The sequence below is a fragment of the Sylvia atricapilla genome, chromosome 7 (genome assembly GCF_009819655.1).
Source record: "Sylvia atricapilla isolate bSylAtr1 chromosome 7, bSylAtr1.pri, whole genome shotgun sequence".
Lineage (NCBI taxonomy): Eukaryota > Metazoa > Chordata > Aves > Passeriformes > Sylviidae > Sylvia > Sylvia atricapilla.
The window spans coordinates 1,795,583-1,937,934 of NC_089146.1; the positions used below are offsets into that span (position 1 = coordinate 1,795,583).

General features: G+C 46.0%; 1 protein-coding gene and 1 long non-coding RNA gene across 3 annotated transcripts; one reads left to right on the forward strand and one right to left on the reverse strand.

The window, feature by feature from the left end:
* Nucleotides 1–3,269: 3,269 nt before the first annotated feature.
* On the reverse strand, nucleotides 3,270–92,174 carry IQCA1 (IQ motif containing with AAA domain 1). The gene is made up of 19 exons (XM_066323274.1): nucleotides 92,104–92,174; nucleotides 90,705–91,029; nucleotides 87,669–87,782; nucleotides 85,639–85,824; nucleotides 84,853–84,924; nucleotides 72,898–73,070; nucleotides 51,040–51,124; nucleotides 45,570–45,680; nucleotides 41,848–41,923; nucleotides 36,374–36,480; nucleotides 36,067–36,159; nucleotides 29,693–29,754; nucleotides 27,001–27,083; nucleotides 24,532–24,639; nucleotides 21,902–22,101; nucleotides 13,818–13,904; nucleotides 11,333–11,510; nucleotides 8,420–8,658; nucleotides 3,270–3,832 (listed from the first exon to the last, which is right to left on the reverse strand). Exons 1-19 carry the CDS (start codon nucleotides 92,172–92,174, stop codon nucleotides 3,704–3,706), a joined length of 2,499 nt encoding a protein of 832 aa, XP_066179371.1. The 3' UTR covers nucleotides 3,270–3,703.
* Nucleotides 92,175–92,519: 345 nt separating this feature from the next.
* LOC136363296 (uncharacterized) lies at nucleotides 92,520–107,549 on the forward strand. 2 transcript variants are annotated; one of them, XR_010743966.1, is made up of 4 exons: nucleotides 92,520–92,920; nucleotides 103,755–103,799; nucleotides 105,037–105,166; nucleotides 107,228–107,549. It is a non-coding gene; the product is annotated as an uncharacterized lncRNA (long non-coding RNA). The 2 variants fall into 2 exon arrangements; XR_010743965.1 differs by lacking the exons at nucleotides 105,037–105,166; nucleotides 107,228–107,549 and adding an exon at nucleotides 103,934–104,156 and having other exon boundaries at nucleotides 92,538–92,920.
* Nucleotides 107,550–142,352: the final 34,803 nt, after the last annotated feature.

Sequence of the window (142,352 nt, forward strand, 5' to 3'; positions counted from 1 at the left end):
GTGCTCTCAATGGAGTCTTCCCCCCCCATCTGCTGGAGGGGAAAACAGCAGAAAACTTTTTGGAAGCTCCTGGGGAAAAGAGGGTGGGAACTCTGGGAGACTCCTCGTGGTTTCCAGAGAGTTTTAGTGCTGCTGGTAAAAACCCCAGTGCTGGAGCAGTCGGCTTTCAGGCGGGCAGAGGCAATCCCAGTAATCCCATCTCTGGACTGGTGCAGGTGAGGAGGCAGAACAGCTCATGCTCATCTATTTCCAGTTCATCACCCTCCACTATCCCAGGCTGCCCCAAGCCCCATCCAACCTGGCCCGGGACACTTCCAGGGATCACAAGGGGCAGCCACAGCTTCTTTGGGAATTCCAATTGCAGGGCCTCCCCACCCTCACAGGAAACAGTTCTTTCCCGATATCCCACCTAACCCTGCCCCCTGGCAGTGGGAAGCCATTCCCTGTGTCCTGCCCTACTCCAGGTGTGGCCTTGGGGGCTCTATTTAAAGCACGTTCAAATCCACAGGGCAGGGAAATGCCAAGACTTGATTTCTTCTGCTCCCCCTCCCAGGTGTTCCAAAGAGGGGTTCCTGCTTGGCGTGGTTAAAATTGGAGGATGGAGGAGTGAGCATGAAGATTTTTATAAAAAAGTCGTGTCATATGTAGTTCTCCTGGGCTTGCAGGAAGCAATTAAGCCAATTAATTTATTGGTAAATTATCTGATGATGAAGTACAAAATAACTGCAATGAAATGCTGACATTCACATTAATACCAAATTAGTTACTGTATTATGACTGTTCTTACAATGAATGCCCAGTAATTTAATAGTAATGAGACATTTAAATAATTTAGCTGATAATTCTCTAGATCACTTACATATATAAATGAGCATGACAGCTTCTCCTCTCAACTTTGCTGCTGCTGGATTGCCTGCCACCTCCACACCAGGAGGCAGAGCAGCCTGGCCGCCCTCTTTGCTGTCCCTCAAAGCTCACCCGTGGCTGGGTGGAGGAGGCAGGATTTTCCTCCTCCATCTGATTTGTGGCTGGAAGGCAGAGTGCCATAATGCTGGGCTTAGCAAAGCCACAACCTCCTTACCCCTTCCCAGGAAAGATCTCGGGGTGGAGATGTTGAAGGAGCATTTCTTGAGGTGTTCATGCCAGTGCCTCCCAGTGGGAAGGAGGCTGGAGATCCAGCCGGGGCCACTTCACTGAATAATACTGACACTGAAATGACTTTGTGCGTTGGCTCTGCTTGATGCAGCTGCTTCATTCATTTTTCAAACAGCTGCACTCTCTGTAATGATAATTATAAACAGCATCAAAATTGCTCCTGGTTCTTCCCTCCCTGTCCCCACAAGAAGCCTCCTCTGAGGAGAGCGAGGGCTTGGCAGCCTCACAGGGCAGAGCTTTTCTGCCTTATGGGATGGTTTGGGTTGAAGGGACCCTAAATCTCATCCAGTTCTACCCTGTGCCATGGGCAGGGACACCTTCCAATACCCCGCATTGCTCCCAGCCCTGTCCAGCCTAGCCTGGGACACTTCGCTTTGTCACCTCCTGCACTCTGAGCCGTTCGTAGTTAAACCAGTTGTGGCTTCTAGAGCCTCACAAGAAGAAATAAATGCAAGCAGCCACCAGGGCAAGCTACACTAAAAGATTAGTTCTCTTGTATTTTTCTCCCATGAACTGGTGAATATTGGGGAAAACCTGCAGGTCTGTGGGAGTTCAGCACCCTCCCTGCACAGGGTCGGCATTTTGCCTGGAGATGGATGTTGCCAGTCAGCTGCTTTTACTTTGCTATTGAGATTGCAGTGAAGCTGCTGAAATATGAGTTAATGGGCTTGCTTACATCCTCCTGAAATGTGGTCCTTTCATCACATCACGCCGGGCTGTCAAACCTGGCGTGGAGAGGAGGGTTCTGCTGTCGGCAAGATTGAGGGTGGAATTATCCAAATTAGTTTCCTTGAGGATGAGAGTGGAGATGAGGGGTTTTCAAACAGGAACCCTGGCACCTCTGTGGAGGGCCTGGCTTTTCTCCTCAAGGATGAAATTAAAAGCACCTTATTTGATAAAACTAGGGGGGGTGCTGCTGCATTTGGGGAGCTCCAAAGAATAAGGGACGGAAAGCTAACATTTGTAGCTGCACTGTTGCAGCGGATTGAACCCCGGGCTGGCAGCTTACGGGGTCTCTCGTGTGAGTCACGTGGAGATTCCAGCAGCTGGATTACTCCTGGAAGAGCTGCTGTGCATCAGGAACGTCCTGAAGGGTTGCACTGGGGAGTTACAGAAAGATTTTCCTCTCTTACTGCTTGGATTTCCTTGGCAGGGCAGGAGATGCAGCCGTGAGGCTGGAAGGGTAAGCCTTATACCAGACACTGAAATAGAGCTAGAAAGGACCACAACAGTCTCATGCTGGGGTTGCCCTATCCTGTGTGCTGGGATAGCCTACAGGGAGAAAATTTCCCTTTATTAACCAGACCCATCCAGTTCTCTCCACTGTGCACAGCGATACAACTGCTCCAATAATTTTCTGTGCAGTTAGGTACACCCAGGAGTCCTCCCAGGCCTTTTTTCTCAGGCATTCCTGTTCCCAGGTGTGCCTTTTCCCGTTTGGTTTCCTCTTAGGAGCAGGAGGGGCTCAAAAGCATCCCCTTCCCAGCAGCAGGTTCCAGCAGTGCTGCCCAGTGTGCGCCTCCCAGGCTGTTGATGCCGGCACACAGAGGTTCCTCAGCTCCCTGGGGATGGTGGGCTGTGTATTTCCAGTCACCCCTTGTCAAGTCCACACAGGAATTCTGTGACCACGGGGAAAACCTGGTGTTTGTGGCTCTTGCTTATGGAAGACCTCGGGGAATGTGATCCTGACATGGAGGTGCTGACCCCAGCACTGTCCTGGTAGGATGTCCCAAAGCTTTAGAGTGCTCTAAGCACTCCTTATAAATCCTTTGCACTCAAAATCGCTGATTCATAAGTAAACAAGGTGTATTAAGCAACAAACACATCGCTGCTTGTGCAATCAAGCTAATCAGGCATTATTTTCTACAACAAAATAGATTAAAACCAGATTTTTGGGTGGACATACACCCGAATTACCGCCTGGCTGCTTGACTTTTTTTTCTGCTGGCACCCACATGTGTGAATTTGTCCATGCTAAGGCCTCAAAAGGTGTAAATGCTGTGTTCAAGTGTGTGCAAGTTCCTCCCGCAGCTGCGTAAATACTCGGCTTGTGGTGGATTGCACGAAGTGCCTCCTAATCCATACCAATTAAAAAAGCAGTCTTTATAGCTGTAATAGTTTTATTGAGGACTGTAAGGCTTTAGACCCACAGATATATAAAGCAGTTAGTTTTATAAAGCATATAGGATATTAAAGTAATGAAAGACATTAAGGTGACATCAATTTTTAAGGAGAGTTACTTGCTGAAATAAATGAGGGTGGCCTAAAAGTTGATGGCATGTTACAGGCCTGAGTAATGAACCCTTCTGCCCCCTAAAATCCCTTAGAATAAATAATGCTTGAGCAAGTCAGTGGCCATTAACTTTTTATCCTCTGAGAGCTACATGTTACATCTCATCTGATTTTTATTTTTAACTTTGAAAAATTCATTTGGAGGGGATTTCCCTTCCCTGGAATACCTATAACTTGAGGAGCATTAACCTGCCATTCCTTCCCAGTGAAGTGAAGTTGTGACTGGGCAGGGCCAGGTGAAAAATCCTTGAGGAAGTTACTTTTTCCCTTTTCCTTTCTTTCCTTTTCCCTTTCCTTTTCCTTTGTCTTTCTTTCCTTTTCCTTCTTCCTTTGCTGCCTGTGCTGCGCTCCACGCTTTCCCCATCGGGGTCTTGGCATACCAGGCCTGGAGAATCAAAAAGCATTTGTATGTTTTAATAAAATTTAAAAGAAATAAAAAAACCAGGGCAAGACAGACCACTTAAACATTTTACTACTATAATGGAGCATTCTTTGAAAAAACCCCAAACCTCTTAAAAATCCAGGCTGGCTGATGGAGAAGCCAAAATGAAACCCTCAGATCTCTTGAGAACATTATTATTACCAAGAAGTGCAGCAATTGATCGAGCTGAGTCTCATTAACAGCAATACTTAGCCGGGCCATTTGTGTTGCTATAGTTATGGAAATGTTAAATTCCATGATCAACCCTATTTCCAGAGAATATAGCTCTTGTCAGAGCTCCCTCTGCTCCAGGCTTGGCAACAGACAAATCATCCCCTTCTCGTGCCTCCACAAATCGATCCAGACAGCTTTGATTTCAATGAGGGAGCTTAGGAAGCAAAACAAACCCCGAACATTAAGAACCTGTTTATTACTTTCAGATGCCTGTTCACAGGCCTGTGACTTGTAAACGATTCTGGTGGAGCTGCTCTGCAGACTTGCCCAGCTCCTGGGCTGTGGTGTCAGGGAGGCAGCTCTGGGCTGTGTGAGAATAATGTGAAGTGAAGGGGAGGCTCTAAAGTCAGCACTGGGTAGGAATTACTCCTTCCCTGTACATACAAGGACCTTTCTCGACAAAGCCCTGCCTAACCAGAGATTCAGATCCTGCCAGGCATTGACCACGATTGATAAAATGCCTTCCTTCTTGACCACAGGCTGCTATTCAATGCCACACCTCTGCCTCCTTTGCCCATGTCATTTCCAGCCTCCCTCTCAACATGGCACCCTGCAAAGCCTGCATTTTCCATCTGATCCATCCCAAATCCTGCTTCTAGCTGAGCCTGTTAAGGCATCCCTGGAGAATTTGCCTTGTCCAGTTGCCTAGTGTGTGTTACAGGAAGAGAAGCTGGGAGAAGAGGTATTGGAAGGTTATAGGGAAGGAAAACTCCACATGGTCCTCTCCTGACCCCAGATGGTCCTTCTCGGTGTCATCTTTTCAAGAACTACTTCTGGGCCTCAGGAAGGGCTGATGATGACAGGCACCCTGCAGATAAACACTGTCAGCAGGTGGCTGATAAACATCCAGCTGGCTGCTGGACACTTCAATTCTGCTTGCATTACTGAATTAGCTGAGCACCTCTCCTCCAAAAACCCTGTCCCCATTGATAAAAACGTCCTCCAGCCTCCTGTGTGCCCACACCCAGGCAGGCCGTGGATGGTGGTGGGCAGGAACCCCACAGCTAATTTTGCTGCCTTAGTCCCGGGCCAAACTATTCCTGTTTTTGGGAGAACAACTGAAGAGCTGGGATGTGTTGCTGTTTCTGGCCCTTCCCATGAGAGGCATGAGGTGGTGACTGTGAGTTTGGGCTCTGGCAGGAATTGCCTTTCCCTGGCAGTAGCTGAGGGGAACCAGGAGAACCCAATGATGTCTCTGGCCCTGCGTGAGGCTCCAGCAGGCCACAGAGATTCTATTTCCCCCCCCCCCCCAGTTTTGTGTCCTGGGTGTAACACCCAACAGACCTCAAGTGGGAGGTGGAGAGAGTAGGAAAACTTTGCCAAGAGCTTTCTGGGAGCTTAGTGGGGTGGAAAGAGCTGTTTGTGGGGTGATCATCCCCCTGCCAGCTCTGGGTCACTGGTGAAGGACTCAGAGGTATTTGGCAGGAGAAGCCAAGAGACCTGGGGTGTCTCTGTTCTCTTCTCAATTCTTTGTGCAAATATTTCAGTGCACAGCAGTAACTTTTTGCCTCTAACTGGTCTAACTGTTCCGTGAGATGAATGAACTCAGCTCCTCAGACACAGCTAAAATGAAAGTCCATTTATCACCAGCACCCGAGCTGGGGATGGAAGTTACTGGCAGCAGTGACTGATCAGAGTAAAAACATTTGGGTCTTGGAGGAATGATGTCCACAGGCTTTGGAATGGGGTTTCTTAGGTACTTCTGTGGCTGTCACATCCCTGGAAGTGCTCAAGGCCAGGCTGGATGGGGTTTGGAGCAACCTGGTGTATTGCAAGGTGTCCCTGCCCACTGCAGGGGGTGGAACAAGGAGAGATTTACGGTCCCTTCCAACCCAAACCATTCCACGAGTTTGGTCTAATCACAACCAGGCAGAACTGGTGTGGTTAGCTGGCTTTGCCTCTCCACAAATCCTTTCTGTGTATGGATCTCTATCAACCACCCTGGTGCACTAATGTGTAATTCAGAAAACGTGGATGTGTAATTGGGGCAGAAATTTGAGTAAATGGAAGGGAGAAATCACACTGTCACAAACTTTGCATTATTTATATTCATTTTGGAACACTGGCAGAATATAAATGTCAGACTGGGAGATTCATGCTTTCAGGGAAGGAAAACCAAAGATTCATCACAAGGCTAATCTACACTTTGAACACTGTGTTTTAGCTGCCCCACTTCCACAAGGGACAAAGCAAAGCAAGAGGAAAGGTCCAGAAATGGCAGTGATTGGAAGCTGGGGAAGAGGAGCTTCTGTGTGAGGAGAGATGGGGATTACTGGAGTTAATTAATGCACAAGGCTATCTTGACAATCCTCTTCCCCTGTGCCATATCACAGGTGCTGCAGCAAGGCTGCATGACATTTAAGGGAACCAAAATTCCAACAGATAAAAGGAAATACTTTCTTAAGGGCTGTAATTAATGCAAGGAGATGATTGCCATGGGATGCTGAGGACAGGATCATTTGAGCTGTGCTCCAAATGAAGCGCTGCCTGGGCACTTTGTGCTGTACAAAACAGGCACATTTTATGGTGACTGGGATAATATTTTCAAGTTAAATTCGCACTAAATACTTTCTATCATGTTTCAGGGTACAAATGGATTACTACTTGGAGCTGGGAATGATGGAGTATTTTTTTTTCCCTCTGCTAACTGAACCATTAGCCTTTCCCTGAGGAGAGATATTGGTTTAGTGAGGAAGCATGAGGAAAAAAAGAAGAGTTATTTGCCAAATATCAGAAATGCTGCCTGTGTTGAGTGAGCCAAATGGCTCTAAATGGAAATTGGGAAGTACTCAGCAGGGCTGGGAGAAATATGCACTATCATTAGGTCAGCAGGGGAAGAAGCCTTTGAGAAAGTTGTGAGAATCAGCCTCCTGTTTGTGGTGGGAGGTGATTCAAGGAGTGGGACAACAAGGGAACCTTGCAGCCAGGAAAAGTTAGGGGTTTAAAAGCACTAGAAATCATCGGGGGTATGGGATGGAGAAAGCATTTCTGGGGTCTTCTGGAGCAGTACAGAGGTCTTTGTTCTTGGGGAATCTGATGCCTTAAGTTTGAGCTTCCATGTTTTTCAGATTCTCTGTTGCCCAGGGGGGCAGTTCTGAGCCTCATATTAAGTGTCAGTCAGCTCTTCTCAGAGCAGGGAGACAAAACAAATCCTTTTCCTGCTGGAGACCAAGGACAACGAGTACAACTTTCAGGCCCAAAAGCACAAACAACAGTGGGCTGAAGGGAGAAACAAAAAGAATGAGACCTCACAACCTGAAGCTGTAATTGGACAATTAAACCCCAATATGCAAATGAACCAAAACTTATAAATGTGTGAGACCTCACGACCAATTGTTCATTTTGCGGCCATTCTAAGTCCACCTTGGGTGTGGCCCTGCTCAGGCTCTTGTCCTGCCCAAGGTGTACCCTTAAAGGCCTTTCAATAAATATCTGCTTTATTTCCTAGCTCTGCTCAGTCTCTGTTTCAGGCCAGCCTTCCTAAAGCATCAAGCCCCTGGTGTGGGCTGCCTGCAGCTCCCTGGGGCACAGCAGGGCTCTTGCCCCGTGCCCAAGGGTTTTGTAGCATTTATCAGGCTGGAAGTTGATCTGTGGATATTTGAGGCACGTGGAGAATCACAGAACCACTGACTGGTTTGGGTTGGAAGGGTTAAAACCTATCCCACCCCCTGCCATGGGCAGGGACACCTTCCACTATCCCAGGGTGCTCCAAGCCCCATCCAACCTGGCTTTGGACACTTTCAGGGAGAAGCAACAGCTTTTTTGGGCGTCCTGTGCCTGTGAATAAAATACATTTCAAGTGCTCTCGGTTTTGTCCTCAGGATTTCACAGACCTGAGAGCAGGAAGAGAAGAGGGGCAGATCTTAAGGCTGTAACTCATTTATTTTAAAGCCTGAAATGGAGACTTTAAAATAAATTCTTGTTTGAAATTATTTAAGAGAAGGGCTTAGATCTGATCCCTGTGTGGACACTGAATGGCCAGGTGTTTTGTCTTCTCAAGGTGATTTATTCAGGCTTGCTGAACACTTCAGCTCTGGAAGGAAAATGACAAATGCATGGAATTCATGGCCTCTGTGTGCTTTTTCCATGCACACGGAGGCCACTCTGCTCAACATGAGCTGCGGCAGGTTCACCAAAGCACTCTGCCAGCTGTGCTGCCAAAATAAGGATTGGTTTGGCACATCCCCAGCTTGGGAGAGATGGGTTTTGGTGCCGTTGAGCCCTAACTCATCATTCCAATAGTGAGGTCCCTACATCAAGCGTGGCTGGACATGGCAGGGAATGATCAAAGACAGGCAACAGAGCTCTGGGAGTCACCTGAAACGTTTCTTCCTCCTCTTTGTACACGGGGTTGTGTCTGGCCAGAGAGGTGACAAACTCAGCAGTCCTCAGTGGCTTCCTGTCCATCTGCAGCAGCCTCAGCTCAGTCAGCACGGTGTGTACCACGTCCACAACGTGTGCCTGGGTGAAGCCATCCGACACCTGGGCCAGGCAGTTCAGGTTCACCAGCTTGGTGAGGGCCCCACCGCCCTGCAGGATGTAGTGCTTCCACAGTGCTGAGCATCAGGGCATGGAAAAAGAGACAGTGTAAAGACAGGAATTCAAGGAAAGCTAGTTTATTATTATTTATTTTGAAACTGAAGCAAGAAAATAAGGACTATGGATCAGGAAAGCCAAGATTCAATTGTTTTTTTTGTGTGTCGGTCAAATGTGTGCTTTCCTTCATCTTCAGATTTGGAGCACAGAGCCCTTTTGGCACATCTTACTGATAATTTTTGGCCACCACTCAGTACTTTTCAGCAAGTCACTAAGGGCACATAAAGTGGGGTGGGTAAGTATGTTAGAATGGAAGGAACTACTCATGTGTGCACACAGAACCTGTCCAGTGCCTCCATTTGGATGTGCAAAGTGAAGGACCTTTACCAACAGCCTGGTTTTATTTCTCTATTTTTTATTTTCTTTAGCCCTCATCACAGTTTATTCCTGCTGAACTGAGGGCTGCTGGGGAGACTCCATGTCCCAAAGGCTTCCAGTTGTGCAGGCACGTGTTGCAAAGTGCAACTTTTCTGTGATTGGGGTTTTGCTTGTTACTTGAAAGGTGAATCTGGTTGTATCTTTCAGATGTGAACCTCTGAGACATGACTGGTTTCTTTGGGGTTGGGAAGTGGCTGAGATTTTGCTTCCAAAAAGTAGGAATAATACCAATCTTTTTGTTTGTTTTATGTTAAGTAAGGATCTGTTTCCGGGAAATTTAGGAGAACTTTGATGTTGTCTCCTCAGGCTTTGCTTTAAAGCATTACACAGAAATATTTGGAAAAGATTTGGAGGGTTACGGATAAGAGGTTAAAAAGTTTCTTGAACGAGACATTTTGAGTCTGGTGCAGGTTTAGCATGAAGATGTTGGGTGGAGGTTGATGCTGCTGGAAAAGCTGCCCTGTTCTTCATTGGATTGCCACATCGATAGCGCGGACTGGAGCCCATAACTATTGACAGCTCCGCACCGCATTTTTCACTCCAGCAAATTGTGGTCTCCCACTTGAGCTCGATAAATATTGGCTGAATCACTAATTCATAAAAGAGGAATTGATGCACACAAGAGCAGGCACGATCATACATTGTGTGCTGCAGCTCCTGGTGCAGGTGTGTAACACAAGGCACTGCCTTGCTGGGTGATTAATGGCAAGAAATCAGTATGGGATTGTGAATCTTCCAGTTTAATGATTTCCATTGTATATTTACTGTTCCCACCGAGCACGGATTGGAATACTCTGGTCTGTATCCAGGGGGAGGGCTGCAGCAGACAGGTAGCTATGCACTGTGGCTTGCAAGTATTTGTTATGTCATTATTTTTCTGTCAAAACAAGTTTCTTTCCTCAAATGGGGTGTTAGGCACTGAAAGCTGACAGGTTTGGGAGGTGAAGATCCTATTTCCATAGAACTATAGGGAAGGTTGGAGCTGAAGAACAAGCCAGGCACTGTCTGAAATGGGGCAAGGCCAGAGAATTAAAGCTACAGGTTTATCATGCCTAAAATGCCACGAGTTAACATTTTGCGCCTTCTTAAGTGTGCAGTTGAAATTCCTCGAGCTGGCCATTCTTTTTGGACTCCAGCTCTGTGGTGAGAGTCCCAGAATGTGACAGTTCAACCCCCAGAAGCGAGCACAGCTAAATTCAGCTGCTGTCACCTCCTTTCTCTGGGTTTTGCTCATGTCCCCTTATCTCTCAGAGATAAATTTCTCAGAGCTGTAACCTAACACGAAACACATGTTCCCTTGCTTGGTGACCATTTCCCAATCCACACCAGGGAAATGATGGAACACGGGAGAGATTTACAATGTACTAGGCTGCCCAACTCTGTCTTGGGCTTGCCCAAATGTGCATCACTTGGCTGCCTCTGAGGGATGCAGGATGAAACTGGACTGCACAATGTGTTTGCGAGAGTTTTGTGACAAGGTGACGCTGTGGACAGAGCACGGAGTACCTGTGTGGCGAGGTCCCTGAGTCAAATGTGTTTTCTTTCGTTGCTGTTTATTGCAGACTTCAGGGTGCTTAAAATCTCAAAACAGTGGAAGTTTTTTTCCAGCCGTGTAAATTTGTCCAATAAAACAAACCCCTGTTTTTCTTACAAGCTTTGAGTCTCAGTACATGGAGTATTCAATGAATTTGTCAGAATTTGGGAGGTCTATCATTTGATAGACCAGACATGCAAAACCATGGATGCCTGTACAATTTCTCTCATGACCTATAAGCACAAAAAGTGGAATTTGTGAGAGGGGAAAATTTAGTCCTCCAGACATGGCTTGGTTCTGGAGAGGCTGGGAAGTTGCGTTGTTTAGAGTAGGGAGACTGGAAATTCAGACCTGCAAACTGGAAGCAGAAATTCAGAATTCCTGTGTTAAAAAACCTCATTAATAGCTTAAAATAGAAAATATGTGCTGAAATAAGATCTTGTGCTTCTTACAGGGGGGAAACCAGCTCAGGCTGAGCTTTTGCACACTAAACTCATGGAAAAATGTGAAAAGCTGGTAAAGAGTACTTTAAACTCTTCTCCCAAGTTCCACTTTTAGTTTTTGGCCACTGGAGTAGCCCTTATTGATTTAACCTAAATTTTCAGGACTTGAGATACACCAGAGGCATGGCTTGAGCTGAAGGACAGTTCTGAGGATAACCAGACAATAAGCAGGGATTTTAAACAGTGGGATTACCAACGAGGATGAGTTGAAATACTTGCCAAATCTCGTGAGGTAGTCAGGCTTGGGAATGAGAATGATTTTCTGGTAAGCTTTGCAGAAAGGTCCCATATTGGCATCAAAGGGCCTGCTGGTGGTCCCCACAAGCAGCACCCTGTCCTTGGGCTTCAGAGCCTTCAGGAACTGGGGCAGGAGCTTGGCCAGGCGTTTGAAGTTCATCTGCAGCATGTGGAAATACGAAAAGGAAAGAGTTGTTAACGATGCTGACAGCTCAGAGTTAATGAGCTGGAGCTGTACCTGCTGCAACAGGATTTTGGGTGTTTTTTTAGTGGTCTGGTTGTGTTTGGTATGAGCAGATGAGATATCAACACAAGTTTAACTTCTCAACACAAGTAGGAAGATTCTGCCTCCTCACATTCAGGTGAACACTTGATTCTGCTTCTGGTTTTGTGGGTTTGTGCCAGTGCCTTTCACTAGTGAATTTACTGGTCTACTTATTCAAAGGCAGGAAGGAAACACCTAAACTAAAGAAGGAAATCCTTATTTCCAGCTCAAGAAGAAATATTGCAGGGACCTGCACACCTGATGCACCTCGGCAGGTAGAAAATTGTAACCTAGTTTGGAATCCTCCTAGCTCCTGGAGGTTATGATTTTCTGAGTGTGAAAAATACACTCCCTATTTTTTATTGTGTTTTTTTTTAACTTGCCGAGGCTCTGAGAACAAAGCTTCTGGGAGCTCCGGGTTCATTTCTTTGCAATAATTTACTACTTGACTTTGTAACACGTATTTAACCGCTACTTACAGAACAGATGAATATTGAGCAAAAGCTTTTCTTGGAGGGTTATATTTGATGATGTTCAAGTGAATATTGCCTGAAGAAGCCTAATCAGATTGTTGTGTGTGTCATTACTGTTAATCAATAAACTTTCCCACATGTTTTGGGGCAGAGCAGCACTTTTTTTTCACCCTAAATAAGCCAGTCAACACAATACATCTGGTGGATCATTTCTTTTCTTCTCATAGTCATGCAATGCATTTTTTCCAAGTGTGCCAATTGCTTAATCAAGACAGTGAGCTGAGCATGGCTCAGTCCTAGGGCTGAGGGCCCCCTTTGGGGCACGGGGCTGGCCAGGGTGACACAAGCCAGCTCATAGTTTTGCTCCTGGATGAACTGTCCCTCAGCCCTGGTGGCAGAAATGCCACCCTGGGATGAGCACACTGACTGATCCTTGCTTTGGCTTCCAAAGGCTGATCTTAGCTTATCTTTTAGGATGGGGCTTAGTAGAAGAAGTCCCTGCCCATGGCAGGAGGTAGAACAAGAGGACCTTTAAGTCCCCTTTCAAACCATTCCACGATTCTCCAAAATTCCAGCACTCTTAAGGGAGTTCCCCAGAGTGGCCCTGACCTCTGCCTGTCCCCTCCTCTCTTCTAAATGTTGGATATGCAGTGAACTATTTGGGATGTGTGGAATTCCAAGACTGGAGCCAAGAGACTCCCACAAGGGAAGGTCTTGGGATGGGCAGAAGGGCCAGCGGTGATACCCTTGACTCAGAAGTGGGCAGGACAAGAACTTTTTCCACACCAATGGCTAAGCAAGCAAGGACCATGAGTAATCCAGGCCATTTTTGGCCCCTAATCTTAATTTTAATCCCCATCTGCATTTTCTGTCAGGGTTTGAACCCAAGAGAAAGGTTCCTTCTCGCTGTGGGGACCACGGAGGGCATCGATCACTGCACGCCCATCACCTCACCCAGCCCTGGCAGAGGGAACAGCCCCAACCAAGGTTGGGTTGCCTTGTGTTGCCTTTCCAAAATACAGACTTGTGACCACCCCACAGACACTCTAAGGAAAAAAGCTTCATTTTTTCATATAAAGCTCTAAAAGCAAAATATTTTGCAGGCAACAGGAACTGGGGCGAATTGCTCCCTGCTGTGGTGTTGTTGCTGTGATTATGAGCAGTGTTTTAATTTTCTTTCCAATGGGAAGCCACACAGGAGAGGAAGGAATGGAAGCAGTGGCATTAGAACTCCTGGGAGCCCAAAGAAAATAATCTGTAATTGTAACTATTTAACACAGGCTCTTTGTTTTTGCAGTGGAAATTTATCCTTGTTACTTTATTGTTCACTTTGGCTCCATCCAATTTCCCAAATTAATAGAGCTGAACAATTTAAGCTCATCTCAACTTTTAGCTTCTTGCCTTGTATTTTAAAATTCTCCATTATTCCCTTTTACTTTCCAGTGCACTGATGAGCAGTGACTGGACTATTTTTAAATAAAGCAAGGATAGGTGGAAGAGAGAAATGTGACCTCTGGGGAGCTCTTAAGAAGTCACAAGACTCTCTTAAAAGCTAAAAAAAAAAAAAAAAAAAAAAAAAAAAAAAGTTAGTGAGACAAGCTATTATCAAGCAAGCTTTGGCAGGTCTGGTCATAGTGGTATGTGCTAAGCTAAGAAATACACTTGTTCCTTTGTGTGGGATGTAGTGCAACAGGAGAAATTATCTGCACAGAAATAAAGAAGAATTCACCTCTTCTTCTCCCTTCGATGGCCCTTTGGAATACATTTTTTCTGTGTCTCGAATCCACACCACTGAAGGCTGAAATTCCCTGCCCACCTAGGAGAAAATGGGGGAGAAAAGGCAAGGACTTGATGAAAACGGCTGTGATTTCATACCTGGGAGCCTGTCACTGTGCTTTTGAATCCAGATTTCAGCAGCTCAATTAGCCTAGCTTATTTTTCATCCCCAGGAATGTGCAGCAATCATGGATAGCCCTGCTCAGCAGCCTTGGCAAATCCAACTCTTTCTAGTTAGGAACTGAGCATTAAGAGTGCACCCCAAACTGGATCATTTTGTCTGCTATGCTTTATCTTTTATTTCTCAGCGCAAATTCAGTCGGGTTCCTGCAAAAGGAAGCCTGGATTTGGTGCTCAATGGAAAATCATGGTCCAAGAGCAGCTTTAGGCTGAGGCTGGGATCCTACCGTGGTCTTCTGGATGGGGAGACAGGCAAGGCATGGCTGCTGCATGAGAGGGAGGGCACTAACCACGAAGCAAAACAGTTTGTCAATCTTCTGGTTGAAACTCCAGCATTTAATTTGCAGTGAGCCCAAGAATTAAATTGGAAGGGGAGGGGGGGCATTGTCCAAAAATGGGTTTTCCTGCTCCAAAGTCAGAGGCACGATACCTCTGGTTCACAGCAGGATGGCAGCAATGCTACAGGCTTTTCCCACATCCTGCACTCTTCCCCATTGCTATAGAAACGCCAGAGGTTGAGCCATTCCAGAGGTTTAGACGTTCTGCTGCCAAATTTTAATCACTTTCCAGTGGCTCTCAGAGTTTGCTCGGCAACAAAAGTGATGGCTCGAGGAGTCAGCGGTAACGAGGAGAGAGGCACAGCATCCTTCTATCCTGCCTTTTCCTTTTTTTTTTTTTTTTTTTTTCTTTAATTCTCCCTAGTTGAAACTGCTGCTTCCAGGAAGGCAGCTTACAAAATCCACGGGCTGTGTACATCATAAGCTCCCGTCTGACTGACAGCAAGGCGGGAGGAATTAAGCTGTGAGCGCCGTTGCTCGCAGCACTGCAGTTGATTTTTGTGGCTGTGTTTCAAAGAGGGAGAGTGCCTGTGCAGGGGATGGGACATGAGGGCTGTTCACTTTGTTTGCCCCGCTGCTGATGGGGTGAAGTGGAAGCAATGCCATCTTCAGCATGTGACACTTTTATGGATGGCAACTGGGCAGTCCTGGGATATGTCAAGTGATGAGACCAAGTCCAGAATAGTTGGATTGTAGAATCCTGCAATGGTTTGGGCTGGAAGGGATCCTAAAGCTCACCCCATTCCAACCCCTGCCATGGACAGGGACATTTTCCACTATCCCAGGCTACTCCAAGTCCTATCCAACCTGGCCTTGGACACTCCCAGAGATCCAGGGGCAGCCACAGATGCTCTGGGCACCCTGTGCCAGGGCCTGCCCACCCTCACAGGAACAGTTTCTTCCCAATATCCCATCCAAAGCTACTCTCTGTCAGTTTAAACCCATTTCCCCTTTGTTGTGTCCCTGCAGGCCCTTGTAAATAGCCTCTTCTCCATCTTTCTTGCAGCCCTTTCAGGCACTGGGAGGGGCTCTACAGTGACCCCAAAGCCTTCTCTTTTCTAGGCTGAACAATCCCAATTGTCTCAGCCTTTCCTTGTAGGAGAGGTGCTCCATCCCTCTAATCAGATTGGTGGCCTCCTCTGGACTCAGTCCAACAGATCAACGTCCTTTCTGAGATTTTTCCTTTGTTGGATGGCAGGAACTCAAATATTTAGTGTTAATAGTGAAGACCAAAAAAATTAAAAACAACATATCAGAAAAGGGATCAGGCCCTGGGGAGCCTGTTCAGTGCCTGATGCTGCAGTGGGATGTGACAGGGAAATAGGGGTGAGAGGATGGATACAGAGGCTAAAAAAGCTGTTTGCAACGGTTGGACTCTGCTGGTGTCTTTGTTGTCCTTGTGGTGGGGTCACCACAGGCTGGGAGGTGTGGATATTCCTTGTTTGGCTTGGAGATGGTTTCTGTGGTGAGCAGCCCCCCTCAAATGCAGCCTGGAGTCTGAAATCAGATTATGCCTTCATTTTAACTCTTACAGGAGAACGCTCACTGGTGTCACACCTTTCATCTTATTTGCCCCCTTTATTTCCCTGCTAAATGGAAATATAACGAATAACCTCAGCTTTGGCTCTCAAAGAGAGAATTCCCTGTGTTTTCTGTTTTGAGGCAAAGAGCTGAAGGTAGAAAATGGCCTGCATGTATTTGTTGCTCAGAAAAGCTATAGATGTTCCATCCCTGAAAGTGTCCAAGGCCAGGTTGGACACTGGGGCTCGGAGCAACCTGGGATAGTGGAAGGTGTGGCAGGGGGTGAAATTGGATGAGCTTCTAGGTCCCTTCCAAGCAAACCATTCCATGGTTTTTCGGGTGTTGACAGACATTAATATAACCCAATTCAACACAATGTGTCTGGACCTGGCTGTTTCTTCTTGTAAATCCAGACCAGACACCCAGAATCCATTGGCATCTAATTTAAATTGCTGGCAGATCCGTAGCTGCCTGTATATCCCCCCGTGAAAAGTGCTCCATTTGAATTATCCATGGACAGTTTGAATCCATGGATAATTAAATGCACTGTACATAATTAATTTGTAATTGAAATTTTATTAGCTTTGCTGCAATTCCACAATTTGTTAGAGCTGCCAGCAGATGGCCCCTTAACCCTTCTAATACCACACTGAGATTTGCGCTTCAGGAAAATCATTATGGAAAAGAAAAAAAACAATCCCTCTCATCCTGCTGTCAACAGTCATCAAAGATCAAACAGCACTTCTGAGAGTCTTGGGATCAACTTTTCAAACCTTAGAGCCAGAGTTTAACAGTTAAATTGTTAAAATTGCTTGAAAATGCAGAAATTTGGTTCTTGCCCAGCACATGTTGCTCAAGGCTCCTCCAAGCTTGAAGGATTTGATGGAATTTATTTTTAAAGACCCGAGTTTTTTGGAAGCTCAAGCTATTGCTGGAAACTGCTTAGTGCTCTTTAGTTTATGCACCCAGAAATGCTGCACTGAAACCTATGATCAGACCTTATCAGTGGGAGCATCACCAGGAAAATATTCCCGTGCTGCAATGATGATGCCACTGTATCCTGGTTTGTGAGGCAGAAAATGACTTGCAACACGATAAATTTAATTTTTAACCTTAGGGTAACACAGGTTTAAGCTGCTTTCTCACAGAAATAACTGAGTATCTGAGCACTGTTGATACTTAATGCTTCAAGGTTCTAAGAATTCCAGCAGGCTGAGCTGCACCAAGAGCAGAATTGTTTTGAATGCTGGAAGAAAGACTCACTGTACTGTTCCCAAATTTTAGCTGTAGTGGGAGAGTACTGAGTGGCATGGAAATGTTAAACACACAAAGAACTCTGTCAGTGTACCAGGACAAGCTCTTCAACCTGCCAGAAAAATGGTCTGTCTGAAGGGACAATACAGCAGCGGTTATGAACGAATGAACACGAACCAGTGGGAAAAAAATAAATTAATGTCAGACTTCAAAATCCCGTTGCCTCTCAATGCTAGGGTTGTATCATTTAATCTAAAGAAACTCCATCATGTCCCTTTTTTGGGGTGTAACACTTTATAGTCACCTCTGACTTGCTAAATAGCAGACCCAAAGAGCCTGATAAGAGTCCCCCAGCACTGGTGGTATTGAAGTATTTCTGGACAATATTTCTGTGCCCCTGCACAGCACACAGTGAGCTGCTGACACACACACACACGGCTTCCCTGCTGGCATTTCCTCCCGGCCACGTCTCTCCCAACCTTTCAGCCTGGTCAGTGCTGCACTAATAGCGTTTCCCCAGGTGTGGCTTTGGGCACAATGTGCTCTCTGTGTGCTGCTGTGGCCCTGGAGAGGGGATGAACCCCCTGAGAGGGGCTGTGATGAACCCTCGGCTGCCTTGTGCTCGTCACTTTTATTGCCCTGCAACTAATCCCTGTGAACTACCTGCACGTTTTTGTCACTGAGTTGTGCATTCTCCCCTCTCCTCGGTGCTTTCTGCATCTGGTTTTGCTTCCATGCACCCTTCACTGCCCTTCCTTGCATCTTTCCCGTATTTTGGGGGGCATAGCAGAGCCAAACCACTGCTTGGCACAAGCTGGCAGCTCAGGCTGGGAAATGGGGCTTAATTGAAATATTCCAGCGTGTTCTGGTTCATGCTTGAAGGGCGAGATTTGTTTTTTTTTTTTTTTTTTTTTTTGGGGGGGGGTGGGATTTCTGGGAAGTGCTTCTCTGCTGGAGACAGATCCAGAGCTGACCTGGCAGGATTTGCTTTATGGAGAACACAAGTGCTCAAGCTTGGTGTTTGCAGCCTCTTTCAATAGTTTTCCTATTCAATATCAACATCCCTTACATCTCCTCTGAATAGGCAAATTGAAATGTTGGTGTTTTCCTGCTCTGGTATGAGAAGTCATTTCCTCTGAATGACATTAAAATGCCTGCCTGGAGTAACACTCAAGCCTCTCTTGGATCAGGGCTGCTGTGTCTCTTGCAAGTCTCCTCCCTGAAAAGGGGAGGGGAAAAAAAAAGAATTTGGCTTTTGCATCTGAAACAAATTAAAGTTTCATTTTCCCCCCAATCCTATTCACTTGTTTAGGGCGTCTCCCATGATACAACTGCCAGCAGCCAACACTTCAGTTATGGAAGGAAAAGTTTCCTAATGGTCATTTTATGCTCTCCAGAGTTTCCTTTCATTACAGAAACTCTTTTGTTTGCACATAGGATAGGTAATCAGAAGTGTGAGGTGACTTCACCTTTATCACAGAGCACCATTAATCCTTATTTACTAAATCCTGATGTTTAACAGTGGTTGTGTGGATCAGAAGATAAGAGGGAAAGAACTGTCATGTTTCCTGTCATTCACTCACAACTTGCAGTGCAAGGTCTGTATTTTGCTTGACTAACTCTCCACAAAGGCACTTCTGGGAAGCTGGAGTACAAAGCTGACTTGACAACAGTTGCTGTTTCCAAAAAACCTGCCCAGAAGTGTTTGATTATGGAGATTTGGGGAATTTTTAGTGATTTCTGCACACAAGGCCCTCTGATGAGGGGTACTGTGCTGGTTCAGATAAGAATGAGAGCTGGGAATAATAAATATGGAATGTCAGCTGCAAGATACCAGCTGCTTCCATGGTTTGTCTGCCACATGTGCCACTGTCCAGTGCAGCATTACAGTAATCCAAATAACCAGATTTTTGTACCATGGTGAAAAATAGACTTTTTGGGGAGGGCAGTTATCACTGTTGAGCTTTCTCTTGTCAAGGAATTTGTTTTGAATGTGTTTTGCCCCTGCGTTTTCTTCAGCTTGGGTAGCAGTAAAATTCCTGCCAATCAGGGTATAGGAGATTCCTTGTCCTTTAATCCCTTGTAAAACTTTCTCTTTAATACGTAAAAAAAAATTTCCTTGTTGCTACTTGTGCCCATTTCTTTTTTGTCCCATTGCTGAGCACCCTTGGGCAAAGTTCTCTGTTCTCTGGGTTATCCCACGAAGCCCCTGAAATCAGCAGGGCAGAGCAGTTAAGTTCCCTCTCACTCCAGCTTTATTTTAGCCTGAAACAACTGGATTTGTCTGCTGGTGTGTATCACACACTCCAGCTCCCTGATCTCCACGGCTCTCCTCTGGACCTGCTTGTCAAGGCCTGTGTTATCCTGGTCACAGTGTCCAGTTGTGGTCTCATAAATGCTCAGTAATAGGGAATAATTAATGATTTTAAGATGTTTGCTGTGTTCTTGCTGGTACAGGCAGGTTTTTGGCTGAATTAGTGCTGCATGGACTTGGCCAGAGAGAGGGGAAATGAGGCACATTTGGCATTGTCAGGAATAAAGAGATGGATTTTAACTGCAGAGGTGAGGGCCTGTGTGGGTGCAGGATTGTTTCCAGCCTGGCTCTGAAATCCTACAGGGTCTGAGCTGAAATCCTCAGCAGATGGGGAAGCACTGGTGGCTCAGCCGTGGGGACAGAAAGTGAAACAACCCAAGGAACTGGGAATGAAAATTGAACACAGTGGATTTAATGATGCTAGGACAGGCCAGTGTTGTGTCATAGGGTCCTAGACTGGCTTGGGTTTGAAGGGATCTCAAAGCCCATCCCATTCAAGGGCAGGGACACCTTCCACTATCCCAGGCTGCTCCAAGCCCTGTCCAACCTGGCCTTGGGCACTGCCAGGGATCCAGGGGCAGCCACAGCTTCTCTGGGCACCCTGTGCCAGCCCTGCCCACCCTCACAGGGAAAGACTGAACATCCAGGAAAGAGAAACCCTGTGCTGTGCCATCGGCTTTGCTGTTAAAGCAGCAAAGTCTGAAGCTGCTGTACCAGTTGGAACAAGCCACCTTTTGATAAGCAAGGCCTGGACAGCTCTGAGTCCATGTGATTGTGAGCAGCTCCATCCCAGCAACTCACGGGGTTGTGACAGTGACTGAAATGTCACTGTCTTTTGCAAGAGCTTAAACTGAGAGAAATAAGCTTGGACTGCTCCCCATGACTTTGAGGAAGGGGCTGGAGAGTGTTTCCAGTTGTTTTCAATTAATGTGGGAAAAATGTAAGGGTTTGTATGTGCCTGTAGGCACACACATGCATGATGTGTATGTATATACTTATTAATGTGTATAAATACACATTTTATGCATGCTCCTCTTATTGTTCAGATTATTTATATGCAAGTATACAAAAATCCCCTTGCTATCTTCAGGTGGAACCTTGTCCAGGAGTTGAAAGGCTTCCCTCACTTCTCCTGTGCTCAAAGTCCTTGGGCTTGAGCAAGGACGGAATGTGCTGTGCCTGCAGCCAGACCTGAGCTCTGCCATTGATGAGGGTGGAGAAATGAAGTGGAGAAAGTTGAAATGTGCAGAGAAGAAAGACTGTTAACTCAGAATAATGGCTCTAAATCGTGTCAGGGAGTGCCAGTGCCACAGCGTCAAAGGTGTGTGTGATCACAGTACTGTCACCTTGGGGCTCCTTGGGGATTGCTTTGCTCCTGGCTTTTCTAGGAATGGAGGCACCTGTCACAAAACCTGATTCTAAGACTGGATTCCATAAAATACAGCTGATAAACTCCCAGCAAAGCAAATTTTAGTAGACCATTGGCATTGGAAAAACATTACATTTGGCTTTTTCCTTTTTTTTCTTTTCCTTTTTCTTTGTCTGGAAATGTTTACCAGCTCCCATCTGGAGCAGAAATGCTGAGGACTTAGAATCTGGAAGAAATCTTGCCAGGATAGTGGATATATGTGTATATAGATTTTTTTTTTTTTTTTTTTTTTTTTTTTTTTTTTTTTTTTTTTTGAGGAGGGTTTGGGCTATGTTCTTCACAGTTCATATGCCTGTTTTCATTTCCAGACTTCTGATACATTTCTGTTCCTGTAATCCTGAACCAGGATGCCTTCTTTTGAAGAGCTTGCTGATAGGTAAACAGAGAGCAATACAGGGGAGAGAGCTCTTGTCCAGCAACAGTCTCAGAGAGGAAATTTCTGACCACCCCCAGCCTAGTATTTGATTAAATGCTGCATGGCAAGCATTCCTGGCTGATGTGCACATAAACAGAGAACAGAATTTGCTTTATCTGTGCTGCTTCTCATATTCAAGGTAACACAAAGCTCCCATAAATCTTAATGTGAAAAATATGGCTGCTCCCAGTGATTTCTCCAGGGGCATTAAATCCTCTGCAGAGCTGCACACACTGGCTGTCAACAAGTGGTTTCACAGAATCATTTTGGTTGGAAAACACCTCCAAGATCAAGTCCAACCTTTGACTTATCACCACCTTTCAACCAGCCCAGAGCCCATGCCCAGTCGTTCCCTGGATAGCCCCAGGGATGGGGACCCACTGCTCCCTGGGCAACCCCTTCCAAGGGCTGGCAGCCCTTTCCATGGAGAAACTCCTCCTGCCCCTTGTGGGCATAGAAGGCATTCCAAATCGGCTTGAGCAGCTTTGCCCAAGGTGTGTTCCTTGTTATGGAGAAACTACAATTCCCTGTTTGTCCCACAAAAGAACTGGAGCACCTTTGTGGAGAATTCCCCAAGAAACCACACCTTGAGGATCATGTGAAGCATCATCATCAGCCCCTCTCTGCCTGGATACTTCCCAGCAAGGTTGGAAGGAGTGAGGTTGAAGAGGTTGGCTCCTGTTTCTGTGCAGATGGCATGGACCAACATTTTCTTTCCAACACCAGCAGGTCCCGCCAGCAACAGGGATTTCACCAAAGGAGCATTCTCATGGACGGTTTGGGAACCTGTAAAAAGTCATAAGGCACTATTATTGCTTTCATTTAAATCTGCCATAAAGGTAATGGGAAGATTCCTCCTTTTTTATTCACCATAAATAATTGATAATGTGAATTAATTGTTTCCTTACTATGGCATGAGTGCTCTTGAGCTCAATTCTGTACAACCAGAGCTGAGAGCCCAGCAGGATTAACATCTCTGTTTGGAGCAAGACTCATCCACCCTTATTTGCACCTTCTGATGGGAAAACTTCACTTTTAAACTGATGTGAGCTAGAAGGATGATGTTGAGACTGGAGCAAAAGTGCCAGGGCTGCTGTGCCTGCAGCAGTGACTGCTCAGCATTTCAACACTCTGTCTCCATGGCTGCTCCAGGTCAATTCATCCTGGGCTGTGACAAATATGATCCATCACCTGAGAATGCCTCGCTTTGGGAAAACACAAGCACAGACAGATTTAGGTGGTTGATGGGGATGGAACTTGTCTTCCCTGAGGCTTCTGCCACATGAACTGGGGACAGGTGAACCTCCAGAGGTGGAAATAGCAGGAAATGTCAGATGTTTTATCCATGCTCACTGGGAGTCCATGCCCACTTTGCCTCGATGCCTAAAGATGTGCTGTGTCAATTGTGGTGGTGGTTACACGAAAACCTGTGTGAGCATCCACCAAATCTGGAGGTCTCTCAGCTTGCTGTCCATCAGACTGTGGGAGTGGAAGTGGCCCCAAAACTGATAGGCTGCAGAGGGAGCCTTTGCCTTAGCCTGGAGAAGCCCTCTGGGTTAATGGGGACGGCTGCTATTTAAAACAAATCCAATCAGGGTGGTTATCTGTGTCCTAATGGTTTAACATCCCAAATAAATGACACTGAACTGAGCACAGAGACGAATGCCATTATTCCAGCACGGTGCAGGGTGTAGGAAGTTGTCAGCCACCCAGGCTTTATTAATATTTGGTCATTCCATAGCAATCCATTACTATTCCACAAAGATTTATTAGGAGGGGAGCAGCAGACTTCTCTGTGTTAAAGATGAAGTATGGCTTCTACTATTCTTTCTCCTTTCAGCTGCTTATAATTTTCTTAATGCCATTTAAGCTGGGGTTTTCCTTGCCATGGGGTGGCTATTTTGAGAAAAACTTTCACTTCTGTGATACACAATTATCTCATGATGAACTAGTTTGGAGACCAATTAAGTGAAATGTCACCCGTAACATATCACCCCATAGGTGAAATAATTCCTGTACCTTTTTTTTTGTTGTTGTTGTTGTAATATCTTTTGTTACTTGAAGGCATTTTTCAAAATGTTTTTGCAAATACCTTTTGTTTGCTTAGCTAGTCCAGGGTCTCCTCTCCCTCGAATTTTTTGCCAGTTGTATAAATGGCAGGATATTTATGTGTTCTCTTGATTAAGGAGTGTCTCAGGCCTTGATTTTCCAAGATTAGATGGTGTCAAAACACAGCTTTGGAGGAATTTGGGGATATGTGAAATACATTGTGCAGACAGGGGTAACTGCTGAGCTCTCTCAGCTGATTGCAGCTGACAGCTTACCCCAAACCAAGTGTTCCACTTGGGAAGAGCCCCATCCACGTTGAAGAGAGAATAAATAACCTGAGCACTGGCCTTTGGAAGGAGGGAAAAGCAGTTGTTCTGTGTCAGCTTTGCTGCGTTTTCCAGGGTGGGAGGCAAGCAGATGCCGGGGATTTTGCCCTCTGAAGGGCATGAGCAGACACTGACACAGCCTGGGGGAGGATATGCCTAGTCAAAATCTCCCCAATATCCACTCAGGAATGGAACAGGATGCGAGTGAAGTATTGAGGCTGGAAAATACAATCAGGAGTGGAAAGGGACGCAAATGAGGTTTTGAGTAAAGGCCCCCGAGACAGGCACTTCTTGCAATCACTGGAGTTTGGCTTAATTCCATTGCCAGTGAAATATGGGATAGATTTTACATTAAAAGCAAACAACCTGATCCAGCAAAGCCTTGCTAGATATTGGCTAAGCCTGGCATTAAAACTGCAGGGGCATTTACAAGTGTTCTCTGCGATGTAGGAAATGTATCCAGAGCAATTCCTCCAACGTGCATTGTGTGGCACGGAGTAACATTAGCCAGCTTGTAAAAGGTAAATTGCGGCCTTAGCCCTTCCCTTAACTTGATTAATTTTGATCACTGGAGCTTTTTTTTCTAGCTGTTATCTTTCCCAAGTGGTTTCCCTTTATGTGCTGCCATTCACAAACTGTTGCCATGCAAACAGAGACGGGCTGGGGAGGCGATACCTGCCTTTCTGCACTGTTAAAATGATCCAACCTTTCATTGAAAACCAATTTGACTGCAAAATGCTTCAGATCACGACTAATCAAGCGCTGTCAAAGCCAGTAGAATGCACGTTTCTGCCAGGAAGCAAAGCCCCATGGTGTGTTTTGCCCTCCGGTGTGCTCTTACCCAGAGGCAATATTCCATAGAGTGCCACGAGCTGTCTGACTTCTGGGATGGAGGGGACGGGCTGGGCACCTGTCTCACGAAGGGCGCTCCTCAGACAGTCGTAGTAGCCTGTGAGGAGGAAAGAGGAGCTCAATAAATGTGACAGTGTTGTAGAAAGAAAGCATATCTCAGGGAATGAGGAGCTGCCACAGAACAGGGATGTTGCACACACCCAGCACACCCAGGCTCAGGGAGCTCAAGCTGGGCAATATTCTGGTGGAATGCGGCCCCAAGAAAGGTGAACTGCAAAGGCAGATTTAAGCTGAGCAGGCTGGGGAAGTTGTTCAGCAGAGAGCAGACAGTTTCGAGTAACCTTTAAAAGAAACTTTGTGGAGAAGAATCATTAGCAGCGCCATAAATCACGCTGCTGGCAAAGGATTCCTGGATTTGGGATTTTGCAGAGCTAGAATCCCAGTGAACCATGTGCTCTCAGAAGGATTTCAAAAAGGGAGGAAAGCTATTTTAACAAGCTTTTCCCTGGCTGGGTCCCATCTCAGCTCCTCACTGTGTCACCTCATTTGGTGGGGCTTTCTGCTTTGCAGTTCACCTCTTTTTTTCCCCCGTTTTGTTAAAAAAAAACAACCCTCCACAAAACAACCCAAGGAAACTAAAAATCCCTGATGTGAACTGAAATGATTTAATCTTGCCTTGGCTCTGGTTACAGAGCTATAATCACATCGCTTGCCCTGTCAAAGTCCGTATCCAAGAAATGCTGGAGAACAAACATGCAGGAGGATGGGCCACAAGCAGGAAAACCAGTTGTGATGTAGCCAGTGATTATTTTTAGCATAAATTGCACGTCATTATGGTGATCATTATTGAAAAATAATAATATCTTATGTTTTACTAGAGATAAAAAGGCAGAGGGCAAGAGGCCTCTGGAGCAGAGGTAAATTAGCAGTGGTTGAGAGCAAAAGTGGAGGTATAATTTGGGGGCAACAAGGCAGAGAAGCCCTGGTGCAACTGCCCCCTCCCCTCTGAAGAATAAAATTAATTTCAGGTTTTATCTTTTATTTAAGGAGAAATCAAAAGAACAGGATAGGAATTAATCTTCCCAGATTTAATTAGAAGGCATCAAAGGGTTTAATTGCAACTGCACATAAATCACAGTGGATATTCTCTGACTAATTTAGATAAGGTCACCAAGAAAATTAGTTCAGTGATGTCAGTTTGTCATAGAGGGGGGACATTTCGGTGCCTTTACTGGCTATGTAGCACAATTCCACTCTTTGTCCTTTCCCCAGGAACTGGAAGTGACCTTCCTTAGGCTTCAGCTCTGGAAGGCTGAGCAGATGAAGACTTCTTTCTCTGCAGGCTTTGACTGTGTCCTTGGACCCTTCAAGAAGGTTTTTCTGGATTTCAAAAAATTGTTGGAGTTGTGCTGTTTTAAAAGCATTTGTGGTGGGGGAATGTTTTTTTGGACAAAAGTGACCTTGACAGGCTGGGAGAACAAAGGAAGAATGAAAATCTTCCTTTACTTCGTGGTCTTTAATGAGCGTGAAATGGATGGGACACTTGTTAATTCAGAGAATCAACAACTCTTCAGAGGAATGGGCAGAGGCTCTGGAGGTTGAACTGGTGCTTCTAAGAGTTTATAGAAACATGGCATTTGGCAGCGATAGCAGAGAATTTGTCTTTTCTGTCTTGGCCTTGTACTATCAGCCTGTAGCACTACAGCTTCTGGACAGCTGCAAATTCAAACCCTGGCCTTTGAAGTACCTGAATCTTGGGGGTTTTTTTTGCTGTTAAGATGCTGTGATTTCACTGTGTGTCAGCAAATGTTTGTAGATGTGTTGTTAGACCCCTCTGAAGTCTGAAAATGTGGGGTTTGGAGTTTTTTACCCCTTTTGTCTCTGTAGAGCACAGATAAGCAGGTCTGGCTGCAGTTGCAGGTAACAGAAACCAGACAAGAGGAATGTAAAATGCAGAACTAAGCAGAGACACATCTTACTCACATGAAGGGCCAGATATGCCTCAAAGCACTGCTCAAAGTTCATGGGCAGTCACGGAGGTGCAGGGAAGGGGCTGAGTCTTTTCTGCTCAATGAACAAAAGCTAGAAGTAAAATTTTTGCTGTTCTCTGGGAAATATTCTGCACGGATTATGGCCTCTGCTCTGTAAGACTTGCTCTGTCTTGCTGCTGCCTGGCAAGGGCTCCTTAAAGGATGTTCTGGTTCCACCTCAGAGCGGTTGTGACACCCACAACCATTCAAGGCTTCCAGGTGTTTCTGCCTGGAGTTAAACGCCAGCTCTGCAAACAGGTTCTGGGCTCAGCAGCAGAAGTGAAAGCAGAAAACAGACTTGATTTGCATACCTGGCTTCATATATTCAAACTCTTGAACTCAGCCTTGACTGGAAATAGAGGTCAGTGGAGGTGGAATGGCTGGAGGTTTGATCAAACACCCCATTTGCTGTAAAAGGGCTACTTTACCAATGTAGTCAGAGAGATGCACGTGCTTGACTTTGATGAGCAATCCTTCTTCTGCAAGTTCCTGGTACAGGGAATCGATGGTCCTACAGGCAAGAGACAGCACTCAGACAGGGTCAGGAAGAGCTCAGTCCTCCCAGAACTCAGCCAGCCTGAGAGTCATTTATGTTTGCCCAGCTCTGTAAATGCACTTTGTGCCTCGGAGGTAGTGGTGATTGGTGGTGGTTGGTGCCACCAATGTGAAATCAATAATCACATTTCTCTGTGCTGTGCAGAGGAATCCATTTCCCTCCCTCACACGCTGGGTCCCCCTCTCCTGCTGACTCCATTTACCCATTTCCAGGTGATGCCAGATCAGTTATGACTTGTGTAATGGACTCATTCATTAATATCAATTACTGGGAAATTATTTTTAAATTACACAATAATGGCAATCCTAACACTACTATACCTATTCACTCAGCTCTCCAATTAGTACTAATTCATTAATTCTTGTTGGAATTTATTCTGTTGGCAACAGACAGCCTCATCTCTCTGGGAACACACGGGGAATGCCTCACTCAGATCCACCACCTGCAGTGTTGTGATCAGGCTGGCCAGAGTGAGGTTGGGGCAAAAAACATTCAGTGGAAGTGTTGGCCCATCCCTGGCAGTGTCCAAGGCTACGCTGGACAGGGGTTGGAGCACCCTGGGATAGTGGAAGGTGTCCCTGCCCATGGCAGGGGGTGGAACTGGATGGGCTTTAAGGTCCCTTCCCACCCCAACCGTTCTGGGATTCCATGAAATGGGCAAAACTTCCCCAGTGGAGGTTTCTCCCTGTCTCCACTAGTAGCTGAAAGTAGATCCCAATAATGAAGGAGTTAAAACACTTAAATTTGAGTGTGGTTTTCTATTGGTGTGGATCTTCTCTACACTCTCTTTTGGAATTCTAAGTATTAATTTCAATGACATTTTTGGCACTTGGTTCTGTAGAGTGATACTGCTTCCAGGAAGATGTAAACTGAATAAACCTGTCGGAAATTCTTAGTGTATTGTCAGCATAAACAATATTGTTTTGGTTTTTTTTTTTTTTTTTTTTTTTCTTTTTAGGTCTCTCAGTGTTTCTGCACATTTTTCACATCCTTTTCCCCTCAATTGTTCTGTCTTTCCCACCTATCTTAATTGGGATGTCCTGGTCTGGCTTCAATAAATATATTTAATAGTGCCTCTCAGCTGGCTAATAAACCTACAGGTATAATTTGAGGTCTGCAGCCTTTTTTCCATTTCAGCTGAGGAGTTTTATGTTTATGCAGTCTTAGCGGTACAATTAATGTAGGAGTAGCAATAAGCAAATCCAAAATTTAATGCACCTTCAACAAGGTTGATTTTGCTGCTCTGACTCTTGCTTTCATCCTCAGTGGTTTTATGTTGGGAATGCATCATAAAACCGGCAGAAGGTGGAATGGGAATAACCTGGCAGCTCTGGTGGGAGCAGGACTTCTACTTTTCCTGGTTTATTATTTTTACTGTGCCAGCTAAATGATGCATGTCCTGAGCTCCTCCAAGGGAGTGTGATGTGCCCAGTCTTTGTTGACTGAAGCCCCCTGTGTCCCCTTCACTGGGCCAAAATGGAGATTTTGAGTCTGAGTTATTCATCTCCTCTCTGGCTTATTTCTGAAATGCTCAGCAGGGAAGAGCAAAGCATAGAGCAAAAAATGCCAGATAAAAAGACAGCTACTAAAAACCTCATGTTTTTCAGCTGGCTGCATGGTAAGCTTGTATATAAAGAAGCAGGTATGTGCAAGAACAGTATTAAAAGTGGAGAATATATACATCCTTATTAGACTTTGGCATTGTTCTGTAGGAGAGGTCCTGCTACGTTATAATCCATGAGACATGGATTTTAGATATTCGCTCGGAGGCAAATATTTCAAGAAATATTTTAAAAATTAAAATGACTTCAAATAACATTTTTATATTTTTCAAATATGTTTTTAAGCAGGTAATGAGATCATCGGCTGATTGTGTGGTGGCAGCACCCAAATGACTAAGTCCAGGTCTTGCTGTTCTTGCACAAACGGGTTTGCGGGGTGAATGTCACTGACTCTCTTGTCACTGTGCTGTTCTCCAGCCCTGCTCCTGGATCAGCTGGTCCCTGTGGTGATGCCTCTGTGCAGGTGTCTATGTTCTGTGCACAGGTGAAAAATGGCTGGATTATCAGGGAACACATCACTCTCATTGAAAATGGCAGGGCAGAAGAAGAAATCCTCTCAGATCCTCCAAGTAAAATAAGAGCGCCTCAAAGAGCAAGGGTCCACAAGAAAGGGCCAGGTCTGCCAGGACTCTCATTGATCCATGGGACTGATTTATGACACGTACACCACAGCTCAGCCATGAAGGGGATTTATGGAGTGCACGGGCCTGTCTGCAGCCTCCCTTATCAGGCTCCAGCTGGGATGGAAAATCTGAGAGTCAACACAAAACAGCCAGGAGCTTCTGCACCTGCAGGAGGGGAGAAAGAGGCACACAGAGCCAATGTCCTGCCGAAATGCTTCATGTGCTTAGCTCTGCAAACTGGAATTAACCTGCCCAGAGGTGATGGGACTGGTCCTGGTGGTCTGTGATAGCAGAATGGGGATTTTAATTCATGTTTGTTGCTGAAGATGAGCAAAACCAAGGTTGATAAGGAGATCTAACACAGCGGGGTCCTCTTTACCTGTCAGGAGTCAGATCTCTCTCCAGCTCAGCTATCTTTTTCTTCCCAGGTGACTTGCTTCCCTGAGGACCACACAAGCAAGCAGAGATTAGTGTCTTTAGCACAGATAAATATTTTTGAATGTACTGAAGCACAGTGAGGGCCAGAACAGTCAATGTTTCAGTGTTTGAATGTAGCCCAGAGGGAAAAATCATACCCTTAACAGCAGTCCCACTGCTACATAGGAGAGCATCCCAGAGTCATTTTGCTCCAAGGAAAAAAGTTCCTCTCCTTCCTTTTGCTTGGATATTAGACAAATTTCTTTTATTAGTACAGCTGCCCAGAACAGTGGTGGAATCCCCAACCCTGGAGGGATTTAAACGCTGTGTGGATGGGGCACTTGGGGACATGGTTTAGTAGTGGCTTTGGCAGTGCAGGTTAACGGTTGGTCTTGATGATCTCTCAGAGACCTTTTCCAATTGTATGATTCTTATTCCATGATTTTTCTGGAGCACAATTCTGTGGGTGAGGGGGAATATGGCCCTTACTCAAGAAGGAAGCAGGAAGGAAAAGGGTGTGGGGTCCAAGTAGCTGCTCCAGAGACTGTTTATGTCGTAAAAATAATAATAATAATTAAAAATTTATATATAAGGAAAATATATAAGCAGCTTCTCTGAGGGGAAAAGCTCCTGAGACTCTGGATACCCTCCTAACCACTGGACATCCTTCTCCTTCCTAATGCCTCAGGGAAGAAGCTGGAAGGGGCCAGAAAAACACAGTCTGCTCTTGTCGTATTTTCACCACAGAAAGACGTTGACTCGTGTGCCTCATTTCTGTACACATCACAAAAAACTCATGGCAAACATAAATAAGGAAGATGTGACTGGGGCTTGTCAAGCCCCTCCATTAATTACAGCTCAGGAGCCATAAATACGGTTAGGGATAATTAGTAGTGTGGAGAGGGCATCATTAATCCATGTTAGTGCCCACCACTGGTGTCTGAGCTCCAGTGCTCCAGCAAAGCACTTCAGGATTGCTCCAGTGGAACTGTTTACACAGAAACCTTGGTGCACCAGGGGATTTCTCCAACAGCTTAAATTTAAGCACGTGCTTAAATGCTTAGTTGAACAAGACAGCTTATTCTTTCCAAAAGTTTATGTTCGCTTTCCTGGGAATACGGTCATTTACTTTGCTTTTTTTATATAATCGTGAATACTTCTGCAGAGCTCTGGAGGCTGTGTTGTTGAGTTTAAAAAATCCTGTCCAATTATCTGGGAAATGCTGGGCTTTTTCACAGAATAGATCAGCAGCCTTCAGGAATACATCAATTTTAGGTTTTCAAGGCTAGACACAACGTAAGAAACCTGTGGTTCAATCACCTGTTACTGTTTATGATGCCACAAAGATAATCCAGATGAAAACGCAGCCCAAATGCAGCACTAAATGGATCCGCTAACTGGGAAAAGGAGATGATTTTATGTTTTGGGTTAGGATAATGCAAACAACTCTGGCTTTGGAGAACCATACCTCGGGTTTCTTTACATACATCAGTTTGGCAGCAAATATTCATCCAAATGTGCCAGGGGGGTTTTGTTTTGAAGAAAAGGAATGGGAAGGAGAAAGCATATGCCATGCCTCTTTAACTGTGGAAATATTGAAGCTGTCACTGTTGTGGTTTTTTTTTTCTGTTCTTCCTGTTTTGTCTTTTTAACCTCTCTTCCAACAAGCCAGAAATTACATATATTTGGGTCTGACTGGGAAGAAAAGCTCATTTCAACCTATGTGAAGACACTGAGCATATGTTAAATTTATTGGCCAACTGGTATTGTCCTCAAGGCAGCTCCACCAATAAAGTAACTCCAGAGCAAAACAAAAATGAACTGTGCAGAGGAAAAATGTGTTTTCCTAATTAACAACAGCATTTGTGGGGAATTTGGCACAGGCTGGGATGCGATAAGGGCAAATATGAATTGTAGACAATGGCTTGCCTCCAAAATGTCTTACTGGGAATGGCTTTTACTGAGAAAATGATAATGTTTAATGAATGTGAACACACTGGTCATTTATAATGGAAATCTCCTTGCTTGTCTCTCCGAAATGTCAGCTGAGCTTCTGTGTAGCCATCCCTTGACTGGGTGATTTTCTGCTTTGATAACTCCCATGGAGTGAGCTGCAGCAGGTGGCAGCTGGCAGGGACAGAGATGTCTCCTGTGCCCTGTGGGGTGGCTTCTCTTGCTGTGTGGACTCAGAAAAACGCTTTGGGTAGCTCAGAGCTTGGAGCAGACAAGAACCTGACTTCCAGAGTGCTGTCTGCTGCTGGAATGGCACGATGAGGGAGAGGGTATCCAAATGTCTCAGTGAGGGAGATCCTTGAAACTAAAGGATCTGTGTCACCCTTTGGCTGTGATCTCACCAGTCCTGGCTGCAGCTACGGCCACCACGGGTCAGGAAATCGTGGAATGGCTGCTTTGGGAGATTATCCAGTTCCACCCCCTGCCATTCTAGGGACACCTTCCACTATCCCAGGCTGCTCCAAGCCCCATCCAGCCTGGCCTCAGACACTTCCAGGGATCCAGGGGCAGCCACAGCTTCTCTGGGAACTCTGTGCCAGGGGCTCACCACCCTCACAGGGAAGAATTTTTTCCCAGTATTCCATCTAAAGCTACTCTCAGTTTGAAGCCACTCCTCCTTGTCCTCACATGCTGTTGTAAAAAGTCTCTCTGTGTTTCTTGTAGGTTCCCTTGTGGAAGAGTACTGAGGAAAGTGCTCCTGTGGTTTAAGGGAAACCAGGAGCAGCTGATGCAGCTTTTTAGTGGATTCCTTGGATCATGCTTAAGATGGGAAGCTGAGCAAGTGCAGATTTGCACTGGCCTCGGTTGAGAAGTTTTCTCTGACATAAAACATGCAGCTTCTGACACTTGCACTGAAAAAGTGCTTCAACAAAGACTAATTCCCACTGATGAATAAACTTGCTGAATGAGGGACTGTGATCTGCAATCGCTGTTGGATTCAGGCAAGATATCCTAAGAGGTCACAGATGCCACAGCTGGCTGAGAGCTCTGGGTGCAGCAGGAAATCCAGCAGGGCTTGGGAATCACAGCCCTCAAACCCAGCCTTTCTCCAGTTCTCTTTCTCCTTCTCTATGGCTTTGCTCTTGTCAGTATTTCTATCACAGCCATTTGTGGTTTTCTTTGCTTCTGCCCACTTTGACCAAAAAGGGATCTCCAAACCCCAGGCCAGAAACAAGTTTGCCACATTTAGGCTCTCATGTCCCCCTTTCCTGGGTTTTCTGTGTCCTTTTTTTCCCCCCTGAATTCTGGCCATGCCTTTGTGTATGTGTGGGTGTGTTCATTTCCAATGCATTGCTTTACCTGCAGTGGGGATCAGAAATAAATCCTTGGGGAAACAGAGCAGGAAAAGCAGCACAATGGCCTTGAGAGAAAGCACTCTGATAAGCTCTTAAATGTAATTTACAGATCAGTGACTGCCATGTTCCCTACTCAGAGGACATCTCCCTCCCAGCCTGGCCCTTCCCAGTGCTCCCAGTCCCAGCTTGGTGATCCCTGGCTGGGCAGGGGATGAGCCACCACTGTGCAAAGTAAAGGAAAATGCAGTTTACAGCGGAGCTGACCCACATTCCTCTGTTTCTGTTGTATCCTCATCCCCTTTCTAGTGACAGCCATTGGACCAGGAGCTGTCTGGAAGAATCAGAGTCCAGCAAAGTGTGTCACTCAAACAGGACACTCTGCTCTATCCCCTGTCAGTGCTGGGCCATACAGGTGGGACAGTCTGTGGGTGTGGGAAGCTTCCAGCTTGGAAAGAGGCACAGGATCTGTGACTTCAGATCAGTAACTGCAGTGTGGTTTATTGAGTATTAGGTGCAATCTAATTAGTTTTGTCATTTCCAGATCAGTCTACTGCTCTGGAGACTCACTTGTCATGAGAAGAACAATTTTTTCACCCAAACTTTGTTCTTCCACAAAGCTGGCAAATGGGATTCTTATCTTCAGGAGCTCTAAGAGCAGCTCTTGCTAGGGTTAAGTGTCAGCTTTTAGCAGTAAGTGGTATTTGAAGGTTTGGGAATCAGTGATAAAGTACTTATGGAAATAAAGGAGTGGCTCTGGGTAGGCCTGGAGCTGTTATATATTGTTTTTCTTAAATCTAAGACCTGAGGTGTCTGGAGGACTGACTGGAGGGGAGAAATTTTCCTTTAGAGTCCAGTTCCAACATGTCCTCACCATATTTCCCACAAAAGGGATTTTAAAACTCAGATTGGTTCCTGTTTTTTTCTTTTTAATATAGATTTTTTTTTTCTTCCAGATTTTTTTCTCTTTAATATGGATTTGGCAGAATTTTTCTGAGTTGTGAACTGCTCATCATAAGGCTTGGAAAGTCACAGGACACCTACCTCTGATATGGATTATTCCCTGACAAAGCAACCAGAAGAAATCCCTCCCTAAAACAGAGGGAATGGCCAAACAAACCATCAGGAATTTGGGATGATGGTCCCTTGACACATAATTCCCCCTGTGAAAGTCCTCCCAAAGAAATTACCTTTTCATTGCCCCTTGCCCACTGACAGAGTGCAGAAAAAGGTCTGATTTCTCTGAAAAATGTTGAATTCTTTTGAGAATGCAGAATATCCCCTTTTTTTTCTTTTTTTTTGGCAGGGGGATGTTTCACATTTTACTCCAGACCTGCTCCTGGCTACAATGAGAACTTGAAATTTCATGCTGTATAGCTGAGGAGGAGACAGATGGGACCTCTTAAAACTAGAGATTTTTTTGATGAATGATAAATTAATGAGCCATTCCCAAAACTTTCCTGTTCATATTATTCTTATTATCTAGACCAGGTTATCCTAAAGCAGATCTGCAGCCTGTGTACACAGGTACGCACTGGTTTGGTTTATGGCTGAGATATTTATGCAAATGCAAATTGGAAAAAGCCTTTGCCAGTGCTGAATGGACATTTTAAATGGCTTTGCACAGGAAAGATGTGTTTTGACTAACACTGAATCTTTCCTTTTCTTCCCCTTTCCTCAAATGGAACCGTTTTGGCTTGGGTAGGGTTTTTTTTAGATGAAATCTTTAAGGAATTTGTATTATCTAATTAGTACTTCTTTTCCAGCCTCATTCTCTCAGGCTACTGGCCCAACCTGGGAAAATAAAAGTTAAATAATCTCCCTCCACCCTAAGCTATTCCAACACTACAGTGAAGGAAAGAAAAACCCAACCCAGCCCCTAACATAAAGCTCTGTAATTCCAGGGTCACATTTTGCAGCTCGGCACCAACCAGCTGATCTAAACGTCTCTGCTCATGAAAACTTGGGGAAGATTGTTGCAATATTTGCCTGTACGTCCTAAGGCCCCCCCTATTTTTTGAAACAGATTTAGGAATCCAACAGGGATCAGCTTTCAGAGCTGCCCCAGTCTTTTCTCATTAGATTGTCCCTGGACGTTTGTCAGGTGAAAGAGCATTTTTAAAGATAATTTGAGTAGAAGTAAAGCAACAGCAAGTATTTGCATGCTAAAAGGTATTACAGAAATGAAATACAGCATGAGATTAGGGTTGGCTATTTGCCCTGAGGGTTTTAAGTGGATCTGCTGATGGAGTGGTGGGGTGTAAGCCTTGAGTTATTTTGCACTGACATGATCTCTAATTTAAATGCTTTTGTAAGGAATTTTAGAGAACCACAAGCTGTGGAATTCTTCATATGATAATGCTGTAAAACTAGATGTGAACATGACATGTGCTGTGTTTTGGGGGCGGGGGGGGGGTTTAACCTATTTTTTTATGCCTAAATAAACTTTGCTTAATTGCAAGTTCCCAAACCCTTCGACAGGATGTAGTAACATAATGATTACCTGGCTGTGTGTGATCCATGTGGTGTTACAGACAAATGAAAGAGTTCATCAAAACATTCAGAGGGAACTTTTTTGTTGTACAGTCTTGAAACATAATAACCAGTCCTTATATAGGAGGAAAACAGCCAGCAGCTGGAAAACTCACTGGGCTCCACATCCCTGTTTTCCTTGGAAAACTATTAATGTGAACTGGTCACCCTAAAGACAGGGATTGCTTCCATTTTGCTGTTTGACTGCATCCAAGGATTTCAGGGGGGTGAAAATCTGAAATATCTTGTAGTGATTAATCTCTGGAATAGCTCAACTTATCCTAAGCAGTATTTTATACAAGTGAAAGAACAAGAGCTAATGGAGAAGGCCCTGAAAACAGCCACAGGTGAAGAGGTTTTCAGATGTTCTTGACCTGAGATTCAGTGAATGTTTAGGGTGGACATTTTGATATTTGTACCTGAGGTTGGCACTGACCACCACTGTACCCAGGCAGGGAATTGAGACTGCCCCTCAATTCTCCCAACTTGCTGCTCTTACCTTTTCACCTTTCTTGGCTTTACCCTGAGGACCTATCTCTCCATCCAGAGCCTTTTTGATGTTCAACAGTTTCTCCTGCATCACTTCATCGACCTGCCCAAGACAAACACAGTGGAATCTTCCTCAGTCTTCTGTTCTGCCACCTCACCCCAGACAATTGTTCAGCTGAACAAGTGTGAAAGCAAAGAACAGGTAGTAGGGACTCTGGAAGGAGGGAAGGTCTGTGCCAGGGCCAGTTCTTACAGCTGGAGAAAAATATACCCAGGTAATGCACACGATTAGTGTCCTCTTGCTATTGTGAGCACACCTGCACTCTGATCTCTTCCTCCACTTCCTCCCGTTCCCCTCCTTTGATCAGCTCCGGGTCGTGATCCTGGAGAAAATCTGCTCTGTTATCTCTCTTCTCCCAAAAGACTGTTATCCAAAAGAAAGAAAAAAGGGGAAAAAAGTTACAGAAGCCATTGGTTCCTCCAACTGCTTCTGGAGGCAAAAGAAAGGGTAGTTGTAGGCAGCTTTTATTAAATTATGAGCTGTATGAAAGTAGCAGGCTCTAGGGACCCTTACCAAGCTCAGAGCCCTGTTGTGAGAGGATCTGCAAATCCTGAGGTTAAGGGATTTCTTCTTTTGCCCTCGGTTGCAAAATGGTATCAGAATTCAGGAGGATAATGGGATAGTGAGGTTGTCATTCGGAGGCTGTAAAACTGAAAGCCTGCAGTGTGCTCAGTCTCCAGGAGCCCTGTCCCGTGCCTGATGTTGGCATTATTTTATTCTATTTAACAGCACAGGGATTAAATCTTTTCCATGAAGAAGGCACAGGGATGGCTCTCCTCACATCCTCACATCCCTGAAGGATGTGCTCTCCACAAGTGTCTCTTGGCTGGCATGACACAGGCTTGGGGGCCAAAGGAAGCAGATTAATCCAAACCATGAAGTTCCCAGCTCTCCCCATGGCTCAATTAAAGCTGCTGCATCCTGGTTGTCATTGGCCTTTGTAGTAATAATTCCCAGGAGGCTGAAATACGGGAACAGGGGCACTGGAATAGGAACAAAACCAGCACTGAGCGTGTGGATGTGGGAGAGAGGGAGCGTGAAAGAGCAGTAACTTGCAGCTGGCCCACGAGGGATGCACAGAGGCTTCACTTTGGGGAAGCTTAAGCTTGGATGCAGAAATTGAAAGGCAGTTAAGCCCCAAAGAGTCAAAACCCACCGGATCCAGCCCCTCTGTTTTGAAGTGCTGTGCAAAGGAGAAGTAATAAGGAGACTGAATGCCCAGTCACAGCAAATTTGTGAAACTGGTGATGAAAAAAAAGCTATTTATGATAAAGTACCTAATGATCCTGAGGTGCAGCTCATTATTTTTGTTGAGACAAACTGCAATTTGCTCTTTAGAAAGAAAACTAAATGAAGTCTGACGAGCTTGGTGCATATCTGAGTTCTCTGCTATTAGCAAAGTGCCTTACTTTAATAGGAACACCTTTTTCCCTACACTTCTTGAGCTAATTTAAAGGAAGACAATTCATAGCTTGCCTTTCAAGCCCTGATTGTATCTTCCTAAATGACAGCTAATCTCCAGCTAATTCAATTTCCTGATGATTTGAAATGGCGCTGTTCCACTTTAAGATATTGGCTCCTCTATGAATCTGTTTTGTACAGATATTCTCCCCTGTACCCCTTGCCTGCTGAAGGCACCATGCTTTCAGAAAACCAGAAAGATTTTGACACCCAAGTTTTAGTGAATTCAAGACTGGCTGCTCTTTCCATCCTCAACAAATTTTCAGGGCCCAACTCCATGCAGAGGATTTGTAGTTTTACAGAGCTTGTAGAGGGAATAGTTCTTGCAGGTGAGTAATCTTAATTTCACCACTGAGAATGGTGGGGGATGGAGGAGGACAGGGGGTATTTTGGTAATGGAAGAAACTCCAAAGCACAGACATTTAGTTTCTTTAAATTACCTGTGGGTCATCAGAGGGCATGACAGATGTCATGTAATATTTCAGGAGGAAAAGCTGATTTGCCCAAGTTATGAGGTAGCTCCTCCAGCCTAGAATTCCAGCCTTGGGGAAAGGGGACATTACACAGGAGTTATGTGAATTTTTAAACACTTTCCTGACTGGGTCAACAGGTTGCAAGTGCTATGTTTTCACAGGACTACAAGGCTTTAGATATTTATTTTTCATAGAGGAATCCGTAGGTTTTTCTATTCTGTTTTTTCATAATTGTTTGTTGTCATTTTGTAGATTGATTAGTGGTTAATACCCACTGCAGGCAAACCAGGGAGGGTCCCCCCAGACTCTGAGATTACCTGGCAGTGAGTTATCTGAGTGTTATATTAACCACTGGGTTAGAGGTGCCTAACTTTAGTAGAGAGATCAATAACTCATAGGTGTTAGATGCTCTGTTATTCTTTTATAGATCAACAAAATGTTTCAAAGTTAATTTTAAAGGGGGGTCAGGAGGCTAAGGATGTTATGTTTTCACTGGCTGGTCAGCAGAGTCTGGTATTTTGTTACAGGCAGGGTCAGCCAGCTCCAGGAGCTATTTCTGTGCCTGTGTGTATGCAGTGAAATTTATGTCACCTTTTCTAAAATAGTGTATGCTTATTTTGGGATTGTTTTATATGCACGGCTAGCTCAGGGCTCAAAGGCAGCCCAGACCACTCCTAAATCAGCATCCCAGCTCTGCAGGCCAGTGGGGAACTCCAATATCCCAGAATTTCTGAGAACAGCCTGTGACTAGTAATTGCAATATATTTATTTGAAGCATGAAGCTTCTCTTGAAATGGCCACTTTGAACCTCCTGGCAAAAGGATCAGAGTCGTTTGAAGGCTGGTTAAAAATACAGCGTATCACCACACCTTAAAGGAATATTTGGACACCAGACATGGGCTATTTGAACCCAGATATCCTCTGTGACACTGAGTAAGTCATAAATATCAACCGGCTGTTTACAGAATGGGGAAAATAGCACATTGCTGCCTCACACTGCAAAAACACACCCCAGGAAGAGGGAGCTAATGGCTCAGCCTTACATTCGCCCCACATAAACTCTGGCTATTCCAGTGTGAAAGGAGATGCCACACAAAGTGGCATCTGTTTCCAACAACATCCTTTAAAGTAAGTGTTTTACAGCTTGGCAAATGTAGTTTAGCAACTAGAAAAACTGCCAGATACAGTTCTAGGAGGCTAAAAGGCTTCATGAATTCCAGTGAATTCCAAGCAGCAGCTCTAGCTTGGTAGAGGAGTTAAAAACGCAGCGTGAACAAGTTTGTAAGTGAAATGTTCAGATTTTTGTCAAAACTGATGGATATTTTTAAAAACATTTAAGTAAGGTCGGTACAAAGCACCGGTTTCATGGGATGGGAACACTTTCTTAAAATTAAAATTAAGCTGTGACAAAACAAAGATATTTGGTCAGCGAGCACTGACCAAATGCTAGGCACACTTATAAGGCACTTTGAATTATTCCTGACACAAACACTTCTTAATCAAGCTCTGTTGCTTCAATCATGTTTTCAAGATTTCTGCACTAATAAATCTGAACTTCTGTGCAAATGCTGATAGCAAGTGACCTACTTCTACGTAAGATTAGGAAAAGAGTTTTCAGTAGAAAGTCCAAACTCAGACCTATTTATTCCCTGCATAATTCTGCTACTGGGAGGAAAGGAGCCTAAAATTAAAAATACAAGAGAGTGCTCGCACTGTTCTGGGTGGATGTTGTTGTAGATTTAATTCTGATGAACCAAAGAATCCATGGTTAGATTAAAAACAAAAAAATTTTGGACAACCCCCAGGTAGTATTGTGTGAGTGCCCTGCAATGAAAAGCCCAAAATGCTTGTAAAAGAGGCAGGGGGTTGTGCTGCAGGGAGGAATTAACAGCTGTTTACTAAAAATAAGTGTGGTGTCAAATAGACCTGGTTCCTCAGAAGAAAATGAAGGGATAAAAAACCAAAACCACCTGAAGTTTAACTGCACAGCTATAGATCTTAAGAGTCTGTAAGAGCTGCAGGTATTCTTTGAAGCCTGCAAGAGAGCTTTTCCACTCTGAGGGTTCCTGGTGGTGCACAGCGCAGGAATGGGCTCCTTCTCCTGTGCCTTCAGAGCTGGGGAGTAGCTCCAGCTGGATGGGCTGGGGATGTGTGGGTGTTTAACTGGGAAATGGGAATCCCAGGGGCACTCACACTCTGTGGATAACCCCCAAAATTTCTGTGTTTGCAGGGCTCAGAGCAGGTGTCCTGCTGGGAATGGCAGTGCTGGTGTTCAGATGGGTTTGGGTGACAAATCCCCCATCCCCTTGTAAACCCCTTGGCTTATTACACAAGACAGTCGTGAAAGTTGGGGGTCTCCACTGTTATCAAAGTAACCTCTTGAGCCCTGTGCTGGTTTTATTCCTCACTCTGGTGTCCACTGCTGTGCTGAGGTTACAGCCAAGCATGTTTCCTCCAAGGCAAAGCCCTCCTGCCTCCCTTTTGCTGCTTCCACGATGCTGCTTCCCTGCCCTGGGGACTTGGGTGGGAGCCCTACTCTTGCCATGGCTGGTTTGGAGTTCCAGGTGCCATTTTGTCCTCGGCCAGCTAAGGAAAGAAGTTTGGGTGGATTTGATCCTTATCTAAAGCTCCTGCTGCCTTCAGCAGGGCTCTGACATGGTATTTGAGAGTAGATGGGATTAAAAGCTCCTTTTTAGCCAGAAAGCTGCTCTGTGATTTATAATGTGTAAGAAAATCCTAATTGTTACAAGCCAGAGGTCAGGCCAAACTACTGATGCACATTTAGCAAGTTGTTCACTTCTTTCTCTCCAGCCAGCTCAAATCAGGCAGAAAACCTGACGCCAGTAATTTGTCAGCAGGAGGGAATAATGGAGACTTTTCATACGAGGAATTTTAGCAAGGCACTAACTCTGAAGAGTGGAGAGCAGAAAAGATATTTTTTCCACGTTGTATCAGAACAGAATCTGCAGAGATACAGCAAAACCAAACCCATTTTCTACTTTAGACAAGTGCAAGACTTCCTAACTCACTTGTGAACCAGGGTGAGCACTGAAGGCAAGTGTTGAAGAGATAAACAGAAGTATCAAAAGCAGAGGAGAGGATAGAAGAGATCTGGAAAAGAACAAAATGCCCTTTCATGATTTTTATTAAGAAATCCCTGCCTTTTGGTGCTTTCTCCAGGCGAAAAACCAGTTAGGCCCCTTGCTGAAAGTCTGGGTTATGTTTTAGTTTCACACACTCTGCATGAAGCAAGTACATTCGTAGTTTTGTGCCTCTGCTTGAGAAGATGCCCCTCCTATTCAAACATACAATCAAAAATAATTTGAGTAGCTGTGGATGCTGTGAAGGACTCCATGGACTCCTTCCATGAGCTCCCACTCACGGAGGAGACAGGACAGGTAGAGTTACAGGAGTATGAGAACATAAATCCTGAAACTTGATCTACAGCGTTGTGCTTCTGAATTATTGGCTATTCTGATGTCATTCTTGTTGCCCTCAGAAAATCCTAAAATGCCTTTTTGTATGTGTATTGAAGCACTCTGCTTCGAGTTTGTTCACTTTCACCCACAGAAATGTCCCTTCCTGCATGACTAGCTCGATGGCTTTGACAGATTCCTTGGAAGAATTGAGGTACTGAGAGACTCCCTTCCTAAATACCAGTTTTTAATCTAACATCGTAATTTTTATAACATTCCATAGTTTGGGCAGCTGCCCACTTGATCTTATAGGAATGACATTCTGATGAAGCTGACCTGGGAGAACATTCCAGCTGGAATTGTTATCTTTTTGTACTGACCTTGGTACTGAGCGCTTCCTTCCTCCAGTATCGAAAGGAAATTGCTTGGACCCATTTTCCAGCCTAAATCCACCACCTGAATTGGGGGGGAAAGTGAAGAGAGGAATTTCTGACAGCATTGTTTTGTAGAATTATGGAATGGAAGATCTCATTCCACCTCTGCCAAGGGCAGGGACACCTTCCACTAGCCCAGGTTGCTCCATGAGATAAGGGGTGTCAGCTGAAGTTTTATCAGCTGAAGTCATAAAATTAAACTCCAGCTTGTTTGAAAATGTAATTTAGGTAGGATACTTGCAATATTTAAATGGAATTTAACTTCAATGCCATTTTCCCAGTTACTTTTGCGGCTATTGCCATATTCCTGAAACAGCTGAATTTTTATTGAACTTTTATTGAAGTTTTATTTTTATTGAAAGTGAGGGAAACACCTCCCAAATCAGTCATAAGTCTCAAGATGTGAGTAAGGTAACTGTTGATAAAGGGAGATTAGATCACTCTTTGGGGAGGAGGTGAATGTGGATTTATACATTTATACAAGACAGCACAAAGTGGATCAGGATTTTGCTAAATAACCTGCAAACCACTTGTTATCAGCAAGATATAAAGGGCAGCTCCTGGAATGATTAAAACTAAACACCCCCTTAAATAAACTCTGGAATTAGGGGCATATCTGCTACCTGCAGGTGCAGTTACAGCCCCATGACGTGAGTTATCAAATTTCTGGTTCTAATTAAAGTATTATTACAGTTTGGGCCCAGAAGGATAGGAAAAATCTAAATACATTTATCACTTCTACCCTGTAGATGCATTTGAAAGAGACCCTGGAGGTTCTTGACTGAACATCAAGAACGGTTTTAGTAAAGTATAACAAAAAGTTGGAGGATTTGAGCTCAATGTATTCACAGTTTCACAGGGTGTGGCACTTTGAGGTTCATCCTTGGATCATCTGCAGTAGGCAGAATTCTCCTTTTACCATTTTTCCATGGTGTTTTATAGAAAATGATTAAACCATGAGGTTCTGAGAGGAAATGCGTCAACTGTTAAAACAAATCCCCCCTAAACCAGCCTGAAAATGGGTTATTCATTTTTAGCCTCTCAATACCACAGGACACATCAACATTTTTTGGTTATAAATAAGGCAATGGATTGTTTTAGTTATTTGCTTCAGTGATTTTATACACTGATGTCAATGATATCATTGTGTCAATTTAATTGATTTTAATCAAACCCACTCTTTTGTGTCCAAAGGACAGTTGCAGTTCTGTTTTCTCTTGCCTCAATTAACAGCCTAAGAGTCAACATAATAAAAAGAACTTTTCCTTTGAAATCAATTAATATATTTTTTGATTTTCAGTGCATTGAGTCCATGCTTGTTCTGTTTTAAATGTGTTTAAGCCCCTTAAGCCAGTGATATATGTTTGAATTTAAGCAGAAATGTGAAAATGAAGAGTCTCAATATATTTCTGAGACTTTCCAAAGCCAACTCCACACCAGGTGATTCCCATTCGACAGCAGGGAAAACAGAATTGGCTCCACTGTGCAGTTTCCTCTGGACATTTTCCTAAGAGGTTGCCCTAGGGGACTAGGGATAGGAATGTTTGACATTTTGGGGTGAAATTCAGGGGTGCACAGCCTTGCTCACGTTCAGCAAGACAAGCGCAGCAGGTTACTGGGTGAGGCAGCCCAGACTGCTCCTGCTTTTGGAAAGAGGGATTTTGTGGGGATGAAGCCATGGGTTGTTTTTTCCTTAGGTGCCTGATGGGAAATCAAATCAGCACCTTTCAGAGAAAAGAAAGTGAAGTTACTTTGATATCAAATACTCTTTGTAAAGATTGCTATCAGGCTTTTCCAAAATACTTAAATTTCCTTCTGGGATCAAACTTCTGTTTTCTTTAAGAGCTGAAGTTGGGAGCAGAGCTTTTTTTCTGCCTGCATCCCTATGACTTATAGCCCATACTTATTTTAATAAGAGTCCTGCTGTTAGAACTTTTCCAAATACTTTTCAACTGGTCTAAGATACTCTTTTTTTTTTTTTTTTTTTCCCCTGTCAGTGCTATAACCTTGGAGAGAATGTTCCCTTTGTTCTTTCTCAATGAACCATAGAGAACCTGATATAATGGCTCAGAATTTTACTTGACAGGACTTGTGACGGCTGAGGAGATGGGAATGACATGAAGTTATAAAACCCCAGAGCTCCACACTGTAATTTCACCCCAATTCAAAACAGCCTTGCAGAGGCTGCAAGGGGACTGAGACACGTTTTTGCTGTTGTTGGTTCTTATCTTCAGAAATGTGCAAAACCAGGAAGGAATCATATTTTATCCTGTGAAAGTCAAGTTTTTAAGCAGATGGGTGAAGTGCCATCCAGTTTTAGCTCCATCAGTGCTGTGACAGTGTCACCCAACAAACTGGTCACGGTAACAAGCGACTGACTGAAGACACACGTGACCAGAACTTAAAAACCTCCCCTGTTTACACAGGAGCAGCCACAACCCTTCCTAGTTAGCAAAGTTAAGCAATCAGTCTTGAAAAACATTCATGTATTTGCTCCTTCAGCCTGCCGTGTATTTTCATTTACAAAAGGAGAGAAAAAAACCCAAACCACTTCAAACCCCCAGACAGTGTTTTCAAGATCCTCATTTACAAGTTAACATTTAGGTATCTACCTTCCAATTAAAGTGACTGATGCTTCCTAAATTCATGTAATTTAGGTTCCTGGCTAGATGTTCTGAGAGCTTTGGCCAGATTAATGGATGTTGTCCAAGTAAAGCATCATTTTTTGAAATATATTTGTTCTAGGGTTAGGCCTTCAAATTAATTTGTGTAAAACTTGCAGTGAAGAGTAAGCTTTGCCCTAGAAAACTCACCCTTTCTCCTCCACATATTTAGGGAAAGATTAATGATCCTTATTAAAAATATATATATTGTTTCAACTTTTGTTTATACTGTGAAGTAAATGAGAAACAAAAGTTGCTGCTTCAGCAAAAGTTGACCGTCTTTGTTGCACAGCTTGGTTTTGGAGATGCCCTTCGGTCACTGCTCTGTTTCACAGGTGTTATGCTCTGTGAAGCTGCTCCTGAAATAATTTGGAAGTGTGTCTTCTGTGAAAGCAGCCTGTTATCTCAAAGATTTCAGGGGGTATATTGTACATTAAGTGGTGTCTCCTGAAACTGGAAACAAAAATAGTTCCTATCCTGAGAACGTGGGCTGAAAATGCATGACTTTATTTACAGTAGGTCTATGAAATGCTGGCTGATGTGGTTTAAAAATTACTTTGAAATCCACACAACCTCTGAGGTGGGTATCTGAGTGAGACTAAGGCTCTTAATTAGTAATTCTGCAAGGGGTGGTAGTAATTAACTTCTCTGTACCCACATTAAAAGTAGGAATGCTTGGTTATCACTTCGTTACCTGTCTGACTGTCCTGGCAATGATCCCAAAGCCCTTAAGTGTATTTTTGCCCTCATTTATGTCCCTGACAGTCTGCACCGCCACCAGCTCTTCCCACTGAGCTCAGTTGTGGCCATTCCTAAAACATGAGAAATAAAACGTTCCCCAGAATCATTGAGGTCAGGGAAAGGCTGAGAGAGACCAATCTCTGCCAGTTCTTTGTCTCCTGAACCTGAACCTGGAGCTTTGCTGACCAGTTTAGTGTCACTTAAAAGCCTCTGCCCACACCTGAGCTTTGCCTCTGGCATCACAACCTGCTTTCAGTGCCTTACTTGCTTTCCAGCTTTTTCTGGCTTTTTCCCCTTGGCTTTTTCCTGTTTTTTTCCATTCTTCTCCTTATCTTGTTTCTCTGCCTCCTTTTTGGCAGCCAGCTCTTCAGCGACCTGAAAGAGGCAGGGAGGAATGTGACTGGGAAAACACAACAATATCCAACAGGCTGCACTCTCTGAATTCCAGACCATCACAGAGAAGCCTCTTTGTGCACTCCCCCCTGCAAACTCCAGCACAGGTGCTGACTATCCCAATTTATCATTAGGAAAAAGCTGATTTCTCTATCCCAAATTGTGAGGGCTTTTGTGGAGTAAGATCAGTTCCTGAAGCCATCCAGAAGCAGAACATTCTAATGACACACAACTCAAAGTTCCCTCTGGACTCAGAGCCAGATTGTGAATTTGTCCTGGTGTTTGTAAGGCAGATTGATTTTTATAGGGATGGATTTTGAGAGGCTGCCCCGAGGTGTGTCTAATTTCAATATATGGCTAATGACTGAAATTGTTCGAGTGGGTGAGGGAGATTGGGTAGAGATACTGTGACAAACCCTGACAGATAGACAGGGACAGCTCAGCATCTTTATCCCTGCAAGCAAGTAGCAGCTGATAACCGGGCACAGCTCCATCAATTCCCATATCTTTAGTTCCTGGCCATTTATACTTTATTATCTGAAAAAGGCAGAGGGTGAAAATTTGCTGCTTCTCTTGTTTCTAGGCAGCTTTCTTGTCCCTGAGAGGAATTCTAAGATCATTCAGTAATGAGCCTAAATCAGAAAATCCACTGAAGTTTATTAATGGACCACTAATACTGGCAGTACTGTGAAAGAGCAGAAACTAACATTTCCGACTGTAAGATGTGTTTCCTGTAACCGTGACAGTATTTGTTGTCTCAGGTATACCTTTTGATGTACTAAACACTGGATGCTGGGAGGGGACAATGGCAAGGGCTGTGTGCTCTGCAGCCAGGGCAGTTTCATTAGTGGCTCTCCCCAAGCATTTCAGTATCTTACATTTAATTAAATATGGTAATTCAAACCCCGAGCACCGCTCAGTCACATCTTGCAGCGATAAGCAGCGAAGCATTTCATTCCCTGGGATAGATTAACAGATTGACTGGAGTTCAGAATAGGTTTTTAGTGTCCCAGCAGGCCTGTTGTATCCAAAACCAACAGAGCTACTCCGAGTGTATCCTTTACTGTGCTGCTCCTACGCAGCCAGAAACCCAACCTTGTCACCTCCAGCTCTGCTCTGCCCTGCCTGCAAAGGGTAACCAGAACCATCCCCAGCATCTCAGGGGTGGCTTTATCCAGCAGGGTACCTGTAAACACACACGTGAGTGACAAAGGGTTTCAGTCTGCAGCAGCCTCTGCATTCTGCAGGCAGGATTTTAAGTGCATCCAGACTCCGAGTGGAGAGATTTGCTTTCATGTTTTTGCACAGATGAACGATACTGGCAGACGTGACACAGAGTTGCTGTTCCCATGAACCTGCTGTGATGGCACTGAGCAGTGTCCTTGTCCCTCTGCCCGGCCTGGCTGCAGCTCCTCCAGCTCTGCTCCCACCTCTGCCCCAAGCAGCTCCATGATGGCAGAGGGCTGGGGGAAAGCTGCTAACCCTGAGTAACTTCTGCTCTTTCACACAGAACCACTTCCCCTACAGCTGCAAGGAGATGCCTGAACAATCTGACAGAAGAGGAGGAAAGAAAGGGAATGGCAAGCAAAGGTCAGTTTGAGATTAGTAGGCAATTCACCCATATTTTAGTGTAGTTTTGTTTGTTGGTGTTTTTTTTTTTTTTTTTTTTTTTTTTTTTTCCCTGAAGAAAACTTCATGATGGAAAGAGAAGTAAATGTCTTCCTAAGATGATTTGGACTCCCCTTTTCTTTGCTAGGCTGTCTATTTTTGAAATGATGCAGAAAGTAGTTAGCAAACTCTTAATAGTGTGGAAGAGACTGTGTTTCAGTAGGAGTAGTAGATGAACTCGTATTTTTAGCCTCGTATTTTTTCCCAGTCTTTACTAGAACTCCTATTGTGATAGGAGCCAGTGATGATTCTTCTCCAGCAACATTTTCTTCAGTGGCTGGAAAGACATTTTCCTTCAAAACTGATGCTCCATAAAAGTTAAATTGACTTTTGTATTCCTATATCAGTTCAACCATGTTTCTAAAATCTTGCAGTGCAAATCTCCTTTTCTTTTTGGGAGGGGTGAGGGGAAAGAACTGGGCACTAAACCAGAGTGTAACCTATGAATGGAAATGTCTAATGCTGGTTTATATGAGCCAAGAATAAGAAAACTTCCAGCTGCCAGCAGGACTCACTTGTTCTGCCATCCTGAGACACAGGAAATTTGGTGTTGGCTCAGGTAAAATGATACTTGAGTTAAATGTCCTTCCTCAGGAATAAACCCTTCCCTTGTTCCTTGAAAGAAGACCTCTACTAGAACCTCTTCCCTTCTAGAGTTGTGGGCATAAAAGCAAAGCAGAGGTAGAGTGAGTTTGGGAATGCTGGATCTCCAGCTGTGGCAGGTGAGAGCAGCCTCAGAACCTGGCTTGAACACAAAAACTTCACAGGGGCACAGCCCCGTGTTCCTGCAGGGAAAAGTTTCTCTCTTGGAATATTAACTCTACAGAAAGAAGTTTTGTTGCAATCTAGGAAATGTCTCATCTTTATGGAGGATTTTTGGTGTGTTTTTTTGGGGGGCAAGGTGGATTGCTGTCTGTAGGTGAATTGTTGCGTAATTTAACAGAGGCCAAGTACAGTTTCCCTCCTCCTGCATGGTTAACTTGAAATATTCAGAATATTTTAAGGCTTTTAGTCCTTCTCTGACACCTTTCTCTCTCTCTCTCTTTTTTTTTTTTTTTTTTGTTTTTTTTTTTTTTTTTTGAAGTTGTTTAATATTGGAAATGAGGGGGAGCTGGGAGAGGGGGAAGTGCCTGCAAAATGGCAACTCTCTTGGCTTATTTTCATGGTGATGAGACTTAATGAACTACAGGAAAAGATTGTAATTTTGTTGGCAGCAGGGTAAAGGCAAAGCTAAAAATTGTCACATCTGGTGATTATCTATGGAGCAAAACATAAAAAACCATTAGGGATAGAAATCTGGAACAGATGCAGGGAGATTATACCGATGTCCTGGAATGTGAAATTTGTTTTGAAGAGTAAGTAAAGTAGAGAAAAACTTCTTTTCAGTCAAGGGACAGCACTTATTCTTCTCACTGAAGCACCAAGTGCTCTGCATTGGGATGTCTCTGGCACATCTTTTGGGAAGGTATTTGTAAAATGTCATGGAAGCAGTTTGTGCAGAAGGCCAGCTATGTTACAAAGTCAAATAAGGTCAGAGTTGTCAAAGGATCAAGAAATATAGAATGCATAATAATGCAGCAATGGTTCGTGAAGTGATTAATTTGTATTTTATTTTCCCCAAAGTGTCTTTACCGCAGCCTTATAAAATGCTCCCTTTTTAAATACTGTTCGGTCTTGATTTTTCATGGGGTTTGACTTGGGAGTAACCAATCCCTGCTCAGGAGCTCATACAGACAAGAGGTGAACTCCTGTTGCCCCTGGAGTCAAGGACAAAACTCCCATCAGCTTCCATGGGGCCAGGATTCCCTTTCCTATGTTGCCCAATAGACCAGTGTGTGGAACAAAACCAGTGGCCCCAGGGATTTTTTAATATGCAGCCGACTCAGTGGAACAAAAAAGTGTTTTACTTGTCTGACATTCAGGTAAAATCATGATTGTACTGAACTTTCTCTGGCACACTGCATCGTGGAGATCTCTGAAGGCTGTGACATACATTCTGTTGGCTAAAAAGGGAGAAAAAAACAGCCCCCCCAAATTGGTGAAAATCAGATAATTGCTAGTGAAAATTTGTTAGGAAAATAGAGGAAGGTTTCTTTCCCAAGGTGCAGGGAAAACAAGGCAGTAAAACAACCTCTCCAGACTTTTGGCTTCTGTTTTTTCATGCAAAGAAAAAGCAGATGCTCAGGAAAGGCAACAAAACAGCCGAAGGTGAGGATTGAAAGCTGGGAGCACGACAGGAAAGTTAAATCCCTTTCTCCAGAATCTACCTCCATATCCAGTGCTGCTCAGAATAATTCGCGGTAGTGTTCTCTCCCTGAGATGTGTTAATGCTTGATGGCAGCAGGTCTATTTAGCATCACATTCCCCAAACTCTTCTCCAGCAATAAGCCCCACGTTGCTGGGTGGCTCCTGGCTGCTCCCAGCAGCCATAAAAGCCTTCTGGACTCTGGCACTTGTTTCTGCTTTAGAGGCTGAAAACTTCACCGAGGGTCTCCTTCCCTCTGCCTGCTTGAACAGCAGAGGGACTCGGGAGCAGAGCCCAGCAGGGCTGAGTCCCTGAACTTGGCTAAAAACCAGGAGCATGCCCCAAACTCAGTTTTAGTGGGGCACAGGGAGGTTTGCAGAGGTTTTCCTGCATTTTTAGCAAAGTCAGCTGATGGTTAGTGCTGGGCTTAGCCTGTCCTTACATCCTCCCAAACCATAGGGAGACTGCTGTGTGCCCCAGGCTCCTCCCTGTGATCCCAGGGAGGACTGGATCCAAAATTCCCCATCGCTGGAAGCATTCAAGGCCAGGCTGGACGGGGCTCTAAGCAACCTGGGCTACTGGAAGATGTCAGGGTGGCTGCAATGGGGTGATTTTTATGTCCCTTTCAAGCCAAACCATTCCGTGGTTCAATAAAAATCCTCTTTTTAAAATAAAAGGTATTTTATTTACCTGTGTAAGAGCACCAGTTGCAGAAAAATCATGCAACAATTCTAGGGGTGGGATTTTCAGGACCAAAGAATTCAGGTTCTGACCTCTCAGTTTTTCTAGCCCAGCACACTGGTTCACTCAGGGGCCAAATCCTGCTTCCTGTTTTCCCCCAACAGACTCATTACCCTGCCTGGCCCATCGGGATGGGTGGAAAAGGCTCCAAGTGCCGAGCACTGCCTTCAGCTGGGCTTAATCACTTTCCCTGCATGACACTCAGATGATCAGAGGAAAAGATTATCAGCCACTTTCATTAGCCAGAGAAATCAGGAGAGGGATTTACCACGAAAAACAGCCGAGTTCACGACAACACACAAGATAAACTGAGATACTTCCTTTGCTAGGATGTTAAATTTGCTTAATGAGCCTCGGCAGTAAATCAAGGTTTAGCCCTGCCTGCATAAGAAGCTCTTCTCTGCTGTTGTTCTCTGCTTCTTTTCCATCACCTGAGCACCTTCAGCTGTGATTGAGTGGCTGCACAGCCTGAAAGGGAACAGACCTTGGTACCAGATTGGAAACACCCCGGAAAAAAAAAAAACCAAACCAACATTCTTTCACTTCCAAGAAAAAGCTTTTAAGTATAAGGTTCTTGGAGAACTGGAACCACTGTTAGGGAAAATTGCTACTTAAATAAACACACACATTTTGTGGCAAATCCTTCCCCAACATAATGAATTTTTTTCATTAAAAGAGGGACAGTACCTGCTCTGGATGTTTTTCAATAAAAATAGCCTTGGAACCACCTGTCTTCTCAGGGGGATAGTCAGGAAACCTGCCTGTGACATGCCTGTGGGAGAAACAGAAGTGGAAGAGGAATTAAAATTCATCGTTTTTCACCTGGTTGATAAAGATGTTAGATAGTGGGGAAACTTCTTATGGCAGTGGTTTTTGTCCTGTAAATTAATTAAGACAGTTACCAAGCGATGTCTCTTACCTCACAGCCCAACAAAACCTGCAAATTCTTAGAGAAATTCCTAGGACTGCAGATTCCTTCCTAGCTGAGAGATGTAGATTAAAGTGTTTATACCTGGAAGTGTCCAAGGCCAGGTTAGACAGGGCTTGGAACAACCTGGGATAGTGGAAGATGTCCCTTCCCGTGGCAGGGGGTGGAACAGGATGGTCTTTAAGGTCCCTTTCAATCCAAACCATTCTGGGAATGGTTATTATGCTATTTTACATTATTTTATGTTCATAGCCCAACTCTCTGCTTTCAACATCCAGCTTCTTTCTTTCTTTCTTTCTTTCTTTCTTTCTTTCTTTCTTTCTTTCTTTCTTTCTTTCTTTCTTTCTTTCTTTCTTTCTTTCTTTCTTTCTTTCTTTCTTTCTTTCTTTCTTTCTTTCTTTCTTTCTTTCTTTCTTTCTTTCTCTTTCTTTCTTTCTTTCTTTCTTTCTTTTTTAGAGAAGAGTTATTTTGTTTAAATCAGGATTTAATCTTTAAATTCCAGACTGTATTTCCATGTCAGGATTACCAGTCCTGAATTTCCAATGGACTTGATGGTGATGGAAGCTGGGAAGGGGCAGTGAGTCCATTTGTGGGAAGGTTTCACAGATAACACAAGGAACTTCCAGACCTTTCAGAAAGAGATTAAAAGATACAGACAATAACTTCAGCCCAAAGGCCTTTTATACTGATAAGACCCTTTAACTTCTTTCCTTTTTGTTGCTTGGTGGACTGTATCTGTAAGATTTTCTGCTTGTTTGGTAACACCGGGACAATTTTTCTGTTTCAAAGAAAATTCTCACAGTGCAGAAAAACCCTGGTGCTATTTCAAGCAGCACGGTTATGTTTCCTCTAAATGAAATTAAATTTCCCTGGAGAAGAAAAGAGCTCAGGAAGGTCAATACTATTCCTAAAAATGTTTTCCTTTTTTTAAAAAACAACTGGTACCTTAAGGGACTTTCCTAGGCTGCTGTTAAGCTGCAGGCTCAGTTTTAAGCTGAGATCCTTGGAACAGAGCATCTTTTCTGTTTCTGTAGCACCACGTGTAGGGTTGGGATCTCTTGCTGGTATTAATGCAACACCAATTAGGATAGAATCAACAAACATTCATCTGTACTTGGGAGCTCTGACTCGCTCAATGGTACAAATTCTATACACAAACAGATGCAAATCCTTGGTCACTGCATTCCCAGAAACCAGCCTGCATCAACAGAGGGCTGTCGTTGTTAGTGTGTTTTTAAAAATCCATTAAGAATGGGATTTTGGCCTCAAAACCCTGCATGAACTATTATTTAATGCTAGCTTGTGTTCCATTTTTTACAGACAGCCAGAAAATAGCTCAGTTTTATGTTAAATGCAGCCTTAAATGCTGCTACAAGTCTGGTTACAGTAAAACATTTCCCAAAGTCTGTTATTGAGGCTGTTGCTACTTCAGTACCAGCTGGGAGGAAGGAAAGGCAAATGCACTGTGGGTGAAGAATCAGCTGGGAGCCCATTGAACATGATATCAGGGCCAGCTTCCAATATTTAGTTATGTTACAATTGGTGTTTGTACTCCCTTTTTAATTTTTAAATCATTTACAGCTCTTGGAGATGGCAGGAGATGGGAATGAAATTATTTTTAAGGTTCCCTCCAACCCAAACCATTTTGTGATATTTACCCTTGGGTAGGTATGATGAGTATATGTGAGTGCTGTAGAAATTCTGCCATATTCTGAAATTGGGAAGGCTTTTCCAGTTTATAATCTGTATTTTCTGTGTGATTCTCCTCCTTTGAGCTGGTGCAGTTGTTTAGGGTGATGTGGCTCCTCTCACCTTTTTTGGCAGCAACTTCAGCAGGTGTTTATGTCAAAAAATGAGGTGAGGAGAAGACAATGCCCATCTTTCCATGGAAAGACGGTCAGGCACTTACTAAGCAGTCAGGAATAACTGGGATTTTCTGGTTGAGGGCAGTGCAGGATGTGATTTTCCACGGTCATCAGTGACCTGAGATCAGAGACTACCAAACATTTTGATGTTCTAATTCTTCCAAGGCATCTGCTTTTTCCTTGAGCGAATCCATCACTGTCTGATGGTCTGGAAGCAGCATTCTTAAATCTTATTTTCCTACCCACCCTCTTGTGAGTTCTCCTCCTTCTCTTCTAGGTTGAAATGACCACAACTTCAATCTTGTAAGGCCTGGGAATTCCCATGCGTGACCCCGATAGGCAGACTCCTCCTCCCTTTATGAAACCCTTCGAGTTCAGAGGTTAAACCAGGGATTCATTTGGCCTGTAAATCTGCCCAGAAAAATGCAGCCATTCATCTTCCTGGTCAAAAGTCCACTTTAAACGTAATGAATCTCAATTTTCATTCCTCCTTCACTTTCTGGCAGCGTTCTACTCAGAGCCATCACAATGGGCTGGCTCATGCATTTGTCTTAGGGTGTTAAAGTTGGATTCAACTGGACCTAAATTCTTTGGTTTGGATTTGGAAACATCAGGATAAAATGAGCAACCAGGGAAGCTGTGGCTGCCCCTCATCCCTGGAAGTGTCCCAGGCCAGGCTAGATGGGGCTTGAAGCAACCTGGTTTACTGGAAGATGTGGGGTGGGACTAACTGATCTTCAAAGTCCCTTCTTACCCAAACCACTCTATAATTTTAAATTCTTATATCTTTGTGCCATCAGATAAGCTACACATCATCAAGGGCTCAAGAGGGTCCCACCAGGCGTGTCCGTGAGCAGCTCTTGCATTAGGAGGAGGTCCCAAACATTGTGGAGTGATTTTGAGCCTGCTTCACAATATTATTTGGTAAAATGTTTTTTAACCGCCTTCCTCTTTTGAAACTTCCCAGAAACGCAGAAGATGATTACAGGCAATAATGGGGTAAGAAAATGAACCCAGCTGATGGAACAAGTTGGTCCTAACTGGAGCCTCAGCAGGCTGGTTTGTTTTGTGGGAAGTGTTGAGGAGAGCTTTGTGGTCAGAATCTTCCTTCGTTCCACTGTTGATGGGGAGAGGAGAACGTAAAAAGCTTAAGCTCTTGATAACAGGAGCTTTAGAGTGTGTAATATATTTGAAAGACATGGTACATGTCAGAGACACCTAGATCCGAGTCAGATCTCTGTGAATCTGTTACTTATTACTGTCTCAGCATTTGCTAGGGGAAAAAATATCCAGTTGGACTTTTGCAGTGTCTCATAAAAATGTGTAAATGCCAGAACTGGACGAAGCAACTCTTATTTTCAGTGCATTGCTTCAGTGGGAGTGCTGACAATGTGTTAAGCACTGCAAGCAAAAGCAGAAGCAAATTGTCCCAGATTTCTTAGGGAGGATGCAGTCCTAGTAAAACCAATTGCCTAAAGGAACAAATGAAGTTTATAAAATGGCATGGTGGGACTGGACTCAGCGGCTGAACAGAAGGAAATAAGGTGAGAAGGAAGGGCAGGAATAAACCTCCTCCTTGTGAGGCAAACCCCAGCAGCAGCCTGGGGAGGCCCTTACAGGAGCCCAAAGCCTTCGGGCAGGGAGCTGAGGATGGGTCCTGTGGGTGAGTGCTCCCTTCTCCCAGGCACTGAACAGCAACCTCTGCCTGAGAGCTGTGCTTGCACTGCTGCAAATAAAAATGAGCAGTGCTGGAGTGCACAGCAGGCAAAAAGATCCTTCTTTGGGTCAGAGCCACTGCTTTAACACAACTGCTAAATGCTTCTATGCTGAGGAGGATACTGTTGAAGAAGGGACCTTTAGAAATTGTGCTATGAGAGAAATCTATTACTTTTCTAGAAAGCGGTGAAATCCTGTCAACGGAAGCAGAGCATGGGTTTGGGAAAGCATCTTTACAGAAAAGCCATCTAATTGGGATGAATGGGGGCCCTAAATCTGAATCAAAGCAGCTCAAGTGGAAAAGTAAAGGGATGAACAAAGATGGAGGGGTGAAAAGATATGATCTTGCACTCCCAGCTGAAAAAGAAAAGGATGTGATGAGGTTTTTGTGCTATTTCTCAAATTACATTGTGTTCTCTGGTTCACTGTTACTGTTCCAAACCTATTCCTCTTACAATAACTCAGACCTGTCAAGTGTAATTGAAAAAGAATGATCTTTTATGGTCTGCAGTGCAAATCTTTTTGTCTCTGATCTGTAGCAAAGAGTTCTGCCTCTTCTGGGCTCAATATTTGTATAGCACAAACCCCATATAAACGTCCAAGTTTTAACTAGGTTCAAATGGTTCTGTAATGTCTCCAAATCACCACCAGATTGGGACGAGTCGGTGTGATTGGCAGGCTCTGCTCAGGCCCGAATGCTGTGGCACCTCCATTCTCACCTGTAAAATAAATTCTTTGTCTGGGAGATGACCCTGCGTTGTGCTTGTCTCATCTGCTGCTTCCTCCCTTCCTCGTTTCAGGAGCTTCAAAAAAATTTTTAAAGTGTTTTCTCTCTGTTCCACATTGCTCATGGATGGTTGCAGTTAGGGCTAAATATGGCTTTTGATTTATGAGAACACACCATTGATTTAAACATTTTGTCTGGTAATAGACTCAACAAGTTCCTACCTACTCTGTTCTCTGGCGTGGTTTTACATGTGTTATTCTTTCTTTTTGGCTATGGCTTCCCCAGCTAATTGCATAAAAGGCCTTGTCAGGAAAAATAAATTGTTCTTTGGAGGAACAAGAGTGTTTAACTCTTCTCAGGGGAAGAAAGGATGTGGGCTGTGTGCAGAAGAGGAGGCATGAATGATGGTGTAAGGTCTGAGTGGAGGGACAGAGGGGTGGTTCTGCACAGAAAAGGGACACAACCAAAGAGGGGGAGCTCTTAAAAGAAATAAAGCCCTCATCAGTTTTTTGTAGTTCTTGCCTATTTCTCTAATCCCACCTGATATGGATTCTCTCAGACTGTTTGAATTCCAGCGCTGGTTTATTTTAGGTGTCTTTGCTGTGCTGCTTTTTTTCCCTTTTGTGTGTGTGCTCTCTTTAGCTCTTTGCAAATCACTTCCAGAAAAAATAACCTGGGCAAACACAGAATTACTTATAAAGCAAGATTGATTTCCATGGGCTTCTTATAATCTTTAATGAGTTTGGACACAGACACATTACAGCTGATGTTTTATCTCAGGTCCTGATCCTCCCAGTGTTTGCCTGTACGTGTGGTTGTTATGCATGGAAGCATTTCAGTGGAGGGTAATTGGAGGATCAGAATCTTTATTGTTCTGCATAAATATTCAGCTTTGAAAATTGAAGATCAAGTGTTGTGAGGCCAACAATGTGCAAGGAAAAGCATTCCCATGGAGGAATGAGGACACAAGGTTTGTGGGGAAAGGTGATATCCTTTATTACAGTAACTATCATAATTAGAATGGTCTTTTGGGTCCCCAGTGCCTGCCTTAGATCTGAAATGGGAGAAGGGAACTTCAAAGCCAAGTAATAGTTGGGAACAGTTGTTGGAGGGGACAGACCCAAATGAGGAATGTGGTAATTCTCCCTGATAGTTTTATTACATGTGGTGTTACTGGCCAGGAAAGGTAGACCTTTGGCTGACCTATCGCAGTTGTTCATAAGCTGCTTGAGTTCTTACAGCAAAAGAGTCTGTTCTGCTTTGTCATGAAGTTATTACCTTTCCAAGGATCCTTCTGGTCTTTCAGGGATAGCAGTAAGTAATTAGTGTAATGGAAAAATGGGAATCTCTGTTCCCCTTCAGGTGGGCTGGGGCATGAGCTTTCTCTGTCAGGAGTCCTGGTTATCCTGATTCCTGCTGTAAAAACCATGACGGAAAAGGATTTAATTTTTTTTTTTCCCCTTCAAAATTTTGACAAATCATTCCTGGTTTAAAATGACAGTAGGTTTTTCTCCTTCTGATAACTGGAGACATGGATGGTAGGACTGCAAATGACTCCTAGGTGTTTGAACAAAAATAAAAGGCAACTCGGGCATGAATAATGCCAAGGAAAACCAAAGCAACTTATTCTTCCAAAATTAGCTTAAGTTAAAAGAAAACCTGCTACAATTAGAAGAAAAAATTTGTAATATTGGCACTCACGAAACATTCTGGTGCTCAGGTTTTTCATGTCCCTCCACACACTCAGAAAACGTTGCCCAAAGTTTTCTCAGAGCTCACATCTGAATTAACTGAGGATTGGGAGCAGTCACATCCTGGCTGATATAACTGAAATGCTTTGGAAGAGCCAATACCAACTAAGCCGTGCTGAAGGCTCAGACAAACCTAGAGGACACCATGGCATGGAAATGGGAAGATAAAAGGGACTTGAAAGCAGATTCCTGGAAGGTTATTTAGTGTTTTTGACTCCTGCAGTGCAGAACAGCCTTGGGCAGAGCTGCTGGTAAACTTGATGCAAGGTGTGGAATAACACTGAAAACATCTCCAGATGGATCTGAGGACAGCTGGATGTCCCATCCCTTCCCCTCAGAGGGAAACTGACATCCAGCACTGCCACCTTGCTGTGGTTTCCTAGGTCTGAAGTTCCTTGAGTGCATTTCCCTCTCTTTTGGAGTTGTTGATCATCCTGTGTTCATTGGAGCAGCGTTCCTCAAGGGACTGTCTCCACGGATGAAGGGCTGCTCCCCCTCTTTCTCAGTCAGGCTGTCCCCAGGCTCGTTTCCAGTGTCAGCTTCCTGTTGCCTGTCTCCAGCCTTTCGAGGAATGCTGTGGAGCCAGCAGTGAGGAGAACAGGGTAAGCAGCCCTTCCTGGGGAGCAGAGCTGCCCTTAGGGACTGCTCCAGGGCTGGGGCCTGGGCTGATGGATAATGAGTGCCCTGGAGTGCACGGCTCCCACTGAGCTCTCATCTGGTTTGATTTTCTCATGTCTCCCCATTCCCTTCAGAGCAAGGTCAGAAATACAGAAGCTGGCCCGAAGAAACACCAGGTCAAATTCCCCCTGCATTTACTGAATTCCTTACCTTTGGTCAGCTTATTCTGCCAGACCAGAACGCCCAATCCTGGCTCAGATTTGGCAGAATTTCCACTGCTCAGCACTAAACTTAAGAGACTGAAACAATTATGGGCAGTTTTAAGCAAGATTACTTTAACTCAGACTAGAAGCTTTGCAAGAATAGTTTTCCTGCAGAGTCAGCCAGAGGGAATCAAGAGTACTTTATTAACACAATATGAATCCTGTAAAGAGGAAAATAAAGCATGCCATTTTTTTCTAGCAAGGCCGGCCAAAAGAAATAACTTGCCCTCCAACATCACAAGTTTCTTGGGGATTTGGAGTGAAATGGAGTATAAGAGAGCATTTTGTTTTATTGGATTTGTTTATGAGAAATTCGAGCAATTGTTTTTGCTTCTTAGAAGTCAAGATAGACCAAAATGCATCTTGACAGAATGGGAAGAAGGCTCTAACCTGGCTGCTTTACACTGCTTTGTCATGGTCCATCACTCAAAACTGAGGATAATGCAGAGTTCTTGGGGCATGTCAGCCTCCTTGAGTGTGCTGTGCACCATGGACACCCTCTATATCTGCCTGGAAAATTGGGAATGGGAACCTGGAAGGAGCAGAGAAGCTTTGATCCACCGTTTTCCCAACACTAGAATAGACAGTAGAAGATGTAGGACTAATAGGGTGGTTAGACAACCCTGCTGGCGGGTAAATGATGTGATTTTCATTGACGTGATTTTTCCAGTGTGATGAAAATGGATGAATGTGAGGTGGCATCAAAAGTGGCCTAAGACACATTTCAGTAGCTCCATCTCTGCCTTACACCCGTGGTATCAGTGCAGAAATACAGCCCAGGCTGGCATAACTCATTTTTTGCCTCCCTGAGTTAAAATGCTCTTCAGCCATTGTGTGATGGCTGTCCCACTCATGGATCACTGACCCTGACCCGCTGCCTGCCCATGATTTAACTTGAGGAGTTCCTAAAGGACAGAGTGTGACCAGGTTCAGCAGGCATTGCATTACTGCTTGGGAACTCATTTAGAACTGGAATCACCATTTGTAGCTAAGGCTGAGCTGCCTTGAGAAGCACTTGTGATGCACCAGGAAAACATCAGCGGGGAAAGAGAAGCTGAAAATGGTGCATTCCTAAGCTTTTAAGAATGTAACCAGACACTGCTTTCTCTTTCACTGCTCAGAATCCCAGAACAGGTCAGGTTGGAAGGGACCCACAGTGAGGGTCTGGTCCAACCTCCCTGCTCCAGCAGGGTCATCCTGGAGCACAGGGCACAGAACTGTGTCCCGATGGCTCTGGAATATCCCTAGTGAGGGAGACTCCACACCCTCTCTGGACACTCTGTTCACTGCTTGGTCACTGCACAGGAAATTTCTGCCTCCTGTTCAGGTGGAACTCCTGGGCATCAGCATCTGCCTACTCCTCGTGTCCCATTGCTGGGCTCCATGGAGCAGAATCTGGAACATGCTCTGGCACCCACCCTTTGGGTATTTATACACATCACAGAGGTCTCCTCTTGAGGAGCCCCAGCTCCTTCAGCCTTTCCTGCTCAGAGGTGCTCCAATCCCTTCGTCACCTCAGCAGCCTCTGCTGGACACCCTCCAGGAGCTTCTTGTCCTGAGGAGCCCAGAACTGGACACAGCACTCCAGAGGTGCCTCCCAGGGCTGAGCAGAGGGACAGGATCCCCCCCTGACCTGCTGGGAATGCTCTTCCTTATGCACCCCAGGATCCCATTGACTTTCTTGTCCCCTAAGGAACACTCATGGCTCAGGGACAGCTTCTTGTCCACCAGGACCCCCAGTGCCATGTCCACTTCAAGAGATCTGGTCCTCTGTGCTTTATGTGAAAGTATAAATGAACTAATTAATGATAAATCTGAGGCAATTTCATGCAGATGAAAGCAGTCACAGTGCTTGATTTTTCCATGTTCATCCCAACTGGCCTGCGCAGCCTTGTTGGAATAAATCCCCATCAGGTGTACACAGAGTGTAAAATTGGGGAAAAAGAGAAAACGTTGCAGAATCCATCTATAAAATTAGAGATGTTTACACTCCTGGCCAATGCTAACAACCAAAGACCTCACTAGAAAGAAAAACAATTTAGAACCTCTACTTTGGCGTTTCAAAAGTGTGGGAAAAGACAAGGAGAAACATTCCAGATGAGCTCAGCTCTAAGCCAGGCATGGTATTAAGAGCATCCATTTTTACCAGGAGTTTTAGCTCAAAACCCCAGTCCTCTCTGCAGTCCAAGAAACACACTGTAATGCCTGGAGATGCCACGTTCCTTAACTCTCACCTTTTTAGTCTTGGGAGGGAAAAATCTGAGTGTTGTAGTCCTGTACCTGTTTGTTGTGGCTTTGGTGCATGAGCTATAGTCTCCCAAAATTGGCTGGAATTGTGCAGACTGATACAGTTGAATACCTTTTGCCTCTCCAAATGACTGAATCCTTCTGCACGTTACTCATCAGGATACACTCAGATTTAATAAAAATAAGCACAAAGTGCAGCTTTTTTATTATTGTTAATTTAAATGATGGCTTAATAATGTGTTTTTCTATAATTTCTTTGGTACGTTATGTTGGTGCTGCTGAGAGTTGCTGGCAACATGGCAAAGAGCCTGGAGAACCAGGGATATAAGGGATATTCTCTGGGAATTTGGAGCTGGAGGCAGCTCTTGGAAGAAGCAGAGAGCTCAAACACAGGGGGTTTCCCCAAAGTGGTGGAACAGGCAAGGTGGGGTGGCAGGTGCAGCTGGGAGGTAAGCCCTGCAGGGCAGCTTTTCTCCATCTTAGGGCTCTTTTCTGTTGTTTTCCAGGCCTGGAGATGTGACTGTGCTGTTTCACAGGCCTCTCCAGAGGATCAGTTGTCTGGAATGGCCTTATTGCAGGATAGCAGAGCTCCCTCAGGCAAAGGATGGGAAGATTTGGCTTGGACAGGAAGGGAATGCAGGCAACCACGTGGGAGAGGCCGCAGTCAGCCGCTCCCACTCGTTCCCAGGCTTCCCAAACTGCCAACCTTGCAACAGACAGGAACAAACCCACTGTTAGATGTGGTTTCCCAGGAGGGGATGGAGGTGGAAGGATATTTTGGGCATAGAGTTACCCCCTGTGCAGCAGCTCTGAGAGCTGAGCCTGTGATGGGAAGCACATGCAAGCACATGGCACAACTCCGGTTGTGGAATTCGCTCCCTCGGAACAATTGTGTTTTGCCTTGGAATGCTCTGAGGACTCCTGCAGCTACACAGACTGCAGCCTTTAACTTACAGCCATGCTTTAAACCAGCATCTTCAGAATTGAATAATTGAATGCTGGATTAGAGATGTTTCAAAAAAAAAAAAAAAAAATCTGGGAAGAGCTGTTTTCCCTGTGTGGTGGGAAACACAAAGCAAGAGAGTGAACTTCCTTTCCAAGCCACCAAAGGATTACTGAGTCAGTAAGGGGCTCTAGGAAGAGAGAGGGGAGTATTTGAACAGATTTCAGGGCCAGGCAGTTTCCTGCTATTCCATAAATGTCTTAGGAAATACTGAACCAGCTCCTTTATGGTTCTACACCCTTTGCTCAATTCATGGAATCAGGGGATACTTTGGATTGGAGGGACCTTGAAGTTCATCTCATTCCATGCCCTGGGCAGGGGCACCTTCCACTATCCCAGGCTGCTCCAAGCCCTGTCCAGCCTGGCCTTGCAAACTTTCAGGGATTGGGAAATTCAGACAAGTTTACATTTGGCACAAGCTCTTCCTGATTTAGTTATTATTACTGTTGATACAGTTATTTCGTACAAGTAGAGCCTAAGAAGACCCAGTAAACTCTCTTATATGCTATTAAATGTCTTTTCTTCAGCCTAGGATGATCCTAAGTCTGCCTGACACAGCACACAAACCGTAATAGCTGGGTGTTTTCAGAGTAAATTACTATAAATAATTAGAATTTCTGGTGTCTCTGCACAGGGCTGAAATGCGGCATGACTTAAAAGCCCTGGACTCTGACCTGGATAATAAAAACAACCTGCTTGATGGAGTCTGACTAATCTCCCCCACACTGAAATTCCCAGTAAAACTGAAACACATTGGCTCTGGAAGGAATGGATGCGACTCAGGTTTCAGGCAACTTCTTGCTCTGCCCACAGAAATACTGTCACCAAACCTTTTCAGCCTTGAACCTGAGTACAGGATTTGGATAGAGTGGCTTTAATGTGAATTTTGCCCTGGGAAGAGCTTCCCTAGGTGCTCACCAATCCACGCTGCCCACCTAAAAGAAGGAGCAGCCTGCTGCTCTCGAGGGAAATAATGGGAAATAATCAAATAATAAAAATAAAAAAAGCTTTGTCTCAGGTGCCCTTGCTGTATTTCCCAGCCCTGGGTTTGCAGTCAGTGTTCTGCTGTCACCTAGAGCCCGTTCCAGCTATTCCACCATGGAGATCTTGAGGTTTAGGGGATAACCTGCTCCTGTTGCCTGCGTCCTCCTTCTCCCCCCTCAGCTCCTCCTGGTTTGATTTGCAGTGTAAGCCTGGAATTTTCTCTGCTGGATGGTGCAAACCTCCTGGGTGTGGAATTCACTTGGAATTCAGCACTTCAGGAACTTGTCAGCAGCCTGTTAAATAATGCTGTTGGCACACTGGAGCCACAGTGCCCTGCATCAGCCTTATATTCCATCAGACATTCCAATGCTGTGATCCCCAGGGTGCAAACTTGGAAAAACCCCCTGCCAGTGAAAACGGGGAAACAACTGGATTTCGGAATTAAACATATCCTTCTTCTCTTGGGAGAAAGAATAAGAGGCTGTCATCCACAGCCACATTCCCAGCCATAACTTGATTTCTTCATCTTCTCCAAGTCAAATCTGGCCTCTTGGCAACCAAGTCCTTTTCAATATATTCACCTGAACTCGCTGCCACAGACATTTGGGAACTGCTCTTTTGTCTTTGCCTCGGAAACACTTCATATTTTCTGCCAGTCTTTGGTCCTAACTTTGCCTATTTATCAAAATGGTAACTCTTAGGGGTTTTTTTCCCCCCAGTTTTATGCCTCTTTCATCCCTTCTCTTCTGATTCTGCCTCTGCAGCTCCTCATGACTGCTTCTGCTATGCCTTTGCTCTGCTTGTGTCAGTCCATGCCACGGTTCTTTTTTACCCCACTTGCCTCCTTTCTTCTTTGCATTCTACAGAGCCAAGGCTGAAAATGCCTTTTCCACCTCCTCTGCTTGCTTCTCCAAAGAGATCCATCTGTGGAGCAAGGGCTGTAGCTTGGGAGCCACTGCTCTGTGCTTCGTGCTCATTTTTATTCCTCTTAGTTCTGAGCTTTTCCTTAGTCTTTCTCTTCCCAGAATATCCATTAAACACCTCTCCTCTGCCAGCCACTGGCTCTTCAAGTGCTTCTGCCAGGCACCAGTGGGACTCCTGGCTCTTTTTTCTTTGCCTGTTTCTCGTTTCTGTATCCCAGCAGATCTTTGCTTGTTGGAAATGGAGAAGTGGGGAAAATTGCTTCTTCCTTCTGCTCTGTATTAACTTGCTGGAGGAGACACCTCTCCCTATCACAGTGGAGTGAAATAATAGCTGGGCTGGGTCTCTTCCCCTTCCCCTTGGGATTCATTCCCTTCTTTCTTTGTTTCTTTCTTTCTTACTTTCTTTCTCATTGATTAGGACCACGCTCTGCTGGTTAAACCAAGAACAGATCAGATGGAAGAGCAGGCTCCCCTGGGCCAAGCCTAGTAGGTATCTAGCTGGATTCCTGAAAGAGAAACCAGCTCCAAGGCGAACATCAGGCCCCAGTTATCAGTTTTAAACACCCCACTGCTCTGTTGCTGCCTTCAGAAATCCAGCCTGCTGTGTCAGGACTCTCCTTGACAGAGGAACAGAGGAGGACAGCAACTCAACACACCCACTGAATGGGCACAGCCTGCAGGATTTTCCAGAAAAAATAACAAAAAAGGCCAAATCCTTCATTTCAGATGCATAGAGCTGTATTATAACAAGCTGCTGGCAAGTGTGAATCCCTGGGTGCTACTGATCTTTGTGTCTGTGTGAGTATCTATGACAACAAATAAACCTAGTGTTTGGGAAGTGTCCTTGGGAATCTCAGTGGGGGGTTGCTGCATTAGGTCGGGAACACTTTGCATTTTCAGACTTTTAATTCTTAAGTATTATGGAGATGGGTATGAAGTACTTTAGGAAAATGAACTAATTAGTTACCAGATTTTATTTTTCTTGTGTGCAAATGGGCCAGCTCAGACTAATGCTATTTACTTTAGCTGATTCCAGACTTTTAGATGTATAAAGGAGGGAATATTTTTAGGAGCTTTAATTCTAAGCAGGAGGCTTAGCCTTAAGGTCAGTGGACTGTGGGTATCTGTGGGTCACTTGCAGCCATTTGAAGAAGGTAGAAAAGGGAATCTAGCCTCAATTTGTTGCAATGCTCAGTTTGCTTCTAGAGTGCTACAAATCAAAAATTGGGAAGCCCGGGGGTTGTCCTACAGAGCCATGGCCAGCACAGGCAAGTCTGTAAGAACAGATCAATATAGTTAAAGGCATAATAATTGTGCTAAATAAATGACAATGTCTAATTGGACCCATCTTTTTGCACCTTTTAGAACAAGGAGTTTTATCTTTCTCTTTTGTCCTCATGCCTTTTGGAACAGAAATGTCTCTGCTATCCCTGTAAAAATTCACACAGGCTGAGGACAATCTTGCCTTTGGTCTACAGCTGAAAACTACAGAGACTGAAACTGGGGCAGGAATAGGGTGGGGAAAGGTAAAGCCTTTTTGGGCAAAGTGATTTGGGAGCAAGCAGGTTGAGGAGAAAAGTGGAGGAGAGCCTGGTCTGTAGAAGAACTGTGCTCATTGTAGCTTTGCTGATGTGAGGCTGTTGAGATCTGAATGAGCTTTTGATGTTGTTTCTGCATAATTTATGTGCAAGTGTGGCAAGAGGTGTGCAGTGCAAATCCTGCCTGATGGAGAGGTGAATATCAGCTCACAAATGCTTGAAGTCCTAAGCATTCCTGCAAAAGATTCTGGGGAAAAAAACCCATCACAGGCAGAAACGCCAAAGTGCCACGGCACTGAAATGTTTTTTCCCTGATTTTGTGTTGGTGAACTGCTTGGAGAACAAGACTCTGTGATTCTGCCTGGCTGTAACAGCCCTGAAAAAGGCCCAAAACCAACAATGTCTTACTCTATGAATCCCCTTGGAAGTCAATGGAAATCTGCTCAGAATGAAAATAATTAAATAACATCAGGACCTGACTCTCTTTTTAGTGTATGCAAAACATCTCAGAGAAAGGAGAGATCAGCCAGGGAAGATCCCTAAGGACTTTGTGATCTGAGCTACCTGAATGTCTATCTAGAAAGGAATCACAGTGTTTGGAAAGCTGGTGAAGATGTGCTTATGTGCAGCATTGGTGCACTTGATGATTAAATAGAGTTCAGGAGCATGACTTGTTATGTTGAAAACGCCTTGGGGAGCTCAATTTGTACCTGTGATGTTTTAGGAGTCTTTTTTTCATTCCTTAGAAATTTGGATAGCTGATTGAGCAAAATCCAGGATTGCAAGGAGCCCTTTGCATGTGTTTTCAATCACTGCACAGAGGTGGCAATCATAAATCCAAGTGTCAAACTGGAAAGGCAACGTATCTCAGAGTTTGTGGTGATTTAGAAAGCAGAAGTGGTGATCTTATCAATGCCTCTCTGGAGCTGTGACACCAGGGCTCAAGTGGCCTTGCTGTTTCAGATGCGTGCCACCAAGATTTATCTGTGTGTGGGAAATGGATGAATCCAGGGGCTTCCGGCTGGTGCCCCTCAAAGCCGTGGAGCCGCCTCCATTAATGTCAGCACACTCGTAAATTCCCAGCTTGCACTGAAGGAGGCAACTCCTGCCACTGCACAGAAGCTCCCAGAGGTGTCCCTTGCCTCCTGTAAATCCATGAACACCCAGTAAAGTAGATTAACTGCAGGTGGACTTCATAACAGCTGTCCCTCCTTTGGAATGAGAGGGGTTCACACTTCTAAAAAGATGACAGACAGCCTGGTGTTCCTACAAGCAAGAAAGGCCTGAAGGGTTTTTGTTTTGTTTTAAGTGGCTTTCAGGTTAGGCAGTTGATTCCAATTGATGGGAAAACAGGTTGCAGAGCTGTTCCACTCTCCCCCATCATAAACAAACAATTCTCTTGTTTCTGATAACTTATTTTCCCTCTGCTAAAGGAACCCGGTGGGTTATTTGCTTTATTCACTCCTCCCGTGAGCCAGTGGTGCATTTGCATTCCATTCCCTTGCTCCCTCCAGCCCTAAAGACGCCTGCCAAAATTAGTCAACAGATAACTACTCAGTGGAAGCTTATAAGAACGTGTTAGGAAAGACTTGAACATTACCCATTAATGTTTACAGCTCCTAATTATGTTAATTAATCAGTCTTGGAGGTTGTCTCAGCCGGGAGCCCAAAGGCAAGATTTCAGTTCCCACAGATGTACTTTAAGTCCCTGCCATGGCTGCTTGCAGCGAGGAGCTCAGCATGCTCTGCCTGCCAGGATATTTATGCCGGGTCCTGCACAGACTTTTCTGGGTTGTTCCTGCTGGATTTTGAAACTCCCAGCATCTGGGAGCAGGCTGAGCTGTGTTCAGGGAGAGGGATGTTAAATGGAAGCTGTCCCTGCAGAAATGCCTTTTGGCAGGGGAGAGAGGCACTCAGAGAACACTCTTCACCAGCACTAACTGTTGGGATACGGAGTTTACTGCCTTGGCAAAACCTGGCATTGCTGGCTCTCTCAGAAAACAGAGGTGGAACTACAGATAGGAAAACCCCCCAGACATTGCCCCTTCCAACAATGTTTCTTTACTTTTGAAGGAAGATCAAGTGTTTGGGCAGAGGGAACCCAAGGTTGTGCCATCCTCTTTCAGAGTTTCATTTCCGTAATTCAGAGCTTGTCTTCACTCTCCTGAGGCAAACCAGAAAATTTGGATAAGAGACACAACCCTGCAGAGAGATTCAGCAGGAGAATCGCCTTGTTTTGTGCTGTTCCCAGAAGAATTTGGTTTGTCTAAACTGCACACAGTACAAGAGAGCAGGTAGAGATATATTCAACTCCAGGTTGAAAATATGGTGCAGGTCCAGATCTCTTTCTAATTTAGCTCACTCATCCTCATCTGGTGGAATTAGCATACAACCACTTATTTATCCCCATATCCTGATTTTTACCATGAGCTCACAGCTGCTCCTAGATGGTAACTTCTGCTCCTGAGTGGAATGTCAAGTGCAAGTGGTTTGTGAGCATGCGACTTTAAGGATGACAGGGAAAACAAGTAATGACAATTATCCTTGGGTGAAAAGAGAATGGTTCTTCATCCATCCCCAGATGGCTCTTGTGGGCAGCAACTCCTCTCTGTGCTGAGTATCAAACGCCAAATACCAAACAGGCATTTTTTGGGTAGGTTCCTACAGCAGGAATGCCCCTGCAGCAGTGGCAGAGAAGAAGGGAATGTTTTTTCCAGACTGACAGGGCATTGTATAGAAAGAACCCTGTGATCAAGGGGCTGGTGATGGTCCAAGGATCTTCAGGCTGGTGCTTGTTGTTGGACAACTGTCTGCTGGAGTGGCTCACGCCACTAAACCCGGGTTACAAGCAATTTTCCCATCATCGTCTGTTCCATGAGTGGCTGCCATATTGTGTGGAGGCCGCAATCCATGCTCCTGGGTTGATTGGAAAGCACTGCTGGCAGGCTGAGGTGAGCCAGATGGGACTGGAAAGCAATGCGAGCCCCGATGGATTTGGATTCCTCAGAACCAGAAGGGAGGGGGTGCTGCTGTTGGCACTGCTGAGGTGCCATCCCTCTCTGTCCTGTTGGCCAGGCTTCACTGCTGATGGATTGCCTGGCAGCTTCACCAGACTCCATCAAAAGCAGAGCGGACGGAGTGTGAAATGCGATACGGGCAGTGCCTGACACGAATGAACACTTTCCCTATTCTGTGGGGCTTCAGTGCAAAAACCTTTCTCTCCATTCATTTCCCTCCTGCCTCCCCCTTCCCCATCCCTTGCTGCCCGGGGAGCCCAAAGAACAGGACTATTGGCAGTAAACTCAGCTCCACAAAACACAGGCTGGGGAAACAAGGGAAACATAACACCATCACTTCCTATTTCTTTCTCTTTCCCCCTGCATCAAAGCCCGGGCTGGCTGTCAGGAATGCTCAAAATGAATAAATAAAGTGCAGGAACCCCCCCCTGCTTCAGGAGGAGTCTCATTCACTCACCACGAAGCTTGGCCAATTCCTTTCCTGACAGTACTCGAGTCAGCAGGCAGAGCAAGAAGATCATTCAAAGCTAATCAGTAAAGTGTAAACCTATTATGAAAGGACATCTACCCCTTGCCGCCTCCTCCCTCCCACAAACCAATCCCCAAATCTGTGGGAATAACACACAGCCTCCATAAAAGTTGCTATTACTTAGATCCCCTGTTATTAGGTCAGTGATGCCACTGATTAAATGCTCCCCAGAGCTCCGAGCTGTGGCGGATAAATCCTGCAAGAAATTCATGGAGTAATTTGTTACAGCTCGAGGGCATGAGGCACATCACAGCAGAGCCCGTGCATGAGGCTCTCCCCTGTGATTCTGGAGGCCATCTCTGGTAATAAAAACCTCATCTTGATTTCTCATCCTTTGTATTGATTTCTGTCAGAAAAGACTTGTCTTAGACAAAGATACTGCTGTATTCCTCTGGATAACAAAGGGATCCTTCTCCCCTTTTCTGCCCATCCCTTTTTGAAATTTATTTTAGGGATGACTCTAACAAGACTCGTTATTTGGGAACTGGTTTATTCACAATGGGTAAAGAGTTGAGAAGATGGTGACTGGCTTTGCATACTCAGTGCAAAACTCTAAATGTGAAATTACAGAAAAATGGGTTTGGTTTGGGACAGTCAAGGAAATTGAAGCTAAAACCCCAGCTCTGCTGTATGTTTATAGGAAATTGTTATTAATTGAATGGATGGAATGTGTGGGACTCAAGTGATTACCATCCAGACTCAGATCTATATAATCATAGCAACTGCTAATTTTGGATCATTTGTACTCCTGCTCTATGAACTCTCTTGGAAAAAAATAAAAGGCAGTTCTGTAGGTAAACTGCATGATGCTTCTTCACAAAGCTTTCAAAACCAATTATGTTTCTTTTCTAGTATGGCTGGACAATGCCACATGGAAATCTGCAAGGCTTTATGTGAATAATTTGCAAGCCAAAAAAGAGCAGCTCCATAGAAGTCAGCCCAGGTAAACTGAAGGATGAATGGCAAGGCTGAAAAAGGCAATGTTACATGAAAATTATTTCATCTTCTCTGCAGCAGGATTGATATAAGTAACTGGAACAATTTCATTTAGTCTATTCCTTTGGGTTTTGCTTTCCTTGGCATTTTTATAACCTCTCTTCCTAAGAAGCTGCTTTGGGTCTTGAAATGACTGAAGCTGTTCCCGTGTGCAATGAAAGAGATAAATATTTACAGCAGTTCTCACAAGTTGAGAAATTTAATACATGCTCATTGCTTTTGTAATCTAAGAGTAACTGTGCTGAAAGACAATACCTGCTAATTGTATTTTTTATCACAGTCTTTTCAGAGTGAGGGATAAAATATGGAAGTCTGGGTTTATTTTCTACTCCACACAGCAAAATTTATTTAATTTATTTGTTCTCCTTTATCTGTTTAGGTAACAGAGTATGGAAAATGGTAAACTCTGTCAAAAAGCCTAGCTGAAGAATAATTTACAAGCTACATTTAGCTGTTGATCTCACAGACTGGCTTAGGGGGAGCCAAAAAATATTCTGGCAGGTAATAATTAATGCAAACCTTGACAGATCAGATCTGGCCCTCTCTTGAGCAGGACACAGCTCCCAGTTCTCTGGCAGGAAAGCCTGGATCTGCAGGACACACACACACACACACTCTCTCCCCTTGTGGAGAAATACGCTGAATTTCTTGTTGTCTTCAAACCTATTTTGGATGCCAGAGAATATGTCTGTGGGGAAAGTGATTGTGGTCACTTAGACAGAGGCCTGCTGTGAAGAGCAGGACTGCAGGCAGCTCGCTCTGATTCCTCTCAGCTCTGTAAATCACCGCCTCACTCAGCCAGATTCAAATGAGCTCCAGCTTTGGGCCATGTCCAGCTTGTGCTGGAGCTGATGGCAGCTCTCCCACTGCCTTCACTGGGGGCAGAATTTCATCTGCTAAATCACCAAAAGAGCTTTTATCAATGAGAGCTGTCTGGTCTTGGCTGAACTGTGCACTACCGATTTTCAGGGATCATGACAGACAGTTCATTTGAAAGAGGAGAGTAACAGGGAGTATGATGGGGCTTGGAGCAGCCTGGCCTAGTGGAAACTGTCCCTGTCCATGGCAGGGGGTAGAATGAGATGAGCTTTAAGGTCCCTTCCAGCCCCAACCATTCTGGGCTCCTCTGATCAAACACTGACTGCAACAAGGGTGTCACTGTCCCTCTGCCACGAGCAATGACCCTGCTCTCAGGCAGACCACAGAGCTGCACGTCTTGAGGCAAAAAGCAGTTTTAAGCATAATCAGGCCATTTTGATAGTAAATGGTTAATTATTAAAATACGATATTGCTTCAGATGGGTGGGTTATTGTACAAGGTTGGAAGGGAGTTTTCTCACCCTGTCTCAAATGCAGCAGAGCTAGCCTGACTCAAGCCTTATCTCTAAGCATCCTGTGGGTGTATCTTACTCCCATCTAAAATAATCCCTTGCTCAGGATTATCCATAAAGCTAGCCAAGACCAGTTAATGTGATGAACACCTGCTTTAATCTCTGTTAATTTTCAAATCTAGATGAGATTCAAGGCTACTGAACCTGCCTGGCAGACCAGAAGAGGGTAGCTAAGGAAGCCTTGTAGCTTCTTTAATCCGGTATTCACATGCTGGGCTACCGAAGGTGTGCCTCTAGCCTCACCTAAAATAGATATAAATGTAGCAAGGAAGTCCCATTCTGCTTGTAAGGGCTACAAAAAGAAAGCTCAGCACTTTACATTCCACCTTATGCAGGTACATGAGACTGAGGGCTCCCCTGCATTAGGCAGCAGGAGTTTTGATGAACTGCCCTCTCAGCCATCCCTCTCCACCTCCCTCCACTGAACCATGCCTTCAGCTTCCTCAAATGATCCTTTGGATGGGCCAGGCTGCTGGTTGGCTCCGCTGTTAAGCGTCTCTGTGGACCAGATTTAACTTTTAATAGTGTCTCATAATGTCTTTAAAGAGGTTTATAGCTCAGCCTGGTTTTCTGGGACATTGCCTGTTCCCTGCTAATCTGCTACAGAAACATTGCCATTGGTTCCTGCAGTATTTCAGGGAGCTCTCCCCCAGCTCCACAGCCAAGTTAATTGGACACGATTGACCTGTGGTAGAGAATGACTATTAGGTGAGGAATATTAAGAAAAGAGAATAAGATCTCTCTGTACCTCAGAACATGCTGGGAGCTGTGGGGAATGGCAGGAAATGACAGCTCAAGGAGTGTGCAGAGCAGGCCCTGGGAGAGGGTTGATTTAGGGAATGGGAAAGCGCTTTGTAATAACTGAGGTTTGTAAAACCAGCAGCTCTTTCTAAAGGAGAGTAAAAATACGCTGGAGTCTTGAGAGTCTGTAAGAGGCAAAAGTGCAAGCAAGAAGAGAAATAGTTGTGGCAGACCTATGAGAGTGCTGGTTTTGATCATTCTTTCTTTTTTAACAAACACTTCACACTGAAGGAGTCAAGGAACAAACAGGGCAGGATTTAATCAGAATTCATTTGTGTTTCCAACTGGAAACTGCACGCTGAAGGCAAGTCCAGTACCCCGAGCAAACACTGAATGATTAATGGACATGACACAGGTCCACATAACAAATATGAGCCCTGTAACATCACTGAGCAGCTCAAGACACAAAACCAGTTTGCAGAGCAGCTTTATGCAGAGCAAATGAAACCTGGCTTGCCAAATCCTGGAAGTTTTGTTTGCTTCTTCCCAATTTACTTTTTACACACTAATCCTCTGGATGGGGCAAATCTCATAAAATTATAAAACCAGCCTATATTCCTTAGCACAAGAGTTTCCAGTGTCAGAATTGCCAGTCTTTGTCTGAAGTAAACTTCTTGAGAGAAGCAGAGGTGTCAGCACCGGGTTTAAAATTGTGTAAGTATGTGCTTAACTCTACTGAGACGTGAAGTTTCACTGAGGTCAGCAGCACTGCCCGAGTAAAGTTACATTTGGAGGAGTGGCTCGAAGGTCAGGCCTCAAGAACAAAAGTGCTTCAGATTCATGTGGGCTGCTGGATAATACCTGCAGCAGGGTGGCAGTCCCAGTGACGTGATGAGATTTGCTATGGCAAATAATGGTCCTTCCATCTCATGGAAGAGCGAGTTCACCCTCTTAAACCTTATGTATTCAGACAGGGAGAAAAGTCACAGCTCCTGAAGTTTAGAGGGTGCCGCTTGTAATTCCAAAGGCTGAGCCCAAGGTAATGTGCAAAGTGAAGGTGCCCCACTCGACTGTTTGTGGACCTGACCCACAGGCAGTGGCTGAAGCAGCACCTCTGACCCTGGCGAGGAGCAATGCCTAGTCAGGAATCCTCCAGCTTGGGATTTGGGCTTTGCAGCTGGTGCAGAACCAACTCCTCATCTAGGACTGGCACCACTGCCTTAAAGATGGATTTTGCAGTTTCTAGGAACTCAAAATCAGGGCCCTTTGGAGCAAATGGACTGGTTAATGGGCAAGTGTTTCTGCTCACCGGCACTCAAGGAAGCACTGGGTGATCTGGTCCTGGAGGGTTTCCTTGATGTGGGGCCCCTCTGTTGTCCTCAGCTCTTGCCTGAAGGATATGTCCTCTCTTTTCTGGACTTCACCTTCCAGGACATTTGCTTTCTGCAAACAGCTCATTGCCTCCGAGTCAGGAGGCAGGCTCTGAAAACAAGAGGAGAAAATAAAAGGTATGAATGAAAAGGAACTTAGTATTTACCGGAATGCCAGGTTGACAGTGAATCTGAGCTTAAGCCTTAATTTACTTGCAGGAAACCAGGAAAGAAAATAACCCTGTGCTCATAAAAAGTGCCTGGATGCACACAATAGTCTATTGTTGGTATTTCAGCATTAATTAACAACACTGCAATGTACAAAAACAACCTTTGCAGCGTGGGATCCCAGCATCTCAGTGAGACAGGTGAGAAAGCTGCTGTTCTGCAAATGCCAGCTTTATTCATGTCAGAAGGGTGCCAGAGAATTTTTTAATTGAATTTTCAAATGTCTGGACTTCCCATTGGTGATTTTAATTAGCCAGTATTGTTTTGAATTTGTGCACTGAAATTTTTATATGCACTGCTTGGTCAGTGGTTTCCTGGTATTTTGTTGCAGCTGATCAGACTCCTTTAGGAAATCAACTTCCCTTAAGGAAACAACAACAACAAAAAAGGAATAAACAACCCCCCCAACACTGCAACAAAAAAATCACTGCTCCCCAAGTTTCCCATGATTTGATAACCTTGGAAAGAAGGGCTTCTCAGCCAGTTTCAAGTCTTAGAATAATTTCTGCTCTATGATTGGTTTTACACATGTAGTGTGAGGGAGAAAAATGAAAGTCTTTCTGGTATTCGAATACAAAAGCATGAAAAAACCCATCTATGTGGGTGGGCTGAAACTTCGCATTTTTCAGCTCGCAATCATTGATAAAGTTAAGATGTTCCCAGTGTTTTATGACACCTTACACCTTATAAGTGTAGAGAAAAATCTACTTCAAAAATTAACTTGTGAACCAGCTTTGTGGTTTTAGGTTTTGGGTTTTTTTAATTCTGGAACAAATTGGGTTTTTTCATGTACTTGGGAATTATTAGTCATATTGTCTGATGGTGTATGGCAAATTTAAGAGGGGAAAAGAGGAGAAAATATGACAATCTGGTTTTGTAGTACGATTTTATTACTTTTCTAAGCTAGCGACTGATATGCATGGCAGCACACATGAACAAAAGCTTGGTTTGCATGAAAGAAAAACCAATATAATTTTGCTCTGGCTTTTCAACTTCAAAACATATAGAAAGAGTCCTTAACTGGCACATCTCAGACTTATTCAGTAATGCACTTTTCTTGCTCTGGTGATGTATTTTCTGGTGTGCTCCAAGTCCCAATTCCAGAGGCCTCCCGCAAAGACATAAAGCTCTGTCAAAGCTTTGGCCGGCTCATATTTAAGATCTGTTATTCTCTGTTTTTCCACGCTTTCACCAGCTTCCAAAAATCACTAATAAGTGCCAAGCAAATTTGGTTTCATTGAGCACCCAGAGGGATCCCAGAGTGTCCAAAGCAAGCACAGAGGCCCCATTCAGGAAAGCAATTTACTGCCTTCCCTGCATCTGGGATGTCTGACTTGCACTGTGCTACAGGAATCGGTCAAGGCCACCAGGGAGAAAATATTCAGGAGGAAATAAGAGCAGCAGTGTGGTTTTGAAAGGTGACTGCACATGTTCCCTTCCTGAATCCATGACCCCAAGCGCTGCCTTTTACCCTGAGATGTTACCTTTGCTCAATTCCCAGTTTTCAGGGAAGTCAAGTGTTTCCAATCTTCCCCCCTCACCAGCACCTATTTATAAGTAAAACACAGCTACTATTAACAGTGTTTATTTGTATTTCACCATTGCTGATGTTAAATGAAGCCCAGGAGAGCCAGATGTGATGCTGCTCTCTCAGGGGCTCATTTGGAAACAAGAGGAGTCCCTCAAGGCGAGTTTTCCAGACTGATATCAAAACCCAACTCCTTTATTTGTCTCCCTACAGCAATCCTCAGGGGATTCCTTAGAAAGTCCCGTGAGATGGACATGAGGATACCTGCAGCTTTAGGGAGGCTCATCTGTGGCTGATGGAGAGAGACAGGCTCCTCTCCAGAACAGCCTGAACATTTAAAGGTGAACTGTCATCAGGTGAGCAGTTTATTGAGGCTGGGAAGGGTCAGCTGCTGCACCACCTGAACTTCTGGGTGTATGATCCCTCCCTTCTCCTGCTCTGGCACTCACCTGACCCCACAAGGAACCAGTTCAGCTTCCCTAAAAAGTGGAAAATAATCCCTTTTGTCTTTTCCTCTCCTCCCACCTCCTCAAGTTAATAATTTCCCACTATAGCAAGGTGGATCAGCCAGCCAAGAAGCAGCTGAGGGCCAGGGCCACAGCAAGGGAAGTGGTGGACAGCGGGACCAGATCAACGTGGGGAGCAGCAGCACAGGCAGCAGAGCTCCTCCCTGCCATCCCAGAACCTTGGGAGCTTCTCTGAGCTGCTCTCCACTGCATCTTGAGGGGGCCTTGGCTGACCAGCTCCTCCCACTGTGAATTTATTCAGCCTCCCTTTCACCAGTCCCAAAGCCAGACGAGGTAAACTGGCAAGGAGGTGCCAACGTAAGATCAGCAGCAGGAAATTCTTATCCCTGAAAAGTGAATTGCTACAGCCCATATCTACAGTTGAGCCCAGAGACATGAAGCTGTTCTGGACACAGTCCAGGTAGCTCTGAAGCAGCTGGCTCAGATGCTGATAGCAACATGGCCATGGGATTTGTTCTGGCTGGCAAAACCCAGCCGAGCCCTGAGTAAATATTTGTGCAGCTCCCTGTCTGAGCACCATTCAGTTATCAATACATCTGCTGATACGAGTTTATGAGCTGTACTCAGCACCAAGGCTGAAGTGCAGACATAAACCTGCAGAACAACTTATGAGAAGCTCTGTTCTATTTACCCTTTGTACGTTTTTTAAATTCTCCTTTCCAGACTGTTTTACTACAAGAAAACAGAAGAAATGAGAATTACTTCTAGAACAAGACTCCAGCCATTCACTTTCATTATTTCCCTAAAGAAAGGCACGAAAGAGAACAGGGCAAGTTGACGAGGCTGTATTCTCTCCTTTCCCCCCCAGTCCTCCTGATTTCTTTGGCAATAACACACTCCAGCTGCGATGGGCGAGGGGAGCACGGAACGAAGAGCACAGCTGGCTGTGATAAATGAGGCCTGAAGGACTCAGGGCTGGCTAATGTGGAACATCCACAGCATGCCCTGTTCATGAGGGAAGAGCAAGAGGCCAGCATGTGCCAGGAATGTAAGGTTGGCTCCTGTTCTGGGAGAGGAGAATGAGGAAAAAAGCACTGACTGGCAGCAAGGGCATCATGCCACGGGCACTTGATTTTTAAATAAAATAGCACAGGTGAATGTACATCTGGCTTGACTTTCTGTTCTGTCACTAAAATCGGTGCAGTCATGTAAACAAAAAAGGAATGGACTTGAGAAAAACAAGGATGAGGAGACATCAAAAGAATTTATGTGTTTGTGGGCTAACAAGTGAAATGGGGACTATCTTAAAAACAGCTTCCTTGGACTACAGGAACCGATCCAAGCACGCGGATGTTCAAGGAAATGAATTAATTGATAAAGTAGGGAGTGAATAAGAAGATGAACTAGACAAAACTAAGTGTGGAAGGGAATTCAGCAACATAACCATATTTAGATTATATATTTAAGACACTGGAGCACCGGGAAGTGCTGAAGAGATGTAACAAGATGTCCAGAGGATGGAGCTGCCAGTTCTCTACCATTTGTCAAGAATTTTCATGGAAAATGCTTTTCTTCTGTTGAGTAAATGATGATATAAAATGTTTTAGACTGTTAAAACACTTGAAAAAAAAGAAAATAAGCTATGAATAGCATAGGTGATAACTTCCAGCTTTACAGCTGAAGAAAGCCACTCTGTTAAACTTGTTTTATTTTGTCCACAGTGTTCTTGACCTAATCACAGAAGTATGTGTCAGCCTAAACCTCACCAGCTTCAGAGTTTAACACATTCCTAACCCTGTCTCAGGAATGAGGAGCCAACTGCACAACCTGGGGTCTTGTGTTCATCTTCAGGTGCTCTTGGGCCTTCAAAAGGAGAACAGAATCTCTCCAACAGCCCTGCTGGAGGTTCTGTTCTCTTGTCAACAGGCAGAACTCAGAAGAAAATAGGTCTGAAAAAGCTTTGGCCATCTGAAGATGCATGAGGGAATACGAAGTGAAATGGCTGGAGAGTGCCAAGAGAGAGGATGAATTCCAACAGCTCCAGCAGGAATGCTTCCCTGCTGGCCAGCCTGTGACCTGTGCCTTCCAGTATCATGGAGGAGCTTTTCTTGTTTCCACATGGCTGTTGTGGAGCTCTGAAGTTATCCTGAGTGTGCTTCCATAGCCCTCTAACGTGCATGGAAGGAAGACAAAAGCCAATTTCTTTCTAACATCCCTTCTCTTGGCGCCTCTAATGTCCCTGCTTCTGAATCAAAGGGAGGCATTCTCCAGGAAGATGCTAATAAATGGCTTTTCCTTGGGGGAAGAAGCATTTTCCCATCTCTAAGAAATTTCTCTGGCCATGTGAAATTCAAATTTGTTAACTTGCCCTACAAACAGCAACTCATTTAGAAACAAATTACAAATATTAGATGGAGACAGTGAACTTGATAATGCAATGCTGCCACATCAGTTGTAGAATAATGCATCTTAATGAAGGCTTCCCATGTGAATAAACCATTATATTTACAAGCTTTTCACAGTTAATGACCCAGAACTGGATAACGAAACTCACATTTTTAGTGTGGTCCTCTGTCAGCAAAAGTATACATATTAATAATTGATGTTGCTGTAAAAATAGGACATAATATGAAGATTCCTGAGTTTGTGGGAAAATAGGACTACACGGCCCATTAACTTAAAAGGCTTATCTAATGTTTGATGGGCTTTGTCTTTAAAATCCTTGTTTAAATTAATAAGGCAAAATGGACATTTGTCTAAAAGAGAATTTTATTCCAACTCATCAGTCACGAACATGCTGATAAGATTCTTCTGTTCTTTACTCATTCCCCAAAGAATTTAGGTTTTAGGGAAGAGGACAATGCACCAGCAGAAGGGAGAAGATACTTCCTACACCTCCAAGGTAAGTCAGTGGGATGAAGGACCATGTAGGTGATAAGGGAACTGGAGAACCTCCCACCTGGAGACAGGGTGAGGGACCTGGGGATGTTCAGCCTGGAGAAGAGAAGGTTGTGTGGAAACCTCAGAGCCCCTTCCAGTATCTCAAGGGCTTACAAGGAGGCTGGAGAGAGCCTGGAGTGACAGGACAAGGAGGAATGGCTTCAGACTGACAGAGAGTAGGTTTAGATTGGGTATCAGGAAGGAATTCTTCCCTGTGAGATTGGGAAGGCCCTGGCACAAGGGTGTGGCTGCCTCTGGATCCCTGGAAGTCTCCAAGGCCAGGCTGGACAGGGCTTGGAGCACCTTGGGATAGTGGAAGGTGTCCTTGCCCGTGGCAGGGGGTGGGATGGGATTATCTTTAAAGCCCATTTCAACCAAAGCACTCCATGATTCCACAAAACTGTGTGTTTTCCCTCCGCAGCCTGGGACTTGGATTGCCCAGATCCCTTTCTTGGCTGGGAAGCCTTGCCTTAGTGCTTAGTCAGCTCCCCAGCAGAGCCTTTATTGTTCATTATAAAACACTTGGAGGTGTGCAGGCTGGCTGAGCACACTCAGGGCTGCTCTTCCTCACTGAGGAGGAGGAGGCCCTGCTGTGGAACTAACTGCTCCTCAATTGTTCCATTACGAGGGAAAAGAGGCTTGGTGGCAGTGAAATAAATACATTTCATTTCACTCCACGTCAGAAGGCTAACGTCCCTATTATGCCTGAGAGGTAGATTTACTGCAGCTTTTATTGCTGGGTACTTAATTTAGGACAGCTTCTTGTCGTAGGCCTGGAACAGCAGAGCTGAAGCAGATGCTCCGTGGTTTTATGGGGCTTCAGGAAATGTTCTGTCACAGCCAGGATTGCCCGTAATTGTAAGATTAAAAGATGCTACAGTTGTGTGGCATATTTTTCATTACATTTACAGTTTGCTTCTCTGGGGGAGGAGCTTTATTTCCAAATATTTTTAAAGTAATTGATTGTAATAGTTACTTACTTTAACCGGTGGTGAAAGTGAAGTTATTTTTTTATACATTTGGACTACACAGGCATGTAGACTAAAATAATTTACTATCAAAGCAGCTGGGGTCTTGATCTTTACTTACAACTATTAATCTTTAGGTGGAAAGTGTCCCTGCCCATGGCAAGGGTGGAATAAGATCATCTTTAAAGTCTCTTCCAACCCAAATCATTCTGTGATTCTACGATACGATTCTACTGAATTTTGGACTGTGTTCCAAACTGCATATTAAAGTTTGCTACAGGATTAAACTATGTCCTTGCTTTATTTCCTCAATATAATTTGCCTGGCTGAGGGAAGTATAGATTTTAAAGAGGTCTCTTATCTTGTGAATCATAAAATCATGCAATGGTTTGGGTTGGAAGCACCTTAAAGCCCATCCAGTTCCAACCCCCCAAATGAAAATTGTATTAATAGAGGTTCCATGGTACACAAATGATGATAGCCACATCAATTATATGGCTGAATTCCTAAATTAGGCACAAAAAAAAAAAGGGAACAAGTAAGCAAAATATATTGCATTCATTAAAGCTTCCCTACTCTCTGACTCACTCCAATGGCTTTGCCAATTAAAGTAATTGTCATATGCGTTCAAACAAAGTAGTTGTAGTAGGAGGGCTTGCTGAAAAAATACTGAAAATGGTTGGTTTAGAGATTTATATAATATATATTTAGAAATCTACTCACATGTAGCACCTTTTAGGAAGATAAAGAAAATTTGAATTGGACGAAAGGTTTACATTCAGGGCCAGATGAGTTTATATAATTTTGGTTATGTTTATTTCTGATATGATACCTGGGCACGCTGTTATACTTGGACTAAACATGGCAAGAATGTTTTGGGCTCTGAAAGGCAGTGATTTCATTGTTAGTACGAGTGCAGCCAATAAAAGCCAAATTATTTAGCATACTTCTTTCTTCCCAGAATCTTTCTGTTTCAAAAATAAGCAGGCTTAAAATTTCTATAGAAAACAGGACACATTAGTTATCACTGCTGAGATGTGAAATAACAGAGGACTTAGTGCTGACATCCAGGCAAGCAAAAGTCATTTTAATCTTAAGCTTGGCAAAACCAGGCCTGATCTGCACCACTGCTGTAGCTGCCCACTTTTAGGAGCTGATGAAATATTTTAAATTTCACTTGATGGAGTTTGTAGCTTGTTAAATCCTGTATAATATTTATTTAGTCATAGTCTATAATGTTTACACAGAAAGCTATTCTGGGAAATGCTGATTTTTTTCTGACTGGATGAAATGAATTATATTTATCAGGAATTCAGAGGAGAAGGAATGTTTGGCAGACTGTTTTCTCAGTTATAAATAAAGTGTTAACCAAGAAAACATGCCTAAATTAGGGTATGCTTAAAAGAGGTAAGAAAGAGAGAACAGCTTTTTATTTAACACCATGCAGATCCTTTCAAGCAAAAAGGATCATGGAATGGTTTGGGTTGAAAGGGATCTTAAAGCTCATCTTCTTTCATCACCTGCCAGGGCAGGGACACTTTCCACTATCCCAGGTTGGAAGGATGTTGGAAATACCATGTAAGAGAATCATAGAACAACAGGTACTGCACCACTAACTGTTTGAGAAGGGCTGGAATTTCAGGATAGAGCTGTGTAAGTGCAAATTCACAGCTGTGAGACCCTACACTGCGGTTTGGCTTGTCCTGCAAATCTTGGAAGTCTGATATTCCGGGAGATGCGTTTTTCTGAGGACCTTCAGGAGCAGCTGAATCTGGTGGTGATGTGTGATGAGGAAAACCTGATGCTCCAGCAGGAAGCCACAGTGGCTCCACACGGCTCGTGCATCTTGCTGAACTGTATCCATTTGAGAGAAAGGACATAAGGGACCATGGGGCTTTGACATAAAGAACCAGGAGAATTTCTTAAGCTATGGAATATTTTCTGAAGGGATGGATTCCTGTGCTGCTGGGATTGCAGTTCTTCTGATGAAAATGAAAGGAATTAATTTCTTTCATGAAATGAAAGGAGTCAGCCTAGTCCAGGGAGAAGAGGCTTAGGGGAAAATGTGGTGGAGAGAGGGACTTGTCTGTCTGTATTCTTTTTTCCTGGACTCCTCAAATTCCTGCTCAGCAGGTTTAGGGAAGGCAGTTTGATTCACTCTGGGTGGTCCAGAAACAACAAAATTCTCAGGAGGTTCAACAACAACTTTTATTTGACAACGTTGGAACATCCTGGAATATAAGGCATGTGGCAAACTTTAACTTCTCCAGACACAACAGAGGATTTACCAAAGCACTGACTGGAAGTTTTCGGTCTGGCTTCCAGAATACTTTGAGAAGAAGGTGGTAGAACTGGACAGAGTACTTGGAGCAGTGCCCAGTGCAGGGGAGGCATCACCTCCCTGCTCTTGCTGGTCACATCAGTCCTGTGACAGGCCAGGTGCCCCTGGCCACAGCTGGGCACATGCTGGCTCTGTGTTCTTCCCACCTAATTGCTTCAAGCCAACTGTTCCTCTGGTCCCCAACATCCTCCTACCCTCTCATAAATCAGCCTGATGGCAAACTGCTTATCCTAATGTTTTAGGTTAAACCCAGCCTTTCCTCTTTCCAGTAGCCTGTGCTCTGAGATTATAAGCACAACTTCCTGCAGGAGGGTGGATCCAGGACCAGGCTCGGGCTGTTCTGCACTGCCCTGAGACACAGCAGTTGCCAAAAGCCAGGTCCCATGCCCAGCTGCACTGAGCTCGGCAGCAAAATTAAACAATCATAACCTCTGAACAGGGTTTTTAGTGACAGGGAATCTATAAATGCCAGAAGAACAGAGCAGTTTGAAAACCTGGTGTGTTAAATTGAGCTGGGATGGGAAAACAGAGCAAGGAAACATGGGTTTGCTCAGACATCATGTGGGTGCTCTCAGACAAGTCCATGTGTTTTTCTGCCACATCAGTGTGGTTTAAACACAATCCCGTACCTGGAGCAGTGGTTCTGGTGGTCACACTGGAGCTGGCAGTAAACAGCCCTGTGGCAGGAATGTAAGGAAGATCAGGAGGCGGCTCAGGATACAGTTATCAAGATATATGTGCTCTTAGGAGGCTTGCTTCTCTTCACAAATTAAACTGGGACTGTAAAGTGTGATTTATCAGGGCTTTGGAGAACATATGCTGAGGGAATCATGATGTTTTTGCAATTAGGCTTTAATTAATAATAATAATAATAATAATAATGAAGCTTTACTTTTGAGCCAAGAAAAATCTCTCTACCATAGGCTTGCTCTCTGTCATCAAGCAAAAAGATGAAATAGAATCGAATTCCAGAAAAGATACATATTTTTTTTGTGAAGCAAGTAGAGAGTAAAGAAAATAACACTGAATTAAGCAAAAGACTGGACAAGGTTTGACACTTATTTTCCTGTTTTGTAGGCGAACGCAATTGTATTTTCCCAGAAATCTTTTACACAGAACTTCAAATGGATCAGCTTTTTGTGCAAAGTAATCTTTGTCTGAAAGCAACACAGACATTTTTTTTTAAAAAGCCCTAATTATAAGAGAAACTATATTTATTGCAACAAAAGTCGAGTCTCCTTTGGGATGGACTTGGAGTAATGGATGGTTGGGTCTTCTAATTTATCTAAGTCATGCAGCATTAGGAAAGCAAATTCAACATATTTACACATGAAGATCTGTGGTCATTTTTTAGAGGCCTGACGTGATCATACATCAAAGGGACTTGACCTTTGGAGCTCTCTGCCTATCTATCAGTGGAAACCAATGTCTGCTTCCTTTGGAGATCAGGGAAGGGAATGCAGCATGGAAAGGAAAAGGGAATATAAACCCCCTGGAAAGAGGAACAGATTTTTTAAAATTTTATTTAGAGGTATCAATTTTTTTTCCCCACATGCTTTGATTATAAACTTGATAAAGAGCAATGAGTCAGAGTGCAGAGGAACAAACATCAATTCTCTTGCTTTTAAATGGAGGTCAGGAACTGAATGCACTTGATGTGTTTGGTTTTAATTCCCTTCATCCCTCTGATGATATAGATTACATTATGCTCCCCATAAACCAGGCTGTTCACATCCTAGTTACCAGTTCCTCCCACACTGGCCACCATGAAATGAGGGCTTGGCTGTGAACCCTTAGATAACTGATGCCAGATTTAGATTTCCTTCCTAAGGACTCAACAGAAACGTCATGGGATTTGACAGGAAACAATCCCTTGTTCTGCAAAAGGTGCCATTTCTAACTCATTTTCAGTACATCCCAAGTATTTAGGTCTGCACTAGTCAAAATCTCTGGGAATTTTGTCTTAAACAGAGGCAGAATTTGCACCCAAGATTCTGTCTAGCTGTTAGAGACCAGCAGATACTAAAGACAGTAATCCCTAAGGTGTCACCTGTATTTAACATGGCAAAGATTAGGGAAATGTACATTTTCCTTCCTAAAGATAAGGTATTAATGTTATTTTTAACTGATGTGAGATGTATTCTCTAGGCACAATCAGTTTTCAGAACCCTATAAAGCAGCTAAGGGAAATTTCATTGCCGGGCAAGAAAATCCCCCAAAATGCCTGGGAAAAGCAGAAAGCATGTTTTGAATCAAAATTAAATTACGAGTTTATAAATTAATTGTTGGAATCCTAGAAACTTAGAATTTGGGCTTTTAATTAATCACTTAAGAACTGTAGACTATGGAAGCAGAAAAAGACTTAACATATGCAGAGCAGTGCTGAATGTTTCTGTGATGTGCTGCTGCTTCACTAGAACTTTACTAGAGCTTGGTACAAGGGCTGTGCTACTGCAGCTGGACTTGGATGAGGCTTGACACCTGTTAGTGCCATCAAAAACTCGGAGGGGGGCAAAAAAAAATGTTAACAGTAAAGAATTTATCCTATTTTTTGGGTGTTTGTTGCAAGGAAGGGGGTGGGAGGAACAGATTCCTTGTGGAAAGGGTGCTTCAACTTTTTTCTTTCACCCCTGTGCAATTTAACTCGCTGTGGGCAGATATTCACTTCCCTGTGCCTCTGCAGCGTGATGTAAGGAAGATTTTGATTATTTTCACACGGACTTAGAGAATATTATTGGATTAACATGGCAGTTCTTAGGTTTCTCTTCCCTGTTCTTGACATACACAGGCAGTGGCTTCCAAAGGGGTGGGAGAAGAGGATTTTGCTTCTTTAATTGAATATTAGGAAAAAAAAATTAATTATTTTAGACCACTGTAAGGGGTGTCAGGCATTGGAACAGGCTTCCCAGTTAAATGGTACAGTTACCATCCCTCGAAGTGTCAAAAAATGTGTCATGTGGCACCTGAGGACACAGGCTAGGGGTGGGCTTGGCAGCGCTGGGTTAGTGCTTGCACTTGATGATTTTAGGGGACTTTTCCAACCTCCATGAATTTTACTCCAGACATAAGGCAGCTCACCAGTCTTGAAATCATGACTGAAAAGCTGACTAATAAAAAAAATTCCTTGCAGATCATGCCTAGGTCAAATTCCCTGGAACCCATGGCAAATTCTCCATAGCCAGTTTCCACATCTGCCACACACATTGGAGAATATATAGACAGCCCAGACCCATTCAGCAGAAGACAAATGGTGCTACTCCTGTGCCATTTATCATTTCACTTGAATTCTGTATTCCTTGGAGACTCCTTTAAAAACAGGAGGAATCGTAGAAATTAATTCCTCCTCTTGGGCTGAATTATAAAAACCTGAAGAACAAACAGGAGTGGGGCATTTTGTGTTCTGGAGGCCCAGCTCCACTTACCATGCCCAGAAATATCATTTCCTCCTCTCTCAGTTTCTCTGTTTTCTTGCGCTGGCTATACCCACGCCAAACCTGGATTGTAAACACAACTCTAATGAGATAAATGGGCCTTGGTACAGCTTCCTTTTCTGGGGCAGACACAGGAAAAAACAAATAGAGGAAGGAAAGGCACAATATACAATTGAAACTATTGCTTTTTAACAGGTTGCCATCTGCTATTTTTTTAAAAAAAACAAATTCTGAGGTTTGTTATCCCTCATGCTGCTCTGGGTGGCTTCTAAAAGCTGCCACTGCTTCATGAAGTTTAGACATAAGATTTAGGCTGAGCTCCTGCTCTCATCAGGCTCAATTGTCTGAATTATTCATGTGCAAGAACTCTTTGTGGAATTTAGCACTGACCTCCCTCTGTCCCTTTTTCTGGATATGGAATGAACCGTTCCCCTAGAGATCACAGAAAAAAGCAAGAATTCAGAGATGCACTGAATTCCAAGCAGAGGCCAGAAAGAGCAACTGAGGTCATAAAAATCAGAACGGAAAAACAACATGTAAGTTGCAAAGTCATCCTGCATTGCCAGTGCAGGACTGCTTCCATTGATCTTACATCTAGGCTCCTGTCCCATTTTCTAAAGAGGTTTAAATGAGGTCTTTGACCTTGCTGGACACCCTAAAAAGAATCATTTCAGAAAGCTTCCCATCCTGTGAGCTGCGTTTCTGTCTACAGCTGCTCTCCTGACCAGAACACTGTCATTTGGCTTTGCCAGAACTGTTGCTACACAAGAAACTCACCTTTTGAATGCAAGTGGCAGCATCATCTGGATTTTTACCTGTCTCTTGGTTCTCTTTTCTACTTTGTCTTTTCTCTTCAAGGTAAATTCCCTTCATGAACGCTGCTCGGGCGCGGCCCTGGCGAGCCCGTTCTGCCACCTGGATCACTTTAATGCCTTCTTCAAGTGTCATGGCTGTGACAGGTTCCTGCAACAGCACAGCCAAAAAAAGGAATGAACAAAGGAGAGTTAGGTTTTGTTAATTGCCTGCCTCAGATAGAAAAGGTTATCTTAGGAAACAAAGAGCAGAGAGTCCTGTTGATGTGTGATGAGGAAAACCTGCTTTGCTGGGAAGCCACAGTGGCTCATGCAGTCCTGCTGAACTGGATCCATTTGAGCAAAAAGACACAACCATGGGGCTTTGTCCTTCTAAAAGGAGCTTTTCTTAGGCTGTGGAATGTTTTCCTTTCCTTTTCTGAAGGGAGGGTTTCGGGATGTGCTGCTGAGATCGCAGTTCTTTCTATGAAAATGGAAGGAGGGGCTGCTCTGAGTCAGAGGGGGAAAATGGATCAGAACAGAAGGGATTCCCCCTTCTCATTCCCAAGAACCCTCATGCTCCCCACGGAAAAGCTGAGTTAGTGTCCTTTCTTGATGTTCATCTCCCAACTGGAGGCAGCTGGTATTTAATTATTATATAGATATTGTGTGGCAATTACTTTCAGCAGGCATTTCTAGGCCAGAATTACATTGACTAGATTTCCTGAGCAGAATCACAAAACTGATGTGCAGAGCAGATGCCTGAGATGAACTCCAGTGGTTTTGATTTATGTTGAACTGCTCCTAACAGCACTGCTACGGACACTGGAGAATTCCAGTCGGTTTCACAGCAGCCAGGATTTCCTGAGAGGACGATGTGCCGAAGTGCTGACAACCCTGCAGCAATCCCAGCGGTGAGTGAGCTGGAAGTGCAGCACAGGACACTGGATTTACACTGGGTGAGGCTGTTTCATTGCTGTTTATTGAATCCTCTGCCTCCCTGTAGCAGCCTGCCAAGGGAGAGCTGGACCCTGTCAGAGCAGGGTGCTCTGGCTGAGCTGGCTGCTCCCTAGACAACCTCATCCCTAATGGATGGCACGTTGGGAAGGGGCAAGAGCAGAAACTCCAGGATAAACTGTGCTGAAACAGGATCTCCCCAGAGCAATGTCAGGCAAGTAGAAGAGCAGAGAACTCAGCCAGAGCTGTCCTGTGGCCCAGCAAGGCCTCTGGCAGGAAAGCCTGTGCTCTGTCTCTGCACTCTGCCAGGGGCTGTCTCCATCCCTGGGGACTTTCCCTCTGTTATTTTGTGGGCTCAACAGGCACAATCACTGCTGGAGAATTCAGGGCAGCACTGTGACAAAGTGGGCCATCAGCACTGTCTCTTATGGCTGCAACATCCATGAATCCAACTTATCCAGGCATGTAGGCACAGTTGTTTACTTCCAGGGGTCAACATGCCACTCCCAACAGGTCAAAAGCATATCAAATCCAGAGCAGCCTCCAGTGCAGAGCTGGAGTACTTGTCTGTAATGTATTTGCTCTGCCAAAACTCAGTTTTCTGCTCCTCCCAGCAGCTGCAACTCTGTAGCTGCATGGGGGAAACTGCACTTCTTGTTCAGGGGTTATAAACAAGTGAATGTTGTGCTGACCTGAACTCCCAGTTCTGCCTGCTCCAGTGAGGAATCCTGGGCCAGGACAGCTTGGTTTCAGCAGGACTAATTACACGATGAGGGTTAGTTAGACAAATAAAGCACCAACTTGGCCAAAGTGCTGCTCTTTCTGACACTCTGACACACAGAAAGCAGATCATTTCAGTCTTACCAAGACTTGAGATGTGATGGGATATTGTTTGACAGAGAAATCTAAGGTTTCTTTCTGCTTGTGCCTTATCTGTAAACACACTTTTACTTCCTCACTGCTGTAAAAGCACTTCTCACTTCAGTGTCTCGTGTTCAGACACACGTGGCTGTAAACTAAACAAATCAAATATGATACGTGGCTATAGGGTACATTTACCTGTTTTATCAAACCAGCATTCAGCAAAATCTCATGCAGGTATTCCTCCCTCTCCTGCAGGATTCTCAGGTTCTCTTTAATGAAATACTCTGGTATGGGTATTTCTATGTCTTCCTGGAGGAAGAAAGTCACGAGATGCTTTTTAGGACTGTATTTAAATCATGTTACTGATTAATTGAACACCTTTACAAAGCAATAAAACAAGGACAGGTGTCGTTGAATATTTTTTGAGTATTGGGGAATTTGACCTTTGTAACAGCTGCTGTTCCTTTTCAATTACTTCAGGCCTAATTCAACAAAAACAAATAAATCAACCGAGTTTGTGAAGCATGTGAGCCCAGAATTTTTTCTTCTTATAATGGCTCAATTATATTATCAAATTGCTAAAATATTTGGCAGGGTTGCTAGAAATTTAAACATGATTTCCACCAAGCTGAATACCTTTGGTTGTGTGATCATCCCACTGCTTGTTTTAATCAACATGAAAAATAGATCTGTTCTCTTGCCATTTTTTTATCATTATAAGGAACCAAAGCACAGTTCTAGGGTTTTTTAATAGGTATTTTGAGCTCTAGATAAACTGTCCGCCTGTGACTGTGATATCTCAGACACTTCTTAAAATCAGACATGACCAGAAGTGCCTGTCATAACTCATTTCTGTAATTAAAAGGATGTAAATGATTTACATTTCTCCCAATTTCATTCCCATTCCCTCAGCTGCACACTGAGGGACATCCCTACCATGGCACCACAAGAAGCTTCCAAGTTTGGCTGTGCTTATGATCTTATCAGTGCAGAGGTCTGGTCTGATAAAGTTTCTAAATATTTGTCTTGCTAAGCTCCCTGTTAGCACCTTCCAACAACCCTTGGTAGTTGATAGAAATGGTTATATATTGTACTCTGAGTGCAAATCACTCTGGGTGGATTAAAATCTGGAGGTATATGAAAAATCGAGGGTTTGTCAGGACACTCTCCTGTAGGATAAGAAGATTTTTAGGCTGCCAGGGAGCAGAGTCAGTGTAGGAGTACCTCTGATGTCTGACTTTTAATTCCAGGTGATTCTGGATTGTGACTTTTACTAACTGGAAAAAGGAGGTCAAAGCCCCAATGCCGGGGCTGCATGGGGAGGGGAGCCTGCTTCTCTTCATAATCTATTTTTGGGGCCCAGCACTGAAAAGTCAGGCTTGGGATGTTTAACCTCACGTCAAATTCGTGGCTTTTTAGCCACTCCCAGTTCCACATGGGATTTATGGATCCAAATACCTTCACAATTACCCCAGGAAATGGAGTAACTGGACGCTGGAAGGCAACTGCACAAAACCACGAGGTACAGAACTGGAGAAACAGGAAAGCTTGGCCTTGTAATGACATAGTACAAAATAGGCAATATCATCACATAAGATGGAAAATGTTGTGTCCTCTGCCTTCAATCCTGCAGGAACTTTAGCACTGATAATAAAAGGGGAAGGAATGACTGGAGATATCCTTTCCGGGCAGATCCTTTGAGAAACAGGACTTATTTGTCCAGTAATTTTGTTCTGTTACCAAGAATATTTTAGTATTTTATTAGAAAGAACACTCCATAAATATATATTCTTATCTAGTATGGAAAATGTTTTCTAAAAAAAATCCATAATCTCCTCAGTGATTGATTTCTTTTGAGGTAAGTAGGTTATGCCTTCTTAAAAATTAAGGTGTGGTTGCAGGAATTTGAATTTATGCTTGTTTTTGAGGATATGTCAGGCATGACTTCTCAGACTTGCCAGCTTTTTGCTGCAGATGGATTTACTGCTGAGTCATGAAAACAGCTGTGCTAAGGATTTCAAAATATGATTTGAAGGAATATTTCCCCTGGAGATCTGTTTATATTCTCAGTTTAAAATAGTTTAAAATAGTGATTAATCTTGAAGGCTGGTGGAAATTCCTGGCAATCCCTATCCCAAATTTGCAGATGTTCAGTGGCAAACAGAAACATGTTTGCAGATCTCAGGATGATGCTACAATGCTATCGGGCAATTAATTTATCTTGGAGCTGGGATCCTTAAAAAAGCAGGAATCTCAGCTGGTTTTAGCGAAGCAGCGGTACCTGATCGTGACAATAGATGGAGCTGTCTGCGAGAGATGGAGCCACATTTTTTCTACGGCTTTTAAAGCACAGCTTCTACTTTTTGCCTCATTGTCATATTCACGGTGCTGATCTCGCTGTGCCACGAAGGGCAGGCTGCAGTGGACTCTACTTATCAGTGGCCCATTTTCTATCTCACCCCACATTAAAATCTGGCAGAGTCAAGCTCCTGACACTTAAGTGCAAAGCTGTGAGGTTATAACTGAGAGAGAGAGTAGGTTTAGATTGGGTACTGGGCAGGAATTGTTCCCTGTGAGGGTGGGCAGGCCCTGGCACAGGGTGCCCAGAGAAGCTGTGGCTGCCCCTGGATCCCTGCCAATGTCCAAGGCCAAGCTGGACAGGGGTTTGGGATAGTGGCAGGTGTCCCTGCCCATGGCAAGGGGTGGCACTGGATGGGCTTTAAGGTCCTTTCCACCCAAAACCATTCTGGGATCCTGTGATTAAAAATTCGTCCTGTAATGTGGAATCATGGAACGGGTCAAATTGAAAGGGACCCCAAAGGGTCATCTGGTCCCACCTCCCTGCTCCCAGGCAAAGACCCCCCTTCCTTGCTGAGAAAGGTGAGTGCCATCTGATGCCAGCACTCCTGCCACTGCACAGGCCATTCCACTGTCAAAACCCCCAAAATTATGATGGTGACACCAGCTGGGAAGCCATCTGTTTCTCTCAATATTGCTGCTTGCAACTAGAAGTGTCAGAAGAAAATAACTCGTGCCCCAGAATCCCTTACTAGCTATCCCAAAGCCCTGAAATCTGTTGTGATCACCCCAAGACTATGTGTTACCCTTTCCCTGCCCTCTGCATGGAAGATCACGTCTGTGGGCTGTGAAAAACGTGAAAGTTTCCTGGTGAGGAAATACAAACAAACCCCATCTTTCTTATGGATTAGCTCACAATCGAGGCAGCCCTACCGGGACACGCTTTAGGTCCATCAGGATGCCATCCATGCGGTGGCACTCGCACTTCTCCAGGGCCACCATCTCTCTCTTGATCTCCAGGAGGCGGCCGATGACGCCGTCCAGCACCTGCCGCACCGCCGCCCGCTTCTGCTGGTGGATGAGGTGGGCGTGCGCCGCCTCCAGCTTCCGCAACATTTCCAGGTACTGGACGTAGGCAGTGGCCAACATCTTCATCACCTTCTCGTGGTCCTCCTCCGGCTGGAGGAACTCCTCTCTCTCTCTCTGGAGCATGGTGTCCAGCTGTCTCTGGGTGTCTGCCCACAGCTTGATGTAAGTTCTGGTTGGAAAGAGGAGGCTGTGTCAGCTTGACACGAAAGCAGGGGTGAGCACACGGCGACGCCAGGGCTCTGTGGGTGTGGATTTCTGACAAAGCAAGCCTGCAACTGTGAGCCATCACATTTATAAGGAGAGTTTTTAACTACGAAGCATTTTGAAAACCATTAGCAGACGTTTCTGGGTTTGTTTTAGAAACAGGAATCTTCAAATGCTGTTTTATTAAAACAAGCTCAGAAGTTTAAAGCTTTTCAGCTTCATCCTAAAATGCTTGAAGCATCTTTCAAGTGCTTGAAGTTACAATCCCCAGCAGTGCCAGGATATTTATTCAGTTGTGCTAATTGAGAAGATGGTTTAATTGAAAAGATGTCTCCCTCCAATGCCTGTTAATAGGAGAAGGACTATTTGAGGCTCTGCATTTTTGGGATGAGGACCAATTCATGTTTCTAAAGCTGTTCTGCCTTTCTCAAGTGGTTGCTTGGAGTTAACTGCAGGGTAAGGGTGGGGTTGGTGCCAATGCTGGAGTGAAGCTGTGGACCCTAATTCAAATGTGAGGTGAGGAAAATAATTTGATTTATTTCTATTGGTAGCAACTGTTGCACTCCAAGGAATTGCTAAACATGTGGTCTGGTGGCTATGGGATTATGTGGCATGGAAGCTGTCACCTCAGGCCATCTCCACTTCCAGGAGCAATAATGCTGCTCACTTGGTAGCTTTGGTAGGAATAGGTGGAGCTCTGATGTGAGCATGGACTGGCGGTCAGTGGCTTTTCATGGGAAAAGCAGATCAGAATATCCTGAGGGAGCAGCCTAAAGGAGCAAGAAACAAGTAATGAGAGTTTTTTTTCAGAGAAGGGCTCAAACAGCAGGTTTGTCAAGGAAAAGTGTTAATAACACCTGTGGCAGTGAAGACACTTCTAGGTCCTGTTCTCCCTTGCCAGATGGAGACTCTTGGCAGAGATAAGTGTTAAAAAATCCTACATCTTTGAAAATGCCTCTCTAGGAACAGAGCAAGGAAATTCCTTCTGCATTGAGACTTGGCTGCGTTGAGAGAAAACCAGTTCAATTTATATTGTCACATTGAGGGGAAAACAGTGGCCATGGAAACAGGGACAGAGACTTGCTCCTTAATCCTAGGAACGAAGGCCATTGGCCTCGATGGTGCAATCTAGACCCATCCATGTGCTGAACCAAGTTGCTGCTCCTAGAGCTTCTCAAAGAGGGATGAGAACAGCAAAAGGCCCTGCCTTTGTTAGATGAGCTTAAGGAGCAGAGTGTTGGTGTATTTATCCTGACCAGAAAGCTGGACAGATGTTAGCATTGTTTGTGCATGACAATAAATGCTGGAGTTCTGTGAGCTGATCTTATCATTCCCAGTCCTGGAGGTCAGAGTGACCCAAGGCTTGTGCTGCAAGAGGGAAGTGTGGGGTGGGACAGGACAAGCTCCAGCCCTTGAGTGCCCTGAGCGTGGGGTGCCCTGCATGCCTCGGGTGGTGACAGGGCTGTGGGACTCCCCCCTGCAGTCAGCAAAAAACACCAACAGCCCAAACCCTGCTATTGAATTTGCACCATTAGTGTTTTAAAGGGCGTATTATACTCTTCAGCTGACCTGGCTTTCTGCAGGATGCAGCTGGCCTTGCTTTTCCTAATGCTTCTGCAGCCCACCCAGGTCTTTCCACTTCCTTTTTTTTTTTTTTTTTCCTACTTCACTGACATCCCATTGCACCACCCGTATCAGTCAATTGCAGCAATTAACCCAGGTGCAGGAGATAAACAGAACAAACCCGGCAGAGGGGAGAAGATGGGGACACGCAAGGCCAGCCTGAGCTGGAGCCGGGACACGGAAGGATGTGAGGCACGTGGGTTTTCCAGCACAGGAGGAAACGGCGCGGTGTTGTACGTACTTCGTACGATTTCTCATGGACAATGGAGAGGTTGGCAACCTCTGAGGAAGCCCAGCCCTGTGAGGTTCCCCACAGCCATCCAGCTGATTTATGAGCCGTAGGGATCCTCGGGCTGGAGCCCTTCCCATGCAGGTTACTGCACGGAGACGCTGGATTGCGCTGCACCGAGTCCGCTCCGATGGACAATAATATATCCCTCTCTGCCTCCTCGGACTGAGGAATGCCAAGTGGTTCCTCCTGCTGAGCCAGCTAATATCCCGTCATTCTTTTTATATTGGGAATGGCTTGTGAGGGAGGAGGGGGCTGGAGCGCCGCAGCCCTTCGGAGGACGTTACCATGAGGAACTGCAGATAGCACATAATTGCTTCCATAAAGCATTAGTTTATCAGATAAGCACCGGGACGATTGCAAGCACGGTTGCCGTGGGTCAGATGTTAAGACTACGGATATGATGGGATGATTGTGGCTTTTGCAACAGCGGCGTTTCGGGTAAATGAGGGCAAGGGAAAGGATGGGTACCCTGGAAAATGAAGTTCTGAAGGGAAAGGTGGATCTGAAAGTGATAAATTTGTAGCTGATTCAGGGTGACCGACACCTTGGGGGACCTGACCCCCCAATTTCTTAGGCATGGGATGGAGACAACAGATACTGGTTAACAGGACAGGGCAAGCAGAAATCTGATTTCAGTCTTGCATTGCTTCACCCCGATTAAAAACTAGAGGACACATCCCCAAAACAGAACTAAAATGGTTATTTCAGGTTTTACTGGTCCCCAAATGTGAGCCCTTCTGGACTAGTCTGAAGGATGAGATGTGCCTGCCGTTTCGAGCTCTTTCTGGAGGACTTGGCAGAGCTGCTGTGAAGCAGAGGAGCCCTTAGCTTTAGAGACAAACGTGCTCAGGGGTAGTCAGGAGGAGTAACTTCAAGGTTGGGCCTTAAAAGCAAAGGAGAGCACTGCCTCTCCCTGCCTGTGAATGAGAGAGCGTGTGATCCCTAAGTCCCTATTGGAATTTTTGCCTATTTGCTCAGTGTCCCTTTGCATTAAGTTGTGAACTCCTGCAAAATTGCTTCCACACGCTGCAGGGGGAGGACAATGTAGCCTCAAATGCACTAGGGTTCTATTTACTGTTACCGGTCCATCTTGTAGGCTCATTTCTGTTCTGCTCTGAGCTGTGTCTGTGTCCAAGGATATTCCATCAGATTTAGGCTGGACTAGAACCTCGAACTCATCTATTAGTGCAAGTAATTAGCAGGTCTGAGCGTAACTTTCCTATTCAAGGCTTAAGAAAATATAATCCTGGGAAAAGAAAGCTGTCTCTTGATCTCTCTGTGCATACAGCACTGTAAATAATGCTACAAATTGTCATAGCAACTCCCAAATAGGGGTGTTATGGGGAAAATAAGCAATGCTGTAATGGGACGAGGAACAAGCACATCAAATGACTGAACTCCAGAGACCCCAGAGTGATTTCTGGCAGCCCACAGCTTGGAGGGAAGGTCAGAGCTTTAACTGCTCACTAATGTCCCTTCACTCCCACAGAGTAGAAACAGAGTCTAAAACATGGGCTTAAGGAGTTTCTTTTGCCCATAGTCTGATTGCCAGTTCAAATCTCACTTTTATTGCTCAAAACAAATCCTGCTCACCTTATTTAGAGTAAAGCTTAATAACAAAGTTTTTCTCCTGCTGAAGTTACAAAGAGACGTTTAAAATCCTGCCAAATTGCACATGCCTTGTTTTAGTATTGTAGGGCCCTCTAACTCTGCATGTTTGCTTGACCTGTCTCTTCTAACATTTGGAAAAGCGTGTTTTGAGTCCAGCTGAGGTGAGCCTGCTCACTGCTGTTGGACTGGTTTTAAGGCTTTAGCATGCCCTTCCTGGAAGGGTTTGTGCTGAGCATGCAAACTGTCCCTCAGGCCCCTCCTGAGCCAGGGGAAGAAGCTGGCATCAGTGAGGTTACCTTTGTGTGGCTTTTCTTCTTCTCCCCAGAGCATCTCTGTGTTTTACTGACTGCCAGAGGGAACACTACTCCTGTTATTCCAGGACATGGCACAGTTTGTCTTTGGATTTGTGTATGGGCTGAAGCCTGGCTTTTTCGATGCCCAGTTTTTCTGGGTTGCCCTCAGGAATATCTCCTGCTTTCCCATGCTGCAGCTGCAGTAGTGCAGTGCTGTGTGGGTTTCCCTGGTTTATCCTGATGGATGGAAGGAGGTGGAAGGGAAAACATTTGACTCTGACTCCAGCTTTCCTCACCTCATTTGGAAATTCCTGTGTGATTAAAGGAGCGCTAAATCGTGTGTGTTAAAACACTGCTGAAGGAACCTCTGCTGCCATTGCAAGCCCACCTTGTATTTCTTTCTCAGAAACGAGACAGGGTAGTGCTGGGGGCTGGAGAAAGTGCCACAAGGTTTGGGGTGTAGAGCAGGGCTCGAGGAGCATGGCACAGAACACAAGAGCAGAGGGGACCCAGATGTGGGGCTGGTGACAAGGAAGGGCATGCAGGGGCCACTGCTCAGGGTCCCCTTGCCACACTCTGAGCCTGACAGGTCAGGCATTGTGCTAAACCCTGGGCAAACACGGGGGAGGGAAACCCTGCCCTGCAGCCTCTGGGAAATAAAGAAACAAGAGACAAAGGTTGGGAGGGGAAAGTGAGGCCCTGAGAGGAAAAAGGGTTTTTAATGCTGCTGCTTTTTTTTTTTTTTTTTTTTTTTTTTTCTTCTCTTTCTAAAAATCACCAGGCTCAGGATGACTGCTGGCTGATGGAGGTCGGCAGTTCCCTGTTCCCTCACAGGTATGGCGTAGTGATTACATTATAGAAGTAGCCCTTCCTTCCTCTTTTGTCTTATTATAGACAAACATTTTTTGTGTTGGAGAGGTGCAGGCAGAATCAGAGATCAGTGTGGCCTTACAAACAACCTATCTGGGTTCAGGAAGTGTTTAGACAATGCTCCCAGGCACGGGGTGGGATTCTTGGGGTGTCCTGTGCAGGGCCAGGAGTTGGATCGATGGCCCTGGGGGGTCCCTTCCAACTCAGCACTGATTCTGTGAATCAAACTGACTGAAATGTTGTTGGAATGAATTGCTGATTCCAAAGTCTGTAGTCTGGAGCAGTTCAGGCTCATGAGCCTGTTTAAGCCTGCCTTGCTTCTAAAATAAGATTAGTCTCACAATTATGCCAAACTTCTCAGCTGGTGGTGGATGTGACTCTGCCAGATGACTTTTTAAGCAGGCTTGCTCCAGCCACGATGTTTTACAGAGCTGGAAGCATTTGGGGGAAAACAAAGGATAAACCTCAGTAGGCTTTGGTTGTGACAAGAGGAGAAAACACACAGCCTGCTGGCATTGTTAACGTGAACAACTCTGTGCTTCTGTCATCTCCAATTTCAGTCCTGGGTACTATGACAGAAAGTGAAGGGTGGATAAAAGATTTGTGTGGCAGAAATGTAATGGGAAACCGCAGGGAAGGCAAGGAAGCAGCTTCATGCAGCAGCAGCAACACACCTCAGCAGGTCTCAAGCACCTGCTCCAGCCAAACTCACAAGACTGGCAGCAAAAAAAAAAACCCAAAAAACAAAAAAAAACAAACAAGCAAAAAAACGCCCACTGTTTTCTGCTAGTTTTTCTGACAAAAAAACAATTTTCTTACATGGCAAAGCAATTAAGGTGTGGGAAATGCTATTTTGGGCCGACAAAGGCTCCAAAGGCTGCCCTCCTGTCTCCCAGGCTGCAGCTCCTGCCTGGGCTGGGGGCTGCCCTTCCCTCTGGAGTCAGCAGGAGAATTGTGCCCTGGGCTGATGCCACAGTGTGGGCAGCAGGAAAGGGGGGAATTCTGCTCCTCTGCCCTGCTCAGGTGAGACTCTACCTGCAGAGCTGCCCCAGCCCTGGGGCCCAGCACAGGAAGGACCTGGAGCTGCTGGAGAGAGTCCAGAGGAGGCACCAGGATGATCCCAGGGGTGGGGCAGCTCTGCTGTGGGGAAAGGCTGGGAGAATTGGGAATGCTGGAGAAGAGAAGCTTTGGGATGACCTAACTGCAGCCTTCCAGTACCTGGAGAGACACTATTGAGAAGAGCCTGGATGGACAGGACGAGGGGGAATGTCTTCCCATGGCCAGAGGGCAGGTAAAGATGCGATATTGGGAAAAAATTTGTCCCTATGAGGGTGGGCAGGCCCTGGCACAGGGTGCCCAGAGAAGCTCTGGCTGCCCCTGGATCCCTGAAGTGTCCAAGGCCAGGTTGGACACTGAGGCTTGGAGCAGCCTGGGACAGTGGAAGGTGTCCCTGCCCATGGCAGGGGGTGGAAGGAGATGGGCTTTAAGGGCCCTTTCCACCCCAAGGAACATTCTGTGTTATGTAAACAGCAGCCTCCTCTCCTTTGCAAGCAGAATTTTTCCTTCCAAGCAGTGTTTGCCTATAACACACTTTACTGCTTCTGACAACAAAATTTATTTCAGCTTTAACCTTCTTGTGTAATTTTTTTTTCTTTTTACCCCTCTCGTCCTTAGAAAAGGAAGGGGCAATTACCCATCCAGCTGCCTACAGCTCCATGCACAAAGGGCTGTGTCTGGGTGCTGCTCTACCCCTGCCGGGAGCAGGGGGCTTTAAGCTCAAAGCTGACACCATCTACTCAGTTTCTTGAAAACTGGGGCCTTTTCTTTCCCTGTTTTGCAGCACAAGTGCTGCTGGGATATTTCCACTGACAATGCTTTTTCCCAGAGGAGACACTGAACGAGTAATACACAAGATCTTTCCCTACCTGCTCATTAAGGATGAAGGGAGGCACAGGAGGGAGTTGCAGCTTTGAGTCTTAGCTGTGATCAATTTGATCCTGTCTCTGATTTCCTGCTTTAACATAAGCAAGACGATGTGCTAATGCTCACCAGGGGTGGAAATCGGGGCAGAGATGAATCTGTGACTGCTTGGGAGATGTATGAGAGAGAACATGCAAGGAATGCCCAGGAGGAAGCTAATAATTGTGGCGTTTGGATGGAATTTGAAGAATATGGCCTGGGGCCAGACGCTGAACGAGGGGATAAAAAGAAATATTCAACAACGGCCCAATGGCTGAATGAGGCTGGGGCCCCGTGGGAAAAAAATTAGGATGTGATCACAGCGTCAGAAACTGCATCGTAATGCAGCCACAGAACATGGCAGGGAGAGGAGAGGGGATTAGAAGTTGCACTGACATTTTTTCACATTTGGGTTTTGCGACCTTAGTTTTCTTCAGCTGAGCCTTGGGGATGTGATATAAAACACAGAGCTCTGCTTTGGTCGTTTCTGTTGGAAGCAAGGAGATGCTCGGGATCTTGTCTTAGATCAATACTTTACCAGTGAATTAATATAAATTCTATTTGTGACACGAGATTAAATTTTAAAGCGTTTTGATTGTTTAAAGCTCCTTGGTGGCAGTGGCAAATGTCTTGTAGCCGATTAAAACCTGGCAGGAGTGGTAGCAGTGCCAAGACTCGGCTTTGAACATGCCTGGACTAGGGCTGCCGGGGGGCAAGGTAAGAAATCACTAATCAGGATCCCATGGGTCAAGGAGAGGCTAAACAAATCCATAAAAGATGAGGAAACACAGCAGGAAAACATAAATGCAGCAGGATCTCTGTGAATCTCCAGTGTCTGGAACAGAAGGTACGTCTGCATGCAAATGCTGGGGCTGAGTGCTTTGGGAAGTGAGATAGTCCAGCACTTTTTAATCACCCTGCACTTAATGGCCCTGTTCCCTCCCGGGTGCTGACACTGTCCCTAGAAAACGCCAGGCATGTCTGGACATGCTGACTTTTCCCCTAGCTGCACTTAGTGACCCTAAGAGAACACTGCTGCTCTCTGAGCATCCTCTTTGCCCTGACACAGAGCTTGCTGAGGCAGTGGAATTAAATTTTCTGGTTTAGCCCACACCTCTTAGAATGTCAGGACCTTGAGGACAGTGAACATGCCTCGGGACTCAAGGTTTACCTCAAGCTCAAGGAAAGCTGTGTAGCGTTTCTATTTCTGAAGAACCAAAGCTTTTTCTCATAACCCTCTTTAATCATTGCCTCGCTGCCTTCAGGTAAGGCAGGCTGTTATAAGTCATTTTTGTCACATGGCATTTAAAATACCTTGGGAATGGCCTCAAGTTGCACTGGGATAGGTTTATAGAATAATAGAATCATGGAATGGTTTGAGTTGGAGGGACCTGAAAGCCCATCCAGTCCCACCCCTGCCACTGGCATGGACACCTTCCACTGTCCCAGGCTGCTCCAAGCTCTGTCCAACCTGGCCTGGGACACTTCCAGGGATCCAGGGGCAGCCACAGCTTCTCTGGGCACCCTGTGCCAGGGTCTGCCCACCCTCACAGGGAAGAATTTTTCCTTTATATCCAATCTTGACCTGCCCTCCTGCTTAAGGCCATTCCCCCTTGTCCTAATACTTCATACTTGTGTGAGAAGTCCCTCTCCAGCCCTCTTGTAAACCCCATTTGGCTACTGGGAGGATATAGGATAGACTGGATATTAGCAAAAATTTCTTCATGGAAAGAGGAAGGTGGTGGACCCCCCATCCCTGGATGGATTTAAAAGCCACTTGGATGTGACACCTGGGGACTTGGCAGTGCTGGGTAAAGGCTTGATCCTGATGCTCTCAGAGGGCTTTTCCAACCATAACAACTCTGATTTATGGTACACAGTCAGCATAACCTTGCTACAACCAACCACGTTAACAGTAGCCTCAGTAACTTATTTGAGATCCAACTCTGATTCGTGTGTAGGAAGGGCTGGATTAGCCCAGCTATAAATCCTGTGCTGTGTGCACAGCTACAATGTCATTATAGCAACCTGAGCCAAGGAGCTTCAACACCAAATTGGAGTCCCTCACCAACACCTTGCTCAGAAACAGGACTGGATATGTATTTCTGTCATGTGGCACGGACACATGAGCATGTTTATGTGGATTTCCTGTTCAGTCAGTGTTGGCAATGCCATAGGAAATGCTAAAAAGCCCCATCTCTATTAAAATCAAACTGAGCCAAACCAGTTGAAGAAAAAGTATTTTTCCAGCTATGCTCAGCTTAATTCCTTTGGTGTTAATCTGGCTCAAATAACAGCAGCCACAAATCAGAGACTGGGTAGGAATGGCAGATTCCAAGATAACTCTGAAGAAGAGGTCAAACACTACTTTTGTGGGTTTTTTTCTTTCTTTCTTCCTATACATATATATATATATGTGTGTGTGTGTGTGTGTGTGTGTGTGTGTGTGTATATATGTATTTAAGAGCACAGCTCCGATGACTCTCCAGTACCTTGTGAACTTCATGTAACTGATTCCATGAGAGTGTTAGGCATGATTTATAGATGCCCTGCATTGGATCCACCAGGGATGTAGCCATGCTTTCCTCCAACTGGAGGCTGTGCTGAGTCTGTCCTTGGACACAGCCCCCAGACACTCTCTGCCCTGCCTTCGGGGATGTTGTTCTTTACCCCTCTCATCCCACCTTCCTCTCCTGAATCAAGGAGCTGCCTGGATGGAAAGCAGTGCAGTTTCCACTGGTATCTGGCTGGGGCTGCCAAAGTGTGGAGACAGGAGAGGAGAAAAGGCGGCTGGAGAAAACAATCTCAGGGGAAACCTTATTGCTCTCTGCAGCTGCCTGAAAGGAGGCTGTGGTCAGCAAGGGCTCGGCCTCCTTTCCCAGGCAACAAGCACTAGGATAAGAGGAAAACGGCCTCAAGTCAAGCTAGGAAGATTTAGACTGGGTATTAGGAAAACATTCTTCACCTAAAAGAGCAGTTAAGCATTGGAACAGGCTGCCCAGAGGAACAGCGGAGTCACCATCCCTGGAAGCAGATGTGGCATTTAATATGTTTCGGTTAAAGGTTGAACTTGGTGATTTTGCAAGTCTTGTCCAACCTCAACAGCACTATGAAACCCAAGGTGTTGGTGATGAGGAGAGCTGCTCTGGTTCTGAGTTTGGAAGCATATTTTAAGAATCTGAGGGAGTTCTACCTGGCAAAAAGCTGAGAGTTTGGAAAGAGGATACTGGGCAAAAAAACAGGAGGATTTGAGGTTGGTACCACTGATGCCAGAGAAGGGAGACCATGGGAAAGATGCCAGGAAAGGCTTTGCTCACAACCTGCTGGGGCAGGAGTTTGGACGTGGTCAGGTTTGAGTGCGAAGGAGAGGAGCAAGAGGAGGTAGCAAAACTGCCCCGAGCCGTTTTTAAGTTTTTTTTTTTCCCGCTAATGTACTATTATTCACTGAACTTGAACGAGCCATATCCAGCTTAGAACTGGGAAAAAGCCTCCCCAAACTGGGCTGTGCTGCTGGAGCTGGAAGCAGCAAACAGCCCAACACTGAGGGATAATATCATGGAAGATGCTCACACTTCGGCTCCCAGCACTAATAATAATAATAATAATATTCGCTTAACATGAGGCTTTGGAGTGATGTTTGTGGGGGAACGAGCACAGCTCCTTGCAGGCACTTTGATCCGCTGCCCTTACCGCCGCTTGGTTATTGCAGACGAACCTGTAAAGCTTTGCGCTGCGCTGAAATGACCGGGGAAAACAAGCCACAGCGTGCCGATTGCGGGCCGTAAGAGAGAGGAACCTTTTGTGCGAAGGCTCTCAGCGAATAACACTAATACTGGCCCGGTTTTCCTGAGGCGACGCGGCCGCTTTGCGCGGTGTGCCCGCCGGGCTGTTTCACCCCGCGAGGGGATTGCGGCCCTCAGCCCCGCGCCCCGGGGTACTCACGCCTGGGACATGGCGAACAGCCAGAAGCGGACCGGCACCGAGGGTGGGCGAGGGGCAGCGAGGCCGAATCACCCCGGCCCGACAGCGGCAGGTCCCTGGCGGCCCGGGGCAGCGAGGCCGAATCACCCCGGCCCGACAGCGGCAGGTCTCTGGAGGCCCGGGGCAGCGAGGCCGAATCACCCCGGCCCGACAGCGGCAGGTCTCTGGCGGCCCGGGGCAGCGAGGCCGAATCACCCCGGCCCGACAGCGGCAGGTCTCTGGCGGCCCGGGGCAGCGAGGCCGAATCACCCCGGGGCAGCGAGGCCGAATCACCCGGGCCCGACAGCGGCAGGTCTCTGGCGGCCCGGGGCAGCGAGGCCGAGTCCCGCGGGCCCGACAGCGGCAGGTCTCTGGAGGCCCGGGGCAGCGAGGCCGAATCACCCCGGCCCGACAGCGGCAGGTCTCTGGAGGCCCGGGGCAGCGAGGCCGAATCACCCGGGCCCGACAGCGGCAGGTCTCTGGCGGCCCGGGGCAGCGAGGCCGAATCACCCCGGCCCGACAGCGGCAGGTCTCTGGCGGCCCGGGGCAGCGAGGCCGAGTCCCGCGGGGCCGGCAGCGGCAGGTCTCTGGCGGCCCGGGGCAGCCAGGCCGAGTCCCGCGGGGCCGGCAGCCACACGGGCCCGGAGGCAGCGGCGGCCCCGGCGTTACCCTGGACACGGCCCGCGGGGGCCGGGCCCTGCCCGCCGCCTCTCCTCCCGGCCAAGGGAGCTGCGGCCTTCCGTCCTCCTCGTCTTTTCCCGCTTCTTTGTTTTTGTGCTTTTCTTCGTTTGTTTGTGTTAGAAAGCTCATCCAGTCCCACCCCTGCCACACCTCCCACTGTCCCAGGTTGCTCCAAGCCTCATCCAGCCCGGCCTTGGACACTTCAGGGATCCAGGGGCAGCCACAGCTTCTCTGAGCACCCTGTGTCAGGGCCTGCCCACCCTCACAGGGAACGATTTATTCTGTGTATCTGATCTAAATCGCCCCTTTTTTACTTTAAAACCGTCCCTCGTCGTTATCGGTGTCACGGCGCCCACCCCCCTAGTTTTGTTTCTGCCCCCAGAGTTTCATTGCCCGCCCCCGTTACTTTCATCCTCCCGTTAATTTCCTTCACCTCTCCCCCGTTTCTTTGCCTCCCTTTATTTTTATTGTCCTTTATTTTCCTTCCCCCTTCGTGTATTTTTCCTTTCACACCCTTTTCTGTATTTTCCTATTTTTCTCTTTTCTCCCCTTTCCTATATTTTCCTACCCCTTTCCTGTACTTTCCCTTCCCTCTTCCTCCCCCCCCCTTTCCTTCTCCCTCCTTATATTTCCCTTTTTCCTGGTTTTTTGGGGGGTTTTTTGGGTTTTTTTGTTATGGTGGGGGTTTTTTTTTTCCCTCTCCGCCCCCCCCCCCCCCCCCCGTTTGTTATTTCCTTCCCCTTCCAAGGGCTTGTCCCTGTTGCATTCACATTTTTCCTTTTTTTTTTCCCCTTTCTTATTTATTTCCCCAGGCACCTACCGAGACAACCTTCTAGTGGTCTTCCATTCCCTTTACACTTAAAAAGACAGTTTAGAGGACAGGATTACAGCACAGATTTTGGGGAGAAAACACACTCATCCACAGAGTCAGCGAGAAGGAAAAAAGCAAGAAGTTTGGGGCAATGAGTGTTTTGCCAATGATCATATTTTTTGCCACAAATTTCAGTGTGTCTGCATTCCTTTTCTTTGTTTTTCCCTTTTTTCCCCCCCATTGAAGCCCTATCTCACATAATTAGGTGAGACTATTGGCCATCAAGTTTTTGAAATAAAGTTTCTAAACCCCCCCCTTCAGTTTTGGAGGAAAAGCTTGAAAACATGAATCTTGAAGACCATAATAAAAGCATTTAAGGATATTATTTTTCAAGCCATATGACGACTATGTCCATCACATCATTTCTTTAAGTGTATTGGAGCAGTGGGGGATTTTCAGGAGAATTTGCTGCATTTTCATCGCACTGAGGTTGGAAAATGCTGTTGAATCAGCTTGTCATTTTCGATGTTAATATCAAAGTGGTTTTCACGCTGAAATTTAACATGGGAAATTTGTCTGCTTCCTTCCAGTGCCTGATCCTCATCCACGTGCAAGTCAGGGGGGTCTCAAGAGCAGTAAGTAACTTGTATTTTGTTCTTTTTTAATAAAATATTCCAGTCTTTGCAACCCGAATAGGAACCTTACATTTTTATTTCCATTAATGCTGGCACGTGTACGCCACTTTTTATGCCAAACTGTGTTTTTTCAGCCAAAAGTTTTACCTGCAAAGTCCCAGCAGTGCTGTCTCCATCAGTGTGTGTGGTTTTAAGGATTCATTGACCTACTGCATGTGTTTGCAATAAAAAAGTAGGAAGATTTCTGAAGCAACTGAAATGAGAGGACCAAGATGCCATGATATGATGTGGATGTTAATTATTAATCTGAATTTATTGCCCTCTGTTAGCACCTTGGTGTCACAGAGCACAAGAATGTCTTTACAAGAATGTCTTTATTGTGCTGGGAGCTGTATTAATGATGAAATAATGCTCGTTGTTCATTTCCCCACCTGCCTTCTCCACCCCACCCTTCAAAAAAGTTGGAGGAAAGCAAAGGTCTTCCTTTTAAAAATGGGAAATTAAGCTACAAGGAAGTGATGTACATGAGAGCGTGGAGGGAGGCCGAGGAGATTTTCATTTTCATCGGTTTGTAGCGAACTTGGGGGAAAAAAATGAGTTGTGTTGCTGGGAAAAGTCATGCAGTAAAATTAATTATGAAATGAGTAGAGTTGATTTTTTTTGTTGTTTTCATGGGAAATGAGCCTAGTTTTGAGCTGAAATGGGAGCTGTGTATGACTGAGAGTAAGCAATTGGTTTAGCCTAAGGAAAGAGACATTTATAAACGGAGAAAGCAGGGAGTGGAGATGTTCTGGTTTCCAACAGGTTTCCAGTTGAGTCCTTGAGCTTTTCAGTAATTTCAAGTGACAGGACACAGGTCTGCCTGGAATGTGATGTCCTCAAAGCTCTGCCTGGAGAAAAGGAGGCTCAGGGGGGACCCTGTGGCCCTGCACAACTCCCTGACAGGAGGGGACAGCTGGGGGGTCGGGCTGTGCTCCCAGGGAACAGGGACAGGAGGAGCGGGAACAGGGCCAGGGGAGGGGCAGGGTGGACAGCAGCAGGAATTTCTCCATGGAAAGGGTGCTCAGGCCTTGGAAGGGGCTGCCCAGGCAGGTGGTGGGGTCCCTATCACTGGATCTCCTGGTTAAAAGATCTGGATGTGGCACTCGGTGCTTGGACTTCGGTGACAAGGTGGGGATTGGTCATGGGTTGGACTCGATGATCTTTTCCAACCACAATGATCCTGTGATTACTGCAGGCTGAATTGCAGCTGAGGTCCAGCAGACCACTCATGGTCTGTGAACACCATGAAGCATCTAACTCTTTCCATTCTGGAATCACACGTCTCCGATAATCCCTGCAGGCACCAAACAGTCTGAGATGTCGAGGTAAGACCAGAGATTAAAGGGATTTGTAGTTGTTATCCCACTCATTGTACATTTTTTGTACAGCACCACTGGCCACTTCCTCATCCAGCTCGTGTTGCATTAAAAACTCGAAGTGTGTTATTTGATCTATCCAGCAGGAACAGGGGACGGGTTTTGTACAGCCCGGGCCTTTTGGCATCTCTAATTCCTCAGGCTCTTGCAAACATGGGCTTAAAAGTCCTGCTGCCTTGGAAACTAGGTGCCATCATTTTTCAAAAAAATCTTTTATTACGAGCTTAAGAGGTGACTGTGAGCTTACAAAGGGGGTAAAATACAAAACTGTAGGGTCTTGTTCCTCTCAACATGGGTCCCTGGCAAAGAGCTTAGTGCACCTGTCTGTTATTGAGCAGGGCTTAGGGAAAGCAAGCAACGTAATGGGAATAATGTTTTGCCTTTTGCAACTTGTATTTCAAAGCACTTCCAGCAGTCTGGACTGTCCCTCGAGGCACAGGGTGGAAGGTGGAGTGGGTTTTTCATGAATGTTGCTGGCCCAGGGAGATGCAAAGGGAGGATCTGTGAGTCAGGGCTTCCTCCTCCATCTGTGGTGAGCTGAGGCTTTGAGCCACCACTGCTTGGGATTCAAGGATTCTGTTTGCTGTGTGGCCACAGGGACAGGTGTGACAGCCTGGGATGTAGCGTGGGATGTGCCCTGTGAGGCTGGGCAATCACCAACTCTGGGAAACTTAACAAAGTCACTGGCTGGATTCTGCACCTGGAATGGGGCAGCCTTGGGTGCACAGACACACTGGAGAATTGAGAGGCTGGGGAGCAGCAGGAATCTGGAAGTCCTGGTCGGTGGCCAGTTGGATCTGAGTCAGCAGTGCCCTGGAGCCAGGAGGGACATCCCTGTCCTGAGGGATCAGGCCCAGCACAGCCAGTCAGGCCAGGGAGGGGATTGTCCTGCTCTGCTCTGGGCTGGGGCAGCCTCACCTCCAGCGCTGGGGGCAATTTTCAATAAGAAAGATCTAAAGCTGTTAGAGAGCCTCCAAAGGAGGGACAGAGGATGGTGAAGGGGCTGGAGGGGCTGTACAAGGAGAAGCTGAAGCACTTGGCTTGTTCAGCCTGGAGGAGACAGAGGTCAGACCTCACTGTGGCCTGCAGTTTCCTCTCAAGGGGCTCTTGGGCACAGGGTGGGATTTTTGGGGTGTCCAGTGCCAGAAGATGGACCTGATGATCTTGTGGGTCCCTCTCATCCTGAAAGGGCTCAACAGAGGGCCAGTGGCTGTGGCAGCAGTTACAGCAGGACAGCTGTTCCCAAATGGACAAACCTCCGAGTCTGGAAAGTGAGAAGTAGCACCTGTGATGCAGAAGTAGCACTTGTGATGGGCAAGCCTGGGGAGCTTTTTTAGGGCTTCACAGAATCCCAGAATGGTTTGGGTTGGAAGAGAGCTTAAAGATCATCCCATCCCACCCCCTGCCATGGGGAGGGACACCTTCCAATAGGCCAGGTTGCTCCAAGCCTTGTCCAACCCAGCCTTGGACGCTTCCAGGAATCCAGGAGCAGCCACAGCTTCTCTGGGCACCTTGTGCCAGGGCCTCCCCACCCTTGCGGGGAACAATTCCTTCCCCTTGTCCCATCTAATCCTGCCCTCTTGCAGTGTAAAACCATTCCACCTTGTCCTGGCTCTCCATGCCCTTGTCCAAAGTCCCTCTTTAGATGTCTTGGAGCTGCTTTAGAGCTCTAAGGTCTCTCTGGAACTTTTTCTTCTCCAGGTGAACACCCCCAGCTCTCCCAGCCCACCTTTGTAGGAGAGGTGCTCCCTCCCTCTGACCATGGCTTCCTTGCAGATGAATGTTTGGTTTTCCTTTAGACTTGGCTGGAAGTGTTTAAAGGAGCTCTGGGTGGCTCTTTCCATACCTTGGGTACTTGGTGTAGCCTTGTGGCCTCAAGTGCTGGCTTCCAGCTGACGGTGACTCCCAGGAAGATGGCTCTGCCAGCTGGCTTCAATGACTCCTTTATTTAGCCTTGTGACCAGTGGCTGGGCTGTTTTTTCCAGTTAACATTGGCTCCTGGATCTCCAGGTGGTTCACTGCTTACTTCCAGGCTAAGTGAAGGGGATTTGTCAGCACTCAGGTCTGTGAGACTTTGATATGACAGTGTGTTCATCAGGCCCAAGCGTGATACACGGCGGAGGAGGATTGCAGCAGAATTAGGAGGTATAAAGTTCAAATCTAATTTGAAGAATTTTTCCTCTATCACTTAAATGTGGGAAATGTTCCTGTGGCTTCAGGGATAAAATGTCACACTTCATAAGGAGCATGCGTTTTAAATCTCAGCCAGATATTAAGTGCCGTGTGCCGCACTCCACTTCTCTCTTTGTTAAAAAGCAAAACCCCAAATCATCTCACCTGAAAGAGTGTTGTTTGATAAAATTAAAGCTTTCCAAAGAAGCTGGTTCCAGTAGTGTCAGCTCTGTATCATTATGACACAACAGGGAGTGGATTGATTTTATTCTGTATTGACAACAGTTCGTCACCGCTCAGCTATGTAATTATATAGGATGCTGCTCCTAAAGATGCCTACAGCATCAAGAGAGCAGTCAATACAGACTGGCAACACACACCAGATGTTTTTTGGGTGAGAAAGAAACAGAAGAAGGGATCAGACTCGGGCTTCTGGCAATTATCCAAGTAATTTGTAAGCAGACGTTTTAGGACATTGGTTGGCTTGACTGTTTGGCTTCAGCTCAGGAGCTTTTAATAAATTCACACAAACCCTCTGTCAAGCTTTAGTCACTTATAGGGGCAAAGTTCACTTCTATATCATTCTGCAACCCAAATATTGGAAATAAGTAGCATTTCTTGCGAAGATATATTCAGTGTGGCATGTGGAATGACACTTCTAGACAGACCCTTTTCAGTTCTGCTTAAGATATACAGATCCGCTGACCACTTCCTCACTTTACAGGCACACCAGCAGCAATCTGAAGTGCTTTATGTGCTTTTCTCATGATTTTGATAGCAAAAATGACAAAGTTTGGCTGTTAACACTGGCTTGCGTGCACATTAAGCCGAAAGCTTCAAGAAATTCTCATGCAAACACTACAGAGCCTCAGCTGCTGTCTGCTCCCTCCAGCTGCAGTGGGATTTTAGCTGACCCAAGCCCCCATGTCTCATGCTGTGGCCAACAGGAGGTTTGGTGGGATCAGCTGGAGAGCCCCGGGTTGGTGAGAAATCAGAACAGCAACTTGTAATTTGCTTTCCATGGCCCAAAGGGAGAGGAAGATGCTGGTCTCTGTTTATTCCTGTGCTGTTTGATGATCTTTCTACTCACAAAAAAAAAAAGAGCTATGAGGTGTTATCATGAATTTACAGGGCAGTAGTCTGGGCTTCAGCAATCCTACTCCCTACACAGGGCACAGAGGCTGCCAGAAAGTCCTTTGTACTCCAGCCGGTGTCTCTGAGCCTGACCAGGGTGCAGAAGACCACGAGTCAGGGGCAGTGGAAGCAGCTCAACCCTTCAGAGGTCAAGTCTGCATGAGGAAGATCCCCTTCCAGACCTGATTGAGGGGAAGCATTTGAGCTCTGGGACCTGAAGTGTTTAAAGCCAGAACTGAGAGTGACTCAGGGCTAGAGGAGAAGGGGATGTTTGCCATCTGCTTTAGCAGTTCATTCCCCAGAAAAAGAGGAGGAATTCATCTGCTATTCATGCACGTAGGCAGTTGTTTCATTGTGTTTTGTTTTGTTTTCCCTCCCACTCTTCAGTAAAACACCTGTTGAGTTAATCCTCTTTGACTCAGCTCAAAAGTGAGGAAGTCAAACTCCATGAGAGGCTGAGCAGCTCAGCTCTCATTTCCCCACATTTCTGAGGGGAGGGCTCTAACCAGTGTGTTTTGAAGGCCCTCAGAAGTGAAACTATTAAAGGGGGGACGTGAGGCGAAGGAATACTTAATTTTGCTGGACATAAGAATGACTTGAGTCACTAAATGATAGTCTGGAAGGCAGACATACCTTGGATCTTCCAGAGTTATTCTTAAGGACGGTGAGAAACATTTTAGAGGTTTTATTTTGGTGCACCTTCAGTGAATTTGAACGAATTTGATTTAAAAAAACTGATCTTGTTACTAAATTGGATGTGTCCTGCTTTGTTTAAAACTTAAAAGTTGAAAGCAAGCAGGGCAAAATGTCATGAGAAAGAACTCGCAGAATACAGTGATTCTGTAGGGGGCTACAAGCCATCAGCAGCTAAAATTTGGTGACAACCTGCGGTTCTGCATATGTGCTTGGTGAACTGTGCAAGGGAAGTTCCTCCAGAGGGGACCCTCTGTGTCCTCTCTGAGTTCTGGAAGAGCCTCTTGCTCTGAGGGCCCTTAGGATCCCACCTTAAGTGCTGAGGATGAGGAATTTCCCTCATCCCTCCCCCATAATCTCTGTGAATTTGAGCTCTTGGGACGTTATTTCCAGTATGCGGTGACTCAGTTTCCCTCTGGGCTGTCCCAGAATGAGTCAGGTTTAACTGACATGCTCGCATAGATGAAGCAAACCCAGCAGGTTGTGCCCTAATCATTAATTAGCTGCAGCCAGAGCTGAGGGGTTAATGAGATCCCCCCCTCGAGCTGAAGGGACAATACAAGCGCAGCGCCTGCCACGTCGCATGTGCGTCACTCCTGCGTGGAAACGAGTGAGAAACCTCTCACTTTTTTTGTTCCTCCTCCCGGTTCAACTTCTCGTGCTATAAATAAGCAGCCCGGTGTGATAAAAAAAAAAAAAAAAAAAAAAAGAATAACAAGGAGCTGCAGTTTTTTAGGTGCCTGTGGCAGGATGTTTTCTTGCTTATCCTGTTTCTTGTAAACACGGCGATGACTTTTGTGGCCCAGATGTAGAGGCAGCCCTGTTTCATTGTTCAAACACCTGCTGGCTTTTCAAATGGACCCAGTGCAGCCCATTGATAAAAATTCAGACTCAGAAACCTGCAGCACTAGGCTGAGCTCCTGTAGATAGCTAAAAAAAAAAAAAAAAAAAAATCCTTGAGGATCCGACATCCGCTCTGTTGAGTTTTTTTCCTCTATTATATTTGATTGGGAGGGGAAGGGAAGCATAAGATTATTTTTTTCCCCTGCTCTTGTTCTCACAATAGCAATAAAAACAATACTCCTTGGCTTGGAGGTGGTAAACTGTGAGAAATAACAATAGCTGACTTTCTGATTGTGCAGCCAAATTTATGAATGAAACTAGTGGGTGCAATTTAATTTCCAGGCCTGGCTCTGCTTTTGGTGTTATGGAATGAAATAAAAAGGCCAGAGAAGGAACAGCTCATAAGTGCTGCAGGATTGTCACTGAGAATGAGCACAGGGAAAGGTTTGGTCTGGGTTGGAGAAGAGGTTTTTCCTGCATCACAAAGTATGAAACAGGTGAATTTGCTCAGTCACCCAGTGGTGAGCAGCATTTTCTTTATTTGACACCAGTGTGTGAGGGTGGGACACCTTGGAGGCAGCAGTTCCAGCTCTTCCCAGGTTGGCTACGTGGGGTAAATGAAGCAGGTGGGCCCTTGCTGGGAAAGTCCTGCTTTGTGAGGTGCACAACAGGGCCACTGGGTCTGTGAAGAAAGGGGTAAAGTTTAGGAAAAAACAAGCACTGAGGATACTTGTTTTTGCAGATAAAGGTCAGTTCTTTGCCTGAGTGTTTCTTTGAATGGGACTTAAGGGCTAAAACCTGCTTTTTGGGGAGGGCTTTTTGTGTCTGGAGTGAGAGGTTAGAGTTGAGGTGTTCAGCCAGGACTATTTGTGTTTCAGCAGCCTCTTCTTTCCCAGGAGATTGGTTGTCCATGGCGCTCAGAGTGGGATTTTTCTTGTGTTGAGATCTCTTGCGTCCTTCCCTGCTCCTCACATGTCCCCCACCTGTGCCTTTGGCTACAGGAGCAGAAGGGACGTGCTGGGTTTGTTTCCTGCTGCTTTGAGCAGGGATTTGGAGCAGATGGGGCTGTGAGGATCCCTTCCAGCCTAAATGACCGTACACTCATCCTGCCAAGAGAGGCAGATGCCAACAGTGAGTCCTCACAAAGGCCCGCAACGGGTCAAAGGCTTTCTCCCGGGGCTCTGAAAATGAGATGTGGGGCTCTGAAGGAAGCAGCTCAGCCCCCGAAGGATCATTCTACCTGAGACAGGTGAAAGCGGGTGACCAGGCCTGTGTGTGCCGTGGCCAGACGTGGCCAGTCCCACATGTTGTGCAGAGAGGCGGGCAGAGTTTGAAGGATTCCTTGCTCAGAGCGTCCTTCCTTGGGATGTCCTAGGAGAGGGGACACGGCTCCAGCTGTGGGATGAAGCCGTGGAGGGACCCCTCTCCTCAGCAGCCATCCACTGGCTCTCCCTCCTCAGTGGGGACCCGGGGAAGGAGGCACCTCGGGATGAGCATTCCTGCAGACGTCCCTCTGGATCTGCCTTTCATTACGGCTCCCCTAAAGCCGCGCGTGGATGTCGGCGTGCGAGGGGAGCTGCGGAGCTGCCGTGTGCCGGGATCTGGCTGCCGCCCCATCGGCACCGTGGGCACCGGCCAGCTCCTGCTGGATCATGGGACACACGGGGATCTGGCCGTGGGACAGGAGAACCTCCCAGCAGCCAGCTCCCGGGAGAAATTTGGCTCTTAAATCCAATTATATTTGCGGGCCGAGCTCTTTTGTCCTCACTGCTGTCAATGCGTGCGCAGCCTTTGCTTTTTACCCCCGTCTTTTTGGTCGCTTCGGACTCGTTAATGGCTGTGGTTAAAATCAAGCAAAAGCAAGGGGTTGGAAGGTGCTCTGTGTCCTCAGCGTTCTCCTGCACGCTCTTTCCTAGGGGAATGCCTGTTTGCTGATGTCATCTCGTGTGGCTCAATGTCAGAACTCTGCTCCGTCCGCTGGAAAAGCTGCGCTGACCACGCGGAATGCTCACATGAATTTCTCTAGCATGTACGGGGAGGTGTCCTTGACGACCTTTCACGGTAATTACAGCAGTTAGGAGATGTTTTCCCCAGGCAAACTTCTCTCTAAGGTCCTTAGGGTTGTGCTCTGAGTTCTTTTGGATTTCCCCTTCCACGTTCTCCTGGAAAATGGCAGTGTGGCCTCTAATGTCTTATTTTCCCCCTAAAATCTCTCGGTCGCTGTTGGGAGGCAGTGCAAGCTGCTGGGGATTTTCACAAACAACCAGAACATGAGTTTAAGGAAGCATTTATATTTCCTATTTATGTTTTGCTTTTAAACTCTGACTTCCAGAAGCCCCTTTTTTCCCCAAGAAAAACCCAGACAATCAGACTAATGTTTCTTTTAAAACGTGTGAAAGATGAAGGATGAGGCGTCGAGTTTCCTTTCAAGCGATTCTCAGCGAAACCGAAGCCTTTTTGAAGTGGTTTACTGCAATTGTAGTTTGCTTTGCTTCCTGCTCCTGCTTTGGGCACACCTCCCGTCTCGTTGTGTGTGGCTGCAGGCGCTGGGGGAAGTTGGAAGGCCAACAAAAGGCAAAGGGACTTTAAAATCTTATTTCTTTTTCTATTTAGAGTGCTGCCAACGAGATGTTGCATTTTATTCCTTCCTACCGCCGAGGCACAATGTCTCCCCCAGCATCAACACCGATGGAGGCAGGGAGGGGTAGGGAAGGAATGAGAATAGATTTCATGCTGGATGAGTCTCCAGTTAGGAGTCCAGACTGTGGGCAGGGTGAAAAAAAAAAAGTTTTGTTTAGTCTGTAGTCGGTAGTTTTAGCAGGAGCCCTGGGTTTAGAGCTGGGAAGTTGGGTGTCCTCTTGCTTAAACTGATGTGATTTACAGTGTTGGGATCTAACCATGGGATTGACAGAGCCAAAGCAGTGGGAAAAATGTGCTGGAGAGCTTTTCTCTGTGCCAAAGAGTGGGAAGCAAGGGTAGAGTTGCTCCTTCCCTGCAGCCACATTTCTCCTCGTGGCCGGGTCCGTCTTTCCTGCCACCCTCTGTGATATCTGGGCTGTTTGCCATGCCAGAATTGTGCTGGCAGAGCTGTCTGAGGGACCTTGGGATGTGCTGGGTGAGGATGATGGAAGATTAGGGTGGCTTTGATGTTGCTGGATGGTTGGGATGTTGAGAGTGATGGAGGTTGAGGACATTCCTGCCCAGCTCTGGCTGCATCCGCCAGAGCGGGAAGCACCTCCTGAGCCCCTCCTGGCCTGATTCCTTCAATAAATAGGATTTTGCCAGAGCAGGGCTCCACTAGCTAGGTGAAAAGCTGGGACTTGCAGTAAGGCTGTGGCTTTGTATCACCATGCTCTTGCTAGTTCCTCCAGCTGTGTAAAAAAACTCGTTGATTTTGGTGTCAACACCATCTGAGGAGCTGAATGCCTGAATTTTCTTGGCACTTTCAGAGCAATATCTGTTCTCCTTGCTTGATCAACATATCTGTGAATTACATTAAGGTAATCTGACCCTAGGCTCTTGCAAAAACCTCCTCCTGCTGTTGAAGGTGGTGGAAACGCTCCCTGAAGTGAGCAGCGAAGCAGCTCATGTGGGATCAGAGGATGGCTGGGAAATCTGGGCACATCCACACCCTGGAAAACACCCTGGAAGGTAAAGATGTGTCAGCTCTCTGATACCCCGACGGTGTTGGCTTCCCATCTCCATGTGGCTTCAAATCCAGAGATTGGCAAAGAGCATACAGTGCCTAAGAGATGCAGCTTGCATTGCTAAAAAAGCCTGGAAAACTGGAGAGCAGCCTTTCCCTTTAACTTGTGCCTGGCCCAGGGAGGAGCAGGATTTAAGCAGGTACCTGAATTTCAGCATAAGTGCTTAAGTGTTGTCCTGAATGGGGATCCTCTTGAGCTTTAACTGAAATGCTGTTCTGAACCAGGGCCAGCAGAGTGTGGAAGTCACCTCTTGTTGCCTCTACTCCACTGTGTTTGTGTTCATTGCAGCTCTCTTGCTGTTTACTACAAGGAGAAAAATCACTTTATTTACTTGCAGCTCACTCAGTACTTGAGAGCAGGCAGGTTGGGAGAGTCTCACATCAGCTGGGAGCGAGACATCTGACCTTGTCTCTTGTCTGTCTTGTTTCTATGATCCTAATTCTGCTCTAAATTAATTCTTTTGTTAGCTGCTGGGTTGTTTTTTTTTTCCTCCTTTTTGTTTTCACATGAATGCTTGTCTCTATATTTAGGTCTGCCGGGGCGGGATGTTATGAATAATTGTTGATTGATATTATTAAACACTAACACGCTTGGCTGTGTTGCACTAATGATGGGGCTTTGGGGATATGCAAATCAATTAATTGCAGTAATTGCTGTAATAGCCGTTTTGGAGGAGGCTGTTGAAGAGCCCTTGGGAGAGTGCAAAAAGACGCAGACGTTTGGAAGTGCAAAGGAGAAGGGGTGCTCAAGAGTCATTGGAGAGGGCTCCTTCAAGTTGTCAACTTGAAAAGTTGGGTTTGTTTTGCTCTCCAAAACCCACTCACACCAAATCCTCTCTTGCTTTGTTTCAGAGTTACCCCAGCATGGCTCCTTCTGGGCTTTCCTGCTGCAGTGGAGCTGAAGAAGCTCATGGATAAGACAGAGCCTTTTCCAGGTAATCTCTTGCCTTAGAAATCTGGGAAACCTCCCTGGAAAACATCCGAGGAGGGGGGGAAAAACATCTCCAGGGCTAAACCTCAGTGTCACCTCTCACTCAACAGCTTTGGTTTGTCAGCTGATTCTCATTCACGTCAAAGCTCTTTCTCCCCTTCTGTGGCAGCATCACGGGGCCTCACAGTGGGCACAAAGGGACGTGAGGGGCCTCAGGAGCCACGGTGGGAAGGCACTGAAGGGAATGGGATTTTGGGTATTGTGGGGATGGGGAGGAAAAAGTCTCTTCTGGCTTCTTCCCTGTGCTATATGTGCTTTCCCTGCCTTTGTGTATTATTGTATATTCTTTTGTCTGGCTTTCCATATGCAACGTGCCTGGGTCTCCGTGCTCCGGGGCGGGTGTTCAATGTGGTGCACAGATGGTGCTCCCAGAAATCCCGTTATTTGCTAATGGGATTTTGTGCTAAGCGTTTCCACTCTTCTTTTCAAAAGTCTGCGTGTTTGTGTCAATATGCCCAGACCCCCATCTTGCAGAGACACCCTCTCCCATGCAGCTGAGAACACCACTTTATTTCTTTATTTGCCTGGTCTTTTAATCCCTGGGAAGAGTGTCAGGACAGCTTCTGTGGGAGGCAATGGTTGCAGGACCCAGGCAGCTCTGAGATCACCTTCCACAATGAAGGAGGGCCAGGATAATTGGGGTTGGAAGGGACCTCTAGAGATCCTCCAGTCCAACCCCCTGGGTCACCTGGAGCAGGTGACATGCCTCCAGGTGTGTTTGGAAATCTCCAGAGAATGAGACTCCACGACCACCTTGGGCAGCTCTGTCAGGTGTCACAACCCTGCCAGGTGGCCTGGCCAGGCTGATTGGGGCACTTCAGTGTGCACTTGTCACCTTGCTGGTGGCCCTGCCCTTACATTTTGTACTGAGATGTACTTACCTATTCAGCAGCTTCCCCCAGGGTCCTGCAACGTTTCAGTAATGCAGTGTTCTGCTATTATGCAGCTATTCCCAGCTATTATGCAGCAATTCCCCTTTGTGCCCTCCATTCTTCAAGCAGTGCTCAAAATCAGGATATAAATAGCAAAAGCCTGGAATATGTTGCTTTTGTTACCAGAGGCCTTTCAGAATAGGTTAGATGTGTGCCTGACAGGGATAATACAGTGCTAACTCTTCCAACGGGGCACAGAGCTGGACTAGGTGACCTCCTGAGGTCTCTTCCAACCCTCATTTTTCCATCCCTGCGTGAGATCCCCTGCCAGTGGGTAAGTGGTGCTTTGTTTTGTGTCATGCTGGCTGTAGCGAGGTCAGGGCTGCGTGTCAGGAAGTTCACTGTCTGTCTGCGCACCCGTGCACCAAGCCTCATCCTGAGAAAGACTCCTCTCCTGGATGCTTCTCAGGCTCCTGTGCCATGGGAAGCTGAGTCAGACCAAGGCAGAGGTTCTCCTGGAGCTGGCCAAGGGCTCCAGGTGGTTCCTCTGGAGCTGATCTTAACCAGGAAAATCTCGTCACAACCCCAGTTCACAAAGTCTGGGCGGCCCAAGGCAGGAAAACTGCCAAGGACTGTTCCTGTTGTGGTACAGGGCCACTGAGAAGGGTGAATTTGGGATCAGGAGCTGGCAATGGCTCACTGACCAGGCAAAGAGAACCAGCTGTGAGATATTACTATGTGCAGATTGACCCTTAGAGCCCCACTGTGCTTCTCTGAGCATCTAGGACTGCGCTGTCCTCCAAAAGGGGGTTTGACACTCATGAGACCCTCATCCTCAGCTCTGTGCCTGTGCCAGATTCCAGCTCTGGAAAAGCTGGGGAGCTGTGCTAACAAAGTAATTCTTGTGGTCACCTTCACAGCACCTGGATCTGTCTCCAAGTTTTGTTTGGACCATTGCTGCACCTCTTGAGCATCTGGCTGGCACAATGTCAATCCATCTGTAGTAATTGTGACTGCTTTGTCCAAAATATAGGCGCTATGGGGGACAGTGGAGTACAGCCCTCCGTGTCTCAGTCCTCCTCAGCAGCAGAGTTTGGGAAATAACATTTTTTAGGTCTGCAAAAGATGGCAGGGGAACCGGCACAGACACTTCTCCTCAGCAGTGCCCCGCTGTGATCCAATGTCTCAGGAGGGAAAACAGCTCTTCAGAGGTGTTGGCTTTCCGTGCCCATCAAGAAATACCTCTTGTTTTTGCAGCCTCTCAGCTTTACTGATTTTATCACCCTTCTGATAAGGGTGATTAGATCTGATTTGTTTGAATTACAGCTCGGCTGCTTTCAGCTCTCACAGACACAACACGGTGCTGCGCGGGATTCGAGCAGGGAGGCGAGCAGGGGAGAGCCTTTCTCCCCCTCAGATAATAGTTAGCAGATGTGATACCATTCATTACCAGGTCAAGGATCTGAAATCGCCCAGCAGCAGGAAAAACGCTGTGCTGGGCTGGCACTTGAAAGCCGCGCAGGGAAGGATGTGGCAAAGGCTGAATCATCCCGTGCTCAGCAGCAGCTCGGAGCGCTGCTCTGCCAGGTTTCACAAGCTGTGGGATATTTAAGCCGTCCTGGTTTGCTAGTTTGGCCCCAGGAGCTGTTCTTTACGTTTGGAATACACCATTAGTGATGTCTTGTTAAAAATCAAGGCTGCCCATGGCTCATTTATTGCCTGGAAGCTGTGAGCAGTCAGTTTGTCAGTGTGTCTTGTTTTTCTGCAGGTGTGATGCCCCATTTTTTCCCCTTTTTAGAAGTTCGTGGGGCTACTAGAAAGACTTTTCCCCCTGAACTAGGTTTTGTGCAAGGTTGGTGCCTTGCTGTGAGCCACACCGTGACGCACACAATATTAAAACGTGGCTTTCTGTGTTATCAGGAGCATTTTTTTTTTCCTAAAGCCCTTGCAGTAGCTTTCCAGGGTAGTTCAAAAAATCTGGGACAGGTCAGACAGATGACTGTGCCCTTGTGGCTTTGTCCTTTGATCTAGAGGCTGAAAATCTGAAAGAAGACACGATTCAGCGGTGGGTTTGGTGCTGGTTTGGGCTCTGGGAGGAGCCTGGCTCCTGCCTGCAGGTGCATCTTTTCTGCAGAGCTTGGCCAGGAGCATCCCTAGCTCCTGCCCTCCTCACCCCCTTGCCTTGCAATCTCTTCTCCCCAGTGATTGAAATCACAGCAGCAGAGCCTTGTGGGATTGCTCATTAGACAAATGCTGTGCCTTAACTTTACCTGCTTTCAGTGAGAGCAACGTGCTTTAAAAGCCATTCCTGGGCTCCAAACAGCCCTTGGAAAAAGAGCTTTTCAGGTTTCTGGCTGAAGGGGTGGTCATCAGATAGTAAGTGGTCACTCCTAGCACAAGGGCAGAGAGCTGCAGGAGTTTTAAGGAGACAAATGGGTCTGCTTGCAGCATGCCAACAAAGAACAAAATAGCTGGGAATACTGGGATGAGTCTTGAGGAGTTGCTCTGGGAGAAAGGTGAGTTGCATCTTTAAAGGCTTCCATGGGGAGGATGTGTTGGGAAGGAAAAGCTCAACCTGGGCTGTTCATTGCTGCAGTGGGTAGTGGTTATGTGATCTACTGGTGGTCTCCTGGAAAAAGTCCTGTTCTTTTCTCTTTCTTCTGCTTTTTTTTTCCTTTCCCCTACTCCCCTCACCTCCAGCAAGGTTGGCTTTAGGGTGAGAGAAGGGAAGTCCATGTGTTCAACTCAATAAGTGGTTTCAGTGCATGCAGTGTGAAAGCAAAGCAGGGGGGACACACAAGTGTGCATGGGTGTGTCTGGAGAGACTGTACATAAATAAATACCATATATTGCACTCTAGTTTGCCCCTCTCTCCTGCTGATGGTACATTTTCTAGCCCCACAGGTGGCAAACCCTTCCAGGTGATGTTTGCCCGTATTGAGAACACCTGTGAACTCTCCTGCCACCGCTCCTGCTGCCCAATGGCCACGGGAAGAAAACCGCAATGCTTGCAGTGTGCCTGCCCTCTCCCATCTCCCCCCCTCCATCTCTTTGCCTCGCTGATTTGACCAGGTCACTCCCCAGCTTTGGTTCTCTCCTCTTGCTGGCAGACCTCCCATGGCTGTATTGTCTGGAGAGCTCTGGTGGAGTTTCAGAGCTGCACTCCCACCTCAGTGGAGAGCAGGCTCCCCTTAACAGCCTCAGGGAGGGTGAGCATCACTGCTGCCTTCAAAGGAGGCATCCCCCAGTTGGATGGAGCTCTGCTGAAGCCGTCAGCAAGATCAAAACCTCCTAGCTGTGGAGAACAGAAGGGATGCAGGTATTGCTCCACGAGGCAGGAGCTGCCACGGCTTCATGGCTCCTGGAGACACCAGGCGTGAGTGGTGATGGTATGGCTAAAAGTGCAGCAGGCCCAGCTCTTTGGGAGGGTTTCCATGCACATGCTGCTGTCAGCACTGACTGCTGGTTATCCTGAAGTTGTCCTAGGACTGCCCGTGCCAGTGGCAGCTGCGCCACCTGCAGAAGGAGTGTACCCTCAGTCACTGTCAAGAGAAACCATGCTGAGTCTCAGGAGCCAAAGCCTTCGTTCCCCTCCTGACCTCCTCCTCTCTGAGCATCTCTGCCAGGCCTTCTGTCTCCTCCCTCTGAGCTGCACCTTGGTGGATGAGCTCCAGATGGTTGCGTGGAATCTTGCCAAGCACAGGGGGCTCTCGGCAGGGCTGGGGATGGCTGTAGGCTTCCTGCTGGGAAGTATGTGGAGATCTATTGGCTTCTTACTTTAGGCCCTTAAAAAAGCACTCTCCCAAGTACTTTTGGCTTTCCCTTTAGCCTAATGAATTCTTCTCCCTTTTCCAAAAAGTCTGAGGCCAGTCAGTCCTAAATTCTCCGCAGCATCTCTTTGTCTGATTCCCCTTGTCTGGAAGCATATCCAAGGAGTGTGGTGGGGTGGAGGTTGGATTTGGGCCATCCTTTAGCTCCTGCCATGAGTACATAAACTTTTATCTTTTCAATGTTACCATTAAGGGGAGTTGGGAAAAAAAAGGAAAAAAAAAAAAAAAGAAAAGGAAACGAAACCACAAACAACTGCATTAAAATAATAATCAGAGCCTCATGAAAGTGCACAAAACCCCAGCAAACCCTCTGTGCTTTGAAACTTGAATCTTATCTCTCCTCCTGTCAAGGTTAATTGTTCCTGGGTTCAAACCATGGACAAGCTTTCATTAAGGCTGGAGATGGGAGCCATGGCTGGGCTGGGTGCATTGGAGCAGAGTTGAATTTGGTCCAGTCTGTTAAGGAAGGAGTCACATCTCTAGCTACACAATTTCATTAGAATCGTTGGATTTAAGTCTGATCTTTAATGTTTCTGGACTGTCTTCTCCCAGGGTTATAACCTGTGGAGCTGTTTCAAAGGCGGCTGCTTAATTTCTTTCCATATAATTTTATTTCTTTCCATATCACATTGAAGACTGGAGTACTGCAGTGTGATCAGATCTGAAGAGCTCAGGAAGAGCTGAGAAACGTTCCCCTATATAAAGATCCTTTTAGTTTATGTGATGGGGAGCAAATAGTCTGTCCTGCAAAGCAAATCCTCCTCATTTCTCACTTAATCAACCTACCAGGAGCCAGACACTGCCGTTTTCCTCTTTTTTTGGATTGCTGCAGAGTTGCTATTGCAGCCCAACCTGCGTGTTCAGGATCCCAACTCTTCTGGTCGTGGTTGTTGCTCCTGAAGCTCATGTTCTTCTAAAGGGATGCTTAGAGAGAATGGGCTTCTAAGAGAATTATCAGTGAGAAAAATACACTAATGAAAAAGGCATAATGAGTATTGGAAATAATTTTATACCTCCCTGAACTACAAAATATAAAGATACATCAACAAAATGACAGTCTCCCCCTAGCCCTCCCCACTTCCCCTCCCAGAGTCATGGCTACATAAATTTGGGAGACAGCTTTTCACATGCAAATATGTTAGGATTATGGTTCTTCTAGGGTAAATTAAAGAAACAGTTCAATGCCTCAATTTGGTCAACCTTGAAAGGGTTGTCTTCACCTCTGCTCTGTTTCCTGGGATGCTCAAGCCAAAGCAAGGCTGAGAAGATATTGGATGAAAAGAAAATTAATTTATTTTCTCACTTTCAGCCATTTTTATGAGGTGGGTGAGAGTTGCTTGTGCGAGTGCTGGAATCTTTCCCAGTGTTTATGTTAGAACAAGCAATAGGAAAAACAAGCTTGTTTTGGAAATAACAGTGGGATTTTTTTGTTGTTGGGTTTTTTTTTTTTCAATTTTTATTACTTTTATCAGAGCTTTGCAAATTCCTAATGCTAAGTAAAATTCATCAATTCCTCTCCAAACTCCGTTCTCACAGCTGCACAGTAACTTTGCAAAGCACCTCCTAAAGTGGTGATTTTGTAGGGCTGAGCCTTAGGTGGTTTCTGGGTTCTCCTGGTGTAAAGCAGAGGAGCTGTGGAGCTCTGGGATGGGCAGCCGCTGGGTACCAGTGCCCTGAAGGAGCCTGTGTCCCAAAAAAGAGTCCAAAGTGCTGCAGGATTGGCTGTGCAGGGTTCCTCCCTGGCTGTTTTGACACAAGGACCCCTCAGACACGGCTAACGGGATGTGGCCAGCCGTGACTTGACATGATTGCTTAGCATTCCATCCCCACCTTTCCCCCAGCCCGCTCCTTTCCTGTGGCTTGTTTTCATTTCCTTGCTAATTCAAGCATGTCTGATGTTAGCAGGAGGAATTTTTGTGTGGTGCATAGGTCAGGGAGAGCTGACTGGGGCTGGATTTTACAGGTGATGGTCATGTGTAGAGGTGGGGGAGCAGGACAACAGAAAGGTCACAGAGATAGGACCTTTGAGAATTGTTGCTGTGCTGGGTGGGGAAGCCTGGGAAGGAGAATGCAGTGGTGGAAGTGAGGTTAAAACACTTGTAAATAGGTTCAGTCCATGGGGATTTGTGTTACTTCCTGCTGTTGGAGACACAGGAGCGACCACTCCGTCTCTGTGGTCACCAGCCCCTGGCACTGTGTGCCCTCACGTGCCATCCTTGGTCACCACAGAAGTGCTGGTGATAAGCAGGTGTCCCTTGCTGGCATGTGGGAAGAAGAGTCTACTTTCCTTGGGAATGCTTTCCCCAAAAACTGCTGCAGGTCTTTTGTGGGGCTCAGCCTGTTCCCTGTTGCTGTGGCTGACAGAAACCAGACCCCTCACTTTTGTGTGGACTCTATCCACCAGGAACCAGCTGGTGCTGGTATTTGATATCAGCTGGGAAAGCCATCAGCAAGCTTTGATTGTTCTTTTTTCCCTTTCCTTTTTCTAAAATTTCCATTGCCTTCTCAGCCTTGCTCCCCCAGTTTCTGCCTGGTCTGGTTCCATGTGCCCCCAGCAGGGACCCACACAGTGCCAAGCTGTAGGAACATCCTTGATGTATCTCACCTTGGGCAGTCTGAACTTGGCAGCATTTCTATCAAAGTAGAGAAAAAAGCTCTGGAACAGGCATTTTTTTTCCCCAGTCAATTACATTTCCATGTACAATTTATTAAAAGCAATCCTTAGAAAGCTACAAGCTGTAGCTTTTATATTTCTTGTGTTTCTTTTCATGAAAAAGAAAAAAAACCCTCATGTTTTCTTCATTAATGGATGGTATTTACTTTAAGTACAGCAGAAATCTGATGTTGAGTTTCAAACTAAGTAAATCTCCATTTATTAAAACCCTAAGTGCCTCCATTTCCAGATTTTTTCATGGTACATTTAGACACCGTGTTAGAGGCTCAAGGCTGAGCAGCCTGAGCTCTGATCCAGCAGGAAGGGCTCTAACTGTGGCTCTGACTTTTGGGCTGCATTAAAGGCTGGTGCCACGCAGGGGTGTGAAAAGCCTTTCATGTGGCCACAGGAGAGGACTCCTCAGAGGCCAGCCTGTGTGGAGGGAAATCTAGGAGCAAGGCAAAGACAGGGATCCAGCCTGTTAGAGGCATCAGATAAGGTTTCATTTCTGGGGGCTGGTTCCTGTGCTCTAAAGCAAACAAAGCCTTGGGTTTGACTTTGCTCCTTTGGTTTTCCCTTTCCTGGAAATGTGTTGCTTTATCAAGCAGTGTTGGAAGCCTCAAAAATCTTGGTTTGCAGGGGGACACTTGAGCAATATTTGAGAGATTTCTGTGTCAAATCCAGTCAGCTGAGGAAGGGCCCTCTTCCCACCAGTGTCTCCAGTTTGTTACCAGTCTGAGTGATGCCGCTGGAAGGAGAGGTGGTATTGACCACCAGTTGTGCTTCCTAATCTTTGAATCCACCTCAGTGTGACCATGAGGCACCATCGTTAGTGGATAATTGTCCTCTTCTGGAATTGGATGAAGCCTTTGGACTTGCCTTTGATTTTGTCCAGTGTCAGATGGGTACTGAAAAGCTTTCCCTTCTCTCCAGAGGTGCTTAATTCCAAAGGATCTCAAGATGAGATAGGTTAATAGAAACAGGGAAAATCTGTGCCCTTAGCCCTGGTGCTGGATTAAGGTGGGTGCCCCATTTTTAGAAGAGAGGAAAGCAGTTTATCCCCACTGGCACAGGCTCTGTCAGGCCCTTTTGCAGTATTCTAGTGCAGGTATTATATTAACTAGAAGTGGAAATAAGGAAGCCAAGAGTTAGTACAGCAAGGAATGAAACCCCTCACAACCAAAAGCTCCAGAAGGCATTGACATCTCCCTGCCCTTCCCAGTGTTCAAAATCTCCACAAGACTTCTGTGTGTTGTGGGAAAAATATGTTAGGAAATGAGCAGATGCCATCAGGTGATGGTCCTGAGGAACTCTGCCCTCACCTTTCCTCTCTGCAGCCATCTTCCCCTCCTGGAATAATGAGGCCTGTTCCTAAATAAATCACATTAAATTCCACACCTTCTTCCCAGGCAAAACCACCCTGGAGTGATAGGCATTAGCATAAGCAAAGCTAATTCCCTAACTTATCTCCAGCGTGCCGTATAATTGATTTCATCAAATAAAATCTGCCTAATAAAGCTCTGGAAGTGAAGGGAAAGCTACAGCTTAATTGTAGTTCAGCCAAGAATCAATTCCTCATCTTCTGTCTTGTGTTCTGACAATTTCTGTGTGTTGGTGAGGGCCAGGAAAAAAAATTTGACATTTTACAAATATTTTTATCCTCTGGATCACTGACATTTTATATACAGACTGAAAACAAAAGGAAATTTTGCAGATTGGATCAGCCATGGTAAGGAAATGTCTGTGTCAAAATATCCAGCAATGAAGAGCTTTATCCCTTCATAAAGCTAAATAATAATTTTATCTGTAAATTTATATTTTAGTTCATCCTGTTGCTTCCCCTGAACACAGAGTTGGTGGAAAAAAAAAAAAAGAGATCAAGGCTAACTTATTTTATGATGGCTTCATTTCAGAGACACAATAAAAACTTAATCACAACAAGAAATTACAAGCTCAGCCCTTGTTTGCTGAGTGAAGATGTTTAGAAAATATTTCAGATAAAACATCTGCGGTGAAATCCTGCAGTCATTCATGCCGAAAGATATTCGGCTTTTCTTTTTTTTCAGTTTGGAATTAAATGTCATATCCAAGAGGAAAAAAAGGAAGGACTGGACCACACTTATCCCACATTTTCGGGGATGCCTGGGTAGCTGGAGAGCGGCGGATGGTCTCGGTGAGCAGGTGCTGCAAAAGCATAAATTGCTTATGAAAATAAATGTTCTAGGAGTCCAGCCCAAATGCAAGATGTAGGTTTGGTTTTTCTTTTTTTTTTTCCCCCTCAAGATGGAACTCTTTCCCTTTTGGGAATAGCTTGGATCTCTCCAGTGGGAATGGCAGCTGCAACTTTCGAAAGCTTTAGTTCTTCACCTTCTCTCAATTTGTTGCTGCTTTTCGTGAGAAAAATTCAGAGAAAATGCAGGAGACATTTTGGCCACGTAAGAAGCCTTAAGCTCTTTGGAGGAGGATGCCAAGGGAAGTGGTGAAGTGAAAACTCCTGTCTCCTCTTCTTAATCCTATCAGCCTTGGGATTTCAACATGGGCTGCTGAGATAGGAGCATCATCTTGATTTGGAGTTCCAGTCCAGGTGGGTTGAACATGCCAGATGTAGCAGCCTGGGTTCAGCAGGGATTATTTAAAGCAGTCATAACATGGCAGGCCTTTAATTTAATGCCCCACGTTTGCCTTTAAGCTGAGAGGCTGCAGAGATCAGGGAGGGTCAGGAATGGATAGAGGAGAAAAAAGGAATGTGCTATCCCGAGCTTTGAATTTCCCTCATCCACACGGAGCTTGGCTTCACCAGAGATACCTCTCCTTACTTTCTCTGTTTGCACAGCTGGGTTTGAAGCACGTTCTTGTAGCACATACATTCAGAACAAATATTATCCTTGTCCATCCTCCCCCTGGTATTCCTTGTGTGCAGTATCAGTGGCTTGCAGCCCATGCCTTGGATCCTGCAAGACGCTGGAGCCACCCTGAGAACCGTGGCCTTGGAACACACCCTGGTCCAGGCCAGCCACCAGGACACTGGGAATGGGGGCTGGGAGGTACCTTCAGCCAGGCTGGGGATGCTGAGAGAGGTTTCAGTGTGCAGGGAGGAACAGCGAGGTGTGACAGGGCTGGCTTTGTGCAGCTCATTACGCTCCCCTTGCCGATTTCTAAACGGAGTCCTGGTGCTGAGACAGACCAGGTTTGCTTTTACTAAAAACAGAGGGGTGGGTTTTTTATTTTTCTTGTACCAAAGTATGTAACTTTAGATGGCCGTCTCTGTGCCTGGTCACCTCTGAGATTTTTTTATTTTTCTGTGCTGACATTCACCTTGATAAGCTACAAAGAGGTAAAAAACTACACTGGCTTGCTGTGTCTTGACTAGTGTCTTGCTTTGATAGAATTCCTCAGGGTGAAAAAAACACCTTGTGCAGCGAAAGCAAAGTCTGAAGTGGCTTTCATGAAGCAGGCTTAGTTCCCCTGGAGGACTGACATCCCCATTTTTGAGGCCTAATTGCATGAAGTCTCCTGTGATAATTTCTTAGACAGCAATGGAAAGCAGCTGGAGCCAGTCTCTGGCATTGAGGGGTATGAGCCCAGCGGGTCAGAGCAGTGTCTTGATAGGGCAACAAAGAGATCCAAAGCCTTGGACAGCAGTGATCCCGTCGGATGGGGTTAAAGCCTTTCTTCATCCATTGCTGACACAGATCCCTGGGGGTGATCAGTATTAAAATGCGTCTCTGGAAGGTGTGTTTCCTGTGCAATTCGGGACGATATTGTAATGATAAAGGAGTGCTTTTGTATTAAGTGATTGTCGGTTTGGAGTGGAGGCAGTGTTTGTAGGAGTCTGACACGGGGCTGATGACATCAGCCTGGCCACACAGGGTAATGGCAAGGACCCATCAGCAGCACCTGCCTTTGTGTGGAGGGACCACAAACCAGGCTCCCTGCAGCAGGAACCTGAAGGTTTTGTGTTCCCGGCTCCCCCTTTTCACTCCATATTTCAGGATCAGGCTTGCTCCCTGTGTGTTACCCTGCTCCCAGCGTTCCCCTCCTTGCTTTCCCAGTGATCCGATGTCCCAGCCCCCGGGCTCAGCTCCTAGCAGTGTGTGGGATATTGATCTCTGTTCCACAGAATGATAGCCTTCAAAGGATGGCTGGGCATAATGAGCTGGGCAGCTGCCAATAGCTCTGTGTCACCAGCAGCTTGTGACTCTCCGTGTGTCAAAGCTTTGCTGCCCCTTGGTACTTCAGATGGCTTTGTGTCTGTAAGAGCAGGCACAATGTCTCAGCTTCTTGGGGTGCGCCTATATCTTCTGAACCCTTTTTGAAGCTATTTCTGCATTTGATTTGGCAGTCTTGAAGCCCACAGAAGGGAAGAACATAGGTTTGGAGGCACGCAACCCCTACGTTTAACTTGGACATCACAGCCCCCTCATAAACCCTAAGGAACAAGTGGTTCTGAAAGCCCTCTGCAGTATTGATTTATCGTTTTCTGCAGCATCAGCAGCACTGTGAAGAACAAGGGGCTTTGTAATGTAATTGAACATTGTTCCTGTAAGCATCTAAGTGCCTCGTGGGAGTACATGATCGCTCAAGATGCTTCATAATTTTTTTTTCTTCTTACGTTTTTCAGCTGTGCAGTAAAACATCTGTGAATATCCAGGAATGAGGGTCCTAAGAGATGGCATTGACATGCACCGGGCTCACATGAAAACCCTCACATCACCTGCAGGAAGGAGAAAAAGAAGGTAGGAATGAGTCTCAGCATTTCCTGAACCGATGTGGCAGGTTTGAAACTCTTGAAAAGGTTTTAAACGTGGGAATTGGGCTTCTTGAATCCTCTTTGCTCTCAGTGGTGTTGTTTCTGTTTAAGTCCTTGATAGGCTGGTTGGTGTTGAGCTGGTAGCGTCAGGTCCTACAGGATTCCAAAAGCAGCTGTCTCAAAGTGTGAAGTTCCACTTGTAACTCAGAGAAGAGAGAACTCGATGACCAAATGTATGCAAGGAAATAGAAGCTTCACTGGCCTCTTGCTGGTGAGAGCAGGCTTATGTCATCCCAGATACTTTTTGAGAGTAAATAAATGGCTTTGTTTTACATTATTTGAGAGAAGCCCAACAGGAAATTTGCTCTGTTGACTTCAGTGACCTTGAAAACACTTGTAGCCATTTAATCTGGCTCATTCAAGTTCTGTGTGGATTTGTTATGGCGGTGTAAACACCGGTTGAAATCTTACAAAGTTTTTCTTAAGTGGGAAAGCCAAGAGACTGCAGTTCAGTGAATAAACAGAGAGGAATCTTTATTTCTGGCTCCACATTGCGATTTCTAGCTCACTGCTCCACCAGGCTGAATGCAGCAAATCCTGGAAGGTAAGGCAAGGTGTGGTGGTCCTTTGACAAAACAAGTCTTGAGGGCTTGAGATACCATCAGCATATCCCTGTCTGCTTAAATTAGCTGATGCAGAACTAACAGTGGTCGTATGACTCAGGTATCAAGTAAATACCAGTCGCTGCTGAATGTTGATCTCTGGAGCACAGGAATTGTTCGTGGCATGTTGACCTGCCCTGAACTCCTGGACAATCCCAGGAGTTACGGATAGTTACAGCCCAAACACAGTGAGCGGCGCCTTTTGCTCTGTGCAAGCACGCTGTGAGACCAATGCTGAGTCCCAGGGACTGCCCTGAATCCATCTTTGGTTTGCTCTACTTCCCAGCATGTCCAGGGCGCAAGGAGCTGTTCTGGAGCAAACGGTCATGGGCACCTGATGTTTGCCCTACTATGGCTGGCCACCCCTGCTACCCAAACACCTGTCTGTGCTGATAAGTACTTCATCCCACATCCTGAAGGATGAGCCAAAATGTCTTGATAGCCCGGGAAAGCCCCGAAAGTATGTGTAATATCTGTTTTGCAAGACCAGTCATCCTGTGTGGGCCTCTTTCTCAAAAATGGGCTGCTCAGTGAAGGTCTTGCAGAATGGCTGGAAGGGCCTTTTGCCCTCTCCTTCATCCATCTGGCCATTCACAGCTTGTGGGGGATCCAGAGGATTTAGAGGGACTGGCAGAAGTGGCAGCTGGCCTGGTGGCAATCCTGCTGTCTCCTGGTTCCCTGTAATAACCCACAAATTACCCACCCTTGCTTCTGGAGCCAGCGGTGGGTGTGTGCTGATCACAGCGCTGTGCTTGACTCATCATTGCAGCCTGGCTTCAAAACCAAATGTATCCTTTTCTTTTTCATGTCAAGAGCATGATTAAGTCCTCCTGTTTCTGTGCAAGAGCCTGGAGCAGCTGCCTCCGTTCTCCTCTGGCTGGACTGTGTTTCTCAGGATACAGGAGGGATGCCAAGGAAGCAATGTCTCTCCTGGGAGAGGGTTGGATGAATCATGTTAAGGGAACTCCAGCAGAAAGTTTCACCCGCAAAGGGTGGGGAACAGCAGCTGATCGAGACCAAATGATGACTTAACCTTGAAAATTAAGATGTTGTTCCTTCAATTTTTGACCTGCTGGAAAACTGAAAATATTTCCATGACAATACTTCCATGAAAATCGACTCTTTTTTTCAGTAGAAAACCTTTCTTTTGCCCAAAGTCTGCCTGTTGGAATGCTCCCCACCAGCTCTATTGGTGGGCTGGGAATTTTCCAGGACTAGCCTGAAGTTTCAATCAAGGAGCTGTTTGGGTTTTTTTGGGTTGTTTATTTGTTTGCTTTTAAGGCAGCCAAGCAAAACAACTGCTGGCAAGAACTTTAGTACCTGATTCATCTCCATAAAATTCTCTGCAAAGTGAGAAGGCATTTGCTTTTAAAACTGAATTTCCTCTGCTGCTCCAAGTAAGAGTTAATAAAGGACTTAGAGGTGTTTGTTTCATTTTGGGTGCCTAATCAATTCTCAATTTGTTTCAGCTGAGCCATGTTAAATTTATCCCATGACCCTGTAATTACAATCTGTCTTTCCATCCCTTAAATAGCCAGTCTGTCTTTTCAAGCATTATTTTGGTTCACCTTCCTGGCATCCAGTTCAAAGTAAATATTTTAAGCTCTGAGGAGCGTGGCTCTCTGCTTTTCACTCTCCTGACTTCCTTGAGGACAGCAAGGGCTCCAACCACTTTCCACTGATGGGCTTCAGATCAGCTCCAGATTTCTTTCTGGTCCTTCATTCTGGTGGAGAACAACTTTTTGGCTATTTAGAGAGTGGAAAGGAGCCTCGGGGAATCTCTTTTTTTCTCTTTGACAATGGAAAACGGGCACTTTCTTTATCTTTTGTTCCTTGGTGCAGCTGAAAGGTGCTGGAGCAGAGCCTGGAAAGGGAAGGTCCTGCAGAAAGAGAGGATGGGCCCATCCTTCCTGGAAAGGGTGGAGCAGGGTGGCCTCTGGCTCTTCAGGACTTCCTGGAACACCACCCATCTGATCCTGGGGATGACTTCAGATGGTTTGAGGATGGAACACCACCACGGAATAACATTTTACTTGGATTTTTAAAGCTCTAGGCAGAGCTTCTGCTCTGGGTCTGGTTTGGTAACTGAGTTCATAACTTTGGCTTTCTCTGCTTGGCCACAAGCAGTGTGCTTTGAAATGGGACTATCCATGAGGCAGTACTGGAGTTTTTCCCACCTCCTTCTCCTTAGAGCCTTCCCTTTCCTGCATTTCTTGTGCTCCTTCAGGCTTTATTGCACTGGTCAGGAAAGATGGACCTGAAATAACCACAGCTTTACTTTGAAGACTGCTGCATTAAAAAGAGCTGCTTAACTCCTATTCTGTCATAAAGTTTATGATATTAAATCAACAATTCTCCTCCTTTTCCAGCTGGTTTTAGTGGTGTGAGCTGTGCAGGAAGGACTCACTGTGACTGCAATGCACTTGGCACCTAAGCAGAGCAGGGGAAGGTCATGGAGAAAGACTGGGCAGGTCTTCTCCTTGCCAGGACCTCTCCTGATGGCTGGAAAATCTCCAGGGTTGGTTTTGCTCACGTTTTTGCTGTTCTGAGTGGAAGTAGCTTACAAAAATTAATGTTAAGATGGTCCTGCAAACACAGAGGGGTTGAGAAGTTCAGCAACTGTGATTATAGGCATTTTTTGGGAAGGAAAGATATGTCCATTAAAAAATTTTTGAGTTTCCACATGCATTATGCCTAGACCCGCCTCAGCAGAGCAAATTCTCACTGGCTAGGTGAGAAGTGATTTTACAAGGACATGTAGGACAGGACAAAGGGGAATGGCTTTCCACTGACAAAGGGCAGGATTAGATGGGATATTGGGAAGGAATTCTTCCCTGTGAGGCTGGGGAGGCCCTGGCACAGGGTGCCCAGAGAAGCTGTGGTTGCCCCTGGATCTCTGGAAGTGTCCAAGGCCAGGCTGGATGGGGCTTGGAGCACTCTGGGATAGCGGAAGTTGTCCCTGTCTGTGGCAGGAGGTGGAAATTGGACGGGCTTTAAGGTCCCTTCCAACCATTCCATGATTGTGCCAGAGCTCTCCAAGATGAGCAGTGGCAGCTACCTGCAAAGCCCCTGTTGGAGAGACTGATCTGTGCTTTTTTTTCTGTCTGAAGGAGAGACAAGAAAGCCCTCCCCACCACTGGTTTTTTCGAGATGGCATTGCCTGGCTGTGAATATTCATGTGCAGCTTGTTTCTGCAGCAAAAGTGTGAGCAGGGCTGTGGTGCTGCTAATTGCAAGTGAAAGTGTTAATTTTCACACAGTTGTAAAAGAAATCCCAATTCGGGAAGATTTCACTTGAGTCAGGGGTGAAGTTCCTGTCACTTTTAAAAGGCGCAGATGGGAAATGCTGAGTTGGAATATTCAGCCCCTCTTAAAATACTTTATTCCATAAGAAAGATTCCCAGGCTCTCTCAGCATGTTACTTTGTCAAACTCACCTTTTTTTTTTTCCCTGAGAAAGGTTGGAGCCTCGACTTACTATTCAACTTTCTATTGCAGCTTTGTTTAGTGGAGTTTATACATTCTTAGATCAAACATTATACAATCTTACCAGCAATCACAGTGGGAGATGAGGAAGAAACAGCATAATTTCTTTTATAAACAAAGGCATCATCCACATTAAAGCACCAGTTGGTTAATAAAATGGGTTTTAATGCAATAAAAAAAATAAATATGCAGCTTTCCCTGAGCTGTGTTTAGAAATAGTTGCACTCAAATGAGGAATGTGGTGCTCATATCTTCCCACAGAGGCTGCCTTCATCTCCTGAAAGCAGCTATCCTGGCTGGTTTTGTCTGGGAAGGCTGGGGGGATTTGACCAGCTCCTTACTGTAAAATGGAGTGGATAATGAATGCCAGCAGAAGGACAAAACTCCATTTAATATTTATCCAGAGATGAACCAGCTGCTTTAGGTTGGAAACACAAGCTAGGAGAGCTCTGTGGAGGCTTATCATGGACAGAAAAAGGTGATGTCCAAGCATCACTGGATGTTGTCATTACCACAGCTTATTCTGGAGGATGCATTCATTAGATCCTTGTGGGACAGCTTTGCTGGTAAAGTTGGAACTTTGGAAAAATGGCCCTATTACTGTGCTTGGGCTGCTGGGTGGGCAGAGAATCCTCCTGAGTGTTTGTTGGACAACCAGTCTCGTTGAGGAGCTGGAAAATTTGCTGAGTGGAGTTTGTGTTGTGGGCAAAGAGCTGGTAGATCAAACTGCTGCTTCTGGAGCTGAAGCCTGGGAAGGAGGAGAGCTGGGAGGATGTCCACTTTTTCTGAGCACGTATTGCAGTGTGGGTAGGGATCTGGGAATTATCAGATGGATCAAAACTTGCTTTATCCAACAAACATTTTGACAGCTCCTGGAAGAGGAGAAAGGCTAATTCCAGTGAAGGCAGTGGTACAGTGAGCCAGGAGAAGATTTCATCTTGGAGCTGCAGTGAGTACAACCTGGTCTGTAAACGAAAAGCTGCAGAGAGTTATTGCATGCACATGCACACAATAGAGTTCAGAGCCCAGCCACTGAGACCCTTCCTTGGGGATCCATATAAAATACCTCACACAAAAGCTGCCCTGTGTGCAAGCAGAGGAACTCCTGCTAGTGACGTTTAAAATGATTTAAAAAAAAAAAAATCCCACAACCCCTTTTTCACAGACATCCAAGTGGTGTAACTCTTATCTTGCTGCCAGTCTGTTGGAGGTACCAGCACAGCTAAACAGCACACAGCATATGGGACAGTAAAAATGCTGCCTGGGAAGCGCTTTTCACTTGCTGCTCTGAACTGTGCCAACATAAAAAATGTCCCCTTTGTCGTGGTGGTGAATGAATCTTCTTGTTCCCCTTTTTCCCTGGATTTATGTTAACCCTGGCTTTCAGCTGAGTTTGATCTGCTCACTTTATTGTATTGCAAACAGTAGTCAATGGCTCTTCAGCTCGAGATCGCCTGGATTTATTTTCAGGTCAAGTCAACTCTCCTTGACCCAAGTCTGAACCAAAATGCATTCCCAGAAGATTCCCCCACAGGATATGGGATCCAAAGACAGAGTGACATTGTAATGAGTTCAAGGTTTTGGCTCAGTACAACAGAGCCCCTGTTGGTGCAGGGAAGGCACTGAGCAATCCTTATTTCAGCAGATTTTGTCACCCATCAGTCACTTGCCTTCACTGAGCAGTATCACACCACACAATCCCAGGATGGTTTGGATTGGAAGGGACCTTAAAGCTTACTTTGTTCCACCCCCCCTGCCATAAGCAGGGACATCTTCTGCTTGACCAGGTTGCTCCAAGCCCCAACACACTGCTGGTGTTTGTGGTGTGCAGGGAGGCCAGTCCTTATGGATGTGTTTGCATGGCTCTGACATGCCTGCGTGGAATTCGCTGTGCAGGCCTTAAGCAACTGATGAGATGGTCTGCATTCTTTTGTTATTTTTTTTGTAAGGAAAAGTGGGATGTCTTTTGGGGACTGCCTGGTACTGAGGGAAAACTAGTTGATACTGTCATGAAGTGTAAAACACTGCTTTGAAGATTTGGGACAAAACCAGAATGAACTCATGGATTTAGCCTGGGTGATAAATCTTCCTTCAAAATAAGGCAGCCTTATGTTTGGTACAAAAGACTGTTTATTTCTTCTATGAGTGAAAAAAAAAAAAAAAAAAAAAGAAAAGAAATGGTGTAATCAGCTAGGATTAACTTTCCAGGGGCCCTGGACAGAAGCAAAAGCCCACATTGCCTCTTTCTCATGCTCACATTGGATAATTTGAGTAGTTTAAAACCTCTCTGGCTTCCTATGGTTTTGGGCTATGAGCTGCTGCCAGTGTGCCTTGAACCTAAAGCCATTGCTAAGGATCTCAGCAAGAGAAATTAAATGTCCAAGTGTTTGGCTGGTATGAACTGCCTGTTTCAACTAGGAGCCTGGCCCAGGTGTGGAAAAGAATAGGGCCTTATTCCTGTTTTCCATCTCAAGGAGGTATTGAATCCACATGGCAAATACACAACTAAGGTCCAGCTGACTTAATGCTGCATTAAGTCTTTGTGCTTCGGTGTGCTGCCTTTGTTGTTCTGCCTGCTCGTGGTTAATGTTTCATCAGCCCTTTTTTATTGAATCTTTTTGTTTTATCTCATGTAATTACCTAGGAACAGCCCCATGTACAGTTTGGTGATGCTTCAGGTTTCACACCTCGTTGGGATGGATGCTGGGAAAGCTGTCAGTGAGATAGCCAGGCAAAGGGAAGGAGGAGAGCGAGAAGTCCTGCAGGAGCTTGGATGTGTGAGCTCTCTTGGGCAGAGTGGTCTATGCAGTCTGAGTGATAAGCAAATCCCATCTTTTCTGATGGGTCAGGTTGGGTTATCCGTGCCTGAGCTGGCTGAGAGTGTGACGGGGTCAAACAGGCATCAATTGTTTTATGGCGCAAGAGCCGCTCAGCGGTCCCTGTTATCTTGTGTGGGGAGCTTAAGCTGTCCTCTCCCCTGGTTCCTCTGGAATAAACTCCTTTGGATGGTGAGTTAGCACAGAGGAAGGCCATGGGCACGTGCAGTTGCTGCACACTGAGTTGTGTGTTTGCTGAAATCCTTCTTGTAGCTACTCAGTGAGGTTTTTTCCTACAATCCACAGGTTTCTCCTGAGGAAAGATATGCTCCAGGAAACAGGTAGTGAAGAAAAAAGGGAGCAGGGATGCTCCTCTTTACAAGATTTGTGTGGTCAGGAGACGATTGGGAAGCCAAACATGGAGTGTGACCATGCCAGTGGAAGGGGACCTGTGGCCAGTCCCACCCCACACCATGGAAGTTGCCTTCATGAGGAGACCTTGCTATGTGCAAGCTGTCTGCCAGGAAAGGGTCTCTCAAGGGAGGCAGGGCTTTATTTGCCTCCATATGATGCAATTTAGGCAGGAGATGGGGCCGGATCTGCAGCAGGAGCACCTGGCACGTCCACTGGAGCCTCCTGGAGAATGGAGACCAGGCATGTAGGGAGCCTAGGTCGGGAAGCAGCTGGAGCAGGGCTTTGGAGCACCTATGTTTGTGGATGGTTACTGAGTTCTCCCCAGATCCTGAGTGTCCGGCTGGACTGAGAGGCAGGAGAGCTCGGCAATTCCCACTGCCGAGCCAGAAGCAGTCCAGAAGGAGATGACCAGACAGTTCCCAACCACCAAACATCAGAAAGCAGCAAAATTAAATGTCTTTGTCTTCTCACCTGTTTGGTGAGCACTGGTGGGCAAACAGTGACTGTTCACAGTAAAAAATTACTCTTTGTGTTCACTTACTTTACATTTTCAAGGAGTTGTGACTAAATGGAGGTGACCTTCACTCTCAGCTCCCATGCATGGGCTTAGCTCCAAGAACTGCAGTCAAACCGTGCTGACTTTCAGCAGCTGGGACTTGGGCCCTGCATTTAATGTCCCTTCCTCGGTGCTCATGCACTCCATTTTCCTTGCCAAGAGTATATTTGCTTTCCTTCCTCAAGGACTGCTCTAAATATCAGACTTTAAAACAATATGTCTTTTTTCCCCTTGCAGAGAACAATATGATATGCCACCGTTGAATTAATATGTTCATGAGAAGCAAATATAATCTCCCCAGTAGATCCCCTTTCCACATGATTTATGATTTAATGAATTTTTTATTTCTTACCGGCCTGTAACATTTAGTTGTTTTACACCTAGCAGGGCTCTTTCCCATGGAAGCAAGCAAAGGTGGGGGGTATCCCATCATCCTGATTCCAGCTCCTTGCTTTCCTCTCTCTATTCCCAGCCTGCCACTTGCTGCTGATGCAGATTTCCGTAGCATGGCTCCTGTCAAAACCTACCCTTGCCATGTTCACGTCTCACTGCTAATCTGAGAGTGCTCTGTGAGGACAGGAAAAGGTTTTGAATAATGTTTATGTAAAAATCAGTGTCTCTGAAAAAATCTTCTCTGCTGCCTGCTTAGCTGCTCCAGGCAGGATTTCTGGCTCAGGGTTTGACGTTATCCTCCTCATGGTCACATTCTGGCATGCTCTCAAATAAATGGCAGTAATGCTTCTGACAGCAGATTATGAAGCAGCAAATAACATCCATTGCTAACACCTTTATTTAATGGAAAGGGTAAGATGGAAATGAACTGTGAAGGGGAGACCCATCTTCTATAATTACTGGCTACACAGGTCATATTCCTAATTCCACCACCAATTGATTTCTCCTGAAAGCTCTCATTGCATTGAAAATAGTAAATTGATTGCTCTGCCAGCCCTTTCCTCAGTGGATCCTGCTGGAATTGTTGCCGTATTATTGCTTGGCTTTGGGAAAGCTTGCTGGGATTGACAGAAAATGCCCTGCCATGCAGGTGGACAAGACTTTAAACCTTTCTCCTGCTATGGTCTCTCTGTCCTTCATCCCTGGGGGTGTCCAGAGAATGCTTGGACGTGGCACTCCATGCTCTGGGCTGGGTGACAAGGTGGGGATCGGTCACAGGTTGTGCTCTTATGATCTCAGAAGCGTTTTCCAACCTTAACGATTCTGTGATTGTATCTTTGGGTGGACAAAGCCAGAGAATGGTTAAAAGCCTGGGCAGTCCAGCTGAAAAAGGCCACGTGAAGCACCGTGTGCTTTGAGTTGTCTCTCTGAATCAGAGCTGCTCACCGTCACCTGTCAGGAGGCAAGAGCTGGCGGCAGCGTCCCCGGGCCGGACAGGGCCTGGAAAACACAGATCCTTCCCGGCAGCTTTTCACAAAGCTTTCACCGTGTGCTGCCTCAAAACACAGATGCTGGAGGCCTGTGACAGCCCAAGAAGCTCAGCTTTATGCTGGAAAATCTTCCTCTTCCGTGTGGTCCTTATTGTTGTGGTGCTGAAGCTGAAAATGCAGCCTTAGAGCTGCAGCAGAGAGGGAAGCAAGCCCCCAAATGGCTTTTTTGAAATAAAAATATAATATCTCATGAACCTTTGAACTAACAGGTGGGTGGTGTGGAGGAGGAAGGGAAGTCCTGAGCTGTGATTTCTCTTTTATTGCTTGGTTTAGTGGTTTAGGCCAGGCTAGGGGAAGCAGGAGCCTTGCCCTAGGATGGGTTGTGGTTGCCCTGGCAGCCTCTCCATGCATTTCTCTTCCTTTTTTTCTCCACTTTCAAGAGGTCAGCTTATTTCTGCCACAGTTTCTCTAGCGCTTGCTTTCCCAGCCCCTGAACAGCTTCCTCAGCTTGGGGCACCTCTGGGTCACTCCATCCCCGTGCAGAAGAGGACCCTGGAGCTGCCCGTGAGCACAGGAACCTTTCCTGCCCTGCAGTGGGAGGAGGCTGCTTCTCCCTGCTCTGTGCCCCTTGCCTTCCTCATTGTGTGTCTGTTCCAGAGCGGACGGGACGGAGCTGGACGGCCCTGGGGCTTCCCTGAGGCTGCTGCTGACGCTGCTGGAGGCACGGTTTGGCACCAAATGACCTGATTGTTCCCTGCTGCTCGGGGGAGTAAAGCTGGGCAGCACTGCCGGCTGGAAACGCGCCGCTCCTTTCCTTTCTGCCGCCGTTTCAGAGGTGACTCCTGATGCAGTCATCTATTTATTCCTTTTGTTAGCGCAGGGGCTCGTTGCTCCGTCGATCCGTCCGTCATCCCGGCGATGCAGCGAGGAACGTGACCGGGAGAGGACAGAGGACAGAGGAAGCGGGCGCTGCTCGTTGATGCCGCAGGAAGCTCGGCTTCACCTTCGGACCCCTCATGGATCACAGCCTGCCTTCCTCCAGGGCTGTCCCCAGCTTTGTCCCGGCCGGGAGGGTCTTTGCTCTCCTGGCACCGCTCTCTGTGCATGAGGCTGCACGCAAAGCCTCCCCTTGTGCAATTGGATAAATGTTTCCCTTTGTCCCGTTCTATGGCTTGCTGTGCAATCAAAGGGCTCCCCCACCCAATACAATCTGCACTTTGCCTTCTTGGCCTTCTCTCTCACTCCCAACCCCGTGTCTTCGCAGCGCCTGAAGCTGTCAACTTGAGCTTTTTTACTTTTTATTTTTAATTTCTCTGTTGATTTGAGTAAGCAGGGCTGGGTGTCAGCTTCCATCTGCCTCCCAGCTGGACGGGAAGCCTTAAGAGAAAGGGAGGGTGCTTTCAGCCTGTCTCCCCAAAGTCAATAGGGAAAGCCAGTGAGGACTGGGAGAAATTCAGGATTTTTTCTCTTCCCTACCCCCATTAGTAAAAAACTTGAGCTTTTGGAGAAAAAAAAAAAAAAAGAACATATTGCTGTAGTTCAGGCAGTTAAAATATAAATGCAAGCCTAAGCAGTTAAATAATGATCTGGCTTTCAGTGCTACATTTTGCCCAACACTGACATGTTGCCACAGATTCATCCATAACAGGGTGAAAACTGCAGAGCTTTGCTTTTCTAAATCATGAAATGGTTTGGGTTGGAAGGGACCTTAGAGATTATCCCATTCTACCCCTGCCATGAGCAGGGACACCTTCCACCGTCCCAGGCTGCTCCAAGCCCCATCCAGCCTGGCCTTGGACACTTCCAGGGATCTAGGGACAGCCACAGCTTCTCTGGGCACCCTGTGTCAGGGCCTCCCCAGCCTCACAGGGAAGGATTTCTTCCCAATATCCCATCTAATCCTGCCCCCTGGAAGTGGGAAGCTGTTTCCCCTTATCCAAAGCCCCTCTTCAGATCTCTTGGAACCCCTTCAGGGCACTGGAAGGCGCTTTAAGGTCTCCCCAGAACATTCTGCTTTCCAGGCTGAACAATCCCAGTTCTCCCAGCCTGTCTCATTTCAGTGAGTGATGGATCACCTGGACAGCTGCATCTCCAAGGAGTTGCTGGCCACAGCAACTGCAATCTGCAATCACGTCTTTTGGATCACCTGCTTCGATTGGTGGCAGATACCAATTAATCATGGCAAGCAGGCAGCAGCTGGCCCTTCTGCTGATTTTATCTGAGGTTCCCAGCTCTGCTTGCTCTGTTCTAGGGAAGTGGTTTTGTAGCATCCAGATTTTTAATGCCTGAACACCAAGCAAAATCCAGGTTTTGTAACAAAAAGGGCATTGGCCCTGGCTCTCCTCTGAGGAACGTGCTCCTTTTAAAATGATACCTGAAAGGAGGAATTTGGACAGGGCAGCAAGGGCTCTGCCCTTGGCAAAATGCAGAAGAGGGGAGGTCGCCTGCGACCCCTGGACGTCCAGCAGCTTTGTGGTTCCAGGTGCTGGCTGGTATTTTTGGAGAGCCGTAGAAGACTTTGCACTTTTTGGTGTCATTTTCTGGCATACCGAGTAAAGCAAAACCATTCCACTTGCTTTTTCGCCAAGTGACCAGCGTGCCACTAGAGTGCCTTTAGTTTTGTTTGGTTTTAGTTTTTTGTTTGGTTGGTTTTTTTCCCCTAGGACTTTCAGAGCCTAATTTAGCCAAGTTCTTCAATCCATGCTTATTTTTAAACCTAATCCTGTTGCTCTCTGACATCACCATGCTTCAATCCCGCTAACATCCGTGGACTTGGGCAAGCGCTCAGAATTCAATCAGATGCTGAAACACTTTGCTCACTGACAGCTGTGAAGTTGGGAGGACCTCATCCAGGGAGAGTGGGGGTCAGGAAGGGAGATGGGGCATCTTACATCCCACCCTTTCCATCTGTGGGATGGGGAGAGACTCATCCGTCTGTTCTTGTTCCCTGGCGACCAAACCAGGAAGGACCCCAAAGCACATCCAGTGCCACTCCCTGTCATGGGCAGGGACACCTTCCACTATCCCAAGCTGCTCCAAGCCCCATCCAATCTGATCTGGAACACTTCAAGCGATGGGGCAGCCACAGATTCTCTGTGCCAGGGGCTTCATCACCCTCCCAGGGAAGATTTTCCCCCAGTATCCCATCTAAACCTACTCTCAGTTTGAAGCCAATCCTTGAATTGCCTGTGAATATAGGATGACGCGTTTCTTGGGAAACAAAATACGTGCTTTCTGGGGGCAGGTTCAAGGGCTAAAGTTTAGCTCTGTATCTTCCAAAAAAGCGTGGTTCAAAGCTATCAGCTAAGCTGTGTGTGCTGGCTGGGCAGTGGCCCAGCCATGCTGAGGTGATTTAGGAGCTGTAGGTCGGTGTGGGCTCAGCAGGAGGCGTTGGGGGCCAAGCCCTCCTCTGGCTCACCTGGTGTTTTGGGAGCAGCCTGGTGGAGATCCCTGGGAGCTGGCAGGGCTCAGGACGTGGATGGACCTCTGATCCCAGCATTTTGCCTGGGACACACAGCCTGACTGACCCTCCCTGCTTTCCCTCCCCTTCCCTGTGCTCAGGAGCCGTGCAAGGAAGGGGATTTTCACTTTGAGTCAGTGACTCCCTGGATTCTTGTTGCTTTTCCTTAGCATTAGTTTTTCTCACCCTTGGGGAGGGAGCGGAGGTGAGGATCTGCTGCCTCCCCTTGTCTTGTCTACCTCAATACTTTATTGTGGCAGGGAAAAAACAAATCAAAAGACAAAACAACTAGAGACATGCTGTTTATTTTTTTTTCTCTTATGTCTGTTTTCTGCTTTTTCACTTTTAAAAATATTCTTTCTCTTCCCATTTCCTTTATTTTCTCTCCTCTTCTGTATTTTTCTCTCATTTTTTTTCTTTTCTTTTCTTTTTTTTGTCTTTTTACTCTTTTTTTCACTTTTTTTCTCTTTGCTCCCTTTTCTGCTTTCTCTTTTCTCTACTTTTCTCATTTTCTTCTCTTCTTTTTCTGTCCTCTTTTTTCCATTTTTCTCTTTTTTTCTCTCCTTTCCTCATTTTTCCCTTTCCCCCCTATTTTCTCTTTTCCTCTCTTTTTCTCCTTTTTCTCTCCTTTATTCCTTTCTCTAGTTCTCTTTCTTCTTTCTCTCCATTTTCCTTTATCTATTTTCTTCTGCTTTTTCTCTCCTCTTCCCTCTTTTTTCTCTCCTTTTCCCTCTTTTTCTCTCCTATTTCCCCTCTCTTTTTCTCTACTTCCTCCCCGTTTCTCTTTTTTTCCTTTTCCTCTTCTGCTTTTTCTCTTCTTTTCTCTCTTTTCCTTTCCCTCTTTTTCTCTATTTCCTCCCCCTGTTTCTCTTTTTTCCTTTTCCTCTTCTGCTTTTTCTCTTCTTTTCCCTCTTTCTCTATTCTTTCTTTTTCCTCTTTTCTTCTGCTTTTTCTCTCCCCCTTTTTTCTCTCTCACTTTCCCTCTTTTTCTCTCCTATTTCCTCCCTCTATTTCTCTCTCTCGCATCTTCCCTCTTTCCCTCGCTTTTCCCTCTCTCCTTCTCCTCCCTTTGCCTACCCTTTTCCCCCTCCTTATCTCTCGCTCCTGTCCCGGTATCACCTCCTCTCCTGCCCCGAGTGCCCGCACCCCTCGCTGCCGTTCTCGGAGACGCGGCGGGCCCGGGGCCGTGCCGGGGCTGGGCCGAGCCGATCTCCGGCCGTGCCGGGGCTGGGCCGGAGGGCTTTGGGGCCGTGCCGGGGCCGTGCCGGGGCTGGGCCGGAGGGGTTCGGGGCCGTGCCGTGCCGGGGCTGGGCTGGGCCGGAGGGGTTTGGGGCCGTGCCGGGGCTGGGCTGGGCTGGGCTGGGCCGGAGTGGTTTAGGGCCGTGCCGGGGCTGGGCCGGAGGGCTTTGGGGCCGTGCCGTGCCGGGGCCGTGCCGCCGGAGCCGCCCCCGGGAGGCGGGCTCCCCTCCCGCTGCTATAAAGCGGCGGCGGCGGGGCCGCGCTCGCTCGCTGCTCCGCGCTGCCGCCGGGCCCCGAGGTAAGGGCGGCCCCGGGGGAGTCCCGCCGGGGCTGCGGGACCCGCGGGGGGGTCACAGGGCGGCCGGCCCGCTCCGCTTGGTCCCGCAGCCTCCGTCGCGTCCCTTCGGGCTCGCACTGGGTGAGGGGAGGCTCTTGTTGCCCTCACCTGGATTTGCCGTGGCGGGAGGGTCCGGGGGAGCTTGGAGAGGTCGCCGCTGCCCTGTGGGTGCCCCTGCGTGCCCAGGTGCCGTCCTTGGCTCCGTTCGTGCCCCCGCGGTTGTTGTTTGTTTCTTCAGCTCGGAACTGCGGGAGAGTTTGAATGTGCCGGGCTCGGTCTCGCAAAGCCCCTCGCGGGCATGGGTGTCCTCTTGTGGTGGCCACCTCCCCGTGCTGGAGAGCCAGGGCACGGGAAAGGTGAAGACGTGCGAGTGACAACTGGCCCGGCAATCCTGACTTTTCCTGGCATGGCTCATTTGCTTCTCCGTTTGGGAAGGGCAAAGCCCAGCTTGCCCACATCCCTGGGCAGTCGGGAGGCAGGTCTGGGTGCGGGGTGTGGGATGCTCTGGAAAGCTTCCCACGTTGTTGAGGGCTTGGGCACTGCCGTGCCGGGCTGGGCTGCCCTCCTAGGCAGGGATGCTGGTGCCTCTTTACTTTGTCACAGGCTGCAGCGGGTCCTGGGCAAGAGGTGCGGTGGGGAGGGTATAACCCTGCAGGCTGCATCAGCTCCAGGGACAGGTCTGGGTGTCTGGAGCAGGAATTTGGGTACGTCTCCTGGCCTTCATGTCCTAACTCCTGTAAACTAGCAGCGGCTGGACTCAGCACACGTGCCTGCCAGGTGAAGGGGTGATGGCCTGCCGGAGTTTTGCAGTGTCTTGGACACAAATTACAGTCCCAGCTTCCTTCACCAGTTTTTCGGATGGTGTGCTGTCTGCAGAGAGCGCTGAAGGTGTTTTTTTAGGAGCCCGGAGCGGCTTTATTGAGTTTGTCTGGTGGGTTTTCCCCCCCTACCCGTACCTCCCAGCTAATCTGGGTGGGAGTCGGAGCTCGGGTTACAGCAGCTAATCCCAGACTAGAGCCCGGTTTGTGGGGCTGTAATCTGTGAGCACAGCCCTCCTCCCCGGCGGGACCCGGAGCCTGGGAGGCCGGCTGAGTTTCGGGTTTTTATTGCCGCGCTGGGGATGCGAAAGGCGCAGGCAGAT

Excerpts from the sequence above, each read along its gene's own strand:
- IQCA1 (XM_066323274.1), bottom strand. The coding sequence starts at position 92,174 with ATGGCCTTCGTTCCTAGGATTAAGGAGCAAGTCTCTGTCCCTGTTTCC. Across the intron at positions 85,825-87,668 it reads ATGCTGGTTTGATAAAACAG|GAACCTGTCACAGCCATGAC; the intron begins GTAAATGTACCC and ends GTGCTGTTGCAG. Across the intron at positions 11,511-13,817 it reads CATCGAAGGGAGAAGAAGAG|ATGAACTTCAAACGCCTGGC; the intron begins GTGAATTCTTCT and ends CACATGCTGCAG.